The following is a 111,221-nucleotide window of genomic DNA, read 5'->3' as shown; positions in this document are numbered from 1 at the left end:
TCGTACATCCCTACTTCCCAGTCTTCCCTCAAGTGAAGTAAAAAGCCCCTTCCCCCTTCCCATCATGTCTCGTATACATTTACAATTCAAACCTTAAATATATATATTTTTTATTTTATTTTTTTTTTTCTCGTAAAAATCGTACCAAAAAGAAAAACACGCTCCTTTCTTGAAGGATATTTCAAACCGTCGCAAGGTGCCAAGGAGTCATCCGCAAACACCAACTCCCAACTGTACAAATGACGATCCCTGATTCCCTCCCTTCACCCCCCTGTAAGACAAATTATGGAGTAAAAACCCAAATTCCCGACCTCTTTCCATCCACACTACACAACCATATTAAAGTCAGATAATAATAGTCACTACAGATAGTCAATTTGAATCAGAAGTTTATTTTAGGAGCCTCTTAGCCAATTGTTTTCATTAGGATAGTATTACACGTCCGCAATCTAAAATTACAAAACTCATTTTCGTCATTCACAAAGGAGGAAGAAGAATCTAGGAAAAATCATATACATATGGTTGTCGCAAACTCGCAATACCATGTCCACCATTGCGGATCACTCATCACTGATTTTTGAAAGACTGCAACCAAATCCAACATCTATTGCTATAAGCTCTAAAATAATAAACGAATGAATGATATTGAAATTACATGACATAGAATCCAACCTCGAAGTCCTTAGAGAGATCTTTAACACGCTCAGCAAGTTCTTGTTTCTTCTGTGCAGCTGCATGAACAAACAACTGCACAATGACTAACAAATGCCCAAAAGAGAAGACAGAAATTACAAGGACCGGAAAGAATGTAAACGTACCCTTACTTGAAACCTCCTCAATCCTCTTGGATGTTCGCACGGCAAATCTCTGGAATGCAGGACTGATAAACCACAACAAAACATTATATTAACCAGTTCATCTAAGGTTTTAAGTCCAATTAAACAGTCATTCAAGGAGACAATAATTATGCAAAAATGAAAGGAAAATAAAGTTTTCAATTGTTGCAGTCATCTTCGATAATGGTAAAAACCTACGAAAAGGTAATCAGACAATTTTGAATGTTTATCACTTGTGATAGAGAAAGTAAATGTACTGAGATTTTTTTCAAGATAATCAATACGCTGATTGTGAGACAAATTACTATGAGAATGTTCAACTTGATCTGGGTGCCAACGTTTGCCATGTTGACATTCTCTACAATGGCTCAAATGTCAAGAAGGTAAACACATGCTTCTGTTTTATAATATCATCATGTTATACATATCAAACAGAACACCAGAATACGAGCACATAAGGCAGATTATGTGGCGCAGGTGTGCAAGGTACCTGTTGGCAAGGCTATTAACGACAAGCTCGTTCACGAGGTAAGACATAACTCTGTGCATGAAATTGCCCCCCGCCATGAGAGTATCTTCCAGCAAGAAAATGAAAAATAAATAAAATAAAATCGAACACACAAAAATACCAAACCACTAAATCAGTCAACACAAAGATGTACAATATTTAACAAAACCCTAACTTTTCATTCTTGTAGCAACCAAACGAAGCCCAAGAAAAAAGCACTTAAACATTAGAGGTCGGTAAATATTCGAAATTTATTAACTTTTCAAATAACAAACCCTAAAAATCGAAGCTAAGCAATAACTTCGATTGCAGAAATTGAAGAGATGAAACAAATTAATCGTATTTTCATTATAAAAAAAAAAAAAAAAAAAAAAAAAAAAAAAAAAAAAAAAAAAAAAAAAAAAAACCAAAGCAAGAGAGGCTATTGGAAACCCTAAGAAGTGTACATTAAACGTTAATCGGTTTTCACCTGAGAACCTTGGCGAAGCGACAAAGAAGACTGGGAAGAAGCTGTATCTTCTCCGACAAGGCAGGAAATGGGTTCGAGCGGTTGGAAACGAAACCCGTGCTATATAGGCGCGTCTTTAACACAGGAATTGGAATTCGGGGACTTATATAGCCCAAGACGTAAGGCCCACCGGCCCAAATTTAAAACAATTGAATAAGGACGCTGCTACTACCGATAAAAACTACCGAACGTTTGTATAAATAATTGTTTTCTTTTTTTTTTTAACAGTATTTTTTGTATGTTTTTTTTTTAGAAAAAATACAAAGAACGAAACATAAATACTAAAAATTAAATTAATTCAAATGTTAAAAAAAATAAGTTTTGTTACCTACAAGCAAAGTCGTGTATTAATCTGCATACCAATACTGATTATTTTATATTCAAAATTTAAATTAACACTATTTTCAATAAAATTTATTTTTTAACAAATTACATTAGATTGGTGTACATATTAATACATAATTGTATTTATAATTAGATTTAAAAAAAAAAAACATTTCAATGGGTTTTATCGATGTGATTCATCAGTGGCTATATCAATTTTTTAATTAGATAAACATCAATAATACGTACGTGTACGACTTATACACAACTAACATTAAAATAAAAGGTTTTTCAATTTTCATGTTAACATAAGTAATGATTCTCACACAATACATTTATAACACTTTACACAGTATATATTTTAAAATCAAGATATTTTTGTAAAGTAATATTATTTTTATAAGGTATTTTATACCCTTCATTTTAAAATATAGCTGTATAAAATATTATGAAAAATAATGTATTGTGAGGTTGATGATCAGTCACAAAATTCTTTCTTTAAACCTATGACATTCAACGGTTCAAAATGATAGGAAAAACTAATTTTTAAACACTAGTGTTAAAATTGTACACGAGCTGTAACTCTATCGTTTTTGTTTTATATATAAAAAAGAGTAATAATACGGTTACAACTTATACATGATAACGTTAACAGAATTAGCATTAACATACATAATTTTTTTTTTTCCACTTTCATTCAAACACATGATATGACAGATTTTTGGTTTAAGGTTGAAGATGTTTGCAATATTGTCGACGCTCGATCGAGCTAGTACTACACACGATCTTTCATATATATAAAATCACTACAAGAAAAGTACTTATTTACGATCAGTTAATTCCAGCGAAATGATTATTTTTAATTAAAATTGATTGTAAATAGTCTTTTAATTGTAATAAATTAATAACGAAAATCCGATTTTCTTGTAGTGAATGTGGTCTATATATGATTTTTTCGTTGTTAAATTATTATTGTCAAAATTTGAGAGTTGATAAGTGTGGCTTTTGGGAAGCTCCAGGAGATAGAAAATAATTAGATCATGTGTCGTATCATCAAGTATTCTTAAACCATAGACTAAAATCATGTGATGGCCACGTTGCAATGAAATTATAGAACTGCAATATTGGTGCCTATATATTCATGACGGCAATGAAAATCCCAAGTCATATTGCTAACAATCATGACGCTGATCTTTTTAGGTAATTAAGTCCGTGGATTGGGTTTTTACGGCCAGAGACATGAAGCTAGATCAGATTTCGTGAATGAATGCTTTGTTATATATCATGATACCATGCAAACAAAATCAAAGGATATAGACAAAAACAAAAAAACAAAACAAAAGGCACGTATAATTGATCATGTCTTGTCTGTGACACAAACTTGGGCATGAAGGATCGATCCGTGTGGTCTTGTTTCTTGCTACAAATGTGCCAAAAAGATTTGATTCCAAGTATCTGGGACCCCTGGCAAACACCAGTGTATGCAATCTGCATGGTGAAGTGGGTCAGCTTTCTGCTCATCAGTTAGAACTTTCCCCCCCGTCTCTGTGTAAACGGATGAGTGAGCATCCACTCGGTACTCTGAGATTTGTGTTATGTTGATGACTGTTACAGGAACTTTCATTTTCCTAACTACACTTGCTACCACGCTCATTATTCGCTTGTCGGAACCACTTCCCCAGTGCTTCTTTTTCATCACTGGCTTTGTGTCGTTGAAACATTTCAATAATCCACCTGTGCTGTTCCAGTCTTCGCTTCTGCAGAGAAGATATTCGACTTTGGAAATAACTACCATGCATCATTAGCAAGAAGAACATCGTTTTATCTATACACTTATTATTATATAAACAGTGGTGGAACCAGGAATTTTTCTGAGGGGGCCAAATTTTTTAGTGTCCGACACATTAAAATTTAAAAATGATAAAAATATATACAATTAGATCTTGATAATTTGCAATATATACATAAAAATAAAATTCTAAAAATAAAACATTTTAATATATGTTTAAGATTTTTTACAATAACGTTTCATGAAATAATATTTATCTATTATTATTTTTATAATGAAATATTTAGAATTTATTTACTTCATATAAACTATCAAGTAATTTTTTAGAATGTCATCTTTCATTCTAATATATATGTAAGTTAGTTTATTAAGTTTTGTGTAAACTCTAGATATTTTCATGTCACATTAAGCATATAATATTATAATAGAGGCCTTAAATAAGAATTTTCTTGCTTAATGAAGTCTAGACCAGGATAAAATCTCTCAACCATTTTCTATATAGATCACTAATATTAAATGGTTTTTCTTGTATTTTTACTTTAGATTCCAAATTAAAAAGTCTAATATTATATAACAAAAACTTTTGGGATCCATATTAATAAGTTTATTATTTCTCTTAAACTTAATTTTGATTTAATTTTGGTGAGACCACACTCTTGAAAATAAATAATATATATGAATTATACAAAATTTTGAGACCATAGAAAAAAAATTGAAAAGACATTTTTAAGTATATTAAAATTTTATAGAATATATAGAGATTATAAATTTTTTGGGGGGCCATTTTCTATATTTATAAAATTATGAATAAAAATTAAGGTATATTTTTATTTTTCAAAATTTTTTATATATTTATGTGATTCCGCCGCTAGAGAGAGAGAGATATATATATATATAGAGAGAGAGAGATATATATATATAGAGAGAGAGAGATATATATATATATATATAGAGAGAGAGAGAGAGAGAGAGAGAGAGAGAGAGAGAGAGAGGGTATGTATACTTCAAATCGAAGTTTGTTCTGAAAATGCTGTAGTAGGTGCAGACGAGACATTTTGCAAATGATCAACAGGGCTTGAGTTGGTGAAAGATGTTTAAGTTCCAAAGGAATTAAGTGTCATTGAACTAAAATTAGTCCTTTTTCTTTATATCCTAACTGGAGTTTGTTTCAAGTGTACTTAAACCTTACTTAAACCTTAAATGAGATACTATGGATATGACTCAGAGAGAGAGAGAGAGAGACCTTGTGTGCGTAGGGGACATGGTAGTGAAGAAGACACGTGTCTTATTGGGATTGATAGTTGAGTCAACCCAGTTGGCCCACGTCTTCAAACCTATTTTGTAAGCAACTGGTGTATCCAACTCTTCGAACCCTTCTTCCCCGTTTGCAAAAGATCCCCATCTGCGCTCAATTAGACATTAAACGGAAATCAACCGATGATACAACTGCGCAACAATAATAACGTTCAATGTAGACATTTTTTTTTTCAATGAAACAGCTAGGTTCCAAGAAAACTTACAGTGTTTTGAGTCTAAGACCACTCATCCACCAAACGTAAGTATTGAAAACAAGTATATCAACACCTAACCAGTGTTGGGCATGCTTTGAAACAGAATCCACTTTCAGTATTCTTTTCTTTGGATCTGCTATAATGTTGATATCGGAATTGGACTCGACAAGAAATGGGGCCCAGTAAAATTCGATAGTTGCATTATATTCCTGAAGGATATATAAATGGGAGAAAATATTAGCTTTTCTTAGCACTTACTCTTCGGAGGATTAATAATTTGTTCAATCGAAATCTCTTTTACCTTAGCTTTGAAGACTGTATGAGAGCGGCCACGTCGGAGGAACTTCTGGTCCTCTGGTATAATGGATTCAACCATACATACGAAAGATTGCCATTGACCTCGCTGCAGCGAATCTCCCACAAACAGTAGCCTCTTTCCTCGCAGTTTCTTAAGAGCCACTTCTGGATTAAACCTACAGATATAATAAATCAGCCCAACTATCATGTGATCAGTGGGAGAGTTTTGTATACAGAATTAATATTAAACTGTTGGTCATGTTATGATCATCAACCTAGGCAAGGTACAATCTTCCGGCTGCCATTCCCAGTGGCGGTAATCAGAATCCGGGCGTCCATTCTTGACGCAAGAAACTTGTCTATCGAGATACGGGCATGACATGTCCGAGTACAAGGGCTTTATAGAACGGTTAAAAACCCACTTTCCACTAGCGACATTGCATTCCTCCGGGTCAAACTCAAACCTATCATCTACAATGGAGTTACCCATATCATGATTCTCTGCAGCTGTATCATGATCTGATCATGGAAAATGACGGTGCAACGTTATAACCAACATCAATAGACAAGCTGGGAAACATCACTAATTAAGATGGGAAAAAAAAAAGCAACAAAGTTGCTGCGCTTACACTTACTTGATTTTTTAACAGAGTTTTTTCTGGTACAGGTTTTGGGCCTGAAAATGGAGCTGTGAGAAAGAAAAGTAATGGTTTCTGTATACAAGAGAGCCATGAAGGCAACAGCACAAACTATAATAATAATGACGGGAAGAGGTAGCCTTCCTCTGGGAGGTTTCATTGTGCCTCCTGATGAAGTAGAAGCTGGTAAACTCATTGGAGGAGATTGTGAGTGAAGATCTCAGAATTAGCAGCTTAATGGTGGAAAAAAGAGTGGGGGAATTTATGCATGCAACAGAATGATGAGGACTTTGAGAGTAGTGGTTTCTGAGGTGGGATTTTATTTATGGGGTTTTTGAGTAGGAGTAAAGCTAAAGCCATGTATGGTTGGGCGTTATTACCTATTTCAAAATGTAAATGGAGGTTAGCAATTAAGTTGAAAGGCTAACATCTTGGGCTCCTTGTCATGTCTTTATATATATTGGAAGATTACTTGATGGTCCAACCACTATGCTAATACCATTTTGTTGACCTTTTAGAATTAATTTTAGGTGAGAATTGGGTAATTTGTTGCAACTTGCTAAAATAGGGTACCAAAGAAAAGCTCTCTCTCTCTCTGTCTTTGGATTCCGGCCAATCACAGATCAGTTTCTAGTGGAAATGGTAATAGTGATACACCATCTTGTTTCCATAACAGTAGGTGATAAAGACTCCTGCCCTCAAAAAATTCGCTGTCACTGTGAAAGGCCAGCGGTCTTATCAGGGAATAGTACGACCGGAGACAGCTGCTGGTTTATGGAATTTTGGATCAATTGTAGTGGCCGATTATAAGCAGATAACAGAAACCCGACCGCCCTGTCGGTTTACTTCTTGTGTATTTTTCCTAATCACGATGATTCATAAAACAAGCAACAAAATTATTATTAAAAACATAGAAAATGATAGGTTATAACTGTCCTATAATTTATTTATTATTCTTTTGTATTTAATTTTTTTAATTTTTTATTTTACTTAATGATGAGGGTAGTTACTATTAATAAAATTTTATATTTTTAAAAAAATTTTCTTAATAATTAAGAATGTTAAAAATAATACTTTAAAAAAAATAAATAAAAAACTTCAAATCTTTTATAAGTAATAAATAGGTCGTAACTCTACCATTACCTTACAAACTATATATATATGAGCGGTATTATTCTGCTGCTCAAAGTTCACTTCTCAAACTGACCGCTAGGTAATTTTTTTTTTTACATTTTTTAATATATTCAAAATAGTTTTTTTTTTTTTTTAAAATACATCAATACACTTAAAACAATTTCTTTAATCACTAAAAAAAAAAAATTATGACCAGCGATCGGACAAGAGCAGAGGGCATAGTGACTTTTCCATATATATATATATATATAATATGGTGGTGAATCTTTTCCACGCAATCAATGAGAGAAGATAGGAGGAATTTTGTTTAGGGTTATGTTGCCAAGCCAGCAGCCGGGGCCTACTGCAACATTGAGTACTGCATGAGTCGATTTTGAAAAATCGATGTTTTTTCTTTTCTTTATTTTTATCTTTTTTAAAAATACTTTGTAACCTTTGAAAGTTTTGGGAATTGATGACATATCTTGAATGATAGCGATGATTTTTCAGCCTTTTATTATTTTCAGATCCTTCTGTTTCACTTAAATTTATCGGGATTTAACTTGAAGTTACTTCTTTAGAGAAATTAATGTCCCGTTTGAATTTAGAGTTAATCTTAACTCATCTCATCTAATTATTAAAATTTTTTAAAATATATTTTCTATTAAAGTTGGTATAATTAGATTGATTTGAGAGGGTGTGAATTTTGTAGATTTGTGTTCGAGTTGCTTTATTTTCTATATTTTTTTGGGAAAAAAATCATAAAACGATTTGACAAGAAGTTTTTGATTAAATAGAAATTTCTTTTTGAGATCTAAAGACTGAAGATCGATGATCAGAACTTTTTGTAGAAATTTTTTTTAAAACTTTCTTTATATGGATACATCATATCCTTGAAGTTGTTAAGACATCTTGAATTCTCTTGATGATGAAGTGTCTCCGACTAAGTTATCAAGGATTAGTACCTGCATATATGCGGCCTGTCTTACTTTGTAGGGGGGTTTGATCAATTAATAATTCCACTAGCTCATGTGCATTAACTAAATGCAATTATTTTATCAACTCCTAATCATTGAGTCCTATTAATAGTGGTGGGCCTTAAAGATCATCTAGCTTTTAGAGATCACGTTGGGAAATAATGCTGTGCAGAATTGTGAAATCAGCTAAGTATTACCAATAAGATATTTGGTATGAATAATAAGACTTTATATCACATTCATTCATGTATGTGACATTTTGAATATTATCATGCAACGTGGATAATGTATAATATACAAAGGAAGGACTTTAAATAATACTGTATACATTCCTCCTTGAAAGTTATCATTGCTTAGAAATGATCAAAGGTATTCACAATGTAATGACCTTGATTTTTTATGATGAGTCGTGAGTGAAACGGACAAGGCAACCCACACATGTTGCTTTGCTGCTGCTGCTGCTGCAGCCGATCACGATCGGTCTAGCTAACAACCACAGACCGGACAACTGAAATTGGGCCAACCTGGAGATCCTTAATTAACAAGAAGAAGTACCGTGTTGGAGAAGCTCCCAATGAGAAGAATCTGCTCGAAATGATGGTCCTAGGTACTACGTAATTTGCAGATAATCCATATCGAGTAAAACTAGGTAATGCAGAGATCATGATGTTGATCCCTTTGATAAATGGATTTGGCCTAATTAATTACACCTTATAATATCCGATATTGGAGGAGTGATTGCAAACAGTTATCATAATGCTACTGTATCCACATAAAAAAAATTGACCATAGGCCAGAAATCTTGTTTTATATGGAAATTATACAAGTTCTAGGTCTTGTTTTCCAACATACTTTTGTATTATAAGCAGTGAACCTGAATTTTAATCTTTTAGGAGCTGGGATGAACTATTATACATGGGGAACAAGTTGGTCCAGACGGTTAGCAAGGTGAGGGATATTTTCCAGAGATCCGAGGTCAAATTATGCATAAACATTATCGTACGGAAAATCTTAAAATTTTAATAAATTTTTTTTATATAATTTCCACGTAGACAATTTCTCACTTGAGACCACCTGAATATTCCATTCAATGCTATGACACTTCCTCCAAAAAAAAAAAAACAAAGGAACTAGAGAAATTATTAGTTTCATTTCTTAATTTTCTAAAATTATTTACTTTAATTCTATTATTTGATCTAGGCCCCTCCTTTTGTGTCTTTAGTTGTATTAATTTATAATTAGCTATAAAATATGGGTTGTGTTATATGCTATACTCTTTATTTTATTCTCGTTACATTATGATGATGTGACAATATTTATTGACTATTAGATTAATTCTTATTTTTTAAAATAATAAATCCAACGCCGGATAGATAATGTCAAATCAATATATTAGGATAACAGCGAGGTGATTCATGTATAATATAAGATAATTTCCATAAAACCACCTTTCATTTCATTTTATTTTTTAATTCATCGTTTCACTTCCTTAAAAGAATAATTATATTTGCAAGCATATCTAGTAAAGGCACTCTCTAGTATCTACATCGTTAACATAACAACATTTTAGTTTAAAAGGAAATTTCAAAATATATAAACATTATGGAAGTTTAAAATGTAATGAGGTCATATTGTTCACCAACTTTTAAAAATTTTATTTTTATCAAAATTAGAGGTGTTCAAAACGAAAAAAAAAAAAAATTATCATTTATAAAATAAAATAAAATAAAAATATAATACGTAGCATTACTTTAAAAAATATTAATTTACAAATAGAATGATTCTTATAAGAGAACTGTTATAGACACAAAGAGATTATACAAAATAAACCCACAAACTGACATCGTTTCATAGAATCCGTTAGATTTATTTTTTAATAAAAATGATTTTACAATTTGACGTATTACATTAAGTCATATCAGTTTAGAGCATCCACATTGGCTTGGTCAAATGAGGTGCTTGGCCAAATTTTACATGATTTGGCTCAAAAATCCTTCACATTGGATTGGGTAAATCTAAAATAATTTGGACTTTTGCTATAGTGGTTGGCTAAAGATGGAAGACCACTATTCATTCATCAAATATTAAAATATTAATTTTTCATTTCAAACAAATAAATTAAATTAATTAGAATATAATTAACATTTAACATTTAGAATATAATTATTATTAACAATATTTTTTAATATTAATTGAATATAATATAATTATTATTAACATTTAACAATACTTTTTTTAATATTAATTTAATTAGAATATAATTACTATTAGCATTTAATAATACTTTTTTGTAATATTAATATTAATTTAATTAGAATATAATTATTATTAACATTTAATAATACTTTTTTAAATATTAATTTAATTAGAATATAATTACTATTAACATTTAATAATACTTTTTTAATATTAATTTAATTAGAATATAATTACTATTAATATTTAATAATACTTTTTGTAATATTAATTTAATATAATATAATTATTATTAACATTTAATTGGTAGAATTACAAAATATGAGAAAATAAATTAAATAAAAAATTTATTAATTTAATAATATTTTATTATTATGTAGAGAATAAATGGCTAATCCAATGTGGGAATTGAATTTTGATGGAGTAGGCAAATGTAAAAAAGTGTTGTTATTGGCCAAATTTAAAGATGAATTTGGCCAAACCAATGTCAATGCTCTTAATGAGTTTACTTTTATATAATCTATTTATGACTAAAATATTTTCCTTCTTGGAATGGACTGGAGCATCCAATCTAACAGCCTGCTGGGCCTGGTTCTCAGATCAAATCCAATCCACAATTTACATAACTCTACACAACGGATTGGAATTTTGGAATTGGGTTAGAGCCCTAGTAGTGGCCTCAATAAACTTTAACTAAAATTTAGCTAAAAAATTCACTTTTATATATATTTTAGCTAGTCACGTTTTATAAAATCAAATAATAGACTCAATAAATCTTTCACTATTTTATTAAAATATTATTTTTTAAATTTTTCTTTTTTTAATTCTAATTCTAAAAGTAAATCATGTGAAACAAGAAGAGTCTCAGAATAAATCACAAATAACTATCTCTTCCAGCCCCACCCCTGCACTCTCAATAAAAATCCATTCCCTTTTCTTCCTTCTCCATCCAGATTTCCACATTCCAACACCTAAACATCACAAACCAATAAAACCCACGAAACAACAAACCAGATTTCCACATTCCAAAGAAAACACTAAGACATATCCACATTCCATTATCTCAAAAAAAAAAAATTTAAAAGAAATCAGCTTGGGCGTGGGTTTACTTGTATTCAGTGATAAGGATGAAAATAAAGGAATGAAATCGTGGGTCACCTGTAAATGGGTTTATAAATAAATAAAATCGTGGATCACCTAATTTACAAGTGAATGGAAAATAATACTTCGACTACTGAATTTTTTATGTGAAAATATTGTTTTGGCTAGCAGCTTTGGCTTAATAAATTTGGCCAGTAAAAATATTAAAAGCTAAAATTACTATTTATTTGTTGAGTTTACTACAACTCTTTTTTGTGCAGTTTAGCTAAATTTTAGCTAAATTTTGAATTTGTTCCACTACTAGTGCTCTTAGGATGTTATCAGCTGCACCCAATTATTTCTCTCCGATCTCCGATGAAACAATAAACGACCAACAAGACATAAAAGGCCGAAAGCAAACAGTGATTATATCCGATAAGCTCACCCTGGTTGCACAGCGATTCTCCGTTCACTCTCCCCCAATGGCCACCGCCACGGTCAGCCTATCTCTAGTTCACGCTTCCCCCTTTCTTCGCTTCCGCTCCCCTTGCTCTCCCCCAAACGCCCCTAGTCTTTTACTCTATTCACACCCTAAACCCTGCCTCACTGTCTCGTCCGTTTATCTGAAATCCAACGCTGCAGCTAAACCTCGCGCCATAACAATTGCTTTAGCTCACAAGAAACTATCGGAAACGGAAATTGTCGCCGTACCTCCCGCATCCGAGCAACTTTCCGGAAATTTTCCGTCCGATGCCGGCGTTTACGCCATCTACGACAAGAACGAGGAGCTTCAGTTCATTGGCATATCGCGGAACATTGCGGCGAGCGTTACTGTGCACCAGAAATCGGTGCCGGACCTCTGCGGCTCAGTCAAGGTATGACGGGTTTATGGCTTTGTAAATGATTAGCTCTAATTTCTTGCACCGAGAAAGTTTGGCATATTGAAATGAAAGCGTTGTGAGTGAGTATAAGCGAGCTGTTCAAATTCTCTGCTTCAAATGCCAATGAAAAAGATATATATTGGTAACCACTGTTAAAAGTTTCTGAATCGTTATAGGCCTTGGAATGACATTAGCTAATTAATTGTGAGCTATGGCGATAATTGAATTTGAGTGGTTTGCCAATTTGTTAATACTTAGGGACCTAGGGTTGAACCTTCTTCTATTACCAAGCTTGAGAAAGAATGTTTCATCTGCAATGATGCTTAAGCTACACTGAAGCAGGATCTGGTTGTAGTGACCAAGCTGAATATTCAAATGCCTGTCTTCGATCATGTACCCACCTTAAAATATCAATAAACCCTGCCAAATTCATGTGTGCTAGGATTAGATCCCAGGAATTCTTATGAGTGTTGTTGGCACCCAACCAGTAGAGCGATAAATGTTTTCACCTCCTATTAAGATTTTCATATATCTACAAAATCACTAACCTTAGTTAAAACTAATTACTTGATAAATGTCATCTCCATCCACAAGCTTCGATTTTGAGAATTTTTTCCCTCTAATGAGACAAAATAAAATGTGATGAGATAAACCTACTGGTGTTTTTGTTGCATTTGGTAACAATATCCTGTGATAATAGTGTCTCCTTTTGCACAATAATGATGAAAGAAATGTATCTTCCTATCAATATCGATCAAAATATATCTTCCAATCAGTGACTGATAAAAAAATATCTTCCTATCAGCGACTTTACTAAGAAAAAGTTGTATTGTAGGTCGGGGTGGTAGATGATCCTGACAGAACAGCTCTGACCCAAGCTTGGAAATCATGGATGGAAGAACACATAAAAGCCACTGGAAAGGTCCCACCAGGTAATGAATCAGGGAACGCCACCTGGGTCCGACAGACACCAAAGAGGAAGCCTGATCTTCGGCTGACTCCTGGCCGTCATGTTCAACTGACGGTCTCACTGGAGGAACTCATTGATAGGTTGGTAAAGGAAAACAAAGTGGTGGCCTTTATCAAGGGTTCCAGAAGTGCACCAATGTGTGGATTCTCACAGAGGGTGGTTGGCATCCTTGAAAGCGAGGGAGTAGATTATGAAAGTGTTGACGTGCTCGATGAAGAGTATAATAATGGATTGAGGGAGACTCTGAAGAAGTATAGTAACTGGCCCACATTTCCGCAGATCTTTGTGAATGGTGAATTGGTTGGAGGTTGCGATATTCTGACTTCCATGTACGAGAAGGGTGAACTAACTAGTTTTTTCAAGAAGTAACTGTCAAATTCCTCAGCAATTGGTCTTCTTGTAATGCGAGGTGGCGTAGGAGATCAGGGACAAGAGAATGGGACTATGCATGTGGTAATTGAGGTCAGAGTATGGTTGATTACTAAACAGTGTGGCGGATGTTGGGCACATACTAGAAAAGCTGTATCAAAGAGTGAACTGTTCAAAGTTAGTAAGGTAAAGCCGATTAAGCATCAATACAAAATATTTTCTGCCTGGATTTCCTCTCTGGATCATTTTCTGCTCCTCACTCTTGTTCTCTCTTATTTTCCTCTTGCATGTTTTCCGTCAGCAAAATACTAACGTGTGCTTAAATACAAGCTTCCATAATTCCATTTTACATGGGAAATTATCACCAAGAATGGCAAATGCCAGAGTTCATACTAGAACTGAAGACCCCAAATTTATCGTTTGTATGCAGATCATATTTTTATGAGGATTGCTATCATGCTTTTACGAGGATTGTTGTGTTCACAGAGAGATTTCAAGAAACTAGAAAGTGAAGCTCATAATTGATACAGCTAAATGTGATAGGTTAGATCTATTTTAGAAATAAAAAAAAAGAAATTTTCTAATATGATGTATCGCAACAAACTACATTAATTTGTAATGTGTTTGTAAACTAAACATTTCTCTACTTTTATTGCCTTGAGTTGGCAATCATGAATTATCTTCAATTGGTTTTGCTCTTGATACAGGACGATCCATATGTGCTATACGTGCTTAGGTGCACAGGATCTCATGGTTTCTTCTGCTTTTCTTTCTCCTTTGAGCAATGTGATTGTCCATACATTTGGTGCTCTTTTTTCGGCAGTATCTGGATAGAGTGCCTTGCTTTCCTTCCTTTTATTAATCAAGCAGCACTAGTTTTAATGTTCTGAACCAGCTTCATGGATCAATCAAAACCTTCTAATTTTTCGGATAGTTTCATGATAAAATGTAAACTTTTTTAATAAGATAATCTATTCTTTGTAATTCATTTTATCGATGTAAAAAATTTAAAATACGAAGAATATTCTTTGCTCACCTAATCATTTTGTGTAGAGATGTTTCAAATTCCCAGTCCTTTTTCCCATTAGTTTTCTCCTTCACGCCTGTCGTTCAACACAAATTCTCTTCATTCCTCTTCCTCCTTTCTTCTTTTTCATCTTCTTCTCCTCGCAGACCCATGGCCACGACAGCTCATCGCTAGCACGCCTTCTCATTCCTTCTCTTCTTCTTTGCATAGACCTACGGCCAATCGTGATGGTGGGTCTCTGTGCAGACCCATAGCTAAATGCAGACCCACGATCCACAACGAAGTTGTGGTTCTCTGCACAAAGACACAAGCAACGACGTGGCTACGATTTTCTGAGAATTCCACCACGAATATGGGAAATTATTCTGCACATTTGTTTGGCTTATATATTTTTTTGTTGGATCTATGTGTTATTTTGTTGGATCGTGTATTTGGAATTTGATCTATTGATTTGAAGGTTGTATCGATTGGGTGGTTAAACCAGTGGATCTTAATGGATTATTTTGATGAGATGAGCTGGTGTAGTCTTTTGCAAGATGAGATTGAGCCAATTTGTAAGATTACATCTTTAAAATTTTATCGATGTTATTTTATGTTATGCTAAAATAATAATCATAATAATAATAAATAGAGTAATATTTTACATACGAAAAAATTGTACAAAAATAAATTCATAAATTGACGCAATTTGATATAATACGTTATATTATAAATCTAATTTTATTATAAAATAGATCTAATATACATATAAAGTCACACCATTTTGTGCATATGTTTTTATAGAATTTCTTTGTGATTTGGTAATTCTTCAATAAATATTGACAACCCTACGTAGACTTGGTGATTAGTGTGTCTGCTTGGGCCAATCCGGGCCTGATATGTAATAACTAGAGATTTTTATTTTTTATATAAATTGAAAAAAGGCCAAACCGTGCGTACCGTGTTATAATTCAAGGATTTCAAAAAAAAAAAAAAAAAACCCAGTTCCTTCCTATCCAACAGCAGTATGAACTAAAACCCTAAAATTCGTATCCAACCAATGAAATTACCCAACTGTCTCTCTCTTCAATTTTCTTAAGAATTGTGTTATTTATAAGTATATATGTTAACACCCACTTGCTATTGTTTATAAGTCTGTATGTAAAACTATTGCTTGTCATAAGATATTTTATCATTATAAAAATTAAATAAAAATTTTATGTATAGTTACTTTTACGTATTTTTTTGTACACTTTACTTATATGATTGTTTGTGTATTAAAAAAAATTAATCGAATTAATCATATCAATAGAGTGTATAATGAATACGTAAAAATGATTGTACGTAATATTACTCAAAATTAAAAAATATCAATACTATACCTCATCTACTATGACAAAGAAAACGTTAAAAAAAAAAAAAAAAAAAAAAGAAGAAGAAGAAGAAGAAGAAGAAGAAGAGAGTTAAGGAATGAAAAAAGAAATATGAAAAGGTCTCACTTTCTACAGATTCTTTACCATAACAATTGGTCCGCAGCCACGCTCATTTGGGGCGCAGCCTTTCGGGCCTCAGCGCTTGTTGCAGTGGGCCAGTGGCAGAGATGACATTCTTTCATTTTGTTGGGACGTGTCGCCCGAATTTACAAGAGCCCAGCCGAACACAGACAAAACAAGGCCTCCCCGTCTCAGAGAGAATCATATTATTTAAAATAAAAATTATATTTATCATCCTACCATATTATTTTTATTTTTTATTTAAATATATATATATATTAATGTATAAATATGTGTATTTAAATAGAATAATAAAAATAATATATCAATTTCTCATTCGTTAATATTGGTATCAAGTTTTAAGACTTGGAAATTTTGGGTATATTTTGAAACAAAAGTGATGTTTATAATTAAAAAAATAATTTTAATAGTTAACACACGGTATCATGTCACGTGAAGAAAATTATCTACAGGTGAGAATATGTAATGTGAGTCATGACATTAGATAAATTGCACCGTTCTTTTCTTTTTATTGCGACAAACCGTACGATCGAGTCGCTGAGTCTCTCTCTCTAAGTCAGTGATGGTTTAGAAGAAGCCGCGAGAGAGAGATCCACCGACCACCGTTTCAAATTCCTCAGAAAAAAATGCTTATATTCACTTCGCTCCTACTTGTCTTGTCTTTTTTGCCGCCGCCTTCACCAACCCACCCTTGAAATAAAAAAGCTCTAATAATGGCCTCGGCCCTCAGCCTTCTCCAACCCAAACTTGCTTTTGAAGCATCTCATCCAATACTTCCCCGCTAAGAAAATTGGGTAAAAAAAACTGTCCCAATCTTGGAAACAATCCCAACTTCCCTGTGTGTGTATATATATACATATATATATATATATATATTTTACGAAAAACTCTTATTGCAGACATAACGCGGACCCATTTGCGCACCGGCAGCTGATGTAGATTAATGAAACGAGATGTTTTGGTTGGATATTTCCCTTGGTCTGTTTCCTCTTCATTGTAAATGAAAATGCCGCGTTTTGTATAGAGCGGGAATTCTTTCCTCTTCATTTTCTGAATGGTTTCAACACTCAACTTTTTCTTCTCCCTTTCTTCATTTCACACTTTTTCGAAAGTCACCCCTCTCTTGGCGCGACGGAAAAACTTCGAGCTAGAGGATCGCGGTGATTTCTGGTCGGCTTCCTCTGTGCGTGGTGGTGCACTTCGAACGAGGAGTAATGCGGTTCCAGTTGCTGCCACGGAGGGATGCTTTGAGGGATCGTGAGGTGGGGCTGGGCTACGGCGTTGTCGATGGCTGCACGAGCTGGTTCGACGTTGACAGATTGGCTTCTGCTATTAGGAAAGAAACGGTGGTTTCCATTTAGCGTCGGTGGTGGTTGTAGGGAGGAGTTGGCATTGCTCTGTTTTGGAAGAGAGAAACAGGGAAGAGTTTTGGCGTGGAGGATAGGACCTTTGGCAGTGCTCTGTTTTGGCGTAGAGACTAGAGAGAAACAAGGGCTTCACGGTGCAGGGTGGTGGCAGCATGGAGGAGGCTCAAGGTGTGGAGCTAACTGTGGAGGTGGCTGCATATTGGGTTGGTTTGGTGGTTAGTTAGCTGTGGCCATGAGTATTAAAGGAGTTAGTTTTTGTTGTGAAATGAACGAGTATGGAGAGGTCGATAGAGCTCCAGTCGGCACCGAAGAGGACGGAGGTGAGGCTTACATGGAGGAGGATGATAGCGTCACCGGGGCAGATGTAGTGGTGGATGGCCCAACGGACAGCGTAGGCGGACTCATCGGAAAGATCAACGGCCACAATGAAAATGCGGAGGACGTGCTCGCAAAGCTGCTCGCAGTGGCTACAGCGGACGGATGGGAGAGAACAACTCTTACTGTTACAGCGGACGGGAGGGAAAACCATAGAACTTTCATACAAGGCGTCGTCTGTCCGGGAGAGAAGAACTCGCAGAGGCTACAGCGGACTCATCCGAAGCACCTTTCTTGTTTTCTCTCTTTTTACTGTTTTTTTTTTACTTGCCATGTCATCAATGGTCCGCATTTTCGTCCGCGGTATGCTTGCATATAGAAGGACTCATATCTTACAACCAGTACAACCCATCGTTCTTTTTTACTCTTTGCATTTCCTCTATGCCAAAAGGCCAAGGGATTAGAAGAAGAAATACCAGTATTTCTAACTCATTTGAGGCCTTTCTAGAAGGCTGGCTAGTCAGCTAAGAACACTACCTCGATGAGCTCCTCTCTGCACAGCAACATTGCCACAAAATTCGAGAAGAGGACCTCAAAGATTTGGTTTCCCGCATCCTCGCACACTACCAAGAATACTACGATGAAAAATCGAGAGTCGCTCAAAGGGACATCTTCCTCCTGTTCTCTCCCATATGGTTAACTTCCCTTGAGCACACCTTCTTGTGGATTTCCAGTTTCAAACCCAGCCTCACATTCCAACTCATCACCAACTCGGTCGATGGGTTATCTGAAGACCAGATCCGGAGGATAGATAGGTTGACACAGGAGACCATGGTGAAGAAGCAAGCACTCAACCATGAGCTGGTAAAGATTCAAGAGAGCGTGGCGGCACCACCGTTGCTGGATATTCTGAGGCATGGGAGAGCTAGGAGGTAGCTAACCAATGGGGAGAGAAGTGACGAGGTGTTAGCGGAGTGGAAATTGGCATTGGGGGCTGTGTTGGCTAATGCTGATGAGTTGAGGACGAACGCCGTGTTGGCCATGGTGGAGATAATGAGGCCAACTCAAAGCATTAGGTTCTTAGCCGCAGCTGCTCAGCTTCAGCTCAGGATTAGGACTTTGGGATTGCAGAGAGAAGCTGAAACACCAGAATCAAGTGGGAATGAGCATGTTTTTTTATGAGGTTTGGTTTTAAGCAGAGTCACGTAGTAGTAGTGTTTGCTATTAGTAATTGGAATTTGTGGTGCTCAGTGGTAGACTCCTCCTATAAGCTACCCAAGCGTTTATTGTGAACTTGAACTTGCGGGCTGCATTTTTGTGTTGCAATGGTGTGCCACGAGAAGAAGCTTAGGTGGTGGAAGCGGAAGCATCTAGGATTAATGTACTTTCAATGGTAGATGAAAAATAAAACCTTAATTTGTGATTGGTCCATCAGCCTACATTCTCTACGAAAGTAAACAAAACCTTAACAACATGATAAAAGTTGCATTCTCCAGCCTACATGCTCTGAGTGAACATCAGGTAATGGTGTTGGATTGGTGTTGCATGTGTAAGAAGAAGTGAATCAGTAGATCATTTACTTTTACATTGTGAGGTGGCCAGGACCATGTGAGATGATTTTTTTTGCGAGAATTGGATTACCATGGGTTATGCCTCTTAGATTAATGGATTACCTAGAAATTTGGAGAGGACTCCAAGGTAATCCTCAAGTGGCAGCAATATGGAGAATGTCTCCTAAATGTATGTGTTGGTACATTTGGTGCAAGAGAAATGATAGAAGCATCAAGAATCCAAAGAGTACAATGGATGAGCTTAAAGTTCTTACATTGTTCTTATAGGCGGGGGGTCATTTATTTTAGTGGACTAAATGTACATGATTTTCTACTTTTGGTTGTAAACCCTATTTAGGTACTTCTCATGTAGACTTCCCACGTACTTGAGTTATGCTTTTTTCTCCCATGAATAAAACTTATTGAAAACCTACAAAAAAAAAAAAAAAAAAAAAAGCAAAATCAATAGGAGAGAGTAATAAAATACTGATAAAATTTCGGCCTTTAAAAAAAAAAACTTTATTTCAATTCCATTGTCGTAATCTAAACATAATTTGTGTAAGTTATTCACCTCTTGAGGGGCGTCACAACTGATTCTCATTTCGGAATAAAATCTACATTTCTTACAGGCGGCTTCGTTTGCTCAATACAGCAGGATTAAAGCCGGCAATACCAGTGATTTCCCTACCTGTGACCAGGCTGTTGATGTCGTGGGTGCCTTCATATATGTATATAGGCTCCAGATCGCAGAATGCCTGCAATGAAGCCTCAGTACTTTTTAGAAAAAAATGAAGAATATAGAGAGGGATTGAAGGGGGTTTGCCGTTGGGGGGGGGGGGGGGGGGGGGGGGGGGTTGGTAGGGGTTAGTTTGTAGATCAATTTTCACAAAAGAAGCACGTATATAAGCAACGAAAGGATAGTTTAAAAGTTTATTTATCGGATGGATATCTGATTGCTAGGAAGTTCAATTCACCCTTGTGCTTCAAGGGACTTCTCACTTCTAACTTTACAAGGACCAAGTCCAAATCCAATCCTTCATACGGGTTACTCCAAGTTTTCAAGCAAAAGAAAAGCATGAATACCTTTGCAACTAAAAAATCGGCCAAAATTCCATTGCCCCCGATTAACTCCCGCTTAATTGCAGCAGTTTCTCTTGCCTTCAAGGTGATCCATGACTGAAGAATTACAGAAATTTTCAGCGCAAGGAACAGACAATGCATCACAAATATCAAGATTTCCCTTGTACCTTTCCCAAACTAGCTTGACCTAGAGTCATTTTTCCATTCTCATACAATTTGCAGAGGCACCAACCGACTAGAATCATTGCTTGAACATTACCCAGCATATGAACAAGTTTCTGTTGATTGATTTGGAAAGCTGCAAGTGGTGCTCTAAACTGTTTCCTCTCCTTCAGATACCTTTCGATAAGTTGGAATTCAGAGCAGGTCATACCAAAAGATTAAAATAAAATATTACAGCAAAGAAGAGAAGCATTTACTCTGTTACCTGTGACACATATCATAGATGCCCATTGATATGCCAATAGGTTGCCAGGCAACTATAATGCGTGAAACATCAAACATTTGTTTTGAGTAAGCAGTTACAGATAAACAACATGAAAAACAAGGAACATGCACGAATACTCAAAAGCACGAAACTATGGAAATTGGAAAACAGCAATGTACACACTTCACATTCCTGCACAAAGTACTGCAGATTTCTCTAAAATAATATTTGAATGAATATTCATTAATGGACACAGCAAATAAATTTGGATTGCCCTATCTTGCTGGGACTGTGTAGCTGAGTGCATGTATGGTGAAGTAAACTACTACTGACTGGTTTGGTTGAAGTTGATGCATTCCAGGCGGTAGAGGAAATAACATGTCAGTACTGAAATGAGGGCAAAAGAACACCCAAGATTGCTTGTTTTGCATATTCTTTTCTAGCACTCCGTTTTGGTGCACCAGGTAAAGTACCTTGGTTGCAGACTCTGAAATTGTAACACTTGGAAGCCAAGACTATTGGTTGAAAACATCAACCTATTTCAGAGCTGACTTAACTAAATTTGAAGTTTTGGATGTACGTTTAACTTTTTAATTGGTTGTTCTACACGTGCTAGGGTATGTATTTCCATGGTTAAGAAAAACTAGAGCAGTCATTTGTGTTCATATAAACATATTACCATATTTCTATTTCCAATCTTGACTAAGAAATCACATCATGTAGCAACAAGCTTTGTATCAATTCAAAAAATATGACTAGAGTATGACATGAGTAAACCCCCCCCCCCCCCCCCCCCCCCCCCCCCCCCCCAAAAAAAAAAACCAAAACCAAATCGAACTTCAAATATAAAAAATAGGAGACCAGTTGGATTACAATGAAAATATGCTGTCTGCATTGGACTTCATTAGGATGACAAAAGATGTATAATCTCAACCAAAGATGCCATTCTGAGCAATTAAGGATGATAATCAACCAGAAACCTGTACCAAGAAGATAACACAAATTATGAGGTACAAGATCAACATTATATAACTCCTCACAACTGTACCTTGTTTGCATCCTGAAAAGAATCGATGCCAAATAACCTGTCCTCATCAGCGACAAAAACATTCCTTAATATAATATGTCTATTTTGAACAATTCTCAGGCCAATTTTGTTTTCTATTTCTGTAGCTGTTAATCCGGGAGCATCTTTCTTTACTATAAATCTGAAACAGAAAACATAAATATTACACAAGCACGAAAAGAGGATCCCAATTTGGAAAACCCAACAATTATGTGCTTCCTTACAAAAGTAAGTACAAAATCCACTTCATTTCGCAAATGACAGGCAACTAAAGAGCCTAGGGCCTCGTTTGGTTACACAAATGAGATGAGATGAGATGAAAGTTGAAAGTTGAATAAAATATTGTTAGAATATAATTTTTTAATATTATTTTTGTTTTGAAATTTGAAAAAGTTCAATTGTTTATTGTATTTTGTGTGGGAGTTTGGAAAAATTGTAATAATGAGATGAGATGTTTGTGTAACCAAACGAGGCCTAAATTTTCCTATCTTACATTTTGCATATTGAGGCTTGCATATCGAGGCCAATGGCCAGAGAGGTCTGAGTGATTGCATTCTATAAGGATAATTATTTTGGTAGTACTTTCTAAGATCTGTACATAGACAAAACAAAGGACTCAACATAGCTGAAGAATTGAGTCCTGCACATGTTTGAAACTATGCTATAGGTTCCATACTTTTATAGGGTGCCAAGTTGGGTTCAAGGGTTGGGTACACATCGGATCATGCCATGGTTTCAACTCTAACATGACCTATTTAATTGAACAGATCAAACCTATCAACCCTGACATGACCCATTCAAATCAATCGATGACACGACATGACCTACATAACTTGTTCAATAAATAGATTGTGTTTACTTTATTCAAATATATCTCGTTTCAAACTGTTTTGACTTGTTTGATAAAATGGGTTGAATTGACCCAAATACTTCAACTGGCATGGCTAATGCAATTAAACATGACAGAAGCATTTCAATTATACATATGTATCAAAATCAATTTGATAATTGGTATCTGTAACCATAACCCAACTGCTTAGAAAATTTCAACCAAAATATGATTATAGCCGATAAAATTCATAAAAAAAAAACAAGCACATTACCATAAAAAAAAAAAAAAAATGCATTACATTCCAAAAACAACATGATAAAGCATCCACATTGAGCATCAACAAAAGATACTAACATACTTTTAGAGTTTTACATTTTTATAGTATAAATGTAACTGAACTAAACAGCTTAAGCAGCTTGACACAAAATTGGGCCATTTATTCATCGTGTGTAATCAGGTTGGCTTGGTTTTAGACTACCCTAACCCTCAAATCCAATGTCGTGTTTGTGTTGGATTCGTGGGTCCTATCTAAAATTGTCTGCTCCAATGCAATCATGTTTACATGTCAAATCAGTTTTTTATGACTGTTAACTTAATGTAGATCTATTTCTCAAGTGACAAATCAAAGAAGAATGGATTTTATAGTGTCCAATATTGATGGAAATAAGTAAAAGAAATAACATAAAAATCATTGGGAATGGACACGAGGTAGTTTGTAACATGCATATATGGAGTTTGACATGACAACCATTCAAAACCTCAATATCATGTTGATGTGTGTTTGCATTTTGCCAATGTACTATAAGGAACGTTCACACAAGTTAATATCTGAGGATGATTGTGTATAAGGCAGAACCATAGACAACAAAGTGATAGGGAGTAGCATTGTAAAACACATGATAGGTCTCATTGGAAAAAGGGATTTCCTGCATACATTTCTAGTAAATTGGTGTAATTTTTTCTTTTGATTTAAATGATTGGGTGAAGTGTCCTCTATATCATACAACATATAACATACCCATTTATCTGATTTGTTGTGGCATTCCTTGCAAAAATAAACAATAAATCTGCAAAGGTACTGTTTTCAATCCAGCGCTTTTGGCCCTCAAGTATCCAACCTCCTTGCACCTAGTCATACCAATCCAAATGATATTAAACAGAAGTTTAGAATATCACGTTCCATTATGTATGTGAGTGTACATGCATAAATGTAAATTGACATTATGCGTACGATATATCAATGGAATGAAGTTGAGAGCACAAAATGTGGTTGCTGTCGTCTTCATAGCACTTACATCACTTCCATATCCAGGCTCAATCAAAGCCTCAAGGTGTGGAAACAACATATTAAAGTAACTCAGAGTTTCACAGAAACGCATATCAAACATGCAGAAATCCTACACTATACTTGAATTCCAAAGTAGGATACTTACCCAACACGCTACAATGTTTAACTGTGCCAAAGATGGTAGATATTTTTGCTTCTGTGCCTCTGATCCACACAATGCTATACTAGGCAGTCCAGACAAATAACACAATGAGGTGATTTACTAACTGCATGTTCGTTTGTTTATTGGAAAAAGAAAATTAGCTATTTGATTTTATCAGGTAAAGACAAAACAAAGCTAGTCTAAAGATCTTACCAATTGCCAGAGATGTTAATTATGCTGTTATGAATGTGGAATAGCTTGCATCAAATCTAGCAATCTCTACTGAAACAACAATGCTTGAAGTAATGGAGAGACCAGGACACCCATTGCCCTGAGAATCAGAACTAGCTAAGCATCTTATCAACCACAACTTACACCACTCAGGGGAGAGAGAGGAAGAGAAAATGCCAGGGTTGGGGGAAGAAAAAGATGCACAAGCTACCTTGATTGTGCCACCTGCGATATTCAGGGCACCAAGTTTTGGAATAACATGAAACGGAAACTTGGCCTTCTCCCAATACTGAGGATAAAGAAAAAAATTTACAACTTTACATTTTAATTAGAACATTAGAATAATGAAAATAATAATAAAAAATAGGAAAGATTGCCTCAGTTCAGACCGAAATTGCTTTGTACGTCTTATGAGCAATGGTAAGAATAACAAGAGTAAAATGAGAAAGACACCTCTGTCATTATTGGACTTTTTATTAGAACATTACAATAATGAAAATAATAATAAAAAATAGGAAAGATTGCCTCAATTCGGACCGAAATTGCTTTGTACATCTTATGAGCAATACTAAGAATAAGAAGAGTAAAATGAGAAAGACACCTCTGTCATTATTGGGGCTATTTCTTGTTCCATGCACTGTCTTACTTTCATCCTGATGGCCTTCTCCTCAGGAGTCAATGGATCATCAAGTTGAAAATAGTTTGAAGCTGTGATAGTTAAAGGCCAATATGCAATGATAAGACATTGAATGGCTTCATATATTCTAGATAATATTGGAAAATTCCAAGGAAATGCACAATAAAATGGAATGACACAGAGTGAAAAAATCTACTGCCACGTGTGGGAAATAAAGATTATATGCTCTAAGTCCTATAATTTGGTGTCTCTTGCTGCTTAAGAATAAGAATGCACATACTTGAGAAATAACTATCAGAACAATCTTTTATCTGAAAAGAGGGAAAAAAGAAATAGCAACAAATAATAATTATCACCAGTAAGCACAATAGACTGATAGTGAAACATATCATACGTGCAACATGACACATTAGCAAAAGGCACCTAGTCCAAAGCAGCTCATGAGACTATTTATAAAATCTCAAAAGGAGCTACAAGATAATGGTAGATTCAAGCTTCCCCGAGTTTTGATGCTAAAAAATGCCAAGAACTGTTAGTAAGCAGCAACATTTACACATAAATTACGGAATATTACATCTTACTCCCTAAACTAATACTCATTTTGCAATGGGAGTTCCAAAGCTATTGAATTTGCTATTTGTAACGAGTCAGGATTCGAACTCAACACTTCTACTTTGATATTATATGAAATCACCACTTGTCTAAAAAACACAAGCAGTTGGGAAGAAGTAAATTTTAATTATTTATATTGGTCTTGACAATGAAGTTTTACATATATGTTTGTGAATGATCAGATTCATTTAATTCATCAAGTTATATTCAATTCGGAACACCAGATGTGTAACACTGCTGGCACCGTGGTGGAGAGAGAGAGAGAGAGAGAGAGAGAGAGAGAGAGAGAGAGAGAGAGAGAGAGAGAGAGAGAGAGAGAGAGAGAGCATTCTTACCACAAGGAGGAAAGACGGACGCTGGAGTTGCCTGTGGGAATGCGATGGAAACATCCAGTGGTGGTAAATTAAAATAAGAACTTCTAACATTTTGGTCAAGATCATCTGCAAGACATTACAATTAAATATTCATTGGAATGAACACGAAAACAACTATTAGCAATAACTACCTCATGAAAAAACTGCTACATACATTTATTTTTACAAATTTTTTGTACACTTCATTAATATGATTGGTTAAAATAATAATTTTATATTAAAAAAATATAATATATCTAATCACATTAGTGAAATACACATAAAATACGTAAAAATAATTGCAGATAAAACTTTTGAATATGAATTAGCAGAAGCAGCACAAAGACAAATTCAAAGCAACACAGTAAAAGCCACTCAAGAGGCAGTTAAAAGTCCTGTATAAGTGTGTAGAAAAGATGGTTTCACACTACGCACATAAAACCTAAAAGGCAAAAAAGGAAAGTTTCCTCTGCTTTTGATTAAAAGAATTCCGTGTATTACAAAGCTGACCTATGTCCTATTTATCCAGAAAACTAATTACAGCACGTGTTATAATTAAAATGAAAACTTGCTAACTAACTCTAACTAACTCATATGTACATATCTCAACACTCCCCCTCAAGATGGAGTATGTATATTTATTACTCCCATCTTGGAAAGGAAAAATGTAAACTGAGGGAAGGCCAAAGCCTTTGTAAAAAAATCTGCCAGCTGATGCTTTGAATTCACATGAAGAGTATGCAGTATTCCAGCTTGAATTTTTTCTCTAACCAAATGGCAATCAATTTCAATGTGTTTCGTTCTCTCATGAAACACTGGGTTGGCTGCTATATGTAGAGCAGCTTTGCTGTCACAGTAAAGTAATGCTGGTGAGTTGTGATTAATCCCAAAGTCTTTAAGCAAGGCAATTAACCAAATTAATTCACATGTTGTGGAACCGAGAGCCCTGTATTCAGCCTCTGCTGATGATCTTGACACAATGTTTTGTTTCTTGGATTTCCAAGAAATAAGAGATTCACCCAAGAAAACACAAAAGCCTGTAATTGACTTTCTTGTTTCAGGACATGTTGCCCAGTCTGAATCCGTGAATGCCTTCAATTGTAAAGATGAAGATGCATGCAAAAATATACCCTGCCCTGGAGTTCCTTTTATATATCTCAAAACCTGATATGCAGCATCAAGATGAACTTGTGCTGGTTTATTCATAAACTGAGCCAAAATGTGAACAGAGAATACCAAGTCTGGTCTTGTAATAGTCAAGTAGAGTAACCTTCCTATTAACCTTCGATAGACAGTGGGATCTTCTAATGAACCACTATCTGTATTGATGAGGCGCAGGTTAGGATCCATAGGTATTTTGGCTGGTTTGCAGCCAATAAAACCTGAATCTGTTAACACTTCAAGAGCATAGTGTCTTTGGCAAACAGAAATGCCTTTAGATGTTCGAGCTACTTCCAATCCTAGGAAGTATTTTAATTCTCCAAGATCTTTAATCTTGAACTCAGCATGAAGAATATTTTTGATGTCTTGCACAGCTTGAATATCATTGCTTGCTACTATGACATCATCCACATAGACAAGCAAGGCAATGAATGAACTTGTAGTGACTTTAGTAAACAGAGAATAGTCACACTTAGATTGTGAAAAACCATGGTTTAAAAGACAGTTTGATAACTTGTGAAACCATTGGCGAGAAGCCTGTTTGAGTCCATACAAGGATTTAGTCAACTTGCATACTCGTGTCTCCCCCTCACTTCCATAACCTTGAGGAAGTGTCATGTAAACCTCTTCATTTAAATCACCATGAAGAAAAGCATTATTTACATCTAACTGATGTAAATACCATCCTTTAGCAGCAGCAATGGCAAGCAAACACCTAACACTGGTGAGCTTGGCAACAGGAGAAAATGTATCAAGAAAGTCCAATCCTTCTTGTTGAGTGTACCCCTTAGCTACAAGCCTAGCTTTGTATCTCTCAATGGTACCATCTGACTTATATTTAATCTTATACACCCATTTGCAACCAATTGGATGTTTATCAGGAGGTAAACTAGTAAGAACCCAAGTATGATTTTCTTCAAGAGCAGTTAACTCAACTGACATGGCATCACGCCAATGTGAAAATTTGACAGCTTGATAATATGATTTGGGTTCAAAATTGGAAGACAAAGAAACTGTGTAGGCTTTGTATGCAGGAGACAATTTAGAATAAGAAAGATAAGTAGACAAAGGGTAGTGAGAACTAACCTTTGAGGATGCTGCAGCAAGTGAACTATGATCTGAGGGAGAACAAGTAAGATGACAATGATATTGCTGTAGATAGTTTGGTGGATGTCTCTGTCTAGTGGATCTTCTAAGAGAAGAAACATTTGTAGAATCAATATTTTGAGTAGGATTTTGAGGTGGCTGTATAGTGGTTGAAAAGAATGTGGAATCTATTGTAGGATCAAAAACTGGAACTGGAAGAACAAAAGACTCCATAGGTATAACAGTTTGTTGTGAGGAAGAATGAACAAGATTTTTCTTGTAGGGAAATATGTGTTCATGGAAAATAACATCCCTAGATAGAAAAACTGTATGAGATTGTAAATCATAGAGTTTATATCCTTTTACACCATAGGGATAACCAAGAAACAAACACTTTCTTGCTCTAGAGTCAAATTTATTTCTATGGGCAGAAAGAGTACTAGCAAAACAAAGGCATCCAAATACCTTGAAATGAGAATATGAAGGCTTTGTAGAGAAAAACAATTCATAAGGAGACTTATTTGAGAGAAGTGGAGTAGGTAATCTATTGATGATATAAGCAGCTGTTAAGACACAATCACCCCAAAAACATAAAGGAAGATGTGCTTGAAATCTGAGAGCTCTAGCCACTTCTAACAAATGTCTATGCTTACGTTCCACAATTCTATTTTGTTGAGGAGTGGCATTACAACTCCTTTGATGAATGATTCCCTTAGAAGCATAATAATTGGTCATATTGAATTCTAGACCATTATCACTTCTAATGGTTTTAACTTTATGATTGAATTGTGTTTCAGCAAGAGCAAAGAATGAAAGTAACTTAGGTCTAGTTTCAGATTTAGTTTTCATCATATAGACCCAAGTTGCTCGTGAGAAATCATCCACAATTGTAAGAAAGTACTGAAAACCTTCTAAAGTGGAAGTAGAAAAAGGACCCCATATATCAGTATGGATGAGATCAAATGGTTCTGTAGTGACAGAATTGCTCAGAGGAAAAGATAAACGAGCCTGTTTGGAATAATGGCATATATCACAGATGTTTGTACAAGGAGAATTGATAAGAGAATCTTGTTTATGTAACAAACATTGTCTAGCATTGGATGGATGTCCTAAACGATAATGCCATATGTCTAAAGTTTGAGGACTTGAAACAAGAGGTGCAGGAATACTGGAAGCAGAAAATGCATTATTGGAATTAGAAAATATACTAGAAACAGAATCATCAATTACATCAGGGGTTGATGTCTTATATGGCAGCAAGTAATAAAGTCCATCTCGTTGTTCACCCAGACCAATCGTCCTCCATGCACACAGGTCCTGAATGATACATGATTTGTTCAAGAAAAACACAGCACAGTTAGTAGAATGAACAAGTTTACTAACTGACAAAAGATTGAAGGAGAAAGATGGAACACATAGAACATTAGTCAATATTAAGGTATCAGAAATTTTGACTATGCCTATGTGTGTGACACTGACTTTGTGACCATTTGGAAGAGTCACAAAGGTAGATTGAACAGATGAGTATGAATTTAAGAAAGAAACAGAACTGACCATGTGGTCAGTTGCACCAGTATCAATGATCCAAGGTGCATTAGAAGGATGATTTTCAACTTTATGGATGAAGGATGAAAAATGCTGAAAACTAAGAGCAGTAAAAACACTATGTGAGGGAAATGGTAATATACCTGACTGATGAAGGAATGTCTGAGTGCACTTATGTGATTAATCGGCAATTAAAGATCCTTCCAAACCTAAGGACTCTTCAACACTCCATTTCTATCGAAAGTGTTGTATCTAGTTAGAACACAAAGAAGGAACGGACCTCGGCTTGTGGATGAGAAAATTGTCATGGCAACGGAGTAGAAGACGAAAATCGAGTTGTGATGTGTATTAGGGCTCTGAAAGAACAACAAATGAAGATGTTAAATAGGATATGGCGGACAGTGGGCATGCAAGTTTACGCTCATAGGTTGCTTGAATTAGGAAAGGGCGAGAAAATACAGCTCGGACGACGGAAGCTACAGTTAAAAGGCTCGAGTTTCTTTCCTCCTCCGGCTAATTATACTCAAAATTCTTTTATAAGTGCACTTCTCTTCTCGGAATGTTGGGACTATGGTCTATGGGATATAAAATGTTGAAAAGTAGTTGTTTTTTATTTTTTTTATTTTTTATTTTTATTTTTTATTAAATAGTTAAGGAATAAATGAGAGATGAAAATTGATAAGTTTGTGTGTAAATGTCAGTCCCACCTAACCCATTCTGTAAATTCTATGTGCAACGCTGTATTTTTCTAAAATTATATATATATATATTAGTAAAGCAGCACGTGCAATGCACGTGTGCCCAGTCGATATTTTTCTTAAGTGTAACAATTTAAAAATTTTTCAATTTAGCTATAAATAGACAGAATTTTATTTATATTTTAACAATTTTCTTCCTCTTCATAACAAACATATAAACAACAAAATATTACACTACACAGATATAAACAACAAAATGAGTTATGGATTTGTTTTTCTGTCTAGGTGTCATTTGATAAGTAAGTGTCGGTTAGAAGTTAATGGGAAATGAGGGATTCTCCATCACTGACCTGAAATTCAGAAGCTGTTTCACTATATGCTTTTGTTCTTCTGGGAACACTAAAGCATATCAATAATTTGTAGAAGCAGATAATAGCACAAATTGATTAAGAAATGTGTTGATTACATATAACATAGCAAATTACTTCATTTTAGTACACTGCAGGTAGAATTCCATGCATATTATGCAGTAGTCATCAGTTCATCTTCAATTATGTTATTACTACAATAAATGGCAAAAGTTCAAAATGTCCTAAAATAAAGAACAAAAGAAATAAGTACATCTCATTCAGAAGCAACTGAGGTTATTAATGTGAATCAATCTGTTTAACAGGAGAGCAGCAACACTGTCATGATTGTTGATATCTTGATCCACTGGAATTTTTCCAAATAACAAGCAAAGATTTTACAAGTGAATTGTAACTAAAAAATTTGTAAAATGACAAGCTTCAATTGGGATTTAGAGAACATTCATGGAGGAGATGAATGAAATTATTAGATCTAAAATATCATCTCTTAAATACAATTACTATTTCAGATTCATATTACGGTTTTGTAAGAAATTGTGCATTATTAAAGGAGAAATAAAATGGAACACATAGAAGATCTAACAGAAGATAGAAACACAAATATGAATATTTGTAAAGTATTATTTTATTATCACAAAGCAAAATTACAGAAATTTGAGGCTCTTTGCCTCAATCTTTAAACGCTCTTGCTCTTCAAAAATCTGCATGTCTTTCCTATCTAAAGGAGTAGCCACTCGAAAAGAAGAGTTAAGCAAAGATTTTAAATCTCTGTTCTCTCGCTTTAGTGCTTCCATTTTCATGTTGGATTCCATAAGAAGCCGCTGAAGGATAAAAATATTCTCGTGGAGTTTGTCAACCCCACCAGTCCTAGATTGTAGTCGCTGAGAATATGCGACAAGGGTTGATGAGTATCGGGTACCGAGACTCACAAGCTCGTAGATAATTTCATTATCTGACTTATTAGTCAGATCATTATTAGATTGCATTATAGCACCTACGAAATAAGCAGAAACAACTGGTGAACGAGGTGTAGAATACCTCATATATTAGTAATGAGAAGATTGCTGAGCCATTGCAAAGTGAGAAAGCAGAAAGAGATTACAGAGTAAGAATGCAGACTAAATTTAGAAAAGTGAAGAAAATGAGATGCGAAAGAAGATGAGCTGAATAATTCTTTTATAGAGAAAATTATGACAAAGTATCACTCTATTGCTTCATAACATCTTTCGTGAAGTATCTTTCTACAAGAGACAAGAGATGTAGCATCATAGCTGCGGCGCCTGACAGATACAGAAGAGCGATGTAGTATCATAGCTGTGGCGCCTGACAGCTATAGAAGACCTGTAAAAATCTTACGGATCAGAGTTGTCTGGTCTAAAACAGAGGGTCATCGTTTTTGTTGAGAGAGAGAGAGAGGTTAACAGCTTAATTTTGATGAATTCTTTACTGAGTCTGTTATTTAGAAGAACACTTAAAGTATATCATTTATGTTTTTCTAAAGCAATCGAGAGTTTACCACTGAAACTGAAGATGTTAGACATGGGTACAGCTGAAAAAATCCCGGGAGGTCGAATCCGCACCGTTTTCTATCAGAAAACCCTCCAAACAGAGAAAAAAGAGAAAACCAAAGAAGACAACGGTCAAAATCTCTACGTACAGAGCTTTATCAACAAAAACGGAAACCCACATGCAAATTCTATGAGATAGGGCAAAACAAAGTAGAGAAAATAAGTGAGAGGAAAGAAGTTGAGGAGCAAAATGATAGGAGTCTGGGTGGGTCAATGGAGAACAGTTTTATTTCGTGAGAGGAATGTGGGAGGTTTGTATACGTGACAATACACACAAGGGAAACCCACATGCAATGTATTTGTGCTGAGAAGTGGATTTTCTCCCACCAAATGAAAACCAGGCGTCCTTAAAGCGGTTTTCGGTTTTGCTTTTTGGTGAATTACGATTTGTTTGGATGCTCGACTAAGTATGTCTTCGACCCATTAGATCCCTAGATTAACTACTCTACTCGCAACACCATCAACATGATATAACATCATATTTAATACATTACACTACCCGTTCATTATTAATCAATCATTGAATTACAGTATTGGTATTTAGTCTTAACAAAAAAAATATAAAAACATTAATTATGATTGATTAGAGATTGCAAAAAAAATAAAAATAAAAAAAAATTGTGCTTAAACTTCTAAGTTAAAGAAAGAAAATGAGAGAGAAGTCGACAAAAAAATAGAACGGTTTTCATTAATTTTTTGCAATCTTTAATTCAACACGTCAATCAATTTTGGATTCTTTTCCGAATTGCAATTAATATCTATTTTAGGACCCTTTTATAAATTGTAAGGATGATAATTACTTGTCTCTCTCTGCATTGTAATTAATTATAACTTGACATTCAAACTGAGGGTAGAACATTATTTTATCAATAGAAGCTGCTATTACGTACTCAAAATTTCTGTACTCCATGGACACATTAATATCATATCCTACTTAACAAAATTGCTTTGTAATCTTCAAACAACATTGGTAGAATAAAATATATATTTGATGCATCAAAAAGTGTCCTTACAAAATTCTAGCAAATTTTCAAAGTCCTCGTGTTAGAAAATAGGGGAGAGAGAAGGGATAAAAGGGGACAAAGGGATGTGATGGGTTGTTAGGAGATGTGATATAAAGGAGATGGAAGTGACGTAGAGTTGAGAAAAAAGGAAAATAAGGAGGAGGAAGAAAGAGGACTTGGGGACTTCGACGCTTCTTCCCGCATGACTCTTGGACGACCGAGAAACCTCTGGATGAAAATCACAATTTGTACAATGAGTAAATCTATCATTATCTTATTATTTTATACTAAAGTTATTATTAGAAAATGTTTGTATATCTTCTCTATTTGTCTTTTCAAAGTGGTCATTAGTCACAATTTTTTTTTTAATTTTTTTATTTAATAATTAAGAAAATAATTTTAAATATATTGGTAGATTTTTTTATTTTTTAAAAATATTTAAATATATTAAAAATATATATATAAAAAAAAAACTAAGGGCGGCATGCTCAGCAATAAACACTGAGCGGCATAATTCCTTCTTAGACATAAAATTCTTCATCTCAATCTATTTTATTTTTTTCATTAAAACATATATTAATTTTAATTATAAAAGGGCATTAACTTTAAAAAAAAACTTTTTTTAATTATAATTTTTTTAAATTAATAAATTTAGTATTTAAACACGTCTTTCCTCTAAAATCTTCCGAGACTTCCACTTTTGCATTATTGATATGCCTGTGCTCGAGATCTATGTGATATCTTGTCTGTCTGATTGAGTTCAATCTTCTTGATCCATTCCTCATATTTGCCTTATATTATATATATATACATCTATATAATATAAATTAACTTGGTTGTTGACTTTAGACATCAACTTCTTGAAATAAATATGATGTAAAGATAATAAATATAATTCTTCAAATTTTGGTAACTGGTCCAAGACACGACTTATTTATCTTATCTGTCCAAGTCATGATCAGTTTCAGGTTGTACACATTCAATTATCGTCTCATGGTGGGACCGTTTTGTCTTATTAAATGAGAGAGTTATGATCATCTTTTGTTAAATATGGTGGGGCCTATTAGTTCAAATTGGGAATTACATGACACCCACCTCTCTCGCTCTCATCTCTCGTCTTCTTATGTATGTGTTTTTATTTGCCGTTAGTCGTGGCCATTGAGTGTCAGGAATCTAATTTGTACATAAGAAAATTAATATAATATTAATTAAATTATTTAAATTAATTTTTAAATATTTTGACAGGTAAGGTTAAGCCAATCCATTTTAGGTACTTGGAAATGGACCCTCTTCAAATTCAATTTCTTTTTCTACTTCACTTAAAAATAAAAGAATGAGGAAAAAGCATACATGTCGCACCTAACACTCGATATAGATGATCATCAATGATGCACCTAACACGTCGCACCTTTTGATTTATATTCCCTTTAAAACCTTATCCCTTGCCTTCTTCGAAAGACTTTTTCAAGAAAAGAAAAAGTTAAAAGGCATGCATGAAGAATATATCTTTTATGATCTCGAGCACAGGCATATCAATAATGCAAAAGTGAAAGTCTCGGAAGATTTTAGAGGAAAGACGTGGGAACTGTAGAGGGTGACATCATCTTACTGGTTTGTGTCTGTCTAGCTCACTCTATTTAATAAAGAATTAATAAAGAAATAATTATCCTAATCTACTATTTATTTATATATTTATTTTGTCTATTTTGATGATTGATATTTGTCTGAATCATTGTTTGCTTAATTTCAAACTTTATCACGTTTCAAGATGTAGGTCCCCCAACTATTTTTGTATCCCTCCTCTGTCTCAACCTCTGCATCCACTCTTGATCACTTCAAGATTTGATTTCAACATTCTTTTATATCGGTGATCATACAATGAGTCTCGTGCACTACATATTTTATATTTTTATTTTTTAAATGTTTTTTTAAATTTTTTTAGATTTATTTTTTAAAATTAATTTAATTTTTTTATTTATTATTCATATACTAAAAATTTAATAAAAAATTAAAAAATTAAAAAAATAGATGATATGTAGTATATTGAATGATGGATTTATATTTAAAATTATATATATATGCGGGAGCACATGCAATTTTATTTTTTATTTTTTTAATTCTCTCATCTGATACTATAAGAAAAAAATATTTTAATCTATATATGGTAACATCCGAAAATAATTAACATATATGTGATCTCCCATTTGCTAAAACATTTGTATTTTTCTTTGAAAGTCATCACCAACTCTTGCACTCATGTCTAAAATAAATACAAACAAAAAAAATCTAGATTTTTACCTTTACTTTGTTGAATTCAATAACGACAAAAGGAGGCCATGTGATGTGATCGTGCGTCCAAAAGTCCAAACCCACTATTTCAAATGCGAAAAATGATACATTTTTGTCTATTTTTATTCCAATATCCCATCATGTATTGCAAAAAAAAAGGATGAAAGGTCCAAGATGAAAAAAGAAAGTCAAATGATTTGAAATCTCCAAGAATTATGATTCCTCATTTCCAAGACACTAAAGAAATGGACTTCATGAATTCTATCATTAATAGGATTTAAATTAAGCATGAATTTAACCCAAAATAAAAAAGCAAGATATGTGAAGTAATTCTGTGTCCCATTGCTTTTAAGAAACAGAGTAACATATGGGTTAAAAGAACATACGAATCATCTTGTTGAGCTAATATCCACTATCACCAAACTTCACACTCAATAATTCTAGCAAATGTAAGAAACTAAAAACCTTGGGGCATAATTAACAGACCCAAATTAGCAAACTTTGAGACGAAGAAAAATAACACAATTCCATAAGAAACCAAATTAGCAACAATGATTTTCCATAAGCAACCAAATTAGTGACACGAATGGATTTTTTTTTTATCGTTTAGCGGCTAATCTTCCCACCATAGTAAAAACAAGAGCACATAATAACTCTCACCCAAACTATATTACTTCCCACCACGGATAAAAGGCTAAACCACAAGATGTTCGGATACAATCACAACAAACTGTTAAACCCAATCCTCAAACTAAAAACCTACCATTCTCACGGAAGACTTGGGAGAAACAAACATCCCCAGCTTGTCGCATGTGATCCTGATACAAGGCAGTGAGATTAATTTAAAATTAAACATTTCAAGAAATTTTTAACTCTACCAAACACTTCAATCAAGCAGAGTAATAAAAAACCCATTGGGCTTTCCTAAGCAAACAAATGAAACACTGGTTATGATAAACAAATACATAAAAAACAAGGCACGAAGTTGAAATTACTGTGATCTTTGAACCAATCGGAATAATATTCTCCTTGCCCTGCAAACAAAAATCACAGAACATATCATCAAATCCATAAAGAAAATAATACATAAATTAAAAAAGTGCAGAGAGAGATAATTTGGGCATTTCGTAGGTATGATTTCTGCTTCTTGTCCTCTCAGTTCAAAATGAAGTTCATGATACTCATATGCATGAGTAAAAAATTCGTGATACACATATGCATGAGTAAAAAACAACCAAACACAAAGAGGATTGAATTCGAAATTGAAGTTCAACAAACAAAAATAAAAACTTTTAGAAAATGAAACTCAAACCCAATGTTTGGAGCCCTAGATTAAACACGGCATGACACGGGCTCCTCTACTACCAAACCAGAGCTTCCATAGAAGGCCAACTACCACAAAGCGAACACAAAGCAAACGACTCAATCATATACATCATATGCATATACGCAACAGGAAAACAAATTACCAAACAGTGAATAAAAACCATATTGAATAAAAACTCAACAGAATAAAAGCCACATATGCTTATATGCGTATGATCTGATAGATCATTTTCTCACAGAAAATAACCCCAACAGAAGGAATCGAAATCATACGGATGTCCATCACACCAAAAAAAAAAAAAAACCCAAAAACATTGAACAAAATCTTCCGATTTTGATGGTTCAGTAAAGTAATCATTCAAACATTCGTTGTTTGAAAAAAAAAATTGAAAAAAAACTTAGCTTTGGGAAGATCCATCGGTATTCTTCTTCACCGACCTCTATTTCTCATTCAGATGGAGGATGGTATTTCTCTGCCTTTGTCTCCATCTTCGTCTTCGTCGGGCTGAGACCGGAGGCATGCGGGGTTGAGATTGGAAAGGAGGATGGATGATCAAACCACGGGTCAGAGATCCGACGCGAGAAACCGTGCTTCACTGATGGAGGCGGTGGTGTCTCTGTTTTGCTTTGCTAGAGGCGAGGGTGTGGCGGTGAAGAGGAATAAGTGAAGAGAGAGAGAGGTTTGTGAGAAATGGGTGTGAATGTCGAGAAGAAGAAAAAAGATCATAAATCTAAAAAGACTAAAATATCTGTCGGTAAAATAGAAATAAAAGAAAACTGTCCGTAATTTTGGAATAAAGTTAAGGACAAAATTGAAAATAAAAATATTAGACGAAAATTCTATAACTTAAGTTATTGGCACTTATTAATATAAGATATATAGATGATAACATTGATAAGGAAAGTATTAGTGAAGTTTCTTAAAATTATCGTTCGTTTATTTTAATTTTTTTATTTAATAATCAAGAAAATAATTATTAATGGAGTTGTGTGTTTTTTATACTTAATAATTAAGAATATTAAAATAAAATGAAAGAAATTTATTTTTGAGAATATCCAAATTATAAACTCGTACAGCATTTAAAAATATTTGTTATTTAAATTAATGTTTGCATTAAAATAATATATTTTAATAAATAAATGAAATATATTGAGATGAGAAGTTTTATTTGTTTGGAATAAAGTTGAGGAAACATTTTTATTACCGAGAAAACTATTCTATTATAAATTTACTTGTACATTCAACCACGGGCTAACATGAACTACTTTCATTTTTTAAGTGAGGAGAAAAACTCTAACCCGATGTGTGTTAAGTGGAGATTTATACCGTTTAATGATAATGTGACATGTATACTTTCTATTAAGAGAAAAATAAAACCGATTGTAGATAATCACTATCTCTCTCTTTCTCCTCTCTCCTCAAGTCTACTGAAGAAATTATCTCTCTCTCTCTCTCTCTCTCTCTCTCTCTCTCTCTCTCTCTCTCTCTCTCCTCAAGCCGTGTGATTTTTGTCCCCTATCTCTCTCTCTCATCCTTTATGTTGTTGTGATATTCGAGTTATGAATATGATGTTATGATTCTCATTTGCTATATCTCGCGGTAACCAAATTGATTTAAAAAACCCATGATTGTTTGTGACAAATTTGAATGCTAAACCAATAGTGATTCAAATACCAATTGGTTCATAAGATAATTTTAAGGGAGTCATTGGATCTTGTGAAGACGAAAGTTATAATTTATTCAGGTGAAAAGTTGGGTGCTAAATTTGTGTACAAGGATATACCAGCAAATTTTCAAGAACCGGTATGATGAGAGTATTGATCTCAAATGTAGAAATCATAATTGAGTTAGGTGATCAAGCTATGGAGAGCTACTTAGAAGGAGTTGAATTTGACTCGGAAAATATTTAGAAATTAATAAGGAAACCATTGTGTCAGGGGTAGTGGTAGGTTTATTATCTTATTATTATCCATTTATTATTTATAAGGTATTAGAAATTTTTTATTATTATTATTTTTAAATATTTTTTAACATCTTTAGCCATTAATAAAAAATTAAAAAAATATAATGTTACTAATAATCATTTTCTTAACTATTAAATAAAATTAAAAATTAAAAAAATCACATATAAAATGAATAGTAAATAAGTAGTAAAAGGATAATAATCCTATCATTTTTCTTGTCGTCAGTATCATGCGGCTCAGCTTTTAAAAATAAATAAATATTGGGAGCAGCCGGAGGCACATCCTACGTGTCAGCTGTGTAATGACCAAATTGACCCCCACTTTCTTTTCCCTCCCTCAGTAGTATTGTGCTTGATTTGAGTTCGAAAAGAACCTCTCTGTTGAGTTCGAAATGAAATCGGCTAATCAATTTAAGAAAAACAAAACAGAGAAGAAAAATAGTGACCGAAATATAAATAATCAGATTTTTTTTCTTTACAGAATTCAGAGGTCAAGCAGTTGGTTATTAAGAGGAAGAATCTCATGGGTCGAAAGGTTCAACAGAGAAATATTAGGAGTTTTAAGTTTACATGTAATTGAGAAAAAACACCGTTAATGTGTGTGTTTCTTTTGGGAGGGTTGCGCGACGATGAAGAAGACGAATTGAGAATTGTCGGTTTTTTTTTTTTGGCCTTTTAGGCAAAACATTTTACGATATTAGAAACATATTGAAGTTTGAGTGTAGAATGTGTGGGGGCCGCCAGGGCCGGTATCGGCTGGAGAAGAAGGAGTGGAGGGGGGTTTTTGCAGATTCAAAAAACTGATCGTCTGCTTTGTTATTTGGTTTGCCAAGGACCGGCAGCTGTGTGTAGACGAAGTACTGTGCTCGATGTTTCTGGTGCGGAGAGACAGCGTCGTCGGTGGTGCTGGGCGGAGGAAGCTGTCACGCAGGCGACGAATGAGGGCTTTTGCAGATCTGTAGAAGAACTAAACCGTAGGACCCCATTTGTCAAACGCACGTTTTGAATTTGAAGGATGCCACATATGGTGTGCAAGTGTGCTCCTACTATAGTTGCGGATCCGTAGAAGCCCTCTTTGAAAATAAGAGAGTTCAACCACTGCTTAATGATGTTGTGGATGATTTGCCTCCTCCAATTAATTTGTGAAAGGAGATTTTTTTAAGCGCTTATAAGAGTGAGAGAGAAAGTGAGAGCTTGAGGGAGAGAGAGGGTGGGGTCGAAAATCAGACCTTCGATGGAGAGAGATATACGGGTGGACGGAGAGGGAGAGAGAGAGAGAGAGAGAGAGAGAGAGAGAAAAGGGAAGAAAAGGAGAGGACTGGGGAGGAGGTTATGGGCTTTGATAACCTACGCTCACTTGTATTTTTTACTTGGTGTAAATTCTCTTTTAGCACGGGTCCAGCCCCTAGCCTCTCTCTTAAGTGAAGAGTCCAGCTATTTTCTGACGTTTTTATTGGCTTGGAAAAGGATTTATATGCAGATATATCTGTCTTTTGGTTGCATAGTGAAACCCACGCGCCACAACAGTCGGTGGTGGGTCTCTATTCTCACTGGGACAGACTTTTCCCACTTATTTCTCTTCATCTATACGGTTTAGCTTTTATTTCACTTGTTTTTGGCGAATTTATTTTTTGTTTCTAAAGAGACTTTAGAGCATATATCTACGCAATATAGCCATTATTTTCTACTAGGTGCCTTGCCAAAGTGCTTCTGCCGCCCCACTCGCGCGCCTTTTCAAAGGTACACCAAGACCAATTCAAGTCACTCCACAAGCAACCGTGATCCATTGCGTTTTAGAAACCTCTTATGTCTTGCATCTCCGGAAGTTAATAGTCTTTTCCTTTCGACATCGTGGGACGAGCATTCTACGGCAATCATTTCAATAGAGATTTTATATGGCGCATGTTCCAGCAGTTTATCATTAGATCGCACTAAAATTCACCAGGTGGATACCTCTATAGCATTATGCCAAGGAATATGGGACCTACACCATACACTTATTCTACTCATCATACAAACACATTAATACATGCGTGTTTTAATAGAAATATAAAAATAAAAAATTACATTTTAGTTTGTGGTGTAAGACATGATAAGTAAGATTTTTCCAAGTCATTATTTCATCTCCGTGCTTGGTGTGGGTCATTTAAGTATTTTGATTTAAGCTTAAGTAACACAGAAAGGGGCCCAAAAGCTAATTAAATAGAAAAAAGAAAAAAGAAAAAAGAAAAAGAAAAAGAAAAAGAAAAGGATAACATGTCGTTTTAAATGGAGATGCGGGGTATCGTTATTTCATCTCCGTGTGCTTATGGTGTGGGTCATTTAAGTATTTTGATTTAAGCATGAGTAACACTACTCATCAGAAAGGGGCCCAAAAGCTAATTACACAGGAAAAAAAATCATCAGAAAGGGGCCCAAAAGCTAATTACACAGGAAAAAAATCAGAAGAAAGGATAACAAGTTGTTTTAAATGGAGATGCGGGGTATCGATCCCCGTACCTCTCGCATGCTAAGCGAGCGCTCTACCATCTGAGCTACATCCCCTTGTGTTGTGTACATAGTTTATATTACTTAATTAAAATGGCATTAAATTTAAAAAGCTAACGAAAACGTATAAAAGACAAACCGCAGAGGATACATCAGGATAAAAAGCAACGGCTCGTAAATACCTATTCCATTTCATAGACCAGGACCTAAATAAAGTTTTATTATTAGCTCACAAAATGTTTGCATAGGTATGTTCACTACTAACACCGATTCTCCGTCAACGAGAAACAATTCGAACTCTCAAAATCTTTGAAGCTTAGAATCGCCATGTTCGCGAAGCGATTGTTACAGAAGGCGGTGAACCATCATCAGGTGTGAGATTCCAACAAGCCACCCCGGCCACTATCCCTCTTTTGCCGTTTTTGCTTTACTACTTCTTCTACCTTCATTTACGAATTCTTAATCTTTTTCCCCATTTTGGTGATCTTGCGTTTCTTTTTCTATGAAAATCTCCAGATTTGGCTTGGCAGAGCCCCTGCATTCCTTTTTTTTTTTTTTTTTTGCTTCAAAGTTATATTCCTATGATTTCTTTAATCTATTAGTTAACCGATTTTCTTGAGCGCTGAAGTTCTGTTGTAGACTACTAGTTACAAAATTTAAGTAATAGAAATATAGTAAATGATGTCCAGTTCAGGGACGATTGGTCATGCTTGCTTTCTTTTCATTGACCATAAGCATGCACATTCTGTGATGCCTTATATGCACGCCTATTTCATGGTGTCATGTTCTTAGCAAATATTTTTTATAGAGATACAGCAGGGCCTCCACCGATTATTGAGAAGAAATGTTTGTTTGCTTGTTTTTTGACAAATAGCGGAAAGCACATCATGATGGTTTGACATCAGCAGACTTGGATGCTCGAATTGCTATCCATTATGGTGTCCCGTCCACAGCATCGGTTCTTGGTTTCGACCCGATTCAGCGCCTTTTGGCCATTGGGACTCTGTGAGTTGAAATATTGTACTTACATAAAAAAAAGGGAGTTGAAATATTGTCTTTTAGTAGTAATGATAGAAGTTGAAGCTTGAAGTTAGGATCAGCCAGTGGCCTGCGCATCATAGTGGGAATGCTAATTTTTTACATGTCTTTGTTCAATTAATTGCATGTTATCTTTTTTGTACCAGAATATTTGAAGTTCCATTAGTCATTATTTCTTTTGGCAAATGTGGTTTGTCTGTCAATAATTTTTGGAATGTCAACTAGATTGATATGCAGCAATAAATATGGCAAGATGTATATCTTGCAGAGCATATTGCTAGAATTTAGAATAGGGAAGTGTCATTGAATAGGTTATGTGGATGTGAATGCCATTCAACCCCCTGCACTAGTGCAGCTGTTCATTGGCCAGTGGGACTGCTAAGCGGTTCAGCCTATCAGGCTATCTAATCTTGCCACACAATTTTCTCAGTGTGCAGTGGTTACCATATAGGAGTCATTTATAATGGCATTTGAATTCTTATTACATCATTTAGCAACTTAAAATCAACAAATGGAGAATACAGCTCACAACATCGTGTCCTTATGATTATGATGTTACTGTAGGGATGGGCGAATTAAAGTTATTGGTGGAGATGGTATTGAAGGACTTCTTATATCTCCGAAGCAATTGCCTTACAAGAACATAGAGGTATGTACCTGCATTAATCAAGTTGATTCAAAGTATTCAAGCAATATCAAATTTAGCGGCTTTGGGAACATTAACAACCCTTTCACCTCTATGAACTTCAGATTTTTTATTTCTTTCCTCATTTTATTTTAGCAGCAGATTAATACTTAGTATGCTTTGGCAGTTTCTACAAAACCAGGGTTATTTAGTCAGCATTTCAAATGACAATGATATTCAGGTAGTGAATCTGAATCAACTGCATGATCCCTATTTTTTATTTTTTATTTTTCGAGCATGACTTTAGCATTTGGTGTTATTGAAGAATAACAAGAGAACTTTGTCGAGTTTTTATATTGTCTCCTTAATATCCTTGTCAATGGTAATCAACATCAAATGTCTCTTCATTAAGCATTTAGCACGGGTGGTGGTGTTCATTATTGGTTCTTATCCATGTACATTTGTCCTGGTAATCATATAGCAGAATAATTAAAACATAGCATACAAATCCTTCAATTCAATGTATGTAGGTGATAGTTGATGTAGCAAGAAAGTTGACTTCGGAATTGCAGTTAAACGCTTGGGAGGTGCTTTCACTTAGAATTGCTGTTGATACATTATATTGGTTGATATCTTAATTATTCTTGGCAGGTTTGGAATCTCGAGAGCAGGCGTATAGTTGGTTGTTTGCAGTGGACATCCAATATAACTGCTTTTTCCGTGATCAGTGGCTCCTACTTTATGTAAGTTGCTGAATTTTTTTTTTGGATAGGTAATCAAGAAGTTTTTTTCATAAGATAATAAGAATGGAAAAGTACACAAGATGCATACATGAGTTTACCAAATTAGGATTTACAACTGAAACAAGAAATTCATGGACATTTAGCCCATTAAAATCTATCAACCCCACTGAAAGGAAAAATTTTTTTAAAAAGAAAGCTTCGAGCTCATTCATTGTCCTCTTGCAATCTTGAAAGCATCTATCATTTCTCTCCCTCCAAATGTACCAACACATACATATAGGAGCCATCTTTCAGATTGCTGCCACTTGTGAATTGCCTTGGAGGCCTCTCGAACTTGCTAGAAAGTCCACCAGCCTTCTAGGCATGAGCCATGACAATCCCAATCCTGCAAAAAAGTCATTCCACATGTTCCTGGCCACCTCACAGTGTAGAAGCAGATGATGTACCCTTTTCCTCTTCTTCTTGCACATGCAACACCAATCCAATGCCATGATTCAGTGTTTTCTTAGGTTGTCTATTGTAAGGATCTTTCCTAAAGAAGCTGCCAAGACCAAAAAAAAGCTGCTTTCAGAGGAGCTTTAGTCTTCCGTATCTTCCTCCATGGAAAGACATTCATGCCTTGGCTAGTTAGGATCTGATAGAATGATCTTACCGTGAATCTACCTTTCTTGGAGGGGCTCCAACTGATCACAACTATTGTTCTCACTGTCACTCTTGTAGAATACAATAACGCAAAAAACTCATTGATGACATCCAACTCCCAATCTTGTGTAACTTTCATGAAACCAGCATTCCATTGAGGGAGCCACTAGGGAAATCCAAGAGCTCAGCTAATGAAGCATCCTTTGTCTGTGCGATCTCAAATATTGCTGGAAATGTCTTTGAGACTTTGATCACGGCAACTTGTGTTGTGTCAAGATTTGACTTGAGACTTATTACCCACTTCAATAGCATGTTTCTAAAGAAAACCTCCCATCCTCTTCTTATGTGTTTCCATTACTGAAAACAAATTAAATTGTAAAGGCTCATCTTAATCAGCTGCTACTTTGCTTTGAATGGAACTGTGTATTTGACATTAACTTTGTTGCATGTTTACTCTTTTACAACATGCAGGTATGTTGGTGATGAGTATGGTTTGATGTCTGTCATTAAGTTTGATGCCGAAGATGAAAAACTTTTACAGTTGCCGTATCACATCTCTGCAAATTCTATAAGTGGTATTTCTTACTAGCACTTTTCGACCAGTTGATTTACCAAATCAGCTAGTACTTTCCTTGTGCATACTTTTCTTTGGACAAGGTACTTAATTTATTGTAGAGGACATGAAAGTTAACTCAAGTTGAAAGAAACCTTTCCCAATCTGTCATTGCTGAGTTCAGCAATGTGATCATTTTTTTATTTTTTCAATTAAAATCTTCTTCGGATGATATGCTTTTTTTTTTTTTTAAATTACAAGTTAAATCTATTTAACTTGACTCACATCCTTGGACTTAGTACCACGTGTTACTGCCTCATGTATAGTTAAAAATACTGTTTCTAGTTAACTTGGGGCCCGTTTGGATACTAAAAGTATCTCAGAATATCTGTAAATAGTAGTGAATAGTTTGTGAATAGTAGTGAAATAGTTTGAGTTAAGATGTTTTATTGGGTTTTGGAAAAGAAGAGAGAAATAGTAGAATAAAAATATTATAAAGTTAAAAAATTGTTTGAATATGATATTTTAATATTATTTTTATTTTGAAATTTAAAAAAGTTGTATTGTTTTTTGTGTTTTGTTCGGCAGTTTTGGGGAAGTTGTAATGATTAGGTAATTATTAGATGAAAGAGTTGAAGATTTGAAATTGAAAAGTGTTTTGTGTTTGAGTGATGTTTGGAAAGGAAATATTTGAGAATACCTGAGAACAATTGTGTACCCAAACGGGCCCTTAGAACTAACACGTGACCTCAATTAAGCATACATATGGCAATGCAAATAAAATACTACAGTAATTTAGAGCATTATATTGTCAGAAAAAATGTTACAGACAACTTCCTACTGGCTGATTGAAACTATTCATTTCTGTTGGCAAGCACCTATTACTTTGAGCTTATGTAATGAGCTTTTGTAGACAAGTGAGTGACACACTGTTATGATTTGATCAAACTGCTATGAGCAAATATGCAGATGCATTTGTGCATTAAAATAAGTTAGATCCAACTTTCCAAAGTTTCATGATACGTAATAAAATGATGGTTTCTTATATGATGTTTTAGTTCTTTAGTCAGAATGACTTGTATATCTTTTATTTATTAAATTTTTGCTGTTTTAACTTGCTTTAATGTTTCTTTACTGCACTGTTTTGTTCTATTTATCAGAAGTCGCTGGGTTTCCCTTTCCTAGTGACCAACCTATTGTTGGAGTTCTTCCTCAACCCTCTTCTTCTGGGAATAGGCAAGATACAAGAAGCACTTAACGTTTTCCACTTTACTTTCTTGCATTTGAATTTGAAATGGGATTTGGTTGTTTAATAATTACTTTGAATATAAGTAATATAATAACATATCCAGGAATATGGTATTTTTGGATTGTGGTACTATATTCTTATTGGTATAAACGAACGTAAGCAGGATTTTTGTCTAAATCGTTGGTTAACCATGGCTCTCCTTAAGTAATTCTCTCAAGAGTGTATCCAGACATATTAGAAAATCTTCATGTGCGGTATTGCTTGAAATCACATGAAAACCAGAAAATCAATGGTTGGAAATCCTGTGAAAATTACTTATTTATATATATATATATATATATATAAAAAGAAATCCTGTGAAAATCAGCCATAATTAAATTTCCATGTTTTTCTATAAGTGATGAGTGAAACAGTCATGGCTGTTTTCTCCTTTGTATTATCATCCCTTTCATTTCATAAGACATGTATTACTGTCATTTTAGCAGCTAAAGCTACTACCATCTCTTGCAATGAGTTGTTGATTAAATCAATCTAGACATAACTGTACTTCAAAGGCAACGGCATATCAATCTTTTTGATGTCATGGGGGAGAGTAAAGCAAGTATTTGGAAATTGGAGAGGAATGTTCTTATGATTAAAGTTAGACAGACAATAGTGATATGCACAGTATATAACTTCAGACTTGTCCTGCTCTACATTGTATTTTCTTCTTCTTCTTTTTTCCAAGAACATATCTAGTCATTAATCCACATGGCATAACGCTTTCTTGATAACGTGAGTCTACATTGATGGAGTTATATCCTCAGTACTTGAGGATATGACAGAAATATTGATATATATTACAGTATTGTCTATTTGGACTTATTGCTATGTTTTTCCATCTTTTTTTTTTTTCAGAGTATTGATTGCATATCAGCATGGGTTGATTATTCTTTGGGATGTTTCTGAAGGTCAAATTCTCTTTGTTGGAGGTGGTAAGGATCTCCAATTGAAGGATGGAGTTGTTGATTCTTCTTCAAATGAAGTGATTACAAATCTTCCAGATGATACATTGGATGATCATTTAGGAGAAAAGGAGATAAGTGCTCTTTGTTGGGCATCTTCCGATGGGTCCATTCTGGCTGTGGGATACGTTGATGGAGATATATTATTTTGGAAAATATCGCGTACTGCATCAATTAAAGGTCAACAAGCTATATCATCACCAAACAGTATTGTGAAGCTACAATTATCATCTGCAGAAAGGAAACTCCCTGTCATCGTCATACAGTGGTCCAAAAACCAAAGATCCCGTAATGATTGTGATGGCCATCTTTTTATATATGGTGGTGATGAAATAGGATCTGAAGAAGTTTTGACGGTTTGTTATCCATCGCTATTTAATCTTCTCTTTAATTCTTCAATGCCTAGAGATGTATGACAAAGATTTGATGATAATATGACTGAGATAAAAAGTAATGTGCCGTATGCAAACTTTTTCACAAACTTCAATCTTGTGTTGGTTTAATTTCTTTACTTTTATCCAGGGATTGGAAATAATTTTTGGTCCTGCTATGTCTCAGCTTGACTGGTTTAAATAGTAAATTTAACACCTTTACCCTATAATATCTATTCTATATAGGTACCTTTGCCCTATAATGTGGATTAACAATGTTGATTTTGTTGTTGGTTGTTGTCAGTTCATCCCAACAACTACTGAGTTGGACTTGTGCTTTTTTGGTTTGAAATAATAGCATCCTGAAATCTGCTCTTTAAAAATTCTCTCTGTTACAGGTTGTAACTCTTGAATGGTCATCCGGGACGTTAAGATGTGTTGGTCGTGCAGACCTTACACTTCCTGGCTCTTTTGCAGACATGCTTTTATTGTCAAATGCTGGGGCGATGGGGCGTAACCAGAAAGCTGATCTTTTTGTGTTGACAAACCCTGGGCAGCTACATTTCTATGATGATGCTAGTCTATCTGCCTTAGTCTCACAGCAAGAGAGAAGACCATCCATCTCTGCCATGAAGTTTCCTGCAGTGGTACCGATATCTAATCCTCTCATGACAGTTGCAAAGCTAAGTAAATTCCCCACTGGAGGGGACTCCTCAAAGGCTCTGTTGGAGGTATAACATTCAATTGTCTATTTCTAATGATAAATGAGGCTGACAGACTGTATTTGGCAGGTTATCTTTGCCAGAGCAAGTGGCTTGTATATTTGTCTGCCTGTCCTATATTTTACTATTCATTTTGTTTATAATTAACTTTTCTTCTTACTGTTCTCTTAGGCAGCTTCGGTTAGGAAACTTGCCTCGACAGAGACCCTGGTTAGTGGTGCACGGTGGCCCTTGACCGGAGGTGTAGCCAGTCAATCGTCTATTACTAAAGATAATGGTCTTCAGAGAGTGTATTTAGCAGGTTATTCTGATGGGTCCATTGGGATATGGGATGCCACATATCCAGTCTTATCTTTTATCTGTCTTATAGAAGGCGAGGTTAGAGTTCCATCAAATAACTTCCATCATATACTGTCCTATGAAAGGAGGACATTTTTTATATCAAATTTTCTAATTTGATTGGTAGGTGCAAGGTATAAAAGTGGCTGGTTCAAGTGACCCAGTGACAAAGTTGGACTTCTGCTCCTCCAATTTAAGTTTGGCTGTTGGCAATGAAAGTGGTCTGGTCAGAATTCTTTACTGGATACTCCATTTGAGGCCGTGAAACATTGGACTATATATTTTCTGATTGCATTGACTTGTCTAGGTTCGTCTCTATGACCTCAAAGGCCGTTCAGATGGGACAAACTTCCACTTTGTCACTGAGACTAAAAATGAAGGTGATCCATATCCAGTTTTCCTTAACGGGGGGCATACCTCCATGTTTTTCTAAATAGTACATTATTTTTATTTATCAAGTTGGTGCATGTTTGGCTTGAGTTATGACTTACTGTGCCAGAAATAATATTATAATTCTGCCTACGGTTTTTTTATTCGATAAGTAGCATATAATCATATGTATTTTATGAGTAAAGTTGAATATAAAAATATTAAGAGTGAACAGACTTTGGAAACGTCCTTTTTTGTTTTGAAATGATGATCTTGTATGATGCTGGTTAAAGAAAAATGATTCGTTGTCAAAAATTGGGTTGTTGGGCTTCTAAATTAATAGTTTGAAGTTTGTACAATATGCTTAAAATTAGACGTTGAAATATAATTTATTCGTAGATAATGCTCATGTTTGAGTACAAACTAGAAGAATCACTTACAGAATGTGAGCAGTTAAAAATATGAAGATGATTAAATAGCATGAGTTTGAAAGACAAACAAGAAAAGCCATCCTTGTGACTTGATTTACCCTGAAACTTCTATAAGCAAGAGTGGACAGTTTCCGAGGCTTAACTCTAAACTAAGACTTCAAATCTTTTCCTTACCATGCTTAATTTGCCAGCCAGATTAATTAAGATAGTTAAATGCAGCTGATTTGATCTAGTGGTATGAGTATTATTCTTCATCCACTTTTTTGTTCAATTAAAAAAAATCTTCATCTACATTATCCCTTCGCTGCAGAAGTATGTTATAGTTTCTGTATCTGGATATCTTTACCTCCTTTTTGAAATATAATAATGCCTTATTTTTTTTAACTAAGAATATTAAACTTGTTTTGCAGTTCACATTTTGCCTCAAGGAAAAGGACTTAAATGTAGAGCTGTTTTCTTTCTTCTTAGTTCCTCAGTGCAAGCACTACATTTTGCAAATTGTGGGTCTAAACTTGCTGTAGGATTTGAATGTGGTCGTGTGAGTGACAACTTCTGCTTTACTTATTTCAGATCTCTCCAAAAACATTTTTGTGATGAGTTTGGCAATTGCTTGCGTTTCAGATTGCAGTGCTTGACACAAGTTCATTATCAGTTTTGTTCTGGAAAGATGGTCTTTCTAGCTCTCCAATCATTTCAATAACTTGGAAAGAACTGAGATATACTGATGGGATTGTCAAAAGCCCAAAGCACTCCGAAATGAAAATCCCACCCAACCCTGCAGCAGAAGTAATGTTTGTCTTAACAAAGGATGCGAAGATTAATGTGATTGACAGTGGTACTGGTAACACTATCAACACTCGGCCATGGAACTTGAAAAAGGAATCAGTTGCGATTTCAATGTATGTTATAGGCAAGTACAAGTTCTTCTAGAAGCAATAGATATCTTCAAATTTTGGTTTCACTTATTTTAAATTCTGAGAGTTTTTGCACTCCAGCGGTCAGTATGTCCGTCTCTGAAACCTCTAATGAAACACAGCCGGAGTCCCATGAGGATATTCCCATGAAGAATGAACCCATGCCCGATGGTACTACAGTTCGAGTAAATTCACTTGAGGGTGAACCACACTCTTCAGCAACTGCATCCTCTGAGGAAAGATTGTTGGATTCGGTTCTTTTGCTTTGTTGTGAGGATTCCTTGCACTTGTACTCTACAAAATCTGTGATTCAGGTGCTCCTATGTCCCTTATTTATTTTTACCTTAGAGTATGAAGGATCTTCTGTTTGCAAGCTAAAAGGATATTTTCTGTTAGGGAAATAATAAAGCCATTAGAAAGGTGAAACATGCAAAATGTTGCTGTTGGACAACAACTTTAAAGAAAGAGGAAAAATTTTGTGGACTGGTCTTGCTGTTTCAGACAGGAGTGATTGAAATAAGGTAAGTGCTTTTTTTCTTCCTTTTTGTTCCTCCCTCGGTAGAATAATTATCTATATGGTACTTATAGATTATAGGGCATGCACTGTTTTTTATAAGTAAAACTTCATCGATTAACTAATTTTGGTGCAAACCAAATACACCAAATTAGTTTATTTTGTTGGTCCATCAAAATAAGATGTTGCTAGAGAATTCTCTCTTCACTATTGTTATGATAGCAAATCCAGCTAGGATCACTAACCACCAAATAAGCATGCCAGCAATTATTTTCTTTTGGCAGATCTTTGCCAGATTTGGAATTGGTGAAAGAAAGCTCCTTGATGTCAATTTTAAGGTGGAATTTTAAGGCAAACATGGACAAGGCAATGAGTTCTTCTGATAATGGGCAAATTACACTGGTACTGTCTCCTTGATGGGGTTGGTGTGTTAATTTAATATTTAATTTAATTCCTCTTAGTTTTTTGAGTCTGCAAGTTTAGTGGTATAGTGATTATTGAATTTTCTGATATTGAGGAACTTCTACAGGCAAGTGGCTGTGAATTGGCGTTTGTCTCTTTATTAGCTACTGAAAATGATTTCAGGTATGTTTGTGAATATAATATCATAATGAATACGTGAAGATCATTGAATATTTATTAAAAAAAATAGATAGATTTTTAAAAGGGACTGCTTTGGTTTTTCTAGGATTCCAGAATCATTACCTTGTCTCCACGATAAAGTTATTGCAGCTGCTGCAGATGCTGCCCTTAGTTTCTCTTCAACTCAGAAGAAAAAGCAGGTTTGAAGAGATAATTCTTTTTTATAGATTTTTCATCTGAAGATATTGATGTTCCTTACCTGTCACCTAAAAAAAAAAAAAAAAGAAAGAGAAGAAAAGAAAAGAAAAGAAAAGAAAAGAAAAGAAAAGATATTGATGTTTTGCTGAAGCTTTTCGATTTGCTACAGATTATCCAACCTAGAATTCTTGGTGGTATCATCAAGGGTCTTAAAGGGGTGAAAATGGTCCATTCTGAGGATATCACCATACCTCCTAACTTTAATTTCACTCAATTGGAGGCCATATTTTCAAAGTCACCATTCTCAGACCCATGTCCAGTTGTTACAGATAATCAGGAAGAACTGGAGCTTAACATAGGTTCTGATTTGTCTGCCTATCTCTGCATTCTTTTCCTCCCTTTTTGTCTTATTTTGATTTGTTATTTGATGTTGGATTTTTTTCTTGGCTAAACTTTTGCTGTTGAATTTTTTTCTCGCTACATGCTTTTGGTACAGATGACATCGAAATAGATGAACCTATACCCACGGCTTCTACTTCATCCCATGATTCTATGAATATAAAGACAGGTAAATCAGGTTGTCTAATTTTAACTAATATGTGTTTTAAACTATCAAAAGAAAGAAAGAAACTAATTTATTTCACTCATACAATTTGATGAATAACATTGTGTTTCACCTACAGAGCAGGGGACAGAGAGGGAAAGACTATTTCAAGGTGGAACTGATGATACAAAACCCAGAATTAGAACCCCTGAAGAAATTGTTGCTACATACAGAAAAGCTGGGGTAATCTCATGATGCTTTTAGTTTAAATGCTTGTCTTTTCCATATTTTAACAGCTCACTGGATGGATTTGTTATCTAATGTGGTGATGGATTTCAGGATGCTTCTTCGGTGGCTGCACATGCAAAAGATAAGCTCCTACTGCGGCAGGAAAAATTGGAGGTTGTCCTTCGAGTATTTTGATGAGAACTCATTTAGAATCTGGCTTGGATTTATTTCTTTATACTTGGATTCCTTTCCTAGGAAAAGTGGGGAGATCCGAACAAGAGCCTTTAAAAAATGGAGAAAATAATGGCAGTTCATACCAATACAATATGGATATATTTTGTTTTTATAGGTAAACCCAAGATTGATTAGACACCAATACAATATGGATATAAACGTTTTATCAATGATCTAGTAGGGGATACTTGGGGAATGAGATGAGATGAGAATTTTGTGAATAGTAGTAAAATGATTTGAGTTACGATGTTTTATTGGGTTTTGGGGAAGGAGGGAGAAAAAGTTAAATAAAAATATTATAAAGTTAAAATATTGTTGGAATATAATTTCTTAATATTATTATTGTTTTGAAATTTAAAAAGTTAGTATTAGTTTTTGTGTTTTGTTTGGAAGTTTGGAGAAGTTGTAATAATTAAGTAATAATTAAATGGAAAAGTTTAATATTTAAAATTAGAAAGTGTTTGCGTTTGAGTGATGTTTGGGAAGAAAATTATGAGAAATTATGAGATGAGATGAGCATCGTTTCCCAAACATGCCCTTAGCCTAATTAGTATCTCTCTTTCCCATCAAGGAGGTATAGGTATGGTGCTCTCATTCTACTGTGGCTGATTATATATTATTCTAGGTTTGGGGAAAAACGAGAGAGGAGAGAAGATAAGGAGCATCTTCATGTACTTCCATCTGAAGTCGTCCTTATATGATTTATCTTTATAAGCACGCCTTGATTGGCTCCTGAACTTAGCAATCTTGTTATTTGCATCAGAGAATCAGCAGACGCACAGCAGAGCTACAAAGTGGAGCTGAAGACTTTGCATCATTGGCAAATGAGCTTGTAAAGACCATGGAGGCTCGAAAATGGTGGCATATATGAAATGAAACACTAGCTTCATCCGCATGTTCTTTAAATTTATGCAGTGTGTTCTACTTTGTGTCCGGGGCCAGAATGGACCCTGGATGATTCCCAGAAAGGCAGTGGTTATTCTGAGAGATCAGCAATCGGCCTTCAATTAAGAATATGATCTAGTGCTTGTAATCCAGATGACAGGCAATAGTATCCATGGTCTTTTCTGTAAGTTATATAACTTTGGGATATTCATATAAATCTTTTCCAGACATTGGATAACAAGACTGTTTTTTTTTTTAATTATTCTATTCATGGTACAGGACCGAATATATAAAGTAAATTGATAAATGATTTCATGAGGTAGAAGCAGCCAACTTTGTGTTATTGGTTTTGCATGGTTTTGGGCATTAGAGCTTGGCGGCATAGCAAGCAAGATGTGTGTAAATGAATCTAATTATCACCTATTCAGCCAAAAAAAACAAAAGAATCTAATTACCACCTATAATTTAATTACATTTTGCTGGTTTGACGCTTCATTGAAGAATTAATCAAACTGATACAAGGTTTTTTTTTATTGTTTTATTGTCCTGTTGGGTCTTGGTGTTTCGGGAAAGGAAAAACATGTGAAACATTAGAGACAGCCAACAAAGATATTTACATTAGAATCTCCTTAATTAGGAAGGCATTTGAGTTCCTCAGCAAGGGATGAAAACTCGGTTCAAAGGAAGGAAGCTTGCTGTTTTTGCACTAATTTGAACTTTTGTAAAGTGTAAAGGCCTTGAAATCTCTCTTATTGCAACTGTTTCTACGACCAAGGTAGAAGGTGCCCGAATTCTTTAAGCATTGCAGCCTCCACCCTTCGAGTATGACCTCTCTCACCACCACTCTTAGCACCAGAATCTGTTAGCATTAAAGGCTACATTCGTATTAGCCTTATAACATTGAAATTCCCTTTTTCCTTTTTCTTTTTTTTAAAAAAAAAATTGAGAGTTTCTTGTGGAAGAGAGGTAGACAAATAACATAGATCTTATAGTATTTATTGTTTAGATTTTTCAGCCAGCATTAAATACTAAACGTTGCTAGTCTCACTTCATAAATATATTTATCCTACTTAAAAGGGCAGTCCCGTCTGTTTGGCAATGAGCTGCTACTTTTTCAGCCGTACCAAGTTAACCAACCGTTAGGCCGAAAGCCATAACTTCTCACTAAACAAAACTACCAATGCCTGTAGCATTAAAGCCTCTCATGAATGAAGTAATGGCATAATAAGTGCCACGTTACGTATGCCAAGGTCAAAGAACTGCCTTTATGGAAGTACCATTGTGTGGCAAACCAAATGCCAGCAAGAACTAATGTATTCATGTATAAAAAAGACCTGGAAGTTAACGTAAATGAATTGCCTTGCCTTCATGATGACAGGAAGCAGATTCTTCTAAAAGGAAAAGAAAAGAAAATCATCATCTCTTGTGTAGGGTGTCCCAATTAACCGCCACATGATTATGAGAAACGTTACTTAGAGTGATAGTTCACTGTGACAACATGCCCACAAGTGCCTGTCAGTATCAGACTGCAAATTTTCGCCTCTTATATAGTAAACTTCATCCATCACAGAGCGCTTAGGACCAGAGAGCTCCACCAACGCCATCCACAATTTTTGCCTCTTATATAGCAAACTTCATCCTTCACAGAGAGCTTAGGACCAGAGAGCTCCACCAACGCCATCTACAATTCTTGAATTTGAGAGTTTTCGGCCAACAAGCTCTCTCAGCTCAATCTCGCTAGGGAATCTATGCTCCTGCAGCTTAGAGAAAACCTACAAAGTCCATAAAGATAATATGATGAGAAGCACACGAGTTGAAGAGTATTTTTTTATATGCTACCCTCACCAAGAATATTCTACATGTTTCCTGTACCCAGACCCAAAATTTAGGTCACTACAAAAAGGGGATTAATGAAAGGATGTTTTGTTGACTAAAAGCCTGTATGAAGTTTATTGCAAGATGGGCTTTTACCAGTTCACCATTACAATATACTTCAAAAGCACCAGAACTCTGCAGGAAGGATTGGAAGAAGTTCCCCAGAAGCCAAGTGCTTGCAATGCTTCCAAATCTATTTGCACGCATGGAATAGTACCAAGGAGGTGGCATCATACCCAGCCTGGGAAAAATCTGTTCACCTGCCACTATTATCCCAATGATTCCAAACTGAAAAACTGGTACCACTTTGCTTAGTAGGCGTTTTGGAAGTGGAGGTGGGTGGTTTGCTAGAAAAACATTGATGCCAGGAAATGCTGTTTCGAGCATATTTTTCATTGTTACTGCATTTCCTCTGGCACAACCAACAATTTAGATGTGAGTATAGAAAGAAAAAGATAAAAGCAAAAGATAACACCAATTATCTTCGAAAGTAAATATCCAAATTTTAAACATGAAACAAAATAAGGATTGATGCAATTCAAAAGTTTCTGAAACACCATGTAAAAAAATTACTGATAGGAATAGATTACTTGACCAGGTGAATATCAAAGATCACCATGGAGAGCTGACGTCATGGGCTCATATGCACCCATTGCCACAAGCAATAGATTGAAAAATGATAAACTTCAAGTCAAAATCATATGAAAAAGATGGAAACGACCCCGATGACGATTATCAAGTCTAATCCATGATTGAAATTGTCAAAATAGGACTGAGGACAAGATCAGTTTCTAAGATTGAATTGTAGGTGAGAAATGAGAGGGCTGAACATCATGGAAAGAAGAATAAATGAAAGAGTATTTTATTTTTTATTTTTTATTTTATATCCGTGGATGTCCGGGCCAGCTTGCGCACATCTCGATTAATCCCATGGGGCCCTGAAGTTAACAGCCAAGTAAACCTCTAGTGGTCTTGAGAGGGCTAGAACTGGTGACCATTGGGGAGCAAACCCAACGCCTGACCAACTGAGCTACCCCTCAAGGTTGCTCATGTAAGAGTTGCCCATGTAAACTTACTTATACTCAGAAAATAAAGAAAGATTCTACTACCTGAACTTGAAAATTCTAATAAAGTTTATCGACCAAGGGTTCGAAGGGTTTAACCGGGGAAAAAGATCAAAATGTAACTTTCTGACTAATAATAGTACGTCCCACAACACATACAAAATTTAGCAACAATTAGCCCAATTATTCCACAATTCGTACTTGACTTTTGGCAATCCATGAGATACACATGAACAATATTAAATTTAAAATATTATACTATTCCTTTTCAATTTCCTTTTCCAACATCAACAAATTGGCTACAAAAATCACCAAAGAAAAATGCACACATTATTGCAACTATAACCTATTACTGAACAAAAGTAATCAAACAAAAGATCACGGTCAGCAAGAGCTCGACCCAATTAAACAATAGACAAGAAAATTTGGGAAAACCTGTAAGAACAGGAAGAGCAGAAGTTGATGTTGACGTTACTTCCCAGGCCAATACCTCCAGGGCCGCTTGGTTTCTGCGTTTCACCGAAACCGTGTTAAATACATAGAATATTATACGCACATAAAATTACATAAATAATCAAATACATACATTATACATATATCCACGCACATATATATATATATATATATATATATATATAATAAATTAGATAATACTGGGAGACCTGAGTTGGGAAATCAAGGGGTTGTTGGTGGAGAACCGGTTGGGGTTTGGGCTGGTGATGAGATTGAGGATGATGATGATGGGTGGGTTTGGGAGGTGGGGGCGTGAAGAGGTTTATGATGTCTGTACACAACAGGAAAATCGGAAGACCCAACAGAAGCATCTGAGCTCGATCCATTTGAATGCCTCGCCCACGAACACAGCAGATACAGAAAGAGAAACAGAAAGGAGATCGAGGACAACGGAATTTTCAGGTGAAGTGAAAGGGCAATAAAGTCTTGGGTATTGCAAGGAACGGCCCGTTTATTTCCTCCAATCTAAACAATGCAATTTCATCTCATTTTTATAATTTTTTTTTTAATTTATATAAAATATAATAAATAATTTATTTTTTTTAAATTTTAAATAAAATTAATATAACAAATTTATATTATAATAATATTTTATTTTACTTTTAACAAAATATTTCATTTTATCTTAATTGTATAAGGAAACGAGACTTAAAAGTTTTTGTAACCCAAAACGGCAAAACAATTAACCAAACGAGGTTTAAAAGTTTTTGTAGCTCAAAACGGCAATTTTTATTGTTGCAGTTTAGACAATGTCGTTCAAGATATAACCTCCTCACCCATTTTACTAGGAAAAATTCATCCTCTTAAATTCTTAATAAGCTATTTCTAGTCACCTATTTGATATCTTAATCTCTTTAAAACTCTTCGTTTTCATATTATTTTCTTTCTCGTTTTAATAAAATTTTGTTTTTAGTTTTAAAATATATTTATTGATTATTGTTGTTGTTTTTTGTGCATATATGGATATTAATATATTACTTCGGTTCCTGTTTTCTTCTTCTCCTTTTATTTTTTATTTTTCTATTTATTTTTTTCAGCAAAAGCACTTTATCTAAAGTCCAAAAATCTTATCTTCTCTGTCCAAAGGGTGGCTAGAGCTTCAACTTCATCCACCCTCCTCCCATTTGTATAGTCTTGACATTGTTTTATCGAATTTTTTCTAATTTTTTCTTCGTTTTTTGACTATAGCATGGAGAAATGCTGATCTATTGATTTTCAGCCTTCCATGTTCGCTAAGGGCTGCATTGCAAAACTCCTTAGCTGCTCATCCTTTGTATGGTAGAAGCAGATTGCCAAAAAGAGTGATGTGTGCATTTCATGCATGGCCCAAACTGTATATGAGATTCACACGCCGCCGCATTAAGAAGAACCTCTCACTATCATGTGCAACATTTTTGGAGTCCAAAGCCTTGGACTTCTTAGATCTGACCAATCTCCATTCTCCTAGTGTGGCATATGATCTTCATGCATCTCCACAGTTCCTAGCAGCTGCCCATTAATTATTCGACACTTTTTCTGCTTTCTATCTTCCTATATTATCACTCCTCCTAATTAGAATTATGAGAAAAATGTAGTGAAACTTTGATTATTAATATTAAAAAAATAGAAATTCTACATAGAAAATTTTATACCATACACATCCATTTAATCAATACGTGATTTGTTATTTTTATTATTCTATTGTAATGTGTTTAAATAAGTGCGTTCAAATAGAAGAATAAAAAAAAAATCACAAGTTAGTTAAATTAAAATATGTACTGTAAAGCTTTCTTATAACATTTCTCTAAAACTAATATAGTAACTAAATCTTTCATAATAGTCTTAAGTATGGTTGATATGACACAGTTTAATCTTTTGGATAAAGACAAAATCATATCATATTATATCAAAATCTCACTTCCAATCTTAATTAGTTATCATTCTCTCAAATAGTAAATTTCCTCGCAACTCTCACTACTTTCCGCGGAGGTTTCACCATTATTAGTAGTGGTTTCATTGGTCATAACTTTTCGTGAATAGTTTATTATTATCTTTTACGACGGCGTCTTTTTTGTAAGACATGAGTGAAGCTAAAAAATTGATCTCAAAAATCTATTTTTTTTCTTTTTATTTATCTTTTTGTATTGTTGTTATTGTTTTAGAGTGTTTGTTCGGTACGCGCCCCAGGTTTGGATTCTAGGTCTAGCCCATCTTGAAATCGAACCTCATCGCCACCCACTTTTCTCCATCGGATGGTTGGATTGGAGTCATTGGACTTGGTTTTTGTTTTGGCTCATCGCTTTAAACATTCTCTTTTTTCTTTTTCTTTGTATTTTTTTCCCCGTGGTATGTGTGTTCTGGCCTATTAATTTTTATAATCATCATCATAAAAATCTTGCCAAATTAAAGAATAACTAACGTATACGAAACATATTCTGAATTTTCCAGTAAAATCGTAAAATATCAATCCTTGAATTTTACTCATCTCCTCCACAATCGGTAAAGATGATGTCACTTGGAATTCCAATTTAAATTCTCAAAGACTAAACCATCCCCAAAAGTAGATATAAAAGAAAGGAAAAATATAGTTGTAAGTACAATTGTGTATTAATTTGTGCATCAATGTGATGTGAGTGATCAAAAAATAAATTTTATTTAAAACAGTGTTAATTTAAATTTTAAATATAAATGAATCAGTATTGATATACAGATTAGTATGCGACTGTATTTGTATATAGTAAAACTCTAAAAGAAAAGTCCAAATGTAGAGAGGACCACAAGGAAGAAGGGAAGGCAGCTTGGCAGTTTGTATACCAAAATCCAATGGTTGTTAAGATATATACCCCACTCTCTCCGTATGACCAATATTAATCAACAGACGCGTTAGTGCCACCGATTCCTATTCACAGAAGACTCACTGTTCAAAATGCATGCTGAGATTTTAGAGGACGGATTCCCAATATAATAGGATGATGACTGAAAGACACCCCCATAAACTAGACTTGCATTAAACAAATGTGCAACGAAATACTCATGGGCAGCTTTTCTTTTTCATAGGTTTATTTTCATAGATTGGGCAGTCTCTCTTTTGAGTCTGCCCTCTGCCCGCTGCCCGCTGCCCGCTGCTCCGTCCAAAATGACAATAACGATAAAAACATTTCACGTTTGCCACATGGCCTACTGCTAAGAGCCAGATCGATCACCCCACCAGCTACCATTTTCAAAGTCAGGTCAAAACAGAACAGCAACTTTGAAAGAGCAAGTTCCCACGAACCACACACTCACACAGTGAAACACGCCCTATCGATATCCGTGTGTGTATATATATGCACTATGTTCAGGCAATGCAGGCTGATTAGATTAACGGAAAGGAGACAGATGCTGAGAAAGTGAGGGAAAAACTTGAGGTCGTTGTTCAAAGACGGGTCCAGAGCTATATTATAGTCTTTGTTAAAGTTTGTTTACTATTATTATAATATTTAACTATATAGATTTTATATTTCAATTTGTATTGTCCTTGGATATTTACTTTCTGAACTCTTTCCGTTATTAATACCTTTTATTTCCACCTCCCTCTTCCGTCTCTAACTTTCTCTCTCCTTAACCTGAGAGAGACGAAGAAGAAAACCCACACCACAGAAACCCTGGTGTGCGACTGCGTTCTCTCTAATGGCGAGCTGGGTCTTATCAGAATGTGGCTTAAAGCCTCTTCCTCAAATTTTTTCTAGACCCAGAACTGGACCCATCTCGTGCAAGCCCTCAAAGATCAGATTTTTGCATTCAAATAAAACCGGGACAGATCTCAAATGTTTTTCTACAAAAATTTTAAATGGGTGTTTTACAGAGAGAAACTGGGGCCTAAAAGTGAGTGCCCCACTGAGGGTTGCTTCTGTCGAAGGAGATGAAGAGCGGAAACAACGAATCGATAGCGCTAATGGGTTCAAAGAAGAAGAAGAAGAACCGAAGTTCGACCCCAGCGCGCCGCCACCGTTCAAGTTGGCTGACATTAGAGCCGCCATTCCGAAGCATTGTTGGGTGAAGGACCCGTGGAGATCCATGAGCTATGTGGCTAGGGATGTTGCGGTGGTTTTTGGGTTGGCTGCTGCCGCGGCTTATTTTAACAATTGGTTTGTTTGGCCTCTGTATTGGGCTGCTCAGGGGACTATGTTTTGGGCTCTTTTTGTTCTTGGCCATGACTGGTAATTGCAATTTAAATTCTTTTTGATTCTGTAGTTACAGGATGTTCCTCCATGTGTATTTTCATTGCTTTGTTTGTGGTGCTTGATTTGGATGCCAATTCGTAGGTTTTCAAGTAATTAATCATTCACCTGATTCTGCAGTGGCCACGGGAGTTTTTCAAATAATCCCAAGTTGAATAGTGTCGTGGGGCATCTTCTGCATTCTTCAATTCTTGTACCCTATCATGGATGGTATGTCCTGAATACTGATAAAAATCTATATTTTCTCTCTTTTGTTTTTTTATTGTTGTTACAATCTAACGTGTTTTGACGTTTATTTTTTAGGAGAATTAGTCATAGGACTCATCACCAAAACCATGGGCATGTTGAGAATGATGAATCGTGGCACCCGGTTTGTAATTTTCTCTGTTTCAGTTTTCGTCTTCCTTTTTTCCCCTAGAAAAAGCTTCTTCAAGCTGAAAGTTTCCATGTTATTCCTGCAGCTGTCAGAAAAAATTTTCAAGAATTTGGACAACATTACCCGGACTTTGCGATTTACTGTACCTTTTCCGCTATTGGCATACCCTTTCTACCTGGTAAGGGTGTGGCGTCATGGTTGATTGGTTTCCACCGGTCTAATTCTAAGAAATTATTTGCTGAATGCTGAGAATTTATATTGCAGTGGAACAGAAGCCCTGGGAAAACTGGCTCCCATTTTGACCCAAAAAGCGACTTGTTCGTTCCCAATGAGAGGAAAGATGTGATTACTTCCACTGTCTGTTGGACGGCAATGGCTGCTCTGCTTGGGGGGTTAGCCTTTGTAATGGGCCCTGTTCAATTGCTTAAACTTTATGGTGTTCCATATTGGGTAAACCCTGTTTCATTAATTATATAGTGGTCAATTCTGTTTGTAGAAATATAAAATTCTATGCAGTGGGAATAGAAAAAAAAGTTAATATTTTCCAATCCTAGAGTTAAAATCTGACTTTGCCTCGTCGATAGGGTTTTGTTATGTGGCTTGACTTGGTCACCTACTTGCATCACCACGGTCATGAAGACAAATTACCATGGTATCGTGGAAAGGTATGGTTTTTGAAGTTTTATGCTGCTACTTTTGTATCTATTTGTTTGTTTTCTTCCCATGTTCAAGTTCAATCATGGAAATATGAAAGAAGAGAAACGACGTGCCTACTAGAGTTGTTGAAAGGTCGATATTAGTCCACATAACAATGATAAAAGAAAAGAGAAATCCAAGGATATTTTATTTGATTTTAAGCTTGTATTATGGCCTTTGCTTTTGTGTTAAAGTTTCCACCGTTATGTTGCGACAGGAATGGAGTTATCTAAGAGGAGGGCTTACGACGATTGATCGGGACTATGGATGGATTAACAATATACACCACGATATTGGAACCCATGTCATCCATCATCTTTTTCCTCAGATACCACACTACCACTTAATTGAAGCTGTAAGTATCTGTTTGATAAAACAAGTGATCATTCACAATTGTGTGATGTTTTCCCCCAATACCTACAGAATTTTGATGTTCATTGTTGTTCCAACTTGCAGACTGAGGCAGCTAAGCCTGTTCTTGGGAAATATTACCGGGAGCCAAAGAAATCAGGACCTCTGCCGTTTTACCTAGTCGGAAGTTTGATAAAAAGCTTGCGACAAGACCACTATGTTAGTGACAGTGGGGATGTTGTGTACTACAAAACTGACCCCAAACTTAGTGGCTCATCATCTAAGTGAAGTAAAAGCTTCCAATCCATTCTTTCATTACAACTAGAAGAGGTTCTCAAGCCATCCATTTGACCCTGGATTTCCTTGCTTACCTTGATCTATCGTCCTTCAATTAGGCGTAACCCCTTCATGGCATATGAATTTCTCATGCCAAGGGAGAGCTAATGCCTGACAACTATGAATTATAATAGCTGCATGTTTTAGAGCACAAGCCATATGCATGTCAATTTGAAAACTGTTGCTGTAATAGGGAAGGAATTATGTGTATTTAATTCTTCTGGGGGGGAAATAATATCCCTCAGCAAATATATTATGTACCATTTATAATTTCATAATTGATGAACAGTCAAGGGGAAAGCACTGAAGTGAAAGGATAATGATTGTGTTTGAGATACTTGGTAGCATATTTTTGTCATGTTTTTCCTTCTTTTTTAGTGGTTTGTTTTTGTGGTTAAGAAGAAAGCACGCAGTTCATGTCTCACCTTAACTTTTGAGGTTGGCCCTTTCTATAAAATCTAGCGCGCTTTTCAAGACTTTTCTTGATGAGGGGTGGGGTTGACATCAGCCACTCAAATTCTTAGAAGACAGCTTCCGAGGATGGCTACTTCTTGTTTTCCCATAGAGCTCATTGTTCATTTCTATCCCAAGTGGAAACTGTAAAACAGGAAATCTGAAACGTAAGGTGGAATATTGCCGCCCACTTCGTTCCTATATCACTATTGACGTGTAAGATTACGTTGCCGTTTGCAAGTGGTCCTCTCCAGCAAGTTGCAAGTTTACAAAAAAAAAACTGACCATCCGAATGATATCTATCCATTCAGAGAACACCGACTAAACTTCGTTTAAATTTTTCTGCGTTTGAGATTTCGGATTGCGTAAGGATGAGATGTTTGTGCATATGTTTTAATTGGTCTTTTAGGTTTAATGTCCAAATCAATCAAACTGACTGGAATCGACAATATAATCGATTCAGTTGATTTTTATCGATCAGTTTAGGTAGCAGGATACAGACATTACTATTTTAATGAAAGATTCAAAACCTACCCCAATAATGAGCTGCACGTTGTGAGCCCGGATCATCGTGAAACACATGTTTCTTTTCTTCATATAGTCTCAAAAAGAAAATCAGCATTATTGCTGCTTTTTATCGTAAATCTCGCATTCATGATTATGTAATAACGGTTTCAAAGTCCTGGAGAAGCCTGTAAAAGTTCCTCAAATATTGAACCCACAACCATGAAGAGGGCAGTAATGTATCCAAGTCATGTTGGCCACAATCAATCCATGAAGGCACTTTGAAATCATGCACTTCTGGAGCAACCTCAAATATACTAAATAACAACCTAAGCTAGCTGCTCATATGGCCATAGTTTACAATCATCTACGCTTCTACTACTTTGCTCCTTGTTCAAGCATATTTCACCCTCTGTCAATCCTTTAGGTAAGAGGAGCTTCAACAGTACGCCAACCCCGATTACAAGGCATCAATGCTGAACAACTGATCACTCTTTCTCGAGGTCGTTTAATTATACTGTTGCATGTCTAACATATTCAAGATTAAGTAATTAACCATGCAGTCAGAAGCTCCTCTTCTACAGCTGCTTCAATCTGCAGATCCACCTCAGGTGAACTGATCTTTGCTGCCACCAGACATATTGCTTCCATCAATCCAGTGTTTGGGGAGGCCATGGTTGCTAAACGAGCCATCGAAGAGGCACTTCATAGACAGATCCAGAATAGAGTTATTGAAGGTGATTGTCAAGTGGTGGCCGAAGCTCTCAACAACACCTCTTCTTCCACTTAGTGGTCCATTTTTAATGTAATTTAAGATTGCTCATTTCTTCTAAAGGCTTTTCAGAAATGGACCTCTCAGAAAATTCATCGACATTAAACTTGATGGGTGCACAACTTAGCGCAAGGGGCCACAACAAACAATGATTTTGGTTGCATTCCCCTTATTAAATTACCTCCTTGCCTCCTGGACTTCCATAGTGGAAAGGACCCCTGTTGCTTTGATCAAGTTTGTATTTCTTCTTTTTAATAGTTGGTCTATAATTGGTAACTATACTCTTTTGTAACTTGGTTTTCTTTAATGCTCAAGCTTGCCTAGAAAAAAAGAAGTAATTAACCATGCACAACTGATCACTCTTTCTCGGGCTGTTGCATTGAACTTTTGATTCTTTGAAGCAAGAATGCTTTAGGATCCATTTGTCCAGGAGGCCTCCCAATAGCTAACCAGATTATCTAAGTTATTTGCATCACAATAAGATAATCAAAACAGTTAGCTAGGAACTCACATTTATATTAAGTTGCGAAAATCCAAACAAACAATTCTTAGCTGAGGAAATTCTCTGTTCCATCATTATTCCATGTGAGTTGACACTTTTCATGGATAGAAAATCCAAACAACAAATTCTTAGCCGGGCAAATTCTCTGTTCCAACCAACCGAGATTTGCATGTCCTATAAAAGTGAATCTAGTGATGAAGAAAATGAGGAAGGTTTAGAAAACCTGCAAGATGTTTGTTAAAGACATGTCTCGCAGGCCAATTTGCAACCATTCACCAAAAATAGACAAGGAGGCTGGTGGGGCTTCACCTGAAAAATACTCCGATGCTTAAGTCAATGAAAGGAAATAATAGTCAAATTAATCTTCCAATTATCAAAAATTACTGGTATATATAGACCTGCTTGTGATACTTTTCTTATCTAGGATTTATCGGTGCGGATCATTACTTGGTATTTTGAACAATCATATTACTTCTCAGTGTTATTATCCTTCTGTAAAAGATGGCGAGAGGCACATCTCCTCCTAGACTCTTCTTCCTTATCCCATTGCAGCCCTTAGATCTGCTCTCTGGGCTTTTGTAATATAATGGGCCTCTTTCGATGTCTCAAGCCTTTTGGTCCGAATAGTATCTCTAGCTACCCTGCCAATTCTCTTCGCCTTTTGGTGGAGGGAATTTATTGATAAGCTTTCCTGCCATAGGAGTGTTGGGTGTTTCCACACGGGCCTTCTTTTTGCCTCCTCATGTGCATATGCCACTTCTTGTTTCCTCTTTGTGTATGGGCCTTGGTACGCGGAGGGCGAATGGCTATGGACATAGGCCCATACGGCCCTTAGGTGCCCGCTAGCCCACTGTACTCATTTTTCTTCGCCATTTTGTACCATTTTTTTTTTAAATACCAAGGATTTCCTATCATTTTCCGTTGCTATTGGTAGAAAAAGTAGGGGGATTTCTTGCGATGGCTATACTTCCCTTCCAGTGTCGAAGTACACTTTCTTTGTTTGTTGGCATTTTGCATTCCATCTTTCTTCAAATACCCCCTCTTCTATCCTCCCTCATTCCCTTCTCTATTGCTTTTCAGCTTTCCGAATCTCTTTCTTGCCTTCTTTCTTTGTTTGTTCTGATCCTTCGTATTGTTTTGCTTCTATCAATTCAATGGCCCATTCTGATGAAGGCGAGGTTTTTGAGAATCCCTTCGAAATCCCTGAGGGTACGACCTTTGCTGGGTACCGATGACGTTCAGGTATTCGAGAAAGGCATTTTGCCAAGATTCGGGAAGAATTTATTATTCTTGAAACCATTATCTTGGTGGCCGCTGAGTCTGGATGCTGCGACGATGATGGCTTTACTGGTAAAATGGCTATCACCGTCCCCCTCTTGTAACATGGGTTGAGGCTTCCCTTTTGCCGCTCTTGATATTCTGGACCTCTTTAACATAACTCCTGCTCAACTACACCGTTTTGCGTTGAGGGTATATCTCTGTGCTTGTATTGTCTTCCGCATGGTTCTGGAACCTCTCGGCAACCCTTACCCTAACCTGTCTAGCAAGGAATTTTTGGCATTTTATAGCGTGAGGGAGGCTACCAAGAGTAATGTGGTTAGCTTCTGCAAGAAAGATAACGAGCAGACACTGTCCTAGTTTGAGACTCACTATTTCAATACTAAGGCGTGGACATCCAAGTTCTTTTTTATCACTGGTCAAGGTTGGCAGTTCCTCGCCTCAAAAGATGTCTTCCAGGACTTTCCAGTTCATTCAATCTGGCGCCCCATTCTTGACGAAAAGAAATTGTGGCTCAGAATGGAACCTTTGTCACGTCGCGAACTGGCTTAGATTGAGACTGTCTGTTCCTGGGTTGAGGCTAATCCTGAAGAGCTTCACACTGATCTCTTGTTGACCTCTACCCACATTGATCGGTTCTTGATGTCTCCCAATTGATCTTATTTTCAAGGGTGTGACTTTATGATTTTGGCCATAATTTCTCCTTCCATGCCAAAGCCCTCTGAGAAAACTTCTAAGCGTGACTCCTCTAAAGAAAAGAAATCTCGTTCAGAAAAGAGGGAAAAGAAATCACGACCAGAGAAAGGGGAAGCCGCAGAGAAAAGAAGTAAGAAAAAGAACGATGATGGCGGCCAATGAAACAGGGCCCATTCTGGAGACTCTTCTCCCATTTCTCCTCCTCAAATAAAATCTTGGCGCCATCTGAGGGCGCCCAGGACCAGACGCCTCAGGAGGATTTATAATCTCTGACGCCTACTCAGCTAGCCAGCCTCGAGCCCCCGTTGTCTCGGCTGGGGAATACCGCCTTATCCTTAGGGGGCGAGCTCGACTAGATTTCTACCCTGCTAACTAGCACGTGGTCGTGGGTTCTGATCCCACAGACGGCGCCAACTATTAAAGACGTGTCTCACAGTCCAATTTGCAATCGTTCACCAAAAATTGGCAAGGAGATTGGTGGGGCTTCACTTGAAAATACTCTGATGCTTAAGTCAGTGAAAGGAAACAGTAATCAAATTAATCTTCCAATTATCAAAGATTACCTGGTATATATAGACCTGCTTGCGATACTTATCTTATCTAGGATTTATCGGTGCAGATCATTACTTGGTATTTTGAACAATCATGTTACTTCCTAGTTTTGTTATCCTTCTGTAAAAGATGGCGAGAGACACATCTCCTCTTAGACTCTTCCTCCTTATCCCATTGCAGCCCTTGGATCTGCCCTTTGGTCCGAATAGTCCCTCCAATGTTCATAATAAATTTACTAGTGCATATTTTATGTAAGTTGTAGTTTTTAAACTATGTATTTTTTAAATTTGCTAGTGTATACTTTGTGAACAAGTCTAACAAATTGTGATATACATACTTATATATATATATAATTTGTAAAATATAAATATATATTTATATTTGTATAATATATATATATATAAAGGGGGGAGCTAGATGCGGGGCGGGGCCCTCCTCCCTGACCCGTCCCGCCATGCGGGGGTGGGGCAAATGGGGCTGACGTAGCGGGGCCCATTTGCCCACCCCTACCCAAGTCCATGGCTCCTCCTAAGAAACAAACTCAAGCCAAGTTTGTTCCTAAGTGTCACTATTCTGGGATTGTTGGTCACATAAAGATCAAATTGTTTTAAATTGAGATCGCCTCAAACCGTTCCAAGAAAAGTGCACCTAAAATGAAATGACTTATTGTTAGAAATCAAGTGATACCTTCGACTAAGCAAATCAAACTCATAGGGGTAAAGGTTGATGGGCTGTCGATCTACTTCTCTTACTCAAGGTAAGAAAATAGAAACTAAAATCATTGGTGACCAACCCAGGTCCGACTCAATGGTAAGGCCATTGCTCAATGATCACATCCTATGTAAGGTCTTTAAAATTAAAAATGAAGTATTTTTTTATTTTTATTTTTTTGGTAAAAAAAATAGAAAACATTTCATTAAATAAAATTTTAAATAATTTTTATATTTTTTTAATTTGTGCAAGGCCCCATAATACTGTATTTATTATTTAATACAATGAATTATTTATATTTTAAATAAGTTTTTAAAATCTTGCTAAATTGAGGTACAAAATTTACACTGAAGCTTTTTTTAAGTTGTTGTATTAAATATAAATTTAAAAAAACTTTATTTAAAGATTTTAAATAAAATATCATTTTATAAAATTTTTTGAAAATATTGTATAGAATAATTTATATTTTGTTATATTATAATTATGAATTACTAATTTAAATTTTACCTTAAGCCTCAATTTGTATTGAGCCACCCTCAACCGAACTAAGCCCACACCCAAGTTTAAAAGAGTCCCATCGCGCCTGGGTTGCACTTCATGCACATTCATTTTACCCAGGACATGCATTTTGCATTTCATTTTGTTTTTTCTTTGACTTACTGCATTATTTCTTAATATTGTTGCATATATGTTTAAAGAAAACAAGAAAAAGGGGCCGACCTATTTACTAAAAAAATCTCAAGATAGTCTAAGGTTTGAGTTACTTAGGAAGGCCATTAGTGTGAGTCATACTAGTTGGTCACATTGAATATTTTTTATTCAATGTCATACTTATCACTTATAATTGAGGTGACAATACATTACATGACTTATGAACTCAACACGAATATGATACGAAATTAATAGATTTGAGTTTGATATAAATAAATTTGGATCAAAATAAGTTGACACGATAAGACAAGATTAATAAACAAATCAATTGTAGGCCAACTCATAAACTCGCAATCAACAACACGTATAACATGAATAAATTATATTCTTAAATATAAATGTTTAACTTTGAATGTATCTTTTTATTATTGGGTTGTAATATTAATATTAATGTTTGACAAATTAATATCTCAAACTTTTGAGCCTTTTTGTTAATATGTAATTTTATTTTATGAAAATATTAATTTTCTTATGTATTTTTGGTTTGGATATTGATAATAAAATATTTTATTATGAATCTAGTTGTAATTGTAAATAATTTTATATAATTATCCTTGTATTATATATAAAATTATATTAATTGGATTAAAAAATAAATATAGGGGTAGGTCAAATCAATCCATTTATATGAAACAAGTTGCATGGGTTGAAACGTATTAAATAAATCATGTCCAGAATTATTAGGTGGGTTAAGTGGGTGATATCGTGTCACTCATTATTTAAATTGATCATGTTAGGACTTTAGAGTTTGGCCCATTTAATTAAACGGATCGTGTTCGAGTTAATCTATATAGTCTAATACTCATGATTTAATACAACATGAATATGGCCCACGAATACGAGTTGCCACCTCTACCCGTAACATGTTTCAATTATTCAATCTCTTTTAATTTTATGTTTTCTTGTTTCCCATATTTAATTTAAAAAAAAAAAATTGAAGATGATGTAAGGTCGAGTAGCACCTTCTTGAAGGAGAGCAAAGAATGATTACATGGTTTGTACACTTCTCGAGTCCTCTCAAAGTTTACTTGGATAGCATGATTAAGTTTCTTACTCCTTGTTATCTTTGTGTACATGATGCCTAAAACTCTTTTTATAGAGCAGTGATTCATCCATTTCATGACAAGTGAGTGTTTTAGACATATCTTACTAATGTGCACCTTAATGATGGTAATCAGTTGGCATGTTTCCATTGAATGAGTCCTTGCTCCTTTGTGGCTGGGACTCGTTTGTTTTCAGAGATGAGATGAGATGAGTTGAGATTAAAGTTGAAAGTTGAACAAAATATTATTAAAATATATTATTTTAATATTATTTTTGTATTGAGATTTGAAAAAGTTGAATTGTTTATTTTATATGAAAATTTTAAAAAATTGTAATGATTAAATAAGATGAGATGATATTAGATGTTTTATGAAAATGAACAAGGTGTGCACGTGTTACACCTTGATAACATGAATTTGATTGTATTTTCGTGAAATTTCAAGTATTTTTGAAGAAATTTGAAGTAAATATGTTTCCTTCAGCTGTTTTCTAGGTTTGATATTTTTTAGAATTTTTCACTTAAGTTAGGTTTAGATAATGAATTGAGATGAAAGTTGAAAATTAAATAAAATATTATTTTTTTAATATTATTATTATTTTAAAATTTAAAATAATTAAATTATTTACTATATTTTATATAAGAGTTAATAAAAATTGTAATCCAGGTAAACATGTTTCTCGGTCACATGAAGAGTTGCGTAATTTTTCCCCCACACGAGAATGTTCAATGTGTTGTGCTCTCAATCAAATATGCCTTCGGGAATTTTTCTGAACTGCTGGTCTTAAGACTCCAAGTCTAGTCTAACTGTAACATCTATTTTCTCTCCCGAACTCTCTCCCACGTCACTTCTCCTATTCTGAACTCATAATGCACACCATAACAAATTTCAATATTTGATTCTGGAAAGTGATCTTCGCACAGTAAGTTCTCTCACACCCCTTTTTCATGCATTATTCTTGAGTATGATTTATTGGGAGTTAAAGCATCTTTCTACGGGTTGAATGTGGCTGGTCGGTTCTCATGGTTGTCATTTACTGTGTAATGACCCGGACCTCCAGCCCAAGTCCGTAAAAAATCCTAAAAATATTTTTCTTTTCTCCCCTTCCGCTCTTCACTTCCTCACTTCGGCTCTCACTCACCTCTCGGCATCTCTCTCTCTTGCCAGCTTTTCTCTTCATTCTCTATCTACCTTTGCGCCACTGCAACCTTCCCCAGCCCATTACACCGACACTGTCCTCCATGCTACAACACCACGCTGACAAGCTTTTCTTAGTACTCCTCTTCTGTCTTACCATATGCTTCTCTCACCATCTCCCTCTCGGTTTCACCATCCCCTCACCCACCCCATGTCGTTGCCAAGCAACGCAATCCAACTCTTCTACTGACGTTGACGTCGCCTTGCCTCACCGATCTCTCTCTCTCTCTCGATTTCTTTGTCCCACTTTGTTTGCTACTCTCTCTCTCTCTCTCTGAGATTCACTCTCTAACACTTCTCCTTTTTGTGTCTTTGTCCATCACTATGTACCGAGCCATCCTATCTAACAATGTTTGTGAAATCACCACATGTCTTTGGGGTGGAGAGCTTTCCATTTATAATATATATGTGTACAAGCATAGTACAATTGGATATAGAGATGATATCTATATCAAAAAAGGAAAGACAATCACAAGAGATAAAACTACATCTCTTACAATTAAAGAGAAAAAGATTAAGGGGGATTCCGTAAATCAATGACTGATTTACTGGAATCTCTAACCCCCCCCCCCCCCCCCCCCCCCCCCCCCCCCCCCCCCCCCCCAAAGGGAGGGGGTAAACTAAGAGTGGGATTAATACAAACTTGAAGCTTGGAACGGAAAAAAACATAAAAGGCTCGAGAAACACTCTTGGTGAAGACGTCGGCAACTTGTAAGTGGGATGAACATCCTGAGTGCGAAGAGTGCCAGTGACAATAAGCTCACACAGAAAATGATAGTCAGGGTCAATGTGCTTAGCATGCTCGTGGGACACTGGATTTGAAATAAAAAACAAAATAGCGCTTTTGTTGTCACAAAGAAGGAAATGTTGGTGAGTTAAGGTGACCTCGAAGATCACATAGGAGATGAGTGAGACAGAACTTCAGCAATAGTGAGAGCGAGGACACGGTACTTGGATTCATAGTTGGTTGTTTCTTGGTACTCCAAGGTACAAGATTGTTGCCAAGATAGATCAAGTAGCCAGAGGTGGAGCGTTTAGTGTCAGGACATCCAGCCCAATCGGCATCTGAATATACAAATAAGGTCATAGAGGAGGACAAAGTCAACTTAAGACCAAAATGAAGTGTGCCCTTGACATAGTGAAGAATCCGCTTGATCGCCTGAAAATGATCATCAGTAGGTAACTTATGGAGTTGACAGAATGAGCAAGGCTAGGATAGGTAATTGTCAAGTACTATAAGGCACCAACCAAGGAGCGATATAGAGTAGGATCTGCAAATGGGGAACCGTTGGAGGAGAACCATTGAGAGACAACCATGGGTGTGTGAACTGGTTTGCTATCAAGTAATTGAGCTCATGCCAAGATGTTAGTAACATACTTGGTTTGGCTAAGAAAAATACTGTCTGGGATGGGAGAAGCCTTGAGTCCAAGAAAGTAACTCAAGGAGCCTAAATCCTTGATGGAAAACTCCGAGTGCAGCTGCTAATTAAATCGGTTAAGAAGAGAAGAATTGTCCCATGTGAGAATGATGCCGTCAACATATAGGAGCATATAAATGAGATCATCCGTCTGATTAAAGACAAAGAGAGAGAGAGGGGTTTGCATGCCTGAAAAAAAACCAAGTTTTAAGAGAAATAAACTAAAGTGTTAAAATCAAGCATGTGGTGCTTGTTTCATGCCTTAGAGAGCTTTCATTAATTTGCGAACATGGAGAGGATGGCGAAGATCAACATAGCTTGAGCACTGCTCCATGTAAATATTTTCATGAAGAGAAAGACATTTTTGATGTCAAGCTAATGTAATGGGCACTTGTGAGACACGTCTAGGGAGAGAACATTATGAACTGTAGAGGCTTTGACCCCTGGACTAAAAGTATAAATGTAGTCAAGATTGGGAAGTTAAGTGTAGCCTTTTGCAACGAGGCATACTTTGAAGCGATCAATGGATCCATCAGAAAGGAATGTTGTTTGAAAAACCCATTTGGAACCGACAATATTAGTGTTGGAGGGTGGAGGAACTAGATCTCAAATGTGATTGGTTTTAGGAGCCTTCATCTCATCACCCATGGCAACAAGCCAAGCTAGATTTTTGGTAGCAGATTTGAACCCTTTAGGCTTAGAGGTGGCAAGCAGGGCATGAAGCAATGGTGAAGACTACACAAAGCTGAGACGTATGTGCTGGATTCCGGGTCTTGAAAATGCCAGATTTGGCACGAGTAACCATTGGATGAGAGGTAGGAGGAGCTGGCAGAGCAGGAGCATGTGACGGGGCCATGGAATCTGCAGGAGAAACTGACTTCGTAGCATGAGCAGGTGCTGGAGAAGAGGGACCTGAACAGGCCACAGAATTTGTAGGAGAAATTGACTCAGTAGTAAGGGAAAGAGACTCAATAGCAAGGTCATCGGCACAGTAATGACAATGATTAACTGTGGCTTGCATAGTAGTTGAAGAGGAGGTGCTATGAGGTAGTTTAAGAGAATAGGGCTATAAAAAATTTGAAAAAAATAATGTTAGTGGGAGAAGTAGCAGGTGAAGTACTCAAAAAAGGAAAATAAGTCTCAACCAAACGAGCATGGAATGTGAGATAGACCCTAGAAGTGGCAGTGTCAAAACAACCAAAACCTTTATGTGAGGAACCATAACCAAGAAAAATGCACGGTAAGCTGTGGGGGGCAAACTTGTGGGGTGCATATTCTCATAAACAAGGATAGACTCGACAACTAAAAGGGTGGAAATTTTCATAATTTGGAGACTTACCATTCAAAGCTTCAAAGGGTAGAAGACCGTTAAGAACATGCATAGACAATCCGTTGATAATGTAATTCTCTCTGTTGAAAGCGTCGACCCAATGCCAAGGAGGAACATGTGAATGAAAAAGGAGGGCAAGACCAGTTTCATTCACATGATGATGTTTGCGTTTAGCTCTTCCATTTTGGGAAGGAGTGCATGGGCAGGACATTTGGTGGTGAATGTCAAAAATTTGAAGATGAGATTGGAACCGATTGCTTGTAAATTCAGCACAACCATCACTTAAAAGAATCTCAATTTTTGTGAAGTGTTGATTTTCAATCAATCATTGAAATTTGAGGAAAATATCAAAAAATTTAGATTTCAGTTTCTTGGGATAAAGCCAAGTAAAGCGAGAATGATCATCAACAAATAACACATAATAGGCAAATCCCAAATTAGATTTAACGGGAGTGGGGCTCTAAATATCGCAATGAATGAGACCTACAATAGAGTTAGATCTAGTAGTATTTGGTGAAAATGGTAAGTGATGACTTTTAGCAGTTGACAAGTAGAGCAAAGGGATGGATTAGGCAATAAAAAAGAGAGAAATAATTGTCATTTTTTATTCAAGAAAGAGATAACAAAGTGATTTACATGACTGAGTTGTGCATGTTATAATTCAAAGGAAGCATGTAAAGATTTATTTCTAAGGACAGAAACAAATGCCGAATTGCCACATTCCAGCACATAAAGACCACCTTCTCTTTTACCAGTTGCCACTGCCTTTCCTGTTACTTGGTTTCATACAACAAAATGATCATTAGAAAAAGTAACAGAGAAAGGAAAATCATATGTTAATTTGTTGATGGACAACAAATTTTTGGTAAGATGAGGGACAACAAGTACATCTAAAAGTTTAAGATTTGAAGAGGAAGAGAGAGTGATGGTGTGAGTAATAGGGAGAGAAGCACCATTTCCCTCTATTACGCAGTCTTTACCATGGTAGGGCTCAACCTTATCTAATTGGAAAGAGTCGGGTGTCATGTGAGTGGACGCACTAGTGTTGGTGAACCAGTCAGACTCTGAGCCATTATAAGTGAGCATGGACTGGTGAAGGCTTCAACAAGCTAAGCAATAGGTTCAGCACATTCATAACGGCTTCAACAACGATCAATAGTGTGTCCTTTAGTCTTACAGATCTGACACTGAAGAGTGTAAGAGACCCGTTTGCCACATCCATTACTGTGGCCTCCATTGTGGTCGCCTTTAGAATGGCGCTGCTTGAAGTTACCGCCTCCCCGAGATTGAGGGAAGGACCCTTTGGTGGCGGTGAAGGCAATAGAGGGAGCAGAAGAGGACTTGAGCGACTTTTGGAAGATTTCAAAACTTTCAGCTTTGGGAACCAAATCTTTGAAAGCCGACAACGGGGTGAGAGATATCTGGGTAGTAGAGAAATTAGCAAATTCAGTGCCGAAGCCTCTGAGCTACCAGTGAACCTTGTTCATGTGATCAACCGAGCGGCCCATTGCAATGAGTTGATCACATAAATCCTTGAAGGAGCATGATATTTGGTGACACTTCGAGTGCCACATTTGATGAGCTATAAATCATACTTGATGCAAAGTTTACAAGTCTTGGAAATATGGTTGACTTCAAATTTTCCAAGGTGAGCCAAACATTGTGAGAGGCGGTAAGACCAATGACTTCTGCCATGGCTTCTTTGGTCAAGAACAAGAAAAGAAGGCTGAGAAGGCGTTAATCTTGGAGCTTTCATTCCACATACTTAGGATTCGGTTGGGAGGAGGAACCAAAGTCTATAGTGGAGAGAGGCATGGTGATGGAGCCATCGGCATAGCTAAGTAGGTTTTGACATTGAAGAAGAGAATGAGTTGATTCCGTCAAAGAAGATAAATGGTGGAAAAAAATTTGATGGTGATTATGTGAATCATGGTGTTGAAAGAAAAAGAAGAATCTACCATGAGTAAATCGGGGATATTAGTCCAAAAAACTTGCTGATATCATAATAATGTTTGTGAAACCACCACACATTTTTGGGTGGAGAGATTTTCATTTATAATATGTGTACAAATAGAGTATAGTTGGATACAAAGATGATATCTACATAAAAAGAAAAAAAAAAGAAAAGAAAAGAAAAAGAAGACAATCATAAGAGATAAATCTACATACACTACCAAGCCCAACTCACACGATGCACACCCTTGCCTCCCCAAGCCCGAGAATGATCATCATTATTAGTAGGTAAATCAATAGACTTTACTAGTGTTGAGTTGACGTTTGGGTTGATTGAATGCTAGGGATTTTAATGATTGTTCAATACTTTGTGAAAATCTGAACACGTTGATTGGTAGTGTCGAGAGGGAAAGACATTTTTCTTGAGAATATTTTGTTTTTTAACTCTACATCTAACTCATGTTTACATATTAATATAGGGTCGATGGTTATTGAGTCATAACTTGGCATCCAGTCCGCAAAATCCGGAATTGAATGGGGGAACCTGACTTGGCATCAAGCGGTGGTTTGAAATGATGAGAGGTAGCAGTTGATTATTTGCAGTTAATAGAACCAAGCGGTGGTGTTTTTTTATACTTGCACTAAGCGAAAAGAGGTGATCTGAAACGTCAAGCTGTGAAAAGAGAGATGAAAAGGCAAGCGGTGAGTCCAGAGGGTTCAACTCTCAAACGTCAACTGTTTAGATAATTTAGAGCATCGCTTACGCTTAGACGAAGCTGCGTCGTTCACCGTCGAGACTCGAGAGGAGCAAAATCTGTCGTATGTGTTCGTGACACTGGAAAAAGGCCTAGGATGTGGCCGCTCATTCGGGAATACGATCTTTGCAATCTATTTCATATGACATATTAATAGAAAGAGTAATGCTACTCATTGTTTTAATTTTCATCATCTTTTTATTATCTTGTTTTAATTCTTATCATCTTTTTATTATCTTATGATTTGATATTTGATGATTAGAAATTGTTTATTATTGAAGTCGTCGATGGAATTAGGATAGTGAATATATTTTTTCTAATAAGAGAGCACAGAGCACAGATTCACCACAGATCAGAGGGCTTCTCTGTTTCTTTCCAGTTATGGGCAACGAGAGTGACGACGGAGACGGTGAGAGGTAGAAGATAGAGAATCAGAACCTGAGGACGAGAAGGATGCGGAAGAGGAAGATGAGGCGGCCATTGGCACGAACGAGAGAGCGTGACGTAGGGAGAGGCAAAAAAAGTCAACTCTGTTCGTGTCTGTTTTTCCCCTAAAAGAGCTTTACCAGAAAAATCGGCTTCGACCAATGGCACGACGCCCACGTCCAAAACATTCCCTGTTTTAGACACCAAAAACAGAGCACATGCTCTCCAAAAGCGTGAGCCATGCCTTGCCACAGTTAGACCATGACTCCGATGCCACTTAGCACCACCCCCAGTCGCGGCCAGCCACCTCTCTACCTGACGGTGAGTTTTCTCTTCCCGTGACACCGTTATCTCTCTGTCGGTGTGTTCTCTCTCTCTCTCTCTATCTCTCACTGGCCACCCACGACTACCGCATACCCCCTGGCTCCTCCGCATGCAACCTCCTCTCTCGGTGAGCTTGAAGATTTTCTCCCTGCTAGCCTACCATTTTTCTTCAATTGTTTTCATGTTCAGTTTTCATAAAGTGTATAGAATTTGGCCTTTAATTACTAAAATACCGCTGCTTTACGTTGGCCTATTGTTCCTTTATTTATTATTTTTTTAAGCTCTTTGGAGCTTTATTTTAAATACAAAATTTCTATAAAGAGAATAACTGAGATTTTAATTTTATTATTTTTAATTTGGTTATATTTAATATTTTTAAACTATACATATTCTTAGTCGGATAAATATATTAGTCTGTAATTTTGTTTCATATAAGATTCAAAGGTTTTAATAATATTACTTAGTATTAATTCAGAAAAAATATTAATTGAACAATTGTGCCTCATACTAATTGTATCTATTTTACATTATTTTAAATTGAACAACTATATATATATATATTACATTTTTAATATTGTAAATCGACCATAAAATATGTATTGGTAAAGTGAACTCTTATATATATGCATTTTCTATTTTATTTATTGATATATATTTTATTAATAGTTGTTGAACTATTTAATTATAAAATTCAGCATAAATAACTATTTGCGCATTGCACGGGTTATAGGCTTGTGAGAATAACGAAGAAGGCAGCAATTTCACTTCATCAAAAATAAATAATGATATAATAAAGCAGAATTAGGTTTCATAAAATTAAAATAATTAAATAAGCTATCACTAGAGGAAAAAAAAAACAACGGATTTGCTCCTACATAGGCACTTAATTTCCAAGCTATCTAGTAGATAGTTCTACTAATTTCAAAAGAATTTGTCTCTAAACATCCAACAATACAAGTTGTTCCAAAAAAAATTACCATTACCCACTAATGTAATATAAACATATATTTCAAGCTCAAATCAAGTACTACAAACAACACGATGTAAACATATCAGAAAAATCAAGAATAGAAATAGACTTAGAAGAATTGAAAGATAATAATATATATGGGGAAGGCTATACATCATTCCACACCACACACTTTATATATTAAAATATTATTTTTTATTTTTTTATTTTTTGTTTCATTTTATTCTTATTAAACTAATTGAATTATTCTATTTATCATCCACACACTACATATTTATTATAGAAAAAATAAAAAAAAATTAAAATAAGTATGGTGTGTGAAGTGTAAGAATGACAAGAAGAATTTTTCAATATATATATATATTTAAAGGGAAAGATGATAATATTTTGAGTGAAGAAAGATGGTAAAACTTGAAACTGAGTTGAGTGCAATAGAGAGCTTGATCAGGTTGAGGGTATTTATAGGGATAACACCATCAACTTTGGGAGAAAACCGATGGCTATCTTACGAATGACAACAACATACATAATCTGAAGGGTTGGGGGAGCTCGAACATTTTGTAGTTACTCGGCATCATATGATGTATAATTTTATGGAAAGAGAGAGAAGAACGTTGGAACATTTTTTTTTTTTTCCTTTTTGTAGACGGTTGGAAGAAGATGTGTCCAGCTTGTGACGCCCCCAATTCCCCACGCCCGAACACGGGGAAATCGAGACGTCCGGATGGTGACAACTCGGGTCACCATCCTATCGACGGGTGCCAAGTGTGTGCAAAGGCAACAAGTGTGCACAAGAAAAACGCAGCGGATAACGAAAGTGATATAACTAAGTGCCAGAATTTTTTTCTTAATGTAATACAAGCTGTTTAAAACATACGTAAATAAAATATTACAAAAACCCAAATACAGATTTAAAACCATAAAGAAAAGCATAACATCAGCAACCCGGCGGAGCCGTATCCTCGGGCTCAGCCTCCTCCTCCTCATCCTCATCACCTGCACCAAAAGCTACGGAACCACAAATGGTTCCGTAGGTAAGTAAACCCAAACGCTACCAGATAAAAACACATAGGACTCAAACAATATGCATGAAACATGCCCAATGCACAAAGCCCATAAAACATAATTTTTTCCACACACGCCAAAAATCCCATTTGGCCCAAAAACATATCCTTTCCGAAAAACACGCCAAAAGTCCATTTGGCCCAATATCTCGCCAGAAGTCCATCTGGCCCAATATCTCGCCAGAAGTCCATCTGGCCCACGCCAAAAGTCCCATTTGGCCTCACAAACCATTATCCAATTTTAACCGTATGCACCATGACCTCCCCTAGGGGTCATTCGCACACCCTGGCTCCAGTGTCACGCCGTAGAGTACCACCACGCATGTGACACCTAATGAGCGATGCCCAGTTCCGCGCCCCGCGCGTTCGTAGCCAAGCATCCTCTAGCCCTCGCCAGCGAAGGGCCACGGAGTCGGTGAGTAGGGCGATGCCCGGTTCCGCGCCCAGCGCGTTCGTAGCCAAGCATCCCTTAGCCCCGCTCCCGTCATCGCTCTCGACAACTCAGGGGACATCACTCAGTTTATTCGGCTCCCGAGTGACCAGAGGAGCTCCACCGAGATAATAACCTATCCCGGCTTGGGCTCGTGATACACACGCACCCGCAATACACTTACGCCAATACACAGGCTTTTCACATAAATCCACAAACACACGTGCATGCACCATGTAATGCCATAACAATGCATACTAAAATAATCCAACAATCATAAATCAAATAAACAGGCAACTCCGTCCTCCATCCATCCGACCCCCGAAACTCCTCGGACTCAGTCCGGAATCAACAACCAACAACAATAAATAATTGAATGAGCAATATATGTTAAAATCTGAAAATAGGGTTTGGAAAATACTTACAGCGCTATACGGTATTTTTAGAAAGCTCGCGGCGTTGCAAACGGCGGAGGAAAAGCAACGTAACAGTGTAATTTACACTGTGTCCGTGGGTAATAAATTACCCATTTTTGAACGGGGACAAACCAAGGCTTAGGATTGATAGGGAATGGCTTAAGGATGATTATGAAGCTATTGGAAGTGGTGGTTGGCCGTGGGTGGCGGCGAAAACGCTGGAAAACTCAAATCGGAAAGCAAGCTCGTAGGAGCTGTTCCGGTGGTCGTTGGAGGCCGGAAATGGGTGGGTTAGGACGGCAAGGGACTGGTGATGAAGTGGTGAAGAAATGGTGGCCGGAGGTGGAGTGACGGCGGCAGATCGAGCCAAAAACCGTGGGGCTTCAAATGGCTTTTCCGGCCAAACGGCCGGCCGGATGGGGGAGATATTTGGTGGGAAGGTGCGCCGGAGGGAGGGGGTTCGAACGAGACCAGCGGCGAGCCAAACGGTGGCCGGACGGCGGCGGTCTGGGCTGAAGAAGATTCCGGCGACAGGGGCAAAAACAGAGCAGGTGCAGCGACTTCCGGCGGCTCTCGAAAGCTAACGGCTGGTCCGATGGCTCTGAAAATTGGTGGGGATGATCTATGGTGGAAGGGGAAGAGAACGGTGGTGACGGTGCACCAAACGGTGGCCGGACGGCGGAGAACCGGCCGGTCAAAGGGGCGGCGACGAAAGGAGAGAAAAGGGGCTGATGAATGTACGCGGGAGAGGAGGAAGAAGAAAGAAGAAGAAAAGAAAGAAAAAGAAAGAAAAAGAAGGAAAAGGAAAAAGAAAAAGGAAAAAGAGAAAAGAAAAAGAGAAGATGAGGGAAAAGAAATGAGGTCCAGTCCTCACTTCGGAAACCAAAACTGATCCGCCGAAAACAATTTTAAAAACCGTAAAACGACTAAATAAAATAAACACAACATCAAATAAATTAAAAACCAATTTAAAACACATTAATTTAAAATAAATAAACTAATATATTAATTAAATTAAAAACAACCCTTCAGTGAAAATACACGCAAAAGCGGGTCATCACACAGCTGAAGAGAGATTTCACATTAGAGTTTGAAAAAAGAAAAACGCTATGGCCAATTGGCCTGAGGCCCCGCCGCAGCCTCGGCTGACGTGGCTTTATGCCACGTCGTCAGCCAATATCATTTAAAAAAAAAATTCAAAACACAGAAAATGAATGGAGGGAATATGTGCTCATGAAATCAGAAGGCAGGTTTGTTCTTCCTCTTCCTTTGACCCTTCAAAACCCCTTCCCGATACAGAAACCGTCATCTTCCCTCCGCCCCATCATCTTCGAGCCATCAACTTTGTCGTCGTGGTCAGCCAACAAAACCCCCATCCCATTGTCACGATCTTCTCCCCATCGAAACCCCCATTCTTCTTGAACCCTTCGAAACCCCATCTTGACACAAAAGCCATCATCTTCCCTCCGTCCCATCATTTTCGAGCCATCATCTTCGTCGTCGTGGTCAGCCAAGCAATACTTCCATCCCATTGTCACGATCTTCTCCCCATTCTTCTTTGTCTTCTCAACTGAAGTCACCGTCTCACGAAGCCACATCCAATGAAGGCCCTTCGTCTTCTCCACAATCAGCCTTTGTGTTATCCACAAACCCACGAACACCCACTAACAATCACGAACACCCATGAACCCTAGAACACCCCCGAAGCCCATTCGTCTTCTCCACGAAACCCCCTTCGACAAACACTTGTATCCACAAAGCCCCTTTGTCTTCTCCACCTAGATCTGAAATCCCATCCGTCTTCGTATTCGCATGCGAGAAACACAAATCCATGACTGGCTGAGAACAAGTTAGTGCAAAATAACCTAACTATTACAGGGTATTTCGTTAGTTTTATTACTTGTGCTAAGTTTGCATGTGACCTGCAATGCTAGTATATGTATGGGTTTGATTTGGTTTTGGTATGAGAAGAGATGTATTGTGCTAATATTTCTGAATTTCTAGGTTCATTTTTCTTCGTTTGACCATTAAATAGGTTAGATGGTGTTTTTATTTACGGGTATATTAAATCAGGGAATTAGGGTATGGCAGAAGTGTTGAAGAAGGAAATGTTGGAAATGTAGATGAAGGAGAACGAGATTTAGAATCTTCAATGGTGTTAGTTTGTTGAAGCCTGGCCAAATTCAGGCTTAAAAATTCATTGCAATTTCCCAAATTAGGTTGGGAAGGTTGTAGCAGATCATGATAGATTTTTTTTTTTTTTTAAAATTACACTGCGAATGGAGTAAATTGAAACTCCATATATGTAATTTCATATACAAGATAAAATTTGTTGTAATTCATGGATGGGAAAGGAGTGAGTGATAGTACATGGGTGATAAGTGTAATAATTTATTTTATTTTAATTTTAATAATTAAACCTATTTTTTGGGCAAAAAGCAGATAGTTTTCTCTAGAACATGTCATATAATATGGTGACCCTGATACATAAACAAAGTAACTTGATTGGTGTTTGCATGTGTGGATGTTACGGGTAGGCATTGCTGTATTGGCGAGCATGGTTGGGGCAAAGGGGCAAAGCATGTATGTATCCCTTACATACATACATGATGTGTACTTGGTTTCCTTCTCTTCTGAGCTTTTTATTAAATTGCATATGCTTATAAAAAAAAAAAAAAGGGACTTTTGGAGTTGACTAGGCAAGAACATACATACGGGATAAAAGGTTTCTCAAGTCTTATAAAACTTGATGTGGGAGATAGCTCCAAGATAAAGTTATGACATGAGGTGTGGTGTGAATCCCAACCTTTGACGGAAGCTTCCCAGTACCATTCAACATAGCGAGGGTAAAAGATGCTTCAGTGGCTGAATACCTATCACTTATTGAATGCCTCTATTAATTGGGAAGTAGATATTATTAGAGCAACACATGATTGGGAGATTGACATTTTGGCATCTTTCTCTGTCCATTATATTTGGTTCTGGTTTATGAAATGATTTTTTGGGATTCTAAATTTGATTTTGAGTCAATTATCTATTTATCTTCTAATTCATTTCCTGTGTTTTTTTGCGTTTCTCTCATCATGTACTCACTGACAAGTACATGTACAAAAAGGGATTCAAGAATGGTAGCATATAGAAGCAAGCTGTATGAAGCTTGCAAAAGAATAAAATTTACTTTGCAAAATAATAATAATAATAATTTAAGTTACTCAAACCTCTCTCCAATTTAACTACTTTGTGATTTTGAGGGATCTTAGAATGTCATCATCATCAATTTCTTCCTCATCCTCTACTAAATATTATTGTGAGGTTGAAGCCACTTTGAGATATGTAAATACTACAAGAAATCGAGGACTACCCTTCTTAGGATGTCTAAAGTACAATACAGAGGTAATGACAGCATTTCTACATAAGATATTTTTTTATACAATGACTAATAATGTTGTACATTAACATTTTTTATATAAGCTTAAATTGATTAAGGATTACCATATTGCAAAATTTTCAAATAGTTAGATAGTAATCAGCTGGGAGAGCTCGAACTTCGAGAAATGACCATCCAAACACTAATAAGAAAGCTGAAAGAACTTGAGAAGAAACTGGATGATGTCGAGAAGAGGGAGATTGAGCTAGAAGGGAGAGTGGTTGAGATCGAAAAGAGAGAAGCTGAAATCAGGAGTTCACACACACAACTTCCCCTTAGCTTTTGGGCATTTACATTTTTTGTTGCATTTTACATTGTAGTATCTAAGTAATCATCATTCTAGTGTTTGTAGTTCTTTGCTTTTGTAATAGACTTTTATTTTTGTACTAAACTTTTGCATTTGTATTGGACATGCCACTCAGGTAATCATAAAGTGTTTGTAGTCCCTTTGTACCGAAAACACTAGAAATTTACTCATGTTATTTGTTCATATCTATTCCCAAAAGTTATGATTTACATTTTCTAAATACAAGAACAATGCCTATTATTGTGGATACTAATCTAGAAAATAATATTGCTTTCGGATACACTACAAGAATCTGGACTTTTACCGGCGAGTTTTTAATCGCCGCAGAACAAATCGCCGTAATATCTCACTTATAGCGGCGATTTATTAATCGCTGCTTTATTTATTATATTTGCTGGCGAGAAAGTCACTTAAAATTTCCCAACCACTTATTTTCTTTTAGCGGCGAAAATTTTCGCCGCTATATGTCTAAACTGAGGCGCCAAACTTAATTGCATTTTATTTCCCTCCCCGCGACGTATTCACAGTAACCTCTCTGCTCTCCGTGTGTTTTTCCATTTACAATCACCTGCAACTGAAATCCCTTCCGGTCAATCCATACGGTTTCCAAATCCAATAATCCCCAGTTCCGAATACGTCCCGAAGCTCCATATCTGGTCTCCACGAAATTTTCTTGGCGTTCGAAGGTTGCGAAACCGTTTCCTTCCAAAACCCACGCGTTGCCTCCATTGTTTGGCAAACCCATATACTTCGGCTACCAAAAATTAACCAAATTTTCTGTTGAATGCATATGTACACACGACGATTGCAGCCAAAAACGCCCTCTGTTGTGCATACCAATATTCCAGAAATTCCCCTAAACTTGCTCTCCCAAAGATCCTGTGTGCGAGGCTTTCCACTCAAAACTAAGCCCTCGGTTGGCGAAAATCCACTTGCTCGGGTGCTGCTCAGCGTGTCCAAGGTATTTGAATACTCTCAAACTTTGTTTGTGCCACAATTTGTTCTCCATACATGCATGAACATTTGGCATGTTCGGGGTTACTTTGATTGTATATTGACATGCATAAATATCAGTTTTGGTTTTTTGTTCTTATGGTTTTGTTTTGGTTTTTTTTTTTGATCTTCTGATCGAAGATGCTGTGCATATTGTGATTTATTGGTTGATTTTGAATCTTGGTAGTTGGTAGTCGAAAATAGATATTTTTCGTGATGTCAATGTCCCATTGGAAAGAATTTGTGCAATTGAGGTTAGGCTTAGGGCTAGATTTAGGGAAAGAATTTTGGGTAATGAATAAAGCGGCTGTTAGGTTTGAATATTGTCTAATGTCGCATGCTGTTGATCTTACTTCAGGAAGCTTTATGTTGTGAAACTGACTTTATGGCTTTTAATTTGCTCTTTGTACATCCTCTCTCTTTCATGCTGTTTTGATTTCTTCTTTATTCTTTTCTTCTGCCTCTTTTGATAATAACAAATAAGTATGATTGTTTTGTTTAATAGCAAAAGTTTTCTTTGCATGATGAAGCTAATTTATGTACCTACGTTGTACACACTTTGAATGCTTTCTACTAGTGAACTGTTGGGTTGCCTTAATTGACTGCAGAGGCATATGGGATGCTCATAAGAAGATCTATCACTTTTTAAGGAAGTGACATTAGCCATAGCAGTCTATAGGGGATTATTTATTTGTGCACTTTTTTTTGCTCAATGAAATAATATTCTTTTTATAATCAAAATTTAAAGCTAAACTCATGCTAACTTATCAAGAATAAAATAAAAACTCGTGCTAGAAAACTGGGGCTTACTCCAAAAACTTGCAAAAAGTAGAGACCAACCAAACCATAACAGCTTGATTGACATAGATGTAGTTACCTGCTACTATGATAACTAGACAACTAATACCTCTAATATATTTAGCTGGTTTATACCCTAAAAGCCTATATTTACATTGAGATGCACTTCTAAAACCTGTTTCCTTTAATCTTTGTAATCTTTGAAAGGATAAAGGGCCCAATACATTGCATATTAGTTAACAACTGTTTGTTTAAGGTACAATTGAGTAATATAGATGAGATAACCAAGGGGTTATATTGCCTGCAAAGTGACATTATCATATGTCATCAAAACATAGTTTTACGTGATTCACACACATGACTCTCAAACTAGAAGTTGCATTAAAAGGGCATTGGTTGAGGTGGAAATTAATATATGCAGTACCCAATAAGCATTATGTTCAATATTGGCAACCCGAAATAATTATATTCAAGTTTAGACTTTGCATGTATACCAGTATGCATTTTATCTACTGACAAGGCTTGAATAAGTTAAGCTTGGACTTTTTGTTATCTGAGATCTTCCCAATATTGACTACACCACCTAGGATAATGGTGGACATTTTCCATCTGAAATCTGTTTAGGTTAGGTGAAAGGAATTGCCGAAGGTTTATTAAAAAAAACCTTTAGTAGTTCACAAAATATATGTTGCTTCCAAATGTTTGGGTGTGGCAAAGTTTGATTATTTGGGAGAAAAACATTTTCCATTGGAAAAATGTTTAGGCAAGTGTAACAAATTCCCCATTCTGAATTTGGACCTCTTCCAAAAGGTATTGAAAAAATCTCCAAATGTCAACTTCAAATGAATATACCCAGAACATCCTTTTTCCGTTCATTAATATGGTTTTTGTTTGTCTTTCATTTAGAAAAAAGTGTTTTATATTCATTACATTCTACAAATTACTTGCATGGCTTTAATAATGGTTGTTTTTTTATTCACTCTTACATTAGGCATCAGACAAAAAGGGGTGGTTATCTCTATTCACAACAGTGATATGGCAGAGTTTGGGCTGATCATGAGCTGTGCAACCAGGACGAGTTTTCGTGGATCAGTGTTCACCAACTTTGGGTGCTAGTGAATGAAAAGTCCCACAGTATTACTTTGTGCCAAACTAATAATGGTAGCCCTTGGTTACCAATATTAGTTTGAGTATAGACAATTAGTAGGTAATGGTGATGTTTTGTATATTATATAAAAATTAGCTCAGCTTGTACTTGATATGACTCGATATAGTGCACCACCCAGTGAGAAATTATATATAGTCAATTAAGTCAATTATATTGGTAATTATTCCATTTAAATTGAATTGTTCACAATGGATATAATTGTGTATGTATGGATTGTTAGTTGATAATGTCAATCAGGTACATTCGGAGTAATGGGATGAATTGTTGTTAACCTAGTATTCGTATTGGGTCTTATAGTGAATTCGAGACCCAGTAAGAATACTGGATTAATAACAATGAGATTTACAGGTTTTTCCAGCGATTTATCAATCGCCGTTAATACGTTAAAAAACAGTTCATATTAAAACTAATGGCACTAATTTAAAATAATACCAGCATTCCAAATAAATTACCAGCGACTTTTATATCGCTAGAATATAATTTCACAGCGGTAATATATGTTCCGGCAATTTAAAAATCGCTGTCATATTAGATAACGACGACTTTAATATCGCCGGAATATTAATTTAAAAAGGAAAACGAATATCTCGGCGATGTAAAAGTCGCCGTGATATAATATGACAGCGATTTTTCAATCGTGGGGAAATTTATTTAAAAAGGAAAATGAATGGGCCGGCGATGTAGCAGTCGCTAGCATATTATATTACGGCAACTTTTACATCGCCGGGATATTCATAAGAAAAGCAGGAAATTATTTAGCGGCGAGGTATAAATCGCTGTTATATAATGTGCTAGCGATTTTTCCATCGCCGGTAAATAAATTTCGGAACCCTGAAATGACTTGGCAGCGATGATAAAGTCGCTGCTATATTATTTAACACCAATTTATACATCGCCGGCAATTAATTTCACGGTTTCAGATTAATATAGCGGCGAGGTAGAAATCACTGTCATATTATATCACAGCGATTTCTACCTCGCCGGGAAATAAAATACCGTTTTGGTATTATATCCCGGCGATGGAAAAATCGCTGCTAAATAGTGTATATAAAGCGGCGATTTTCTGATATCGCCGCAGTATTTCGGAAGTGGCTGAATAGTACCGGCAATGGTCCGGCGACTATGAAATCGCTGGTATATTAAGAAGGCGGCGATTTTTGTTTATTTCCCAGCGATTTTTAATCGCCGCTAAAAGTCCCTTCTGTTGTAGTGATAAAAGAGATCCGAAAGTGCCTAAATTAAGATAACAAGGAACCCTTGTCACATTCATTGTTATCCTTTGTTAGAGTAGATACGGCAATTGTGTAATTGCGTAAGGAAAACACAATAAGATATACTTGATAGGCTTTAGGCATCTATTTCTGTTCTCTGAAAAACAAGAAAGAATATCAATGGATTTTTTGGAAACAAAATATTTGAGACAAAATTTGAAGACACCTTATCATCGGATTTTTTTTCTTTACCATCATTAGAAGGATTCTCCTTATTGTTGTCTGGAGCCTCTTCCTCAACTATAGGCTTTTCATCATCCACATTCTTCTGAGTTTCATTAACAACTTCTTCAGTCTCTCTAAGTACGAAAATACCGTAAAAGAGCTATATTGACTATTTGATAAAAATAAAGCATATTACTAAGAAATATAATATGTGTCTCAAGAACTAGAAAGTTATGATTTACAAAAATCTATTAAATTCACAAAAAATGCCTTGAATTACATTCAATCTACAAAAATCTATTAAATCCACAAAAATATCCTAAATTCACAAAATAAGCATCTAATTTACATTGAAACCACAAAATACATTAAATCCACAAAAATCTTCTCAATTCACAAAAAAAAAAAAAAAAGCCCGAATTTCATTCAATCTACAAAAATCTATTAAATCCACAAAAATATCCTAAATTGACAAAATAAGCATTTGATTTACATTCAAGCCACAAAAAACATTAAATCCACAAAAATCTTCTAAATTCACAAAAAAAATGCAATAAATTACATTCAATCTACAAAAATTTATTAAATCCACAAAAATATCCTAAACTCACAAAATAAACATCTGATTCACATTCAAGCCACAAAATAAATTAAACAGAAATGCTTCATGCCGGTTGGGCTGTAAATGAGATAAAAACAGCCCTCCATTCATGTAGTGCCACGTAGGAAAAAGTAGTGTTAGACAAATGGGGTCAACCATAGGGAATCATCAATTCATAACCCGATTTTCGTCTGTTTCTGCTTTGAGATAAGTCTGCCAAGCCCTTCTCGCATAGCCCTTCTCCCGGACGCCCCATCTCAGCACGACGCTGACGAACGCCTCGCAGCATAATGCCGACAGACCAATGCATCTCAGCACTGTCCGTAGCTCAGCATGACCCCGAAAGTGTAGAAGACGAGAAATGGACGTGAAGTCGAGTGGGAGAAATCGACGTGAAGCCGACTGGGAGAAATTGACGTGAAAAGCTCAGCACCTTCCCAGTCTGAAGCCGATGGCGAGGCCGACGGATGCCTCCCAGCACAACGCCTACGGACCAACGCATCTCACGGCCCATCCGCAGCTCAGCATGACGCCGAGAGTGTAGACGACGAGAAATCTACGTCTTATCAGTCTGAACCCGACGCCGAGGCCGACGTCGCTGCCCCTCTGCCGCTGTTATCACCCCCTGATTTTTCATGGCTGAAAGTCAGGTAGAACGCTAATCCCCTGTAATTCGGTCTGAGTATTTCATTTCAATTTTAGAACAGCCACGACCCATGTTAACTGTAAATTTAGACCAAATATTTCACTGTAATCCATCTAATTCGGTGTGAATACTTGACTATTTCAGTATAATCCATCTAATTTGGTTTGAATATTTCACTATTTCACTATAATCCATCTAATTTAGTTTGAATGTTTCATTGTAATCCATATAATTTAGTTTGACTATTTCAGTGTAATCCATCTAATTTGGTCTGAATATTTCACTATAATATTTTAGAACGCTAATCCATTTTTCAATTCAGTCTAAGATAAAGTTTATGCAACGATAGCCCATGTTATTGATTAGAAGCTTACCGGTTCTTATTGGTTCAATGAGAAAAATAAATAAGTTTTGATATTCGTATTTTTTTGTATCAAGAATGGTGTTGCCCCATGTTAGATAGATTTATAATTTCAATATTTAATGTGGTTGTTTTTGAATAACTATTGAATTTATAATGTCGTGGTTTTTTATGAAAGGAAACAATTTATTGGGTTGATAGTGATGAAGTTGAAGCTGAAAGTGTTGATGGACAATGTGATGTTAATGTTGAAGATTGTGTGAATGTTGAAGATTTTGTGAATGTTGATGATTTTGTGAATGTTGAAGATGGACTAAATCTTGAAGAACGAGTGAATTTGGAAGATTTGAGTAGTAGTCCTTTGGAGCCATTTATTGGCATGATATTTGACGATGTGGAAGATGCACAAGCTTTTTACAAGGCATATGCAAGATGGAAAGGTTTTGCGATTCGGACAAATCATACTCGGTTGTCGAAAGATGACAAAAAGCTTTGTGCAGTAGACTATGTTTGCACAAGGGAAGGATTTTGGCGGGTAAGTAGGAAAGAAAAAGAACGAACAATTCTTGAACTTGCCGAGACAAAGATTGGTTGTAAAGCAATTATGAGAATAAAAAAAGATGGTGAAAAGTGGATGGTCAACAAGTTTGTAGTTGAACATAACCACATTCTACTTACACCAAGGAGTGCTAGTTTACTCCGTGGAAATAGAAAAGTTACTAAAGTCCAAAAAAAACTTATCATGACTTTGAATGAGTCTGGTGTACCAACAAGGAAGATTATGTCAGTGTTGAGTAAAGAATCAAGTGGTGACTTTAATGTTGGCTGTATAGGCAAGGATGTTGAAAATTAATTGGGAAACAAAAGGAGAAAAGTATTTGAAGAGGGGGATGCACAAATATTATATTCTTATTTTCTTGAGTGACAACTCATAGAATCTGGGTTTGTGTACTCCATGCAAGTTGATAAGGATGGGTGTATGGGAAGTTGTTTTTGGCCTGATACGTGTTCAAGAGCTGCATATCAGTACTTTGGAGATGTAGTTACATTTGATGCCACATACCTGACCAATATTTATAAGATGCCTTTCGTGCCATTTTCTGGAGTTAACCATCATCATCAGACTATAATGTTTGGTTGTGCCTTGTTAGTTAATGAAACAGCTGAATCATTACATGGTTATTGAGAACATGGCAAGAGGCAATGCTTGGTAAAGCCCCTTCAACGATAATTACCGATGATGACAAGGCAATGGCGAAGGCCATTGCTGAGATGCTCCGGAATTCAACTCATAGGTTGTGCTTGTGGCATATTTTACAGAAGTTTCCTGAACACTTGGCCCATGTTTATAACAAATTTCCTTACTTTGGCAAAGATTTTCGTCATTGCATCCATGAGACAATTACAGCTGATGAGTTCGAGCAAGAATGGGGTGGTATATTATCCAAGTATGAATTGGGAGAAAATAATTGGTTGCAAAGTCTTTACAGCCGACGGCATAAGTGGGTTCCGGCTTATTTGCATTCAACATTCTGTGCCGGTATGTCAACAACTCAAAGGAGTGAAAACATGAACAAATTTTTCAAGGATTATGTTCGTTCAAGCACTATGGTTAGTGACTTTGTGTATTAGTATGAAAAAGCTTTAGATGCATGTTACTTTAAAGAAAAAAAAAAAGATGTGCGGACAAATTCTTCTCGGGCGATCTTGAAGACACCTCTTCAAATTGAAGAAGAGGCGGCAATGGTTTATATAAGAAAGTCATTTATGATTTTCCAAGATGAGCTGTTCAATAGTTTACGGTACAAAGCAACAAAATTATCCAAATATAGTGAAAGAAAGACATATGGAGTGGCAATAAGTGGAAAAGAGAAACCACTTTACCATGTGACATTAGAGAATGGTGACGAACATGCAACATGTACATGCCATATGTGGGAGTTTATGCAACATGTGCATGCCATTTGCAAGAATGAGGGACATGCTAAAAACAATTGTCCTTCAGTGAGGTATTTTAGTTTTTTAGTTAGTTGTATTTTATCAAGTATTAATTAAAGAAGTTAACAAAATTTGTGTTTTGTTGTTGCTTATCATGTAGGGATTTTGTTCAAACAACTGACAACGTATCGATGCATTTAGAATCGTAGTCGAACTTCTAATTCTTACTTGTAAGTGATTTTATATGTTTTTTGTTATGTTTAATTCAACTTCTCTTTATCGGCTATTTTAATCCATCTAATTCTTACTTGTAACAGGGAATTTTGTATCAAGAAATGGCTTTGACATGGTCCGTTGAAGAAAATCTGCTAGGAATGTCTCAATTTTTAATGCCTTGTTTTTTGTGACATTTAATTTTCTTATTGGAGCTAAGACTATGCAAGTTGATGGAAAGAAGTCAATTTGCACGTACTGATTGGAGTAGCTTGGGAGTTTATTGTAATCTAATTTTGCACGTATTCTTCTTAGCTTCTTATTGGAGTAGTATAGTTGGTACTGATGCTTATTTAGCTTCTTATTGGAGTAGTATAGTTTCTTCATGTTTCAAATTGCAGCAGGTTTTCCTCCAAATTGCTTATTTAGCTAAGATTGCCAATTTGTATCTACGGGTGCAGCAGGTTTTTTCTTTCGAAGGGATGTTCACTCTGCTAGTTTGACTAGTTGGTATATATGAAAAGCTTTTTTTTCCTAGTAGTGTTTGCCTCTCTGGAGTGTAGCGCTCAAATGACTGGTATTGCACATAAAGCACCTTAAAATGGCATGGTTTTGCACGGAAATAACTGGTCTTGCACGGAAAGATGTTTCGCATCATCCCTTTGATTTTTATGTTAACTTCCATCCTCTAAACTAATATACAGATTTGAGTGTCAACTTTGAGGGGGCCTCATTTGGTTTTATTATTATTATTATTTATCTTTTGATAAACATTTCTAAAATTACTTGAAATTAAATCTTTTAATAAAAGATGCACAAAGCTTAAACACAAAGATTAAATTACATTCAGCAACTAATCTATTAATAAACTAAGGGAATTTCAAATACATTCAACCCATAGGATGTTCTCATTACATATGAGACATTTAGTACATTTAATTGATCAAAGTGGTCAAAATAAATTAAGAAAATTTCAAATACATTCAAAGGGTTACATGAGTCGTAGTAGTGGCCGATATACATTATAATTTGTTGGATACATAAAAAGTACACTATAAATTATTATTAAAAAAAACCACATCAAGATTAATACTTTTAAAACTCCCCTATATTTCTTCTCCAATGCTTTAAATTTGGATTCTTCGATGCGTAGCCGCTCATGAAGTACCCTGTCGTACCTCCGTTTAGCTAACTCCAATGTCAGCTTACAGCAATTGTTTTGCTCATTTTGAAGATCAATCTACTCAAAGAAGCCACATTGTTTATTCATCTTATATTTTGGACAATTGAAAAATCTTTTACCAAAAGTATTTGCTTTTTCAAAAATCCGTAACTTCACTTGGCAGCCACAATAGGAAAGTGGTCTCTCCAAACTTGTGCAAGAATGAGAAGCTGAACTCATTTGCTATAATGATTTTGAAATAAAAAAGAAATGACCAGATCAGTATACATTAGACAACATCAAATACATTGAAGACAAGGGCCTATGTCCAACTAAATGGTAACCTATGCCAATGTCCAACTGCTGCAGGATTCAATATGGGCATATGAAACATAGACAACCAGATTAGGTACAAAGCCTAAGCTAATGCTAATGCTATACATCAAGGCATAGCAACAACTCAACTTAAAGCTGGACCCGTAAGTAAAAGAATGCTCCTAAATGAATGAGTTGACCACAATTAATGGACATCTAACTGAGTAGACCAGCCAGACCATGTCGTGCAACCGATCCATTAGATGAGTTTACTTAAAATGGCATGGTTTTTCTCTCCTACTTCCATGATTATAATCGAAATCATATTAGATAGTGCTTTAATCCATTCTTATTAGATATGTGAAGTAGACAAGCTGAAAATGGATGATAAATCTACATTCAACCTCTTTTAGTCATATACACAAACAGTTGGTAGGCAAGTGGACATCACACAAAACCTATATATATACACTAGTTACTTTACCGTTAATTACAACAATTATCATGGACATCTAACCAATAACTTAGCCAATATTTCAAAAGAATGTGTTCTGGTTTCCCCTTCTCCATGTATACGTGTTGAAACCAAAAGAATAGGAAAGAAAACACCAACATTAGATTCTGTGTTCCATTACAATCTATTTTCTAAATTCATTGCAACAGATAAATAAATGAGGGCAGATTTATTCGAAATCGTGTTAAAACCTTAACTTGGTGGAGAAATCGCGATCGACGCCGATGTGAGGGCTTGGAGAAATCTCGGCCCGAAATAGCGAGCCACGGCTAGGAGAAATTGGAGAGGTTGAGCTTGGTGTAGAGATGCACGTTATTGGATAAAACACTCTGTGGAGAAAATCCAGCTTGGTGGAGAAATCGAGCCACGGCCGGGCCGACGTGAGGTTGGTGGAGAAATTGAGCCATGGCCGGCGTGCAGTTGGTGGAGAAAACACGACCCACGGATGAGAAAATCGAGCTTGGTGGAGGAATCGACCCACGGCCGACGTGATCTGGAGAAAATATTAAGGCTTGAGGAGAGCTTGGAGATGAATGCCCCCGTTTCGTGTTTCTAATTTCAAATGCCCCAAATAATTTTCACATGTAATGCAGGTCTACGAAGGTCTCGGTGGAAGGCTTACGTGTTGGGTTTTTATTGGCTGGCTATTTTTATCTCATTTACAGCCCGACCGGTCCTAAGGTTATCTCTAAATTAAATCCACAAAAATCTTCTAAATTCACCAAAAAAATGTTCTAAATTACATTTAATCTACCAAAATCTATTATATCCAAAACAATATCCTAAATTCACATAATAAGCATCTGATTTACATTCAAGCCACAAAATACATTAAATCCACAAGAATCTTCTCAATTCACAAAAAAAAAAAAAAAAAAAAAAGCCTGAATTACATTCAATCTACCAACTTCATTAAAGTCCACAAATAATACGTTAAAATCCACAAAAGACACATTAAAGTCCCCAAAGACACATTATAGTCCACAAAAATACATTAAAATCCAAAAATAATACATTAAGATCAACAAAAGACAAATTAAAATCCACAAAAATATATTAAAATCCACAAAAAGTGCATTAAAGTCCACAAAAAATACATTAAAATCCACAAAGACACATTAAAGTCCACAAGAATCATTGCAGCAGTTGTGATCCATTCATCCCAAACTGCAAAAGTTGTAATCCATCCAACCCAAACTGCATCTATAAAGAATAAAAATCCAAATATTAACATTACATCGATAAATACATTCAAAGTCTCGAGAAAAATAAATTAATCTACTTACACTTTCTTGATTTTGAATCACTGTTTCTAAAAGCTAGGATTCGGTAATTTCATCATTGGGCATATCTTTGTCAATATTACCAAATAAATTCTTGCAAGTGTCCAAGGCTGCTATATCTCCTTCATCTCTCTAATATTTGAGATAAAATTTGAAGACACCTTATCCTCGAGTTCTTTTTGTTCAGCTTCATCAGAAGGATTCTCCTTGTTGCTATCCAGAGCCTCTTCCTCAACTATAGGCTTTTCATCATCCACATTCTTCCCAGTTTCATAAACAACTTCTTCAGCCATTCTAAGTACGAAAATACAGTGAAAGAACTATATTGACTATTTGATAAAAATAAAGTATGTTACTAAAAAATATAATATGAGCCTAACGAACTAGAAAGTTATGATCTACAAAAATCTTCTAAATTCACAAAAAATACCCTGAATTACATTCAATCTATAAAAATCTATTAAATCCACAAAAATTTCCTAAATTCACAAAAAAATGCACTGAATTACATTCAATCTATCAAAATCTATTAAATCCATAAAAATATCCTAAATTCACAAAATAAGCGTCTTACATTCAAGGCATAAAATACATTAAATCCACAAAAGACACATTAAAGTCTACAAAAATATATTAAAGTCCACAAAAAGTACATTAAAGTCCACAAAAAAATACATTAAAATCCACAATGACACATTAAAGTCCACAATAATCATTGCAGCAGTTGTGATCCATCCATCTTATACTACAACAGTTGTGATCCATCCAACCCAAACTGCATCTATAAAGAATAAAAACCCAAACATTAACATTGTGCCGATAAATACATTCAAAGTCTCGAGAAAAATAAATTCATCCACTTACACTTTCTTGATTTTGAATCATTGTTTCTCAAAGCTGGGATCCAGTAATTTCAACATTGGGCAAATCTATGTCAGCATTGCCAAATAAATTCTTGCAAGTGTCTACGTCAGGTGTATTTCCACCATCTCTCTAATATTTGAAGACATCTTATCCTTGGGTTCTTTTTCTTCAGCTCCATTAGAAGGATTCTCCTTATTGTTATTCGGAGATTCTTCCTAAACTACAGGCTTTACATTTCCCACATTCTTCTAAATTTCATTGACAACTTCTTCAGTCACCCTAAGTACGAAAATACAGTAAAAGAGGTATATTGACTATTTGCTAAAAATATAGTATATTACTAAGAAATAAAATATGTGCTGAAAGAACTAGAAAGTTATGATTTATAAAAATCTTCTACATTCACAAAAAATGTTCTGAATTATCTTCAATCTACAAAAATCTTTTAAATCCACAAAAATATCCTAAATTAAGAAAATAAGCATCTGATTTACATTCAACCCACAAAATACATTAAATAAAAAAAAAATCATCTAAATTCACAAAAAATGCCACGAATTATGTTCAATCTACAAAAATATATTAAATCCACAAAAATATCCTAAATGCACAAATAAGCATCTGAGTTACATTCAAGCCGCAAAATATATTAAATCTACAAAAATCTTCTAAATTCATAAAAAAAAAAAAAAAACTGAATTATATTCAATCTTCCAAAATCTATTAAATCCACAAAAATATCTTAAATTCACACGAAAAACTGCCCGGAATTACATTTAATCTACCAAAATCTATGTAATCTACAAAAATATCCAAAATTCACAAAATAAGCATTTGATTTACAATCAAGCCACAAAATACATGAAATCCATAAAAAATCTTCTCAATTCCCAAAAAAAAAAAAAACAAAAAGACAAAACGCTTTGAATTACATTCAATCTACTAGTTTCATTCAAGTCCACAAATAATACGTTAAAATCAACAGAAGACACATCAAAGTCCCCTAAGACACATTATTGTCAAATAAAATACATTAAAGTCTACAAATAATAAATTAAAATCCACAAAAGACACATTAAATTTCACAAAAATACATTAAAGTCCACAAAAAATACTTTAAAATCCACAAAGACACATTAAAGTCCCCAAGAATCATTGTAGCAGTTGTGATCCATCTATTCCATACTATAACAGTTGTGATCTATATAACCCAATATTCATCTATAAAGAATAAAAATCCAAATATAAACGTTGCGTCGATAAGTACATTCAAAGTCTCGGGAAAAATAAATTCATCCACTTACACTTTCTTGATTTTGAATCACTGTTTCTAAAAGCTGGGATCCAGTAATTTCATCATTGTGCATATCCTTGTCAGCATTGCCAAATAAATTCTTGCAAGTGTCCATGGCTGGTATATCTCCTTCATCTCTCTAATATTTAAGACAAAATTTGAAGACACCTTATCCTCGAGTTCTTTTTTTTTAGCTTCATTAGAAGGATTCCCCTTGTTGCTATCCGGAGCCTCTTCCTCAACTACAGGCTTTTCATCATCCACATTCTTCTCAGTTTCATAAACAACTTCTTCAGCCACTCTAAGTAAAAATACAGTGAAAGAGCTAAATTGACTATTTGATAAAAATAAAGTATGTTACTAAAAAATAATATGAGCCTAAAGAACTAGAAAGTTATGATCTACAAAAATCTTCTAAATTCACAAAAAATATCCTGAATTACATTCAATCTATAAAAATCTATTAAATCCACAAAAATTTCCTTAATTCACAAAAAAAAAAAAAAAAAAAAAATGCACTGAATTACATTCAATCTACCAAAATCTATTAAATCCACAAAAATATCCTAAATTCACAAAATAAGCATCTTACATTCAATGCATAAAATACATTAAATCCACAAAAGACACATTAAAGTCTATAAAAATACATTAAAATTCACAAAAAGTACATTGAAGTCCACAAAAAATACATTAAAATCCACAATGACACATTAAAGTCCACAATAATCATTGCAGCAGTTGTGATCCATTCATCTCATACTGCAACAGTTGTGATCCATCCAACCCAAACTGCATCTATAAAGAATAAAAACCTAAATATTAACATTGTGCCGATAAATACATATAAAGTCTCGAGAAAAATAAATTCATCCACTTACACTTTCTTTACTTTGAATCATTGTTTATCAAAGCTGGGATCTAGTAATTTCAACATTGGACAAATCCATGTCAGCATTGCCAAATAAATTCTTGCAAGTGTCCACGTCAGGTGTATCTCCACCATGTCTCTAATATTTGAGACAAAATTTGAAGACGCATCATCTTCGGATTCTTTTTCTTCAGCTTCATTAGAAGGATTCTCCTCGTTGTTATCTGGAGATTCTTCCTAAACTATAGGCTTTACATTTCCCACATTCTTCTAAGTTTCATTGACAACTTCTTCAGTCACCCTAAGTATGAAAATACAGTAAAAGAGCTATATTAACTATTTGCTAAAAATATAGTATATTACTAAGAAATAAAATATGTGATGAAAGAACTAGAAAGTTATGATTTAGAAAAATCTTCTACATTCACAAAAAATGCCTGAATTACATTCAATCTACAAAAATCTTTTAAATCCACAAAATATCCTAAATTAACAAAATAAGCATCTGATTTACATTCAACCCACAAAATACATTAAATCTACAAAAATAATCTAAATTCACAAAAAATGCCATGAATTACGTTCAATCTAGAAAAATATATTAAATCCACAAAAATATCCTAAATTCACAAAATAAGCAACTAATTTACATTCAAGCCACAAAGTACATTAAATCTACAAATATCTTTTAAATTCACAAATAAAAAAAAAAAAATTCTGAATTACATTCAATTTTCCAAAATCTATTAAATCCACAAAAATATCTTAAGTTCACAAGAAAAAATGCCCGGAATTACATTTAATCTACCAAAATCTATGTAATCTACAAAAATATCCAAAACTTGCAAAATAAGCATTTGATTTATAATCAAGCCACAAAATACATTAAATCCATAAAAAATCTTCTCAATTCCCAAAAAAAAAAACAAAAAATAAAAAACAAAAAACAAGACGCCCTGAATTACATTCAATCTACTAGATTCGTTAAAGTCTACAAATAATACCTTAAAATCCACAGAAGACACATCAAAGTCCCCTAAGACACATTATCGTCTAATAAAATACCTTAAAGTCCACAGATAATACATTAAAATCTACAAAAAACACATTAAATTTCACAAAAATACATTAAAGTCCACAAGAAATATTTTAAAATCCACAAAGACACATTAAAATCCATAAGAATCATTGCAGCAGTTGTGATCCATCCAACCCAAACTGCATCTATAAAGAATAAAAATCCAAATATTAACGTTGTGTTGATAAATACATTCAAACTCTCGGAAAAAATAAATTCATCCACTTACACTTTCTTGACTTTGAATCACTATTTCTCAAAGATGAGATCCAGTAATTTCATCAATAGGCATATCCATGTCAGAATTTCCAAATAAATTCTTGCAAGTGTCCACAGCTGGTGTATCTCATCCATCTCTCTAATATTTGAGACAAAATTTAAAGACATCTTATCCTGGGGTTCTTTTTCTTCAATTTCATTAAAATGATTCTCATTGTTCTTGTCCTGAGCCTAATCCTCAACTACAGGCTTTTCATCACCCACATTTTTCTTTGTTTTATTGACGACTTCTTCGGTCACCCTAAGTATAAAAATATAGTGAAAGAGCTATATTGACTATTTGATAAAAATAAAGCATATTACTAAGAAATATAATATGTGCCTAAAGAACTAGAAAGTTATGATTTACAAGAATCTTCTAAATTCACAAAGAATACCTTGAATTACATTCAATCTACAAAAATCTGTTAAATCCATAAAAATTTCCTAAATTCACAAAAAAAAGCTTTGAATTACATTCAATCTACCAAAATCTATTAAATCCATAAAAATATCTTAAATTTACAAAATAAGGATTTGATTTACATTCACTAGTTCTAAATACATTAAAGCCGCACAAAAATCTTCTCAATTCACAAAAAAAAAAAAAAAATGCCGTGAATTACATTGAATCTACCAGTTTCATTAAATACCACAAATAATACGTTAAAATCCACAAAAGACACATTAAACTCCCCAAAGACACATTATAATCCATAAAAATACGTTAAAATCTACAAATAATACATTAAAATCTACAAAAGACACATTAAAGTTCACAAAAATACATTAAAGTCCACAAAAAGTACATTAAAGTCATAAAAAAATACATTAAAATCCACAAAGACATATTAAAGTCCACAAGAATCAATGCAACAGTTGTGATCCATCAATCCCATACTGTAACGGTTATGATCCATCCAATCTAAACTGCATCTATAAAGAATAAACACTCAAATATTAACGTTGTGTAGATAAATACATTCAAAGTCTCTGGAAAAATAAATTCATTCACTTACACTTTCTTGACTTTGAATTATTGTTTCTCAAAGCAGGGATCCAGTAATTTCAACATTGGGCATATCCATGTCAGTATTGCCAAATAAATTCGTGCAAGTGTCCACGGCAGGTGTATCTCCTCCATATTTCTAATATTTGAAACAAAATTTGAAGACACCTTATCCTCGGGTTCATTTTCTTCAGCTTTATTAGAAAGATTCTCCTTGTTGCTGTCCGGAGCTTCTTCCTCAACTGCAGGCTTTTCATCCCCCACATGCTTCTCTGTTTCATTGACAACTTCATCACCCTAAGTACGAAAATATAGTGAAAGAGCTATATTGACTATTTGATAAAAATAAAGCATATTACTAAGAAACATCATATGTGCATAAAGAACTAGAAAGTTATGATTTACAAAAATATTCTAAATTCACAAAAAATACCCTAAATTACATTCAATCTACAAAAATCTATTAAACCTACAAAAAGATTCTAAATTTACAAAAAAATGCCCAGAATTATATTCAATCTATCAAAATCTATTAAATTCACAAAAATATTCTAAATTCACAAAATAAGCATCTGATTTACATTCAAGCCACAAAATACATTAAATCCACAAAAAAAAAAAAAAATGCACTGAATTACATTCAATCCACCAGCTTCATTAAAGACCACAAATAATAACTTAAAATCTAAAAAAAACACATTAAAGATCCCAAAGACACATTATAGTCAACCAAAATAAATTAAATTCCGCAAATAATACATTAAAATCCACAAAAGACACATTATATTCTACAAAACTACATTCAAGTCCACAAAAAATACATTAAATTCCACAAAAATACATTAAAGTCCACAAGAATCGTTGCGGCAGTTGTGATCCATCCATCCCATACTGTAACGGTTGTGATCCATATAACCAAAACTGCATCTATAAAGAATAAAAACCCAAATATAAACGTTGTGTCGATAATTACATTCAAAGTCTCGGGAAAAATAAATTCATCCACTTACACTTTCTTAATTTTGAATCACTGTTTCTAAAAGCTGGGATCCAGTAATTACATCATTGGGCATATTCTTGTTAGCATTGCTAAATAAATTCTTGCAAGTGTCTACGACTGGTATATCTCCTTCATCTCTCTAATATTTGAGACAAAATTTGAAGACACCTTATCCTCGAGTTCTTTTTCTTCAGCTTCATTAGAAGGATTCCCCTTGTTGCTATCCAGAGCCTCTTCCTCAACTACAGGCTTTTCATTATCCACATTCTTCTTAGTTTCATAAACAACTTCTTCAGCCACTCTAAGTACGAAAATACAGTGAAAGAGCTATATTGACAATTTGATAAAAATAAAGTATATTACTAAAATATATAATATGAGCCTAAAGAACTAGAAAGTTATGATCTACAAAAAACTTCTAAATTCACAAAAAATACCCTGAATTACATTCAATCTATAAAAATCTATTAAATCCACAAAAATTTCCTAAATTCACAAAAAAAATACATTGAATTACATTCAATCTACCAAAATCTATTAAATTCACAAAAATATCCTAAATTCACAAAATAAGCATCTTACATTCAAGGCATAAAATACATTAAATCCACAAAAGACACATTAAAGTCTACAAAAATACATTAAAGTCCACAAAAAGTACATTAAAGTTAACAAAAAATACATTAAAATCCACAATGACACATTAAAATCCACAATAATCATTGCAGCAGTTGTGATCTATCAATCTCATACTGCAACAGTTGTGATCCATCCAACCCAAATTATATCTATAAAGAATAAAAATCCAAATATTAACATTGTACTGATAAATACATTCAAAGTCTTGAGAAAAATAAATTCATCCACTTAAACTTTCTTTACTTTGAATCATTGTTTCTCAAAGCTGGGATCCAGTAATTTCAACATCAGGCAAATCCATGTCAGAATTGCCAAATAAATTCTTGCAAGTGTCCACGTCAGGTGTATCTCCACCATCTCTCTAATATTTGAGACAAAATTTGAAGACACCTTATCCTCAGGTTCTTTTTCTTCAACTTCATTAGAAGGATTCTCCGTGTTGTTATCCGGAGATTCTTCCTAAACTATAGGCTTTATATTTCCCGCATTCTTCTAAGTTTCATTGGCAACTTTTTCAGTCACCCTAAGTACGAAAATACAGTAAGAGAGCTATATTGACTATTTGCTAAAAATATAGTATATTACTAAGAAATAAAATATATGCTGAAAGAACTAGAAAGTTATTATTTACAAAAATCTTCTACATTCACAAAAAATGCCCTGAATTATATTGAATTTACAAAAATATTTTAAATCCACAAAAATATCCTAAATTAACAAAATAAGCATCTGATTTACATTCAAGTCACAAAATACATTAAATATACATAAATCATCTAAATTCACAAAAAATGCCATGAATTACGTTCAATCTACAAAAACATATTAAATCCACAAAAATATTCTAAATTCACAAAAAAAGCATCTGATTTATATTCAAGCCACAAAATATATTAAATCTACAAAAATCTTCTAAATTCACAAATAAATAAAAAAAAAACCCTGAATTACTTTCAATCTTCCAAAATCTATTAAATCCACAAAAATATCTTAAATTCACAAGAAAAAATGCCCGGAATTTCATTTAATCTACCAAAATCTATGTAATCTACAAAAATATCCTATATTCGCAAAATAAGCATCTGATTTACAATCAAGCCACAAAATACATTAAATCAATAAAAAATATTCTCAATTCCCAGAAAAAGAAAAAAAAAAACGCCTTAAATTACATTCAATCTACTAGATTCGTTAAAGTCCACAAAGAATACGTTAAAATCCACAGAAGACACATCAAAGTCCCCTAAGACACATTATCGTCCAATAAAATACATTAAAGTCCACATATAATACATTAAAATCCACAAAAGACACATTCAATTTCACAAAAATACATTAAAGTCCACAAAAACTATTTTCAAATCCACAAAGACACATTAAAGTCCACAAGAATCATTGTAGTAGTTGTGATCCATCAGTCTCATACTGTAACAGTTGTGATCCATCCAACTCAAACTACATCTATAAAAAATAAAATTCAAATATTAACGTTGTGCCGATAAATACACTCAAAGTCTCAAGAAAAATAAATTCACCCACTTATACTTTCTTTACTTTGAATCATTGTTTCTCAAAGCTGTGATCCAGTAATTTCAACATTGGGCAAATTCATGTCAGCATAGCCAAATAAATTATTGCAAGTGTCCACGTCAGGTGTATCTCCACCATCAACCTAATATTTGAGACAAAATTTGAAGACACCTTATCCTCGGGTTCTTTTTCTTCAGCTTCATTAGAAGGATTCTCCTTGTTGTTATGCGGAGATTCTTCCTAAACTATAGGCTTTACATTTCCCGCATTTTTCTAAGTTTCATTGACAACTTCTTCAGTCACCCTAAGTACGAAAATATAGTAAAAGAGCTATATTGACTATTTACTAAAAATATAGTATATTACTAAGAAATAAAATATGTGCTGAAAGAACTAGAAAGTTATGATTTACAAAAATCTTTTACATTCACAAAAAATGCCCTGAATTACATTCAATCTACAAAAATCTTTTAAATCCACAAAAATATCCTAAATTAACAAAATAAGCATCTGATTTACATTCAAGTCACAAAATATATTAAATCTACAAAAATCATCTAGATTCACAAAAAATGCCATGAATTACGTTCAATCTACAAAAATATATTAAATCCATAAAAATATCCTAAATTCACAAAAAAGCATCTGATTTACATTCAAGCCACAAAATATATTAAATCTACAAAAATCTTCTAAATTCACAAATAAAAAAAAAAAACCTGAATTACATTCAATCTTCCAAAATCTATTAAATCCACAAAAATATCTTAAATTCACAAGAAAAAATGCCCGGAATTACATTTAATCTACCAAAATCTATGTAATCTACAAAAATATCCAAAATTCGCAAAATAAGCATTTGATTTACAATCAAGCCACAAAATACATTAAAGACCACAAATAATAATTTAAAATCTTAAAAAAAAAAAAAACACATTAAAGAGCCCAAGGACACATTATAGTCAACCAAAATAAATTAAATTCCACAAATAATACATTAAAATCCACAAAAGACACATTAAATTCTACAATACTACATTAAAGTCCACAAAAAATACATTAAATTCTACAAAGACGCATTAAAGTCCTCAAGAATCGTTGCGGCAGTTGTGATCTATCCATCCCATACTGTAACAGTTGTGATCCATATAACCCAAACTGCATCTATAAAGAATAAAAACCCAAATATAAATGTTCTGTCAATAAGTACATTCAAAGTTTCGGGAAAAATAAATTCATCCACTTACACTTTCTTGACTTTGAATCACTGTTTCCCAAAGCTAGGATCCTGTAATTTCATCATTGGGCATATCTATGTCAGCATTGCCAAATAAATTCTTACAAGTGTCTACGGTTGGTGTATCTCCTCAGTCTCTCTAAAATTTGTGATAAATTTGAAGATACCTTGTCCTTAGGTTCTTTTTCTTTAGCTTTATTAGAAGGATTCTCCTTGTTGCTGTCCGCAGATTTTTTCTAAACTACAGGCTTTTCATCTCCCACATTCTTTTCAGGTTCATTGACAACTTCTCCAGTTACCCTAAGTACGAAAATATAGTGAAAGTGCAATATTGACTATTTGATAAAAATAAAGTATATTATTAAGAAATATAATATGTGCCTAAAGAACTAGAAAGTTATGATTTACAAAAATCTTTTAAATTCACAAAAAAATGCCTGAATTTCATTCAATCAACAAAAATCTATTAAATCCATAAAAAATATCCTAAATTGACAAAATAAGCATCTTATTTACATTCAAGCCACAAAATACATTAAATCCACAAAAATCTTTTCAAATCACAAAAAAAAAAAATGCCGTGAATTACATTCAATCTACCAGCTTCTTTACAAACAACAAATAATACGTTGAAATCCATAAAAGACATAATAAACTCCCCAAAGACATATTGTAGTCCACATAAATACATTAAAACGCACAAATAATGCATTAAAATATACAAAAGACACATTAAAGTCCACAAAAATATATTAAAGTCCACAAAAAGAATATTAAAGTCCACAAAAAATACATTAAAATCCACAAAGACACATTAAAGTTTACAAGAATCATTGCAACAGTTGTGATCCATCCATCCTATACAGCAACGGTTGTGATCCATCCAACCCAAACTGCATCTATAAAGAATAAAAACCTAAATATTAACATTGTGTCGATAAATACATTCAAAGTCTCTGAAAAATAAATTCATCTACTTACACTTTCTTTACTTTGAATCATAGTTTCTCAAAGTTGGGATCCAGTAATTTCAACATTGGGCATATCTATATCAGCATTGCCAAATAAATTCTTGCAAGTGTCCACGGCAGGTGTATTTTCTCCATCTCTCTAATATTTGAGACAAAATTTGAAGACAGCTTATCTTCGGGTTCTTTTTTTTTTTAGCTTAATTAGAAGGATTCTCCTTGTTTCTGTCCGGAAATGCTTCCTAAACTACAGGCTTTTCATTTCCCACATTCTTCTTAGTTCCATTGACAACTTATTCAGTCACCCTAAGTACGAAAATATAGTGAAAGATCTATATTGACTATTTGATGAAAATAAAGCATATTACTAAGAAATGTAATATGTACTTAAAGAACTAGAAGGTTATGATTTACAAAAATCTTCTAAATTCACAAAAAATACCCTGACTTACATTCATTCTACAAAAATCTTCTAAATCCACAAAAATATCTTAAATTCACAAAAAAATGCCCTGAATTACATTCAATTTACCAAAATCTATTAAATCCAAAAATATCCTAAATTCACAAAATAAGCATTTGATTTACATTCAAGTCACAAAATTCATTAAACACACAAAAATCTTCTCAATTCACAAAAAAAAAAAAAAAGTCCTAAATTATATTCAATCTACCAGCTTCATTAAAGTCCACAAATAATATGTTAAAATCCACAAAAAATACATTAAAGTCCCCAAAGAGACGTTATAGTCCACAAAAATACATTAAAGTCCATAAATAATATATTAAAATCCACAAAAGACACATTAAATTTTCCAAAGATACATTAAACTCCACAAAAAGTAATTTAAAGCCCACAAAAAATACATTAAAATCCACAAAGATACATTAAAGTCCATAAGAATCATTGCAGCAGTTGTGATCCATCCATCCCATATTGCAACGGTTGTAATCCATCTAATCCAAATTGCATCTTAAAAGAATAAAAACTAAAATAGTAACGTTGTGTCGATAAATTTATTGAAAGTCTCGGGAAAAATAAATTCATCTACTTACTCTTTCTAGACTTTGAATCACTGTTTCTCAAAACTGGGATTCAGTAATTTTAACATTGGGGCATATCCATGTCAGCATTGCCAAATAAAATTTTGCAAGTTTCCACGGCTAGTGTATCTCCTCCATCTCTCTAATATTTGAGAAAAAATTTGAAGACACTTTATCCTCGGGTTCTTTTTCTTTAGCTTTATTAGAATGATTCTCCTTAATGTTGTCCGGAGCCTCTTCCTCAACTACAGGCTTTTCATCACCCACATTCTTCTCAGTTTCATTGACAATTTCTTCTATCACTCCAAGTACAAAAATACAGTAAAAGAACTATATTGACTATTTGATAAAAATAAATCATATTACTAAGAAATATAATATGTGCCTAAAGAACTAGAAAGTTATGATTTACAAAAATCTTCTAAATTCACAAAAAATGCCCTGAATTACATTCAATCTACAAAAATCTATTAAATCCACAAAAATGTCTTAAATTTACAAAATAAGCTTATGATTTACATTCAAGCAACAAAATACATTAAATCCACAAAAATCTTCCAAATTCACAAAAAAAAGCCCTGAATTACGTTCAGTCTACAAAAATCTATTAAATCCACAAAAATATACTAAATTCACAAAATAAGCATCTCATTTACATTCAAGCCACAAAATATATTAAATCCACAAAAATATTCTAAATTCACAAAAACAATGCCCTGAATTACATTAAATCTACCAAAATCTATTAAATCCACAAAAGTATCCTTAATTCACAAAAAAATGCCCTTAATTATATTCAATTTACTAAAATCTATTAAATCCACAAAAATATCCTAAATTCACAAAATAAGCATCTTATTTACATTCAAGCCACAAAACACATTAAATCGACAAAAATCTTCTCAATTCACAAAAGAAAAAGAAAAGAAAAAAAATGCCGTGAATTACATTGAATCTACTAGCTTCATTAAAGTCCACAAATAATACGTTAAAATTCACAAAAGGCACATTAAACTACCCAAAGACACATTATAGTCTACAAAAATTCATTAAAGTCCACAAATAATACACTAAAATCCACATAAGACACATTAAAGTCCATAATGACACATTAAAGTCCAAAAAAAGTACATTAAAGTCCACAAAAAATATATTAAAATCCATAAAAACACATTAAAATCTACAACAATCATTGCAGCAGTTGTGATCCATCCATCCCATACTGCAACGGTTGTGATCCATCCAACCTAAAGTGCATCTATAAAGAATAAAAACTCAAATATAAATGTTATGTTAATAAATACATTCAAGGTTTCGGGAAAAATAGATTCATCCACTTACACTTTCTTGACTTTGAATTACTGTTTCAAAAAGTTGGGATTCAGTAATTTTAATATTGAGTGTATCCATGTCAGCATTGTCAAATAAATTCTTGCAAGTGTCCATGGTTGGCGTATCTCCTCCATCTCTCTAATATTTGAGAAAAAAATTGAAAACACCTTATTCTCGGGTTCTTTTTCTTCAGCGTCATTAGAAGGATTCTCCTTGTTGTTGTCTGGAGCCTCTTCCTCAACTACAGGCTTTTCATCACCCACATTCTTCTCAGTTTCATTGACAACTTCTTTCGTCACCCTAAGTACGAAAATACAATGAAAGAACTATATTGACTATTTGATAAAAATAAAGTATATTACTAAGAAATATAATACGTGCCTAAAGAACTAGAAAGTTATGATTTACAAAAATATCTTAAATTCACAAAATAAAAAAATAAAAAAAATTGCCTTGAATTATATTCAATCTACAAAAATCTATTAAATCCACAAATATATCCTAAATTCACAAAATAAGCATCTAATTTACATTTAAGTCACAAAATACATTAAATCCACAAAAATCTTCTCAATTCACAAAAAAAAAAAAAAAAATGCCTGAATTTCATTCAATCTACAAAAATCTATTAAATCCACAAAAATCTTCTAAATTCACAAAAAAATACCCTGAATTACATTCAAACCACAAAATATATTAAATCCACAATAATATTCTAAATTCACAAAATAAAAAGCCCTGAATTACATTTAATATACCAAAATCTATTAAATCCACAAAAATATCCTAAATTCATAAAAAAAAAAATGCCCCGAATTACATTCAATCTATCAAAATCTATTAAATCCACAAAATATCCTAAATTCACAAATTAAACATCTGATTTAAATTCAAGCTACAAAATACATTAAATCCACAAAGATCTTCTCATTTCACAAAAAAAAAAAAAAATGTCTTGAATTATATTCAATATACCAACTTCATTAAAATCCAAAAATAATACATTAAAATCCACAAAAGACACATTAAACTCCCTAAAGACACCTTACGGTCCACAAAAATACAATAAAGTCCATAAATAATACATTAAAATCCACAAAAGACACATTAAAATCCACAAAAATATATTAAAGTCCACAAAAAATACATTAAAATCAACAAAGACATATTAAAGTCCACATGAATCATTGCAGCAATTGTGATCCATCCATCCCATACTGTAACAGTTGTATTCCATCCTACCCAAACTGCATATGTAAAGAATAAAATTCCAAATATTAATGTTATGTCGATAAATACATTCAAAGTCTCGGGAAAAATAAATTCATCCACTTACACTTTCTTGACTTTGAATCATTGTTTCTCGAAGTTAGGATACAGTAATTTCATCATTGGGCATATCCATGTCAGTATTACCAAATAAATTCTTGCAAGTGTCCACGGCCAGTGTATCTCCTCCATCTCTCTAATAATCAAGTAACAAGTAAGAACACATTAATTAATGTTTGTAGAGAGTAAAATATAAATTAAAATGTCATGCTCAATTTCTACACCTCTTTACGTTTCCAATTCAATGGCATAGGTACCATAAAAACGTTCAAATTATTTAAATGTTCAATGTAGAGCTTTTAAAGCAATTTCACCCATATCTTGCAACTGATATGGTTTCAAGTGAATAAAAAATTTCTCTCCCTATGAGAAAAAAACCCCCTATGGGGTAGGCTCCCTTAAAAGAAAAGTCATTCTCATAGCATTATTCCTAGGGTTCTAATGCCAAAGTGCAAAAATGACATATACGTAAAGAAGCAACATAAGAAATGGAACCAAGCTAAACAAGTCGAGGTAATAAACTAAAGCTTGCCATTGCATACTAATGAAGGCAACAAGCAATGAGACAACTTATATGTCTTTATTAATGCTAT

At 34.9% G+C, this 111,221-nt stretch overlaps 6 protein-coding genes, 1 long non-coding RNA gene, 1 other non-coding gene and 2 pseudogenes across 13 annotated transcripts; 5 read left to right on the top strand and 5 right to left on the bottom strand.

The window, feature by feature from the left end:
- Positions 1-3,343: 3,343 nt before the first annotated feature.
- Positions 3,344-6,713, bottom strand: LOC122275398 (protein trichome birefringence-like 3). Its single transcript, XM_043084432.1, has 6 exons — positions 6,409-6,713; positions 6,049-6,292; positions 5,778-5,949; positions 5,486-5,685; positions 5,209-5,367; positions 3,344-3,933 (listed from the first exon to the last, which is right to left on the bottom strand). The coding sequence occupies exons 1-6, from the start codon at positions 6,605-6,607 to the stop codon at positions 3,597-3,599; spliced, it is 1,311 nt and encodes a 436-aa protein (XP_042940366.1). The 5' UTR covers positions 6,608-6,713; the 3' UTR covers positions 3,344-3,596.
- A 5,384-nt stretch (positions 6,714-12,097) lies between these two features.
- LOC122277606 (bifunctional monothiol glutaredoxin-S16, chloroplastic) lies at positions 12,098-14,683 on the top strand. 3 transcript variants are annotated; one of them, XR_006229040.1, is made up of 3 exons: positions 12,098-12,652; positions 13,494-14,183; positions 14,428-14,683. XR_006229040.1 is itself a non-coding variant. In XM_043087678.1 (2 exons), the coding sequence occupies exons 1-2, from the start codon at positions 12,113-12,115 to the stop codon at positions 13,995-13,997; spliced, it is 1,044 nt and encodes a 347-aa protein (XP_042943612.1). In that variant the 5' UTR covers positions 12,098-12,112; the 3' UTR covers positions 13,998-14,242. The 3 variants fall into 3 exon arrangements, 1 of the variants encoding a protein (XP_042943612.1); XR_006229041.1 differs by lacking the exon at positions 14,428-14,683 and adding an exon at positions 14,299-14,358; XM_043087678.1 differs by lacking the exon at positions 14,428-14,683 and having other exon boundaries at positions 13,494-14,242.
- A 3,466-nt stretch (positions 14,684-18,149) lies between these two features.
- LOC122277113 lies at positions 18,150-19,630 on the top strand (annotated as a pseudogene).
- Positions 19,631-19,955: 325 nt separating this feature from the next.
- LOC122275457 lies at positions 19,956-31,011 on the bottom strand (annotated as a pseudogene).
- Positions 31,012-36,668: 5,657 nt separating this feature from the next.
- Positions 36,669-38,135, bottom strand: LOC122277573. The gene is made up of 2 exons (XR_006229033.1): positions 37,132-38,135; positions 36,669-36,954 (listed from the first exon to the last, which is right to left on the bottom strand). It is a non-coding gene; the product is annotated as an uncharacterized LOC122277573 (long non-coding RNA).
- A 3,762-nt stretch (positions 38,136-41,897) lies between these two features.
- On the bottom strand, positions 41,898-41,970 carry TRNAA-AGC. Its single transcript has one exon. It is a non-coding gene; the product is annotated as a tRNA-Ala (tRNA).
- Positions 41,971-42,085: 115 nt separating this feature from the next.
- LOC122275459 lies at positions 42,086-54,441 on the top strand. Of its 4 annotated transcripts, none has more exons than XR_006228552.1 (24): positions 42,086-42,285; positions 42,788-42,918; positions 43,516-43,600; positions 43,764-43,817; positions 44,228-44,319; positions 45,433-45,536; positions 46,675-46,750; positions 47,661-48,123; positions 48,537-48,869; positions 49,032-49,238; positions 49,327-49,425; positions 49,507-49,579; positions 50,410-50,537; positions 50,621-50,909; positions 50,995-51,227; positions 51,310-51,434; positions 51,712-51,829; positions 51,957-52,012; positions 52,116-52,209; positions 52,377-52,566; positions 52,704-52,775; positions 52,896-52,994; positions 53,091-53,153; positions 53,977-54,057. XR_006228552.1 is itself a non-coding variant. In XM_043084527.1 (24 exons), exons 1-24 carry the CDS (start codon positions 42,241-42,243, stop codon positions 53,869-53,871), a joined length of 3,267 nt encoding a protein of 1,088 aa, XP_042940461.1. In that variant the 5' UTR covers positions 42,087-42,240; the 3' UTR covers positions 53,872-53,908. The 4 variants fall into 4 exon arrangements, 2 of the variants coding, with proteins under 2 accessions (XP_042940461.1, XP_042940460.1); XR_006228553.1 differs by lacking the exon at positions 53,977-54,057 and adding an exon at positions 53,839-53,888; XM_043084527.1 differs by lacking the exon at positions 53,977-54,057 and adding an exon at positions 53,839-53,908 and having other exon boundaries at positions 42,087-42,285; positions 52,891-52,994.
- Positions 54,442-55,377: 936 nt separating this feature from the next.
- Positions 55,378-58,012, bottom strand: LOC122275460 (selT-like protein). Its single transcript, XM_043084528.1, has 4 exons — positions 57,700-58,012; positions 57,473-57,546; positions 56,070-56,385; positions 55,378-55,870 (listed from the first exon to the last, which is right to left on the bottom strand). The coding sequence occupies exons 1-4, from the start codon at positions 57,874-57,876 to the stop codon at positions 55,751-55,753; spliced, it is 687 nt and encodes a 228-aa protein (XP_042940462.1). The 5' UTR covers positions 57,877-58,012; the 3' UTR covers positions 55,378-55,750.
- A 2,870-nt stretch (positions 58,013-60,882) lies between these two features.
- On the top strand, positions 60,883-63,845 carry LOC122276706 (omega-3 fatty acid desaturase, chloroplastic-like). Its single transcript, XM_043086610.1, has 8 exons — positions 60,883-61,728; positions 61,870-61,959; positions 62,053-62,119; positions 62,211-62,303; positions 62,390-62,575; positions 62,710-62,790; positions 63,039-63,176; positions 63,278-63,845. The coding sequence occupies exons 1-8, from the start codon at positions 61,199-61,201 to the stop codon at positions 63,458-63,460; spliced, it is 1,368 nt and encodes a 455-aa protein (XP_042942544.1). The 5' UTR covers positions 60,883-61,198; the 3' UTR covers positions 63,461-63,845.
- Positions 63,846-91,953: 28,108 nt separating this feature from the next.
- LOC122277112 (protein FAR1-RELATED SEQUENCE 5-like) lies at positions 91,954-92,382 on the top strand. Its single transcript, XM_043086991.1, has one exon. The coding sequence runs from the start codon at positions 91,954-91,956 to the stop codon at positions 92,380-92,382; it is 429 nt and encodes a 142-aa protein (XP_042942925.1).
- The last annotated feature ends 18,839 nt before the right edge of the window (positions 92,383-111,221 follow it).

The sequence above is a fragment of the Carya illinoinensis genome, chromosome 9 (assembly GCF_018687715.1).
Source record: "Carya illinoinensis cultivar Pawnee chromosome 9, C.illinoinensisPawnee_v1, whole genome shotgun sequence".
NCBI lineage: Eukaryota > Viridiplantae > Streptophyta > Magnoliopsida > Fagales > Juglandaceae > Carya > Carya illinoinensis.
Note: the sequence above shows the minus strand (reverse complement) of the source record. Positions and strands in the feature narration are given on the sequence as shown.

Excerpts from the sequence above, each read along its gene's own strand:
- LOC122275398 (XM_043084432.1), bottom strand. The coding sequence starts at position 6,607 with ATGAGTTTACCAGCTTCTACTTCATCAGGAGGCACAATGAAACCTCCC. Across the intron at positions 6,293-6,408 it reads AAACTCTGTTAAAAAATCAA|ATCATGATACAGCTGCAGAG; the intron begins GTAAGTGTAAGC and ends TTCCATGATCAG. Across the intron at positions 5,950-6,048 it reads GAAGATTGTACCTTGCCTAG|GTTTAATCCAGAAGTGGCTC; the intron begins GTTGATGATCAT and ends TTATATCTGTAG.
- LOC122276706 (XM_043086610.1), top strand. The coding sequence starts at position 61,199 with ATGGCGAGCTGGGTCTTATCAGAATGTGGCTTAAAGCCTCTTCCTCAA. Across the intron at positions 61,729-61,869 it reads TTTGTTCTTGGCCATGACTG|TGGCCACGGGAGTTTTTCAA; the intron begins GTAATTGCAATT and ends CTGATTCTGCAG. Across the intron at positions 63,177-63,277 it reads ACTACCACTTAATTGAAGCT|ACTGAGGCAGCTAAGCCTGT; the intron begins GTAAGTATCTGT and ends TCCAACTTGCAG.
- LOC122275460 (XM_043084528.1), bottom strand. The coding sequence starts at position 57,876 with ATGGATCGAGCTCAGATGCTTCTGTTGGGTCTTCCGATTTTCCTGTTG. Across the intron at positions 56,386-57,472 it reads TGCTCTTCCTGTTCTTACAG|AGGAAATGCAGTAACAATGA; the intron begins GTTTTCCCAAAT and ends TGGTTGTGCCAG. Across the intron at positions 55,871-56,069 it reads TATATTGTAATGGTGAACTG|GTTTTCTCTAAGCTGCAGGA; the intron begins GTAAAAGCCCAT and ends TGGACTTTGTAG.
- LOC122277606 (XM_043087678.1), top strand. The coding sequence starts at position 12,113 with ATGTTATCAGCTGCACCCAATTATTTCTCTCCGATCTCCGATGAAACA. Across the intron at positions 12,653-13,493 it reads ACCTCTGCGGCTCAGTCAAG|GTCGGGGTGGTAGATGATCC; the intron begins GTATGACGGGTT and ends GTTGTATTGTAG.
- LOC122275459 (XM_043084526.1), top strand. The coding sequence starts at position 42,241 with ATGTTCGCGAAGCGATTGTTACAGAAGGCGGTGAACCATCATCAG. Across the intron at positions 42,919-43,515 it reads CTTTTGGCCATTGGGACTCT|GGATGGGCGAATTAAAGTTA; the intron begins GTGAGTTGAAAT and ends ATGTTACTGTAG. Across the intron at positions 52,210-52,376 it reads CAACTCAGAAGAAAAAGCAG|ATTATCCAACCTAGAATTCT; the intron begins GTTTGAAGAGAT and ends GATTTGCTACAG.
- LOC122277112 (XM_043086991.1), top strand. The coding sequence starts at position 91,954 with ATGCTTGGTAAAGCCCCTTCAACGATAATTACCGATGATGACAAGGCA.